General features: G+C 37.0%; 4 protein-coding genes across 7 annotated transcripts; 2 read left to right on the top strand and 2 right to left on the bottom strand.

The window, feature by feature from the left end:
* Positions 1-3,987: 3,987 nt before the first annotated feature.
* On the bottom strand, positions 3,988-11,763 carry LOC306845595 (E3 ubiquitin-protein ligase RING2-like). 3 transcript variants are annotated; one of them, XM_079378476.1, is made up of 7 exons: positions 11,606-11,763; positions 10,683-10,795; positions 9,572-9,732; positions 7,872-8,087; positions 6,905-7,177; positions 6,620-6,791; positions 3,988-5,548 (listed from the first exon to the last, which is right to left on the bottom strand). In XM_079378476.1, the coding sequence occupies exons 2-7, from the start codon at positions 10,767-10,769 to the stop codon at positions 5,447-5,449; spliced, it is 1,011 nt and encodes a 336-aa protein (XP_079234602.1). In that variant the 5' UTR covers positions 10,770-10,795; positions 11,606-11,763; the 3' UTR covers positions 3,988-5,446. The 3 variants fall into 3 exon arrangements, with proteins under 3 accessions (XP_079234602.1, XP_079234601.1, XP_079234603.1); XM_079378475.1 differs by having other exon boundaries at positions 3,995-5,548; positions 11,294-11,627; XM_079378477.1 differs by having other exon boundaries at positions 3,995-5,548; positions 11,526-11,627.
* Positions 11,764-12,967: 1,204 nt separating this feature from the next.
* Positions 12,968-41,634, top strand: LOC306845594 (protein Niban 1-like). Its single transcript, XM_079378474.1, has 14 exons — positions 12,968-13,221; positions 29,620-29,750; positions 29,887-30,015; positions 30,103-30,217; positions 30,289-30,453; positions 32,334-32,449; positions 35,333-35,437; positions 35,776-35,938; positions 37,278-37,465; positions 37,701-37,847; positions 38,170-38,280; positions 38,387-38,494; positions 39,842-39,953; positions 40,039-41,634. The coding sequence occupies exons 1-14, from the start codon at positions 13,167-13,169 to the stop codon at positions 41,043-41,045; spliced, it is 2,652 nt and encodes an 883-aa protein (XP_079234600.1). The 5' UTR covers positions 12,968-13,166; the 3' UTR covers positions 41,046-41,634.
* Positions 41,635-41,642: 8 nt separating this feature from the next.
* LOC306845593 (kinesin-associated protein 3-like) lies at positions 41,643-68,669 on the bottom strand. The gene is made up of 20 exons (XM_079378473.1): positions 68,572-68,669; positions 68,060-68,191; positions 67,826-67,977; positions 67,591-67,652; positions 66,520-66,661; positions 66,249-66,348; positions 65,025-65,149; positions 64,835-64,933; positions 64,563-64,741; positions 63,197-63,359; positions 60,781-60,881; positions 56,996-57,104; positions 56,705-56,817; positions 56,234-56,399; positions 55,642-55,767; positions 54,111-54,209; positions 53,231-53,316; positions 49,539-49,704; positions 49,111-49,192; positions 41,643-42,957 (listed from the first exon to the last, which is right to left on the bottom strand). Exons 1-20 carry the CDS (start codon positions 68,601-68,603, stop codon positions 42,876-42,878), a joined length of 2,316 nt encoding a protein of 771 aa, XP_079234599.1. The 5' UTR covers positions 68,604-68,669; the 3' UTR covers positions 41,643-42,875.
* Positions 68,670-92,833: 24,164 nt separating this feature from the next.
* Positions 92,834-98,515, top strand: LOC306845964 (paired mesoderm homeobox protein 1-like). Of its 2 annotated transcripts, XM_079378994.1 has the most exons (5): positions 92,990-93,531; positions 96,098-96,273; positions 96,431-96,612; positions 97,521-97,576; positions 97,671-98,515. In XM_079378994.1, exons 1-4 carry the CDS (start codon positions 93,285-93,287, stop codon positions 97,561-97,563), a joined length of 648 nt encoding a protein of 215 aa, XP_079235120.1. In that variant the 5' UTR covers positions 92,990-93,284; the 3' UTR covers positions 97,564-97,576; positions 97,671-98,515. The 2 variants fall into 2 exon arrangements, with proteins under 2 accessions (XP_079235119.1, XP_079235120.1); XM_079378993.1 differs by lacking the exon at positions 97,521-97,576 and having other exon boundaries at positions 92,834-93,531; positions 97,671-98,513.
* The last annotated feature ends 18,620 nt before the right edge of the window (positions 98,516-117,135 follow it).

Below are 117,135 nucleotides of genomic sequence, written 5' to 3'. Positions count from 1 at the left end.
TCCTTTTCTAGAAGCTGAGAAAAACAAGAACTTAAATTGCTCACATGAAATCACTCAGAGGTAATATAAAATAGAATTTTATATGTTCTATAAACTGTTTGTACACACACACACAAATTTTTATACTAATCTAATCATATTTTCTATCCCCTAACCCAATCCCTAACCATAACTAATGTCCTAATCAGGAAATAGGTCAACCGAAGACATGAAATACCACAACTAAAACAGCAGAATCGTGACAGTATGCAAGTCTATACTAATGATCATTCGATGAGACATGGCCAAAAGTATGTGGACACCCAAACACAATACTGGTGATTCAAAAGCATGAATCTGTCACCTTGCTGCTGTAGTTTCTTCTCTTCTACTAAAGGGTTTCCTCTGGATGCTGGAACATTGCACAGGAACAGTCATGCTGGAACAGAAAATATCTGCAGCAACTGCACACAATTTACTAGAACATATCAATTAAATGCATATAAAGATAAATGCATGTCATCACAATAGGATTAGTGTTCACTGGAATTAAGAAGAGCAGCCAAACCTTTAAACTAGAATAAATTGTGTGAAAGGAAAAAAAATGAGCAGTCTGTTTTGCAGTTTGGCAGTGTGTGAAAGCTTTAATCACAAACAGTGAATGCTGGTCCTGTTCCGTCACTGTTTGTCAAAGCATGAATATCTAATTGTTCAGCACAGTGCGTGTGGAAAAAGCCTGGAAATGTTCTCATCCAGCTCTCCGAACACACACTTACACTGAGAGAAAGCGGTTGAAATAAGGTCCCTAGTCATGACTGCAAGGGAATATCTGCTTAATGTTGCCATCTGCAAACCATTGAGAGGTAGGCAGCATCAAACTACGAGTGCTGGTGACGTAAAGGCGTAAGTGATTATTGACCAGCTTAAAAGCTCAGAACAATTTAAAATGAACATCATCAACATATTAATAGATTTTCTAATCTCATGCTTGTATCTCTGAAAGCTGTGAGCATCAGATGAACTAACAACACAAGCAAACATATACAGCAGAAGCAGAAGCCAACTAATCTACCCAAAAACTATGTGGACATTTATGCTTATATGCCTCTGACTATTCTGTCAAATAGACCAGTGTGACGGTTCCACAGAGATCATTTTTGATCTTTGCAAATGGCAGAGTGCTTAAGGTTATATGGGTATACTGTCACATCTTTGATGTGGGAGGCCACAGCTCATGGTCCTTTCAAGGCAGCGGGGTGTTAGCGACCCCTGCCATGACCCCGACCGTGCCAAGATTAAAACTGCCCTGAGAGTGCTAGTAAAAACACATTTGTGAGACTGCAGTGAGGGTCAGCTGCCTCCTCGCTGCGAGGCTGTAAAATCCATTATGAATGGATGTATATCAATGCAGAACGGACATGTAAGACCCAACACAGACTAACTCTGACTGTACATGAACCACACATGGCCTGACTTGCTCTTCTTGACACAAAAATGACTGGCAGGTCACCTGAGGCCATATTAATAGGCCTCTTCGGAAATAAAAGCTTATGGTACAGCTTTCGGTCTCAAAAGCTTATGGTTCAGAATACAAGAATAAAAGGTAAAGGCTAAGGTTAATGTTAATTACAACATCAATCAAAAGTTGTATGTTAATACAAAGTTCTGGCATGAAACAGATAGCGCAGGCCGATAGGTTCTAAGCCAAACTGATATAATCACATCATTATTCACATGGCACAGCTGATTGGTTTCTTTTCACATCAGCAGCCAATGAGCTTGCTGCTTAACATTTAAATTGGCTAGTGCTTGCTGTAGCACTTCAGAAACCCTCCACCTTCCTCAGCTCCACCTGTATAGATCTGCTGCAGGGTGATTTCATATATGATATGTATGGGGGTTATTATTTCATATATGTTGTATGTGCAGCAGTAGTATTTCTTACATGCTCACAGCAGCATGTTGTGGATGTATTGGCAGTAGTACTTGCGTTGCTTCTGCAGCGTATAGCAGATGTATTCCACCAAGACCAAACACATTAACATTGCCTTGTATATTACCATGCTAAATTCTCCTAAAGTTGTCATGAGAGATTATTTAATGGATTTGAACTAACTGTTGTATTTTTATTAAATAAAGTTAATGATTAAAATGTATTGCTCATTTTTGGGTATTATTAATTAATGCATTAACTAAAGTTATCTAACGCAAAATCATCATTGCTTGGAAGTTTCTAGTGATCCTGAAGAGCTTGATTAGCTGGATCAGGTGTGTTTGATTAGGGTTGGAGCTAAACTCAGAGCTGTGGCCCTCCAGGAATTGAGTTGGAGAGCAATGTTGTAAAGTGTTAGTGATATTACTGGTATTTCATAAAACATGTTGTACCCAAAAAGGACTTGGAAACATAAATTTCACTGCATTAATACGATAATTTTTCTTATACTCAGAACATGACTTTCCTGAGCTATATTGACCAAAAACTTGATCTCAATGGCTGTATGAAATAATTTCTTGTTCAGGTGGAGTTCATCACATTCACTAAACTAACTGATCAAAAACTATCCATATACTTTTGATCAGTATATCTACTAGATTATTTGAAACCTAACAAAATTCTTGTCTGTAAATAGTTTCCTTGGAAAGTCTATTGTTGTCTTTCTTTAAAATAAATGCTCCTTGATTTCATAATTTCATGCAGTGATATTTATAAATTTTTAAATACTTCAAGGGTTAGTTCACCCCAAAATGATCATTCTGTCATCACTGTGGATCATAAAAGAAGTAATATTTTGGGTCTATACATATACACAAGTGTGAACAAAATTAATTTATGATCCTCAATTTACAAGGCAGCTGTGATAAAGCAAGAGAGTTTAAACAAACATTGATTCTTTCTGTTACATGATAAAGCATAATAAATGAAAATGTACACAGCACCACAATTTATTATGCAAATATACACAGCTTGTAAATTGTAAAAGTGAGAGCAATTGTTTTCAATGCATGAGTATTATATTTATTTAAATTCAAAAACATATGCAAGAAACACGAATATAAATAAATAAAGATATGCTGTTATTTCACCGCCATCCAGGCCCAAGGGCTGCAAAATGCTTAGTATTTGAAAACTAAAAGCTGTAAAAGCAGGAGAAGCCACATGCATCATGTGTTAGAAGAACTTGCAGAGCATGCAGAGAGAATAAACCACATCAAGTCTCATATGTTAACAGTCCACTCCACAGAGATGAATGACAGGAGGAAGCCAAAGGAACAGAGGGAAGGAGACAACAGTTTTTGGGCAAAATGTAAACACAATGGACTTGAGGAACAACTGTAAACTGAACGAATACAAACTTGTGGTTGAATGTCAACAAACTCAGACCAGCGTTTCCAGATTCTGCTTCTGAAAGAAAAAAAAAAGAAGAAAAAAACATTTTACACACATTTAACAGATTCATTTCATTTCATTAGTGGAGCACTACATGATCTGAACTATAAAATATACGTAGCAACGACTCTTATGAGCAGGACTGAGAAACACTGATGTATGAGCATAAACAGCCATTTCACTACCTTTTGTATAAGTAGTGCTACAGAGCATCATGTGGTTAGACTAGCACATCACTAAACATGGGATTAAATCAAAACTATAAAAGCTCACTAATCTTCACAGATTACACAACCCACTACAGTGGCCTTGTTACATATTCAACTTCAGATCTGCTGAATTCATATATTACAGGTGAGCTTTGTACCTTTTTGTCTTGAGAGTACAGGTGAGTATATTTCACAGGCAAGTTTAGTTGTCATTGTACAATATTGTGATACCATACCAGTTATTGGCCAATATTAGAGTTTTTATATATAATACATGTTATACACTATATCGTCGTTAAATTTAAAAAAAATTTTTTTTTTCTCTTTTGCTCACCAAGGAAAGCACAATAAAAATTGTATTACAATAAAACAACTATTGTAATATATTGTGAAATGTATTTTTTTTTATTTCCTCTATCTTTACATTCAGACTACTTATGCTACCATCACTTAATCTTTAAAATCCTATAAAACAGCGGTAAAATGTAATCCTTTGCAAATCTCAAAATTGATATCCATTTGATATCATGTTGTACTTTATAAGGTTGTGATGCCTAAATTTCAGCCTTTAGTTGTTTTTTTTTTAGACAATATAGTATCAAATTGTATTATTCAAATGATTCATTATCAAATTGTATTATTTATTGTATTTGCCATAATTAAAAAAAAAAAAATTATTGGTCTTACATTCGGTACAAACTACTTGTAAACTTTTTCTTCTTAAGTTAATCACTTATGTATATTCTGGTATGTCTTTACACCATGACAAACATGACCAAACTATTCCTTGACCATACCCTTAAATGACCTGAAGCACTAGCCCCATCTGCTGGAATGGTGTTGTTGCTACTCCACTATACTTACCTTTTTTAAAAAGCTGTGTGGCATGACACAAAGTTTAACACCGGAATTTGCATACATTTTTTATTTATTTTCCAAACAAAGAACGATGTATACATTTTTTTTCCAAACAACAACACTGAACTCAAATGTATGCCAAGGATGTCAAACTAAAAGCACTTCATGCTCTAAAAAGTCTTAGATGAAGCATCTATGAAACTATTAAAACTGGGTCCAAATGTACAACCGCCAACTTATGTTTTTATGAAACGGTACTGTAATAACTGTAACAATGGTGTCAATATACAGTTTCCAGGTAGTTATTCTATAAAGTGATGTAGTATGTACAATCCCCGAAATATCTGACGACCAACACAGTAGTACAGACTAGTGACATGACAGCGTCATGTGAACTAAGCCATCACATTGTACTGGTACACAGTGGCAAGATGCAGTCATGTTAGTGAACAAGTGTTGCTGCTACAGGACTGGTGCATCTGAAAATGCACTTAAAATCTCTTACAGCTCTGCGAACATCATTGGTCAAGTCTGATATTAAAGGACAGCGCCATTGGCTACAAAAGACACCTTCTGACAGAGTCTTTCACGAAGCACTCAGCGTGAATTCCTCATGGTGTTACGGATGCATTGACCATTTTGTAGACTAAAATTCTGGCTTGTTGAAGGCAACGTCCGAGTCCTTTTGACTCAAAAAGGACTCAACATGTAACAATGAAATGATTGTGTCAACTGAAAGGGGGAGAAGAAAAAAAATTAATCCACACTGGTTTGACTTTCATGGCTTTCCCACCCCATTCCCAATGATCAACCCTGATCTTGTCCCCATACAAATAGACAATAAAAAAACTAATCAAAGCAGCCACAGTTATTGAGGAGCTGGGGCTCCAGAGAACAGTATATTCCAGATGAGGAGAAACAGAGAGAGAAAGACAAAGAAACTGGGAGAGAGAAGAGAGGATGAACCATCAGTCTGTCCTGGGTCAGCTCAGACCCTTGTGTCTCGCTGGATTTATTTGTGCTCCTTCGTTGGGGCAAAGTACAACTCCATGGGTTTGTTGACTTTCCAGTACTTCTCGCTCACCAGCTCCAGAGAGAAAGAGCCATTCAAGACCTGTGAGGGAAAATAAACACTGTCATATTGAAGAAAAGCATGTTTGACAGTTTATAAGAATAGGAGTTTTAGTTTAAGTGATGTCACATCTTTAGTTTTCCTTCTTTTGACAAGTGATCTAAGTATTTATGGCTTGAAAGCAATGCAAAATTGGCAATTGGTATGACCCAAGACTACAGAAATACAAAGACGGTTCACTCATATAATTATGAATGGCAGAAACTGCAACGCGCAATATGGCAAAATAGTCCCATCTTCTAAATGAAAGAGCCAATCACTGATTGGTAAAGTCACTGCAGCGGCCCTTAGAAGCTCCAGTTCCCATAGAAACCTGTGGCTAGACCAGCCAATGCGTATGCGCAGTCATAAGCGCGATATAACTGCACAATGCGCATTGGATGGTCAAGCCTGAAAAATACGCTTTTTTAAAGCTATTTGAGCATAAGACAACATTCATGAGGCAGTTCATTTCAGATTTTGTTGCCGATTTGAAATATGTAATTTAATTGCGAGTTTAGCGAGCAGTTTTTGAGAGTTCAGGCCTCCCCCATTCATTTAGAAGGGACTTGGTCTTATTTGAGCCACCTGGAGGCATTGCAAATATGGCCGCCGAGTGAAGAGACTTTCCTTGAAAGGGATTTTGGTGTGACATCCAAGTAGAAGTATGAGATGTTAAATATTTATCATATCACAATCCTTGTCCAAATGATAGAATATGATTGTTTGACCATATCGTGCAGCCCTAGATAAAAAAAAAAAAAAATAATAAAAAAAAAGTGAAGTGACATTCATCCAAGTATGGTGACCCATACTCAGAATTCGTGCTCTGCATTTAACCCATCCAACGTGCACACACAGTAGCGCCCGGGGAGCAGTTGGGGGTTCGGTACTTGCTCAAGGGCACCTCAGTCGTGGTATTGAGGGTGGAGAGAGCGCTGGACATTCACTCCCCCCACCTACAATTCCTGCCGGCCGGAGACTCGAACCCGCAACCTTTGGATTACAAGTCCGACTCTCTAACCATTAGGCCACGACTTCCCCATGACTTAGATGAAGTGACACCAAACTTACTGTGAACTGGTTGTTTGCTGTAGGGATGTAGATGGTGTACTGTTTTTCGCTGGCTGCCTCTACGTTGATGGGGCTTGCCTCTCCGTTCTTGCGCATTTCCTCCAAAGCCAATCTGACAGCCAAGTATTTGGAGAGGTGGTCCACTGTGGCATTCCCCGAAGTCTTAATGAACCTGGTAACAAATTCCACATTTAAATTTAGACTAAAATGAAACGTGTTTAAAGCATATAGCTAAAGTGATGATAAATTAGTTAAGCAAAACTAATTAAAACAGAACCGGCTCACCTTGTCTGCACGGCGTCTTCTTTCTCCATCAGAGTCGGGTGAGGGCGGAACACCAACTCAATCTCGCTGGCCCCGTCCAGTGCCATTTCTCCTCCTCCGTTCTCTGTGGCATTGTCCATGTCCAGTCCCGAATCGTCTGAGGTTTTGGTTCTTTTGATGCTGGGTCCGGCCTCTTGGTTACTGTGCACTGATGCATTACTGCAATGTGAACTGTCCCCATTGTCCTCTGCCCCGCTGCCATTTTCAATTTGGTGCTTCTTCCCCCGTTGCAGTCTACAACAACCCCGGTGGAGGAACGGTGGGAACAAAGTGACAAAAACAGAAGAAGAAAAAAAAACAAGTATTTTCTTACAATAGAGTAAAAACATAATATTCAATATCCTGTCAAGTTGCAACTGATTTCAGCACATGACAGTCATAGATAAGAGATAACACTAAACATGACAACTAAAATAAAATAAAATAAGAATTCACAAACGTAAATATGTGACCCTGGACCACAAAACCAGTCTTATGTCGCTGGGGTATATTTGTAGCAATAGCCAAAAACGAATAGTATGGGTCAAAATGATTGATTTTTCTTTTATGCCAAAAATCATTAGGATATTAAGTAAAGATCACGTTCCATGAAGATATTTTGTAAATTTCCTACTGTAAATATATCAAAACATAATTTCTGATTAGTAATATGCATTGCTAAGAACTTCATTCGGACAACTTTAAAGGTGATTTTCTCAATATTTTGATTTCTTTGCACCCTCAAATTCCAGATTTTCAAATAGTTGTATCTTGGCCAAATATTGTCCTATCGTAACAAACCATACATCAATGAAAAGCAATTTATTCAGCTTTCAGATGATGTATAAATCCCAGTTTTGAAAAATTGACCCTTGTGACTGGTTTTGTGGTCCGGGGTCACATATGAGAAAAAAAATTTTCCCACATGGATTTCTATCAGACATCTAACCTGCTCATAGCCTGGATTTTTAGGCCCTCCTCAATACTGTGGCTGAGCGAATGCTGGTTGTTGTGCTTGCTGATGCGGGCCAACACTCTCTCCTGGTGGGCTTCGTACTCGTCTCTGCTGGGGTAGATCTTACTGATCAGGGCATCAAAGTTAGGGTCTGGACGGAGGGAGCGCTTGGACACCAGCTTCTTCCTGCACGTTGGACACTCCTTATTCCTGTGAAGCAGAGAAATTTAAAATTGGCATGGAACTGAAATTAAACTTCTCAAATGAGGGAAAAAAAGAAAATATTTTTTTGGGTGTTTTTGCCTTTATTTTTAAGGACAGTATAGAGATGACAGGAAGCAAAGTGGGAGAGAGGTGGGCAGGATCGGGAAAGGGCCTTGAGCCTGTATTCAAACTCAGAATGCTCGGAACTGTCGATTAGGAGTACTTGAAAAATAATAATAATATTGTGCACAAATAAATTATGTATAATATACACTGCAATATTCTATCAAATGTGTTTTTTTTATTATTTTAATTTTACTTCATAACTTTAAAGCTGCAGTCCGTAAGTTTTGCCTCTTTGGCGCCATCTCTGTTTGAAACCTGCAATTGCAGTTATTTGAGTAATTATTTTCTTTATGTGGGTTGTGCATCGGCACGGCTCCAGCACGGATGAATCTAATGTTTGAGGAGTATGTGTGGCTGTCAGTCACCGCACCGGTGTGGATACTGTACTTAGGAATCACAGATTCTAGCCTACGTCTTGAAAGTATGACCCAAATAAGAATTTTCACTGGATATTGTCATCTGACCAAGTAAGTAACAAGTCTGCCACGTTTGTTCTGCCCAACTGAGGAAAAAAGCATTACAATAAATCGCGCTACCAATGCTGATTAAGTGTAATGATCGGTTAGTTCTTATCACATCAAACCATGCATATTATTATTGTCATATTTTGTTCTCAAATTGTTAATGTTAACAGCATCAGCATTGCGTGACTGTATGTAGTGTATATTAGCATTACATGTAGATTTCAATTTCTGTACAGTCTAATCTAATTGTCATACCATTCGAATTTCATAAAGAAATTCTTTTAACCGAAAAAGCAAATTATTCTTCCTTAGAACTGGTTCTGATTAAAATACAAAACTTGTGTAATCCCATGCAGGCTATCTGTAATCAGAAGCACATTTAAAACTGGAATATAATCTAATTTCAGTCACTTACATGTGCTTCATAAACACAATCCTTTCTGGATTACAATTCGCCATCAAAAAGATAAATTTAATTATTCCAGCTGCTGTGAGAAAAGGCTATAAATGATCCACCACCTGCAGCATCCTCATATGCCGGGACTCCTTCTTTATGTTTACAGATGTGACGTAATGACGCGGCGGCATGCTCAAATTTCCCGTGAATTCCTACCAGTACCATTCAAATTAGAAAACATTATCATAAGCTTAATAAGCGTTGTGAATCGGGCTAAAGTAAGGCAATAGTTTTGAATGCTCGCTGGTTATGTAATTGCTCAAAAATTGATTTCAGATCATTTTTAACCAAAAAAAGTTAGACTGCAGCTTTAATACAACACATGGAAAATACACACATAAAACAATCCACTTATACGATCATGTATTTTTCACGTCTCAAAGAAAATGTACAGTATAATATAAATCTGAATACAATAAACCCTACATATAACCCAAACTCACCCCGATCTGAGCGCAGTGATGATGCAGTCGGCACAGAAGCGGTGCAGGCACTCCTTGGTGGTCATGGTGTTCTTCAGCATGTCCAGGCAGATGGGACACATGAGCTCACTGTGCAAGCTGCGCGGGGACACGGCGATCTCCAGACCATCTGTGATGGCCTCCTAGAGGAGCACAACACCAGAGAAGCTGCATTGAGGGTCTAAAACTAAACTACATATTAGGGCTGAACGATTAATTGCATTTGCAATAATATCGCGATATGAAAAAACGCAATTTTCAACCGCAGACGCTGCGATTACAATCCGTCACGTGACACGCGAGAGTAAAGAGGTGTGTTCGACTTGAAGATCGATCATGTATGACATCAAAGTACAGCGAGAGAAAACACAAGGAGATGTCCGCTCTCTTATAGCTCTCGTGGTACTTTAATGAAGTACTTTGATCGGTCTAAGCAGCACTGCTTCAAGTCAAACACATCTAAGCAGTCTTCAGAGGAAGCATCAAGTTGGCATGCTACAGTGTTGCCAAGTCCAGCAACAAGATTTGTAAAGCAACAGATTTGTTTTTATGTTTCTGCAATCTACTTTAGTTTGTGTGATTTGTTACTGACTTTGATAATAATGTTTACACCAGGCTTATTTATCAGTGCTTTATGTTGTCATAATTATTAGTCTACATGCTTACGTGGCTGGAAGCTCAACAAATCAGTCAATATACTACTGTGATTGTAGTTGTTAGATAAAAATTAAATCATATCAATTCATGCATCACCTAATTTCATCGTAACATATAGGCCTGGCCTACAGAAAAGAACATTTATGTTTAATCTATCTAATATTGTGTTGGTCATACTATACAATGATTTATTGCTTGTTTTTGTTGAATAATACAGAACATAAAGAGCTTTGAAAATAATTGCATATTAAATCACAACCGCAATATTGTTAAAAAAATAAAATCGCAATTAGATTATTTTCCAAAACCGCTCAGTCCTACTACATATCCCAAAACCATCTCTTGATTGGGTTTCACTAAGATACAGTCAGAATGGCACTTGGAAAAACCTGAACGTACCAGCTGTGCGCAATAACTGGTGAATGAATTTTCTTACCTGTGGAGTTCTCTGTAATTCATAGAGACTAAGCTCCCAGGTCTTACTGAGGGGTTGAATCCCATTCGTCTGGACCGTTTGTGTCATCTTTATACACCGTGTGTCCTTCACCTCTGAGGAAAAACAGCCAAAGAGAAAAATATTGACATGATGTGCAGGAACTCAATAGCAGGATTTCAAAATCTACTATAAGAGCTACAGGTTTTGGTGAGATACTAAATCAAAACAAAACAACAATAGTGTTTGAAATCAAAAGTCATTCATGATTTAATATTTTCTATTTAGGATTTACACAAAACTTAATTTTCAAATATCATTGATTAGGACAGGGACACCTGAGATTCATTATGATCATCTGACATCTGAGGGATGTTATGGTCTGTTGACGCAGGTTTAAACTGAGCGACGCCACGTTATTTAGTCCACTAAACTCTATCCCGGTTTAAATAATCATCAGCTCTGCAGTTTTTTTTTTTTTATCTCAATACGATATAATAAGCGATTAATCCGTCTAACCCGGCAGTCACGGAGCTAGCAGGCTAAAATTAGCTCCTGAAGGCACTTCTAACTCTTTGTGTCAATGAATACAGAAAGGATCTGCCTACACGTACCAAGCGTCAAATACATGACTGTGCCTGCTCTCCAGCAACCGACAGATATTAAAAATCCCAAAACAAAATAAACGTTAAAGAAAAAAATAAGGCGGAAAGGTTTTTATCTCCTGCGCTGTCATGAAAACGTAGAGCTAACGGCTAACTCTCTCTGCTAATCCAGATGCTGTATTTACAGGTTCCACTAAACCAATTATGAAGACATTGTCGACAAGATAGTGACATATAGTACCTCTCGCGCTAATGAAAACATCAACATCGATAACCAGAAAGCATATATTTCCGCAAAACCGCAGCTGTTTACATACTCACATCTCAATGTTATGAGCACTCTGTCCCTGCCAGCGCGTTCTGCAGCGCTCAATATGGCGGATTCAGTGGGCCGAAATAAACTCTGGGAAATGTGGGGGTTTTTTAACAAGTGAGTCAGTTGTAAACAGTTAACACCATATTTGTTAACCCTTTCGTGTGCAAAATGACATGTATAACATTTTTTATGTTCTGACCTTTTTCTTTATAAATTTGACAGCAATTGAAATGTTACAAGCTAATATATGTATGATAATATTTTTAAAAACTGGAAAAACATAGACTTAGTAATTTTAAGTAATTCTTAGTCATGTTTTTTAATGCTTTATTGATTCAATGCCACATGAACAAGAGGTATTAAATATTCACATGATCAAATTAACATTAGCTGCCAGAGAGAGAGAGAAAAAATAATAAAAAATAATAATTCTTAGTAATTCTATGCTGGCACTCGGTCGGTGTCGCGTCATAGCTGTGTGGGCGGAGTCGGCGTGGGGGAAAACGATCCCCCCTCATTGGAAAAGCATGGTGTTGACACATAATGGTCTACATAAAATCATTTCTGCTGCTCGACAGAGCAAGATACGTAAAAAAAAAAAAATTGTCCGCATGGTATCTGTGACTGGCCAAACGATGTATGGCATAAAAACTAATTACCAGTCAAAAAATGTATGATAAAAATTTAAATATGATATAGCCTAAATCATAATTATGAAATGAGGAGCTTAAATCATGAGTTGATTTGTTCATATTTATGTGATTTCATATCCATGTTTTGCTGTGTTTTGTGTAAGAAAACCCCCACATAAGACAACGCAAGTTTTTTTTTTATCACATAATTATAACTTAGTATAACATATTTCATTTTTAGCATTTTTATTTATTTTAATTAGCATAATATATTAGCATTTTTATCCATAACCTACACCAAAAGGGACTTTGGTAACGCCCATGCAAAGTGTGCCTCTAGGGGGGAGTAGAGTAATGACATAAACCTTTCGCATTACACATTCCTTTATAACTTTATCTCTTTTCTTTCTTAATTAATTAATTAATAGGATTTGTTCAGAATAACAACACACACACAACATGTGTAAAACTTCGTCTTCTTTGCGCGCATCTTGTTATTTTTTATTATTATGAGTAATTCCAAACATAGACTGTAAAACAAATCGCGCCCCGTTTATTTTCTTCCTTTTGCACTTTCCAATATTTTTTTTCGAATGAACCATTGTATGCCGTATCTTAATAGGCCTATACTGTTTTTTTTTTTTTAGATATATTGAAAATATTTGCAAATACATCAATAAGCAAACAAACAAAGCAGTCCAACGTCTAAACAATGCTGTATTAATGTCCAGATCTGCTGGTCGGATGTTGACGGAGCTGAGAGGATGAGCGGGCGGCGCTGCTGCAGTTTGAGGAAGTTTGAGATGCTCGAGTCACACTTTATTTGCGCTCGTCTTTATCTGACAGTCAAAATAGGCGCTGCGCTTCAAAACCGGATCGGACTAACCGGAAAAAACCCTCCGCTCGGGACCGCCGCGACAAACCACGCTGCACAATGGGAGCATCCTCATCCAGTCTGTTGGACGAGAGTAAAATAAACTACATACGAGGTAAACGGGTTTCCATCTAGTACTAGAAAGTCTATGGACAAGTCTATTGCGGCTTTCTTATGTCTAATCTTGAAATAAGTAGCGTGTAATTGAATGGGATTTTGTTTTTCTCGTGTTGCCTACTCTTCTGTTTTTCTTTTCTCCAAATTTCCTGCATTAGCCTATTTTTTAAGTAAAATTCAGCGTCTAAACACTAAATTAATCTATCATTTGGCTATAGCCTATCAGTTATTGTAGGTAGGCTTATTGAATTCAAAAATAACCTTAACTAATAATAATAACTTTACTAAAACACATCAGACATGCGTTTGACAAATGTGTAGTGCAGGAAATGTCATCAGTTCGTTATACAGTTTGATGCAGAGTGCACACACCCACCCAAACTCCCACCAACACCTTTAACCTCACCTCAAGCCACACTGGCAGCTCAATATCATGCAATAGCTCAGTTTAATAATGAATGTCACTTACATTGTGACTCTGCTGTGCATTTCTAAATACTGAGCAATAAAATGTACTTTATTATTATTTTGTGGACCTTGTTGTAATGTCACAGGCTAGCAATAGTTCATCCAAAAATGTATATTTCCTGAAAATTTGCTCACCCTCAGGAAATCCAAGGTGTAGTTGAGTTTGTTTCTTTGGAAGGAATTGGAGAAATTTTGCATTACATCACTTGTTTATCAGTGGATCCTCTGCGAATGGGTGCCATCACAGTCCAAACAGCTGATTTAAACTGTCTCCAGACATCCACAATTTATCTTGTGAGGAGAAAAGCTGCATGCATTTAATAAACAAATCCATCATTAACATCTTTAACGTTTTAATATCAAACTGTTGCATCTGGCTAAAATATAGAGTCCTGTAGCCATAATATTGCTTTCTCGTGTGAAAAAGTTGGTGGATCTTGATGTGAGAAGACAACAGATGAACTGTTTCACTGAGGAGTTATGATCATGTATTTTGGTCAGACGCAATGGTTTCGAGTTAAAATTCCTTAATGATGGATTTGTTTCTTATATAAATGCAGTTTTTCTCTTCACAAGGCGTTAACTGATGGATTGGAGTCATGTGGATTACTTGTGGATTATTGTGATGTTTTTATCAGCTGTTATTCTGATGGCACCCATTCACTGCAGAGGATCCATTGGTGAGCAAGTGATGCAATGCTAAACTTCTTCAAATCTGTTCCAATGAAGAAAAAAACTCATCCACATCTTGGGTAGTAACTTTATATTGTGTCTTTAACCATATGACTAACATTTAAATCAATCTTTTGATACTGTGCAGTTATTGTGTACATACCTGTACACGTTTTTGCATTGCATTTGCAATACCTGCAAGTAATTACATTTGTGATACATTTCTCTAATCACATCCATGATTGCACTGTTGACCCTACCTTAACCCACCCTTAAAACATAACCTACATGAAACCTTTGCCTAACCTAAGCTGTATCCCACTTTAATAGCATCACAAGTGTTTTGCAATATAGTATGAACACAATAAACATATTGTACCTAACAATTAAATATTGTAGATAAAGATATAAAGTGGGACCTTCTAATGTGTGTAACATGGAGACCATAATGAAAGTATTACCACAATTTCCTTTTTACCAAAGATTTACATATTCAGTTATGCATTCCACCACTCTTTTGTAGCACTCTCAGAATCTCTGATATACTGCATTTGTGAACGCATTAAAGCGTGTATGTGATTTCACTGGAATGTCACACATTCTGAGCGCATATTCTGCAGAGAATGGGTTTCCTTCCCCTGATGGGGAGCACAGCTGTTCCTGCAGAATGGGGATTGTTTTGCTCTTAATTCATCTGGCCAGCAGTGAACAGGAAGTATTGGACCAGAGTGGAAACTCATTCCAACATTCACTTCTCTTTATTGTTCAGTCTTTTCAGCTGAAATTGTACTCCCATTTGCTGACTTAAAGTAATATGAATGCCGGATTAAAAGGCTGCATTGTCTAAATTCTGCATATGTTATAGTTCTTGCATGGAAGCTTTGGTTTATAAGAAAAGTGCATTTTATGGGAGTGTAATTTAATAAATTGCACCATAGTAGTTATAGGAATTATAATGTCCCCAGTTGCAGTGATATTAAGGACACCTAATACAGGTGGACAGATAAATTGTGTTTTATTATGATCAAAGAACTAATTATAATAGCTGACATTGTGACATTACGTTTGTGTGGTTCAGATGGTAAACTATTAGCAGAATAAGACTCTGGATTATAAACTGAAACAGAAAGAGCTTCAGTCTTGGAGTGAATACTGTCCTTGTGCTCCAAAAACTCCAGTTATTTGCCACGTCCTCTTGGTTTTTTTTTGGGGCCCTGGCATGTATTTGCTCAGCGCTGTCCAATGTATACACAAACAGGTTAAATGAGGACTCAGATCACTCCAGGGTTTGTGCTATCGTTAGAACGCTGCATGTTTGATTACATTTGCTTTTTGTCCCATAACAGTTAATTACATGCCATTAAACAGTCATCATGTAGACAAAAACATAAAGAATAGACATAAAGCAGTATAGGGGTGTGGGCTGACGTAACAGATGGTAAAAATCTAAACAGCTCCAGCATATAAACGCTGCAACAGAATGTGTCCTTAATTATGATGCGCTATTCACCACTCCCTCCTCCGCTAAACTCCTAAATGATGTCATGGGTTTTTGGCACTAAGATTGATTTAGCTGAGAGGGGCCTGATGTGCTCTGGACTCTCCTTCATATGCTATAAAGTGACCCATATGCTGCATATAAATGTAAAGGACATAGTTTATGAGCTATATATATATAGTCTATAAGTTTATTTCCACCATCACATAAAAAAAGTTAATTCTTAGTTATTCTCACAAGTCTGAGTGAAAAATCTTTTGAGATATAAGCTAAGAGTTGCGAGGAAAAACCTGATTTCCGAGATATAAACTAAGAATTAACTCAGAATTGCGAGAATTGAGAAAAAAAAGTCAGAACTCACAATTGCGAGATATAAACTTGCAATAATGAAAAGAAAAGTCAGGAATGTAAGGCATAAACTCACAAACTGTGAGAAAAAAGTCAGAATTATGAGATAAAAAGTCACAATAGTCTTTTAATTTTTTTTATTCCATGATGGAAACAGACAAACCACCAAAAAAGAAGAAGAAAAAAAAAAGAAAAAGCAAGATATAAAATCAGAATTACCAAAAAAAAAGTAAAAATTGTGAGATATAAACAGAATTTTGAGAAAAAAAGTCAGAATTGAGAGGTGTAAACTCAAAATTATTAGAAAAACGTAAAAACTGTGAGATCTAAGCTTGCAATTGCAAGAAGAAAAAGTCTAAATTCGGAGATATAAACTGTGAACTGTGAATTTTGAATAAAAAAACAGAATTAAACTCCAAATTAGAAAGTCACAAATGCATTTTTTATATTTTTATTCTGTGGAAGAAATAAACTAAAAGAATAAAACATACAGTACTTTCACTGTTTTTATTATTATATTATTTAATACATGTATAGTTATTTTTGCAGATGCATAATCATGTTATATAATCCTGATAAGAGTGTGGCTATGATTTGCAGAACTAAGGAGGATAAAAATATAAATTTTCTAGTTTTTCTGTGTGTGCGAAAGTAAAATACCTTGGACATTTTATTACTGAACGCATGACAGATGATGAGGATATTGAAAGGCAACACCGTATGATGTATATGCAGGCGAATACACTTTTACGTAAGTTTAGTGTCTGTTCAGATGAGGTGAAGGTGTTACTTTTTAAAGCATATTGTGCAACACTTTATACTGCTCATATGTGGTGTAACTACACAGCATCTAGTCTACAGAAGCAGCAAGTAGCTTATAATGATGCAATGAGAATCTTACTAAGGAGACCTAGATGGAAGTGAAATGTTTGTAAGTGCAAGAGTAATCACTTTTAAAGCACTGTTACGAAATCTTATGTATAGATTTATCTGTCGGCTTAATGCTTCTAAAACTTTGAATATTGTGGGTTTATCAAATATAGGGGTTAGTACTACACGGTAACATTCAAAGCTGTGGAGACACTGGTATTGCTGTATTTTGTAACTCTTTATGTCTGTGATGGATCCTATGAGTTGTATATGTTGTTTATTGTCTTTTTTAAATCTGGACCTTGAGTCTGTAATAAAAAGTTTGATATACTTCAAGTCAATGCATCATTTTGTTTGTCCAGGTAATTTTACATTTAAAATGACATCCCATAATAAAAAGTTAATTCATTAGTACTAAAGACCACAGTACCACTATATTAAAACTTGAGAGTGTTTGTAAACTATGATTTATGTTCACCAGATTAACAGATTAATAAACGCTGATGACATGCAGTTGGAATCCAGTTTGTGTTGCTGTTTAGTCATCACATTTACTGATTATTTTCAAATAAAATTCTTATTTTGAAGCTGGTTTGGTCAGAAGAAGATTATCAGTGTACATATATCATGCTGTTCATTGATGGCACTACCTCAAGCAAATCTTGTGTTCTGATGGTCTCAGCACAGTTTTAAGCTGCCATCTGTGCCCACTGAAGTATTATGGCACCTTGCTGAGGTGTCCTATTCAACTTGGGCAAATTCCTCTGAAAGGAATCAAGTGACACAATCATTCTCTGTTCCTTGTCCTCTTGCCTTTTTAATGCCAGCAGCTGGTATTAGAACATAATTGTGCAAATCTGGATGAAAAGATTTGAAAAGTCAATGGTGCTTTTCAGCCACCTAATGTTGCTATGTGGTTACTAATGGGTTTCAGGTGGTTGCTAGGGTGATTTTGGGTGATTGCTAGGCTGTTTCTAGGTGATTGCTAGGGTGTTTAAGTTTTTTTTTTAAAGATGTACTATGTGTTTGCTATGGTGTTGCTTAAGGGTGTAGACGGTTGGTAAAGTGTTCTAGGTAGTTGCTAGGGTGTTTTATGTGGTTTTTAGGGTGTTTGCAAGGGTGTTGCTTGGTGGTTGGTAAGGTGTTCTAGGTGGTTGCTTAGGTGGTTTAGGTGGTTTTAAGAGTGGTTGGTAAGGTGTTGTAAATGGTTGCTAGGGTAAGTTAGGTGTTTGTTAGGGTGTTCTGGGTGTTTGCTAGGATGTTGCAAGCGGTTACTTATTGCTCTTCTTATTAGTGGTTACTTATATGTCCAAAGAGCCCACCCACATCTTTATGGCGTTTTGGCTGAGGTCCGTCCTTCAGTGTAAATCTAAAAGAGTGTTATCATCCACCAGGTGAAAATCATAAACAGCACATACAGAGCGGGACAAGAGGTTTTGAAAAATGTGTCTTTGGGTGTGTTTCTGCTGTTGGGAGGAGTATCAGTCAGTGAATCAGTTTGATGAGGCATGGGAGGAAAGAGAGCTTCATTCCGGGACCTCATCCCAAACCTCCAGAGAAGAACAGCTCAACGCTGAGAGGCAGTTTAAGCCTCTGACCCACACCCTCACAGATTAATTTCATGATTCTAGTCACACACTGACATATGTGTCACTCTATCACGCCTTATCCTGAACTGACAGTAATGTTGGAGAGCTGCTTCTCATCCTTTCAGTATCTCGTCTTTGGCTTGTGGGAGTTACGTAACAGAATGATCCATGTGTCAGATGTTGGAGGACCACCTCTGCTTCTCACAACTGAGTCCAAACTTAAAAATTATATTATCAGCATAACAATTTGAGTGAATGGGAGAAATTTTTGTCTCCTGCATTAATGACAGCAGGACTCAAGCTGCGTGTACTCCACAAGTTGATGATCATGTTGTACAGCATGATCTGAGAAGATCTAAAGAACATCTTGAGTTTCAGCGGAAGAACATCTGACTGTCTGTACAATGAAGTTCATAAGACCAGTGTCACAAATTTGTTTAGATAATTATTTTTACTTAATTTTACATCACAATCCTAATGCTTCATACATTCTGTGTTTAAATCAGATTTTGTATCCCAGATTTTCAATGTGGCCTCAGACTTGAGTGATCAACTTGCCACATAACATTTTGGATTTAAAACTATTTAGGATCAAAACAACCTCCCTCATAAACCCACACTGACAGAATAATGTAGCTCCTCCAAAAAATTCTCACATTTGCTGAACCACATGCTATTTTTCAGTTTGGACTGGAGGGACAATGGAGAGAGGGAAAGAGAGCATTCCTGTCTGATATGTTAGTTATGGAGCTGCCTGTCTCCCTCGTTGGGCGTTTCAGGCTACAGATTTCTTCTGCAGGCCAAGAGGTGATGGGAAAAGCAGGCCCTTCTCAGCTGGCCATCTGAACCACTGGACTTATAACTCAACATCAATAAGAGTTAAACAAGTGGTGTCACCAGTAAAACATTGCAAAGTGCAGTAAAACAAGACAGTAAAGCGTAATTAGTTGGCTTCTAAAACTATATTGCAAGCTACAGTATTTGAGAAAAGGTTCCAAAAGTAAGTTTTCGCAGCAATGCCAAAGAACCCTTTTGGGTTCCCCAAAGAACTTTTCAGTGATCAGTTCTTAAAACAACCATTTAACACCATAGTGTAAAGAACATTTTAATAATCTAAAGCTGCGGTTTTCAAACCCTGGGTCGCGAATCTTAAAAACTGGGGTGCCAGAAGATTCAAGGGAAATATATATATATGTGTGTGTATGTAACAAAGTTCAAGAGTAAGGGAAGAAGGAATCGGGAACTGGCAAGCTTAACTTTAATAACTAAATAAACACAAACAACAAAACTAAAGTAAGCGGCAGCCACCTCATGGCAGAATCCAATGTGTATTTGTGTTTTCGCTCTGTTTTAGTAGTGTTGAACATTGTAGCCAATCGCAGACATATCTGTTTATTTTTGGAATGCAACGGCCAATCAGAGGCGTTCCAGTTAGTCAGAATCCACTCACAGCTCAAATGAGTCCTCTGGTTAAAATGAACAAATCGTAGACGCGATGTAAATAAGAGATTAATTGTGCCGTGTAGAGAGAGATTCATGGATTATAGCGGAATTTGCTGAGATTGCAATAAAGTGAAATGAGTGACAGTCTTTCAGTGATTAAGGGAGCGCACTTTCTTGGCTAATAGTGCATTCAAAATTAGAATGAAAGTTTTGTTTTTTATGCTGCTAAGAGGACCAATGTGGCATACATGCTGCAAAGTTTCACAATGAGTGATTTGATTCTTATATATATCACTATATATATATATATATATCACTCTTAAAAAAGTTTGAATACCATTGATCTAAAGAACCTTTCCCCCTAAGAACCTTCTGTGAAACGAAAAGTTTCAATAAATATTTAAGATGAATGATCATGAAACCATCTATGCTAATAAAGAACCTTTATTTTTAAGAGTAATGAGTAAGAAATATATCCTACATCTTTTAACTTTCATGTACTTCAGATTATATTTTTAACTTTCAGAGATACTGGTTCTGAAAAACGTTGTAGTTACATGGCATGGAGAAAGCATGCAGGAGTTTTGAGAACTCAGTTTGCTTATAAATTCTGCGTCATATCGTCATTTTTATCTGTCGGTTGTTCCGCTTCATAAATGTCATGTTTTGGCAGTATCTCAGGCTGTCTCAGCTATGAAATGTAGGACATTTTAAAATATGTTCATAAAGAAAACCCTTTTTCCAGTCCCACTGTGAGGACTGTTGGGAATGGAAAGCACTTTTCTTTCCATTTTCAGTTTCAGATTTTAGTTTAAATCATTGGCCTTATCTGTAACGAGGTGTAACATTTGTATTGAACTTTCGCCTGACTTCACAGCTGCCTCGGAAGTTAGCAGCATTTGAGTTTTCAGGAAATGACCTCACTTCACAAATAACACATACCTTGTAGATGCTTTGTTCTTTTTCTCACTATAAGCTTTGGGTGGCATGATTGTGTGTTTGATATGTTTTCATAGTTTGTTGTCCTAAAGGGATTTCACATGGGTTACGCTTACCTTGTTTTCACTCTCCTCTTTCCTGCATCAAAGGAACATACATTAGAGCAAAGGATAACAAAGCTAAAGTCCCAGACACCATCCTCTGTCAGGATACCAGTGATCAGGGGAGAAACTGGAGACGGGGGCTATTTAAAACCCTGTTTGTGTGTGGGGAGATGAAGGAAGTTTGAGACCAAAGTTATTGTACAGATGTGCAATAGTCTGCAAAACAGTTGAGAAAACGCTCTGTATTTATGAATTGCCCAGGGAGAGACCCGCAGATCTGCTTAACTCATTATTGGACACAATACATTTCACATGCTGTTTATCAGTAACCATCTGCCCCCTTATCTGTTGGTTGTCTATGTTGACATATACATATAGTTTGAGGTCAGTAAGCAATTAATACTTTTATTCAGCTACCATTAAATTGATCAAAAGTGACATTAAAACATTTATAATCTTACAAACGATTTCCATTTCAATTAAATTGTTTTCTTTTGAACTTTCTTTATCAAAACAAATTATGAAAAGAAGAAATGTTTATTAAGCACCAAATCAGAATATTAGCATGATTTTTCTGTGATACTGAAGCCTGGAGTAATGGCTGTTAAAAATTCACCTTTGCCATGAATAAATTACATTTTAAAATGAATTAAAATTTGAAAAATATTACACAATATTACAGTTTTTTATTATCTTTTTGATCAAATATAAATTAAGCCTTCGTGACCCTAGTAAAAAGTAATATATGTATTTAAAGTACATTCATTTCATACGAAGGATAGTTCACATCTATTAAAGGGATACTCCACCCCAAAATGAAAATCTTGTCAATATTCACTTACCCCCCCCATGTCGTTCCAAACCCGTAAAAGCTTTGTTCATCCTCGGAACACAATTTAAGATATTTTGGATGAAAACCGGGAGGCTTGTGACTGTCCCATTGACTGCATAGTAAATTGCACTGTCAAGGTCCATAAAAATATAAAAAACATTGTCAAAATAGACCATCTGCCATCAGTGGTTCAATCTGAACGAAGCTTTTACAGGTTTGGAACGACATGGGGGGGGGGGGGGTATGTGATTAATGTAAAAATTTTCATTTTGGAGTGGAGTATCCTTTTAACATACTTACTGACATATCGCTCCAGATTTACTGATATAAAAAATTATTAAGCTTTTTTTTGGAGTACTGCTTGTGCACAATGTACATTTCTTAATATTAAGCCTAAAATGTGTTTTATTGTCATTAATGGTGAAGATTGTTTGATCTTTGAATAATATCAGTCTTAAATGCAAGATATTTAAAGTGTACCTAAAGTATACTTGCAATAGTTCCACTTTTGCACAATCGAATATACTTCAGTATATCTTACATATATACAGTGTCTCACAGAAGTGAGTACACCCCTCACATTTTTGTAAATATTTTATTAAATCTTTTCATGTGCCTACACTGAAGAAATGACACTTTGCTACAGTGTAAAGTAGTGAGTGTACAGCTTGTATAACAGTGTAAATTTGCTGTCCCCTCAAAATAACTCAACACACAGCCATTAATGTCTAAACCGCTGGCCACAAAAGTGAGTACACCCCTAAGTGAAAATGTCCAAATTGGGCCCAATTAGCCATTTTCTCTCCTCCGGTGTCTTGTGACTCGTTAGTGTTACAAGGTCTCAGGTGTGAATGGAGAGCGGGTGTTAAATTTGGTGTTATCGCTCTCACTCTCACATACTGGTCACTGGAAGTTCAACATGGCACCTCATGGTGCACTCTCTGAGGATCTGAAAAAATTGTTGCTCTACATAAAGATGGCCTAGGCTATAAGAAGATTGCCAAGACCCTGAAACTGAGCTGCAGCACAGTGGCCAAGACCATACAGCGGTCTAACAGGACAGGTTCCACTCAGAAAAGGCCTCGCCATGGTCGACCAAAGAAGTTGAGTGCACGTGCTCAGCATCATATCCAGAGGTTGTGTTTGGGAAATAGACGTATGAGTGTCTATTTCCTCTCCAGCATTGCTGCAGAGGTTGAAGGGGTGGGGGGGTCAGCCTGCCAGTGTTCAGACCATACGCCGCACACTGCATCAAATTGGTCTGCATGGCTGTCGTCCCAGAAGGAATCCTCTTCTAAAGATGATGCACAAGAAAGCCCGCAAACAGTTTGCTGAAGACAAGCAGACTAAGGACATGGATTACTGGAACCATGTCCTGTGGTCTGATGAGACCAAGATAAACTTATTTGGTTTAGATGGTGTGATTTGGTTCAAGCGTGTGTGGCAACCAGGTGAGGAGTACAAAGACAAGTGTGTGGGAGTGTCATGGTCTGAGGCTGCATAAGTGCTGCCGGCACTAGGGAACTACAGTTCATTGAGGGAACCATGAATGCCAACATGTACTGTGACATACTGAAGTAGAGACTGGGCCGCAGGCTAGTATTCCAACATGATAACGACCCCTAACACACCTCCAAGACGACCATTGCCTTGCTAAAGAAGTTGAGGGTAAAGGTGATGGACTGGCTAAGCATGTCTCCAGACCTAAACCCTATTGAGCATCTGTGGGGCATCCTCAAATGGAAGGTGGAGGAGCGCAAGGTCTCTAACATCCACCAGCTCCGTGATATCGTCATGGAGGAGTGGAAGAGGACTCCAGTGGCAACCTGTGAAGCTCTGGTGAACTCCATTGCCCAAGAGGGTTAAGGCAGTGCTGGAAAATAATTGTGGCCACACAAAATATTGACACTTTGGGCCCAATTTGGACATTTTCACTTAGGGTGTACTCACTTTTGTGGCCAGCGGTTTAGACATTAATGGCTGTGTGTTGAGTTATTTTGAGGGGACAGCAATTTACACTGTTATACAAGCTGTACACTGTCTACTTTACATTGTAGCAAAGTGTCATTTCCTCAGTGTTGTCACATGAAAAGATATAATAAAATATTTACAAAAATGTGAGCGGTGTACTCACTTCTGTGAGATACTGTATGTATATATATATATATATATATATATATATATCAGTATATAAAATATATATGAGTATATATAGTTGGACTTCAGCACTACTTCTGCAAAGTGCATTAAGTACAAAATTAATAGTAGTTCTAATTTAGCAGACTTTTAGTATACCAGTTTAGTATACTAAATGTACAATTGCAGGGAATTATTAATTAAATGTATAAATATGTAAATGTATTTGTATACATTACTATAAATGATTTAGCTTTTTCTCTCTGATTTCTTGAGAGTTGAGGATTTATCTGCATCAATACATCCGGCTATTACATTGGACCTTTAATAGGCACCAATTATATTTAATTATACCAATTACCATAGGCCCACTGCCATGCAAAGTTTCTACTATCACTAGTAGCTGTTTGAAATCTCAGTCCAGATGAAAGGATGGCGAGGACAAATATAAACCCTGTGTGTATTCAAAATCTGAAGAGGTTATTTTTTCTGTAAAAACTTCCTTCGCACCTCTTCATAGTTCAAGTCTTTAGAAGATGTAACTGACACAGTGATCATTCTTAAAACCTCCAAAGTGAATTTGGACATAGTGGTACAATATCAAAATGCTAAGTACAATGTTGCAGTACTACTGCCAGTGCTACTGTTGTGAATATGGTCAGAGAGGTGAGTTGATTCATAGTTTCTGTCATTTAGAAATAAATATTTGCTGAGTTGTCCAGGATTTAAAACGGTCGTGCTCTTATCAGAAGTGTGTGTTTGTGTGGTGTGTATTTGTGGTGTGTGTGTGTGTCCATACAGGAAACCACTCTCTCATATCTCTGCCCTCCTCAGAGCAGCTGCCTGCTCTCTAACTCAATTTAGTTCAAGTCTATCCATTTGTATTTGTGCAGCACCTTTAAAAACAAATTTACCCCTGAAAGTCACTGAAATCTGATACTCTTATAATAAGGAAAACTTCCTTAAGAGGAGGAGGATGGGGTTTACAAGGAGGAAAGAAATCTGCCTCGAATAAGCAATTTATTTTAAAATAACTGATTTTCTTTTTCATTTCTTCAAGATGTTTCAAGAACATCTTGAAGAAAAGATCTTGATCTTCAAGATGTTCTTTTTTTTTATGATGATGGAGATTCCTTTGCATTTAAAGTGTGACACTGTGAAGCAATAAGTGTGAAGTAAGATCTTAGATAAGCAAGAGTGTTTTAGTGTTACTGTAGTACAGTAGCTTTTTGTAGTGGTAAATGTAGTAACAAGTTTTGAGAAAGTTTGCCTAAGAATATTGGTTATTTTGAGATGATGTACCAGTTTTATTACTGTTGGCAAAGTATTCTGTCTTTTTTTGTTGCTTGCCTTCCTTGCCTTGCCTTGTCTCTAACATTTAAGCTGGTTGAATCATTCCTGATCATTTATGTATTTGTATATGATACATGATTTATATCGTTTATAAGCTAGTGGATGGTGAGAATCAAAAACAGGAACTGATTATTGGGTTTGTATTATTAAATATTCAATTTCACTCCCTTTTAACCCAGTAATTGGCACTCAATGAAATGAATTTTATTTTATTATATATTTTATTTTATTTTATTATAATTAACCCCAAAATAAGTTCACCCAAAAATGAAAATTAGCCTGTTTTACTCACCCTCAAGGCATCCTAGGTGTATATGGCTTTCTTAATTCAGATGAATCCAATCGGAGTTATATTAATAATTGTCCTGGCTCTTCCAAGCGTTATCATTGCAGTGGGTGGGTGTTTCTGTTTAACAGTCCACAAGATGTCCGCATTCGTAATAAAATGTGCCTCACACGGCTCCGGGGCATGAATAAAGGCCTCCTGTAGCGAATCCATGCGTTTTTGTAAGATAAATATCAATATTTCAAACATAATAAACACTTTTCTCACACTTCCGCTATCTGACGTATGCAGAAGCCGTTCCGGGTGGATGACGTAGGATGTATGTGTCTCGCACGCCTCTGAGATATGCTAGTATTGCGAGTTTGTTTACAGGAGCAAAGGAAGTAGTTTCCATACTTTAGCAAAGTAAAACCAGTCTCCTCTTGGCTTATATTGAAATCCTCTGACATTTTTCTTTACAAATCCTCGGTTTGTACTTCTAATTCATTACCGGCGTTTTGTTTTGCTCTCTCTCTGCGTTCGTCACTAATCACGCATGCCGACATCCTACATCATCTGCCTGAACGACTTCCGCTTATGACAGTTAGATGGAAACAGGAAAGTGGGTCCAGCTGAATTGAAATGATCATTTGTTGGTTTGGTATAATAAAGGTTATTATACCGCGGCAGCGGTCGCGGCAGTCGTCGTGTGAAGCCCTCCTAGTGTGAAGACCAAAGAGTGTAAAGACCATCGACTCTACCGTGCGACTCCACCGGGCAGGGACACCGGCAAGGGATAGTAGTAGCTTTTTATTTAATTTTTTCATTGATATGTTTATTATTGAAATGTTGTTGTTATATGCATGTGTTAATTTTATTTAATTTCTTTATTTTCTTAAATATGTGGGTAGATAGTATTTATAGAGTTGTAACTTTTTAGTTTTAGTTACTTTTTCTTATTTGTAAGTCGCTTTGGACAAAAGCGTCTGCTAAATGACAAAAGTAAAAGTAAGTAAAGTAAAAGATGAAGTGAGAGAGAAGTGTTTATTACATTTGGAATATGGATAATTTTCTTTAAAAAAACGCATGGATTCGCTACAGGAGGTCTTTATTCACGCCCCTGAGCCGTGTGAGGCATGTTATATTATGGATGCGCGCACTGTTTGGACTGTTCAACAGAAACACCCACCCACTGCAATGATAACGCTTGGAAGAGCCAGGACAAAAAGCCGTGTGAGGCATGTTATATTATGGATGCGCGCACTGTTTGGACTGTTCAACAGAAACACCCACCCACTGCAATGATAGAGCTTGGGTGAACTAATCCTTTAAGTCATTACTTATTTATTTATTTTTTGTTTCTTTTTGTAATAAAAATCAGGACAACAAAGTACCATAAAAGTAATCCTTATGACTCATGTGCAATATTTTAAATATTCTGAAGCCATATGGGAGATTTATGTGAGGAACAGAGAGACTTAAATCAGATCAGATCATTGAATCAGTCAGCTGAAATGAAAAAGTGGGATTTATGAATAAATCAATCAGTCCATTTTTTTAACTGGATCAACTGGTTCAAATGAACAGGGAAGTTTATCCATGACTAAAGATTTCCGTTGCTTTCTCACACAAAGAAAATGTCTGATAATTTATTTAGGCTTTTAAGTAATGTCTCGAACAACTCCACATGATGATAACAAGAAGCCAACATGTTTTAGCAGATGAGTTCAGTGGTGGTTACTTGTTTACATTGGCAAGATATCATTCAGGCAAATTTTCAACATTAAAATTGCATTTTAAGTTGATATATCAGGCTCGCGTTGAATCTAGACTCCACAACAACCCTTTTTGTAATCACAAATCAACTGTATGATCTGAATCATCATGGTGACCATAGCTGGACCACGAGTCGTACTACGAGTAGTATTCTGTTTAAATTTGATCAGACACTGTTTTGCAAAGCAGTGGTAATGGTTAATAAAGCATGTCTAATGTGGCCTGTAAATTACATATTGTGCCGCTGCTGCCAATGGGTTCTTCCAGACAATCAGAATAATATTTCCAAGGAAAGTCCAAGGATATTTTTCTTTAAAAGCATGGAAATTGGGATCCAAGCCCAAGAGCTGTTGCAAATAAAGTTTTGAACCTAGTTTGCTCAGTGGAATAATGCTGAAGTGGACTCAGGCCTGCGCTCTGTACCATGTCATTTTGGCAGTGCAGTGAAGTGGTAAAGATGGCTCATTCTTTAGGAAATAGTCAGAGACTTTCACCTCCCTCGGAGTCAGGAACAATACGATTCATGATCTCACCGCATTAACTTAAGACCTGTCACTGTAGATATGTTAGATAGATAGATATATTGTGATATGTATTATAGTAAAGTAAAATTTCTTGTGTTGTACTTTGGTCATATCACCCATTCCCAGTCAATGCATGCTGCAACAAACTATAGCTTAATTTGGCATAATATATACAGCAAAAATATGGAAGAAATAGTCAGAATAGTATGCTAGTATTACAATAATTTAAAGGTGTTAAAACAATTGTTGAGTGCTACAAATAAATTCTGCAATAAATTCAGTATCTTGGTTTATTGAAACTTATTCTTGGTCTGGATTTGGATCTTGACAGTCTAGTTTTGGTCTGGATTTGGGTCTCGAGGGGTCTAGTCTTGGCTGGATCTGGGTCACCAGGGATCTAATCTTGGTTTGGATCTAAGTCTTAAAGGGTATAGTCTTGGTCTAGATCTGGGTCTTGAAAGCTCTAGTCTTGGTCCTGGATCTGGATCTTGAAGGGTGTAGAGGGGTCTATTTTTGGTCTGGATCTGAGTCTTAAAGGTTTAGCATTCTTGGTCTGGATTTGGGTCTTGAAGGGTTTAGAGGGGTTTAATTTTGGTCTGGATCTGAGTCTTAAAGGTCTAGTATTCTTGGTCTGGATTTGAGTCTTGAAGGGTCTAGTCTTGGTCTGAACCTCAAGTATCTTGGTCTCGAGGGTCTAGTTTTGGTCTGGGACTGGGTCCAGAAGTGTAGTCTTGGCCTGGATCTGGGTTCGGGTGGTCTAATCTTTGTCTGGATCTCTGTCTTAAATGGCTTAGACTTGGCATGGATTTGGGTCTTGAAGGGTCTAGTCTGGTATGGATCTGGGTCTTGAAAGGTCTGGTCTTGGTCTGAATCTTGAGGATCTTGGCCTCGAGGAGTCTGGTCTTGGTCTGGACCTGGGTCCTGTTGTGTCTAGTTTTGGTCTGGATCTGTGTCTTAAACGTTCTAGTCTTGGTCTGAATCTTGAGGGGTCTATAGTCTTGGTCTGGATCTTGAGGGGTCTAATCTTGGTCTGGATCTGAGTCTTGAAGGGTGTGTATTTGGTCTGGATCTTGGTCTTGAGGGGTTTTGTCATTGTTCTGGGTTTTTGAGGGTCTGGTCTTGACTACAACTCTGTGCTAAATTTAAATATATTTGTAATTGCACATTTTCAATGATGAAATTACAATTAATATATTTAAAATAAATGTACCTCAAATGTAATGTCAAATAACACACTCCAGTTAAAAATATAGTACTTAATTTGTACTTTAGTATGTAAATCAATACATCAAAATAAGTGTTCTTCTTTAAAGTATGACAAAAGATTATTAAAGCATAATGATTAAATTTTTTTACAAAGAATTACAAAGTGAACTTTTTAAAAGTGCACTGAATGGTGTTCATAACCAGTCATGAAAGTAAACTCTTTAAGCCTTTTATTTTATTAATGTTATTTGCAAGTACAGTTTTTTTTTTTTTTGTATATATACTTTTAAGATCTTAGGTACAAGTGCACATTTAATACAATTAAGCTCACTTCTTTTTCACAAAGTTAATCTGAGCTTTCATGTATGTGTAGGCCGGACAGAGGCTGAGCTGAAGAACTTTAGTCCTCATTACAGAAGGCAAAGCTGTGTCGCCTTCTTTTGCCATCTGAAGGATGAGGTGGAGCAGTACAGAGCAGGACGGGCCCAGCTCCTCAAACAGAAGGTGAGATCTAACACTCTTATACTGACAACATCAACTTATGTAGTGATTTTATTGTACTCTCACTTGCATTAACAGTGTTATCTGATTCATAATGCAGAGTTTCACTCTAACTGACACTAGTATATTTCACTTCTAGGAGCCTCTACAGGCCTCAGAGGTCCTGTACAAGGATAGCGTGCTTTTCTTTGATGACAACAGAAAGTGGAGAGAGAGATTTGCCGTGGTCCGTGCCGACCATAGCCTGGAGCTACACGATAGCCAGGAGGTTAAAAGTTATCTTTGATCCTTTTCACATAAAGGCACTTTTTCTGACAGAACATTCTCATGATTCTGTTATATTTCACACATCCAGTCATATACAAAGGGATCCCCTGCCCGCCACAAACTCCTGCCAACAGGGGGTACAGTGTTGACCTCAGAGGAGAAATACACTGCTGTCGTAGACAAGGCCTTCCCTGATCCTAATGGTGAGTGTTTGTCTAGTTCTCCGTCCTGATCTCTCTCTTCCCGTTGGAATGAGTGTTTGTGTGTTGTTCAGGTTCTAAGGAAGAGCCCTCCGCTCCTGTGGTGGCGGTTCCCGGTCCGCTTCCTGTGTACCTGAGACTGCCTTACAGACGAGATTCGTACTTCTGTTTCCAGCAGGAGGAGAAGCGGGCCCGCTTCGTCTCGATCCTGAACGACTGCATTCGGCATCAGAACCAAGGTATCAGATCAGCACTGCCTCTGTCTCAGAGTGCACTTTTGACTTTTGCGGTCAATGATCAAATTTGGAAATTATACCCGAAGGGGAAAGATTTCTGTTTGCTCAATTTCAAAGTACTTCTTGAAACCGTTCTGACTAATTCTCTGTACACCTACCCAAAAATAATCCTAAACACATGCTATATTACAGTAGCGAGGCTGATGAGAAGATACCTCAAGCTGTGTGTGGCAGCCTCTGCTCTTGCATCAGTTTAGTACTGTTTTTCTGTGGTGGTCATGGTGATACACTAATAATATCCAGAATTGCAACGCTCTCTTCCTGCGCACTTGCTGCTTAGCGGTTACACTGCCTCTGCAGAGCAGTATGTGTGCAATAATATTCTACTTCATCACACAAGTGCAAACAATTCCTCTTTCACACCTTCATGCTTTATGCACTGGGTGAGAGAGGAGAGTTAACCACCTACACAGAGTAAAATCAAACTGTTTTAACATTAAACATAACTGTTTCGTAAGTTGAACGTCAGATTAGAAAAGAATTTGAAATAAGCCTCACAATTTAAGGTGTCATTCCTGTTTGCAGCACAAATGCTGTGGGATGAGGTGCATACCAAATGTACACAGATTTAAAGGTCAAATCACAAAAACGTATTGTGAGAAATAATAATAGTGAAGATATCTTAGCGTTTAGGCCTTAGGAGCATTAATGATCATAAACGTTAGCAATGTTAGGGAAGCTACTCATACTCATAGCTACTCATATTGTAAAGAGATTGTACTACATTCAAGCTACTTAAAGTAATTTTCAAAATTAATTAGAGTTGTATTTTCCAAGTAAACTTTATGTAGTAAATATACTAATACCAATGTACTTGTTTGTCAGTGCACTATTTTAATGCTACTTCGGACTAAATAGGCCCCCTTTTTAGTTTCTAAATGTATACTTTTAAGTATACTTTAAGTGTACAGGAGTAAACACTGAATATACAACTAGATTACAGACTTTTTTATAACATAAGTTATACTGTTAGCTATATACTTCTAGCCCACTTTTTAGTTTGTGAAACTTTGAAGTATAGTCTTACTTTTCTTAAGTACAGTATATCTCAGTTAAATAATTTAGTATAGGCCAAATATACTTCAGTATACTTTTCTGTATACTTCTGAATACTTGTCTTTGTTTTAAAAGTAAAATGAAAATATATTGTTCTCTTATTATTTTTAGTTTAAAATAAGTATACTAATATCACACTTCAATAAATGTCTTTCTGAAAGGGTATTCTTTTGAAATTAGTTTAGAAGCTACACACAAAAAGTAGCTAGCTGAAGGCGCATAAAATTTGTAAAAATCTGACTAGCAGTAATTATATATCGTTTATATAATAATTTAAAACTATTTATTTATTATGCAAAAAAGTTTTCTTGAAACTTGATTATGGTTATGATTGTGTAATGGATGAATACAGCTTAAAAATAATAATAATAGTAAAAAAGAACAGCCTTTAATTATGTAGTTTTAATATTAATTTTATTTAATAATTGCATATATTTTTTAAATAGGTGAGATACTGTCACACTACTGAAAATGTGGTTGCATTAGTAGTGTTGAGACGTTTTGTTAGTTACTTGTTTAGTTAGTAGTTACTCTGAATGTTAGATTGTTTATTTTTTCCTTATTTAACAGTACAATATATTTAAGGTGATGGGTTTCTCAGTTTTCTCTCATTTAAGTTGGACGTAAAAGCCTTTCATCGTACTTGGTGTTTCCAAGTCATTTATGTGTCTTGGTCTTTTCCCTTTTTTCTGGAACCAGAAAAGAGAAGTTGCTCACATGATTCTGTATTACACAATTGATTCATCTGACATCTTATGTCTCTGCAGATTATCTGAAGAGTATGGAATGTGAGGTGCAGGCTTTCCTAAAGGCCATTCACTTCTACAGGCAGGAGAAGGGTCACTATGAATCATGGGATATGCTGGTGGGCACTGACTATCAGGTGGGCCTCCTGGTCTCCATATTACTCACAAGCATGTTTTGAATGACTTTCCAGAAAAGCAGTGCCCACTTCTTTTGAATAAATCAGATGAGTCATGATGTAGTGGCCACAGAAAGGAACAAATAGCCTGACTAATGTGCTGTGATTAAAGCAGGCATAATAGCGTGGTCAGATTTAGAGATGTAGGTGTCATGCTGTTAACATCCCATCATAATGCAGCTTAACTTAAAGTTTTAAAAGTATGCTTATATTTTATGAGGACTGTTTTTGTAAATCCAATTTTTTTCTATGTTTACAAGAGCATGTAAATGTGATAGATACATGATATTTTATAGGTAGTATCATTTAAATGAATAATTTAATATTTTAAAATGTATCTATACTAACTTATTTAATAAGTAGATACTACAGAGGGACATGGTGATAGGGAAAAATTACTTTTGTATTCTCTCAAAAAAAATCAGTTTGCTCACATCGTTACTAAATCTTCTCAGAGACACACAAAACTTGTGTGAGTGAACACAAAAGATTTTCACTCAAAAGCAAGGAAACACAAACGTTTTATCAACACAAAAGCAATTAAGTGTTTTCCTCCTGTCTCCTATTTTTACTACACCATGTCCCTTTAACTTAGCATGCACTTGCAAAACTGTTCCCTTTCCTGACTTTTGTGTTCCCTCAAGAAGTTTTGCAAAACTCATGCATAACTGCCTTAGCAAGCACCACAAATTATTATTGATATGTTGTTTCCTGCAAAAATTCATACCAAAGCTCCTGTTGTTATGAAATCTTGAGATCACAGCAGGGTCTTTCACAGGATGTCCTGTAGTTACTTAAGGAAACACCTCTGCCTTCCTCCAGCTATTGTTAAATCCCATTTTTGAACCCTAATTTGGCAGACAAGGTGTTGTTGTGTAAGGGAACTGAAAACAGACATGTAAAATAAGCTATTTTTACAATCAGTCACTATCACAAACCCTGACAAAGTGATGAAGACCAACACAATGTACTTATTGTACATCTACTTAACAAATAAATAAATGACATACTGTTACATAAATGAATTATGATATTCTATTACGCCACTATTCGGAAAAATATTAAAGGGTTAATTACAATTCTGTCATTAATTACTCACCCTCATGTCCTCCCAAACCCTTCATTCATCTTCGGAACACAAAATAAGTTATTTTTGATGAAATCCGAGAGCTTTCTGACCCTGCATAGACAGTAAGGGTCTGACCACGTTCAAGGCCCAGAAGGTTAGTAAGGACATCAGTAGTAGCATCCTATACCATGTATCCAAATGATGATTTATGACCTGAATTATGATCCCTGTCAGCGTTGACTGACAGGTTATCATATGTCAGATGTGTACATGGGTAGATTTTATGACCTTTTATGGCTATGTCACCCTCTCTGTCACCCTGACTGTCACGTCACAGGGTCCTGCCACCCCTGACTGACATGACAGTAGGGTGTGTAAATCAAAAGATCAAAACAGATGTTAGATTTGACTTTTGATGGATTTATGATGGGGGGGTTAAAGGGGTGTGTATTGACACCTTAAGAGGATCAATGTTGTTTTTGATCTGATTGGTATATGTTAATGTCTAGACAGGGGTTCTTCTTGACTATGGAAATATGGCTGAGCAAAGGGGTGCGTATTGACACCTTAACAGGATCAATGTTTGTTTGATCTATACGGTATATGTTAATGCCTAGTCATCAATTTGTCCCTACCGGCAACGTCTACAACCACCTCTAAATAAGGAGGCTGTCTGGGGCATCTGGCTTCCATGTTTATGTTTTAGGTCAACACCTTTGGTGGATTGGTGTCTAGACATAAGAGCCCAAAGCTTCTCCCCAATCTGTTTCCAACCATGATGTAGTCGCTCATCATTTGGATACTATTACTGACATCATTAAAATAGTCCATGTGATATCAGTGGTTCAACCTTAATTTTAAGAAACTACGAGAATACTTGTTGGGCCTCATTTATAAAATGTTGCGCAGAAACCATCCTAAATTTGACCGTACGATCATCTCTCAAATATGCATATGTATGATTCATAGAATGAATGTACGCACAAAAAACGCACGTATGCCTCTCTTTCAGATGTGAAATCTATGAATCGCAAATGAGCTCTCTGCCTTGTAATCAACTCCTAATTAGTGTCATTAACAGAAGATCACCAGTCATTGTCCAAATCCTTTCATTTGCAACAGCGAGCTGCAAGAACAGCTTACATTTCCAAAAACCTGAAGTACTCCGACAAGAAAAAGTGTGTACGTCTGCTCAGACCCTGACGTGACACTAAGCACGTCAAAGGCAGTTTTTAAAAAATATGAGCGTTGGTGTGGATTTAAGCGTATGCTCACTCTAAAATCAAGTCTGAGGCCCGTTGTGCACAAAAAACTATGATAATGACTTTATTCAACAATTCTTCTCTTCCGTGTCAGTCTCCGTTGCACATTAACGACGCTCTTGAGGATTGTTAATAATAAGATATGTTTCTTGACCACAAAAATCTGCATATTACAAATGATTTTTTAATTATATTTTTGATCAAATAAATGTTTTTTTTTTTTTTTTAAGTTTGTTAGTTTAGTAATTTTTTAAAAGCATATTGAGTTTCACTGACAGACAGTTTTATTTGCCTGATAAATACAGCTCAGTATCCACACAGGACTCAAATGCCACGTCTGTGTGGTGATTCTGTCCATTGCAGACTGATTCATTGCTGTGATATTACAACAATTCAGTGATTCAATACTTCTGCTCTTCCTTTATGAGTCTGTGCCATGTGGGTGTTTTGTGTCTTGACTCAGTCTGGTATCATTGGCTTCAGTAGTGAGTGACTTCCTCTGCCTATTTGCAGGTGCTGGCTAACCTGGTGATGGAGGAGCTGCTGCCCTCACTGCAGACAGAGCTGTTGCCCAAGCTGAAAGGAAAGAAGCCAGAGAGGAAGAGGGTGTGGTTTGTGGTCAGTGAGATCAGCCTCTGCTCCTCACATCTATTCTTAGAACTTTGACACTCTATGTTTAAATGTCACAGTCGGGCAACATTTTGACTGGTCCATTCTAGATAACCGGACTTGTTTTTCTGGCCCCCACGCCATCCAAATCAATAAAAGTTTTATACCATGAAAAATAATTCTCCTTCATGGCTTGTGCCAGTTGGAATAGGCCACTGCTCTATAAAGGGATGTTTAGCATTTAGGCAACACGTAGACAAAGGCAGCTCTGTGTTCATGATTAAGTGGGTTTATGATGGCCATATTTAGCATGAATGTGTTTTCTATTTATTTTCTTGTGTGGTTAGACAGTGGAAGTGGCCTATGAGCTTGTGCATGAACAACTGCGAGAAGGATTGAAGAGTTTGAAAAATGAGTGCAGAGAATCCACCAAACAGCAGGAGGCACTCATCCGCTCAGATATGGACCAGATCATCAACTCACAAACATTCCTAGAAACTAAACTGCAAGGTATAAACAGACAGTCTATACAGCGTATCAGCCTTATGGTCAATTCCTTTCTGTTGTGTGTTTATGTACAGTACTATTCAAAAGTTTCGGGTTGGTAAGTTTGTTTGTTTTTTTAAGAAATGAATACTTTTTTAGCAATACTTTTTTAAAGCTTTTAATTGATGACAAATGAAAACAAAGACATTTATGTTACAAATGATTTCTATTTTAAATAAATGTTGTTCATTTGAACTCTTTATTTTTTAAATTACCACAAAAGCTTAAGCAAATTTCCACAAAAGCATATTAAGCAGCACACCTTTTTTCAGCATTGATAATAATATTAAATGTTTTGAGCAGCAAATCTGCATATTTGCATATTCTGCTGATTTCTGAAAGATCATGACACTGCAGACTAGAGTAATGATGCTGAAAATTCAGCTTTCCCATCACAGAAATAAATTACGTTTTAAAATATGCTCGAATAGAAAACATATTTTGCAGTGTACTTTTTTTACTTTGAATTTTTTTCATAATTAATACCCCAAAAACATATGAACATATAACTAGCGGGAATAATGTTATTGCTTTAATATTTATCAATATTATTGAATAATATTCTCCTTTATATGCTACTGATTCTTTTTGCTGTCATGAATTATGTTTAAAACAAACTAGTGAGTGGTAACTATATTACAATTTTGTGAAATGAGTAAATATTTAGCTAAAATGCCCTAGTCTACGGTGGCCGAGAGAGCTCAACGCGCTGCAAATAGATAAAACACCTGCAAATAAAAGAAAACAACTTCCTCAATTTGACAACACATGCTGCAAATGCTTACAACACAATCAAAAAAAGAAAAGCATTGCAAATAAAATTGATTTGGTTGTGTTGTGAGCATTTGCACCACCTGCTGTCAAACTGATGAAGATGTTTTCTTGATTTGCTTGTGCTTTTGTCTATTTGCATGTGTTTTCTAAAGTTGCAGCGTGTTGAGCTCTCTCGGCCACCGTACTAGTCCTCATAACGTTGATAAAATCTTGTTTAATGCTAAAACATTGACTGTTTACTATTGTCCTCTTTTTTTAGAGCTGCTTTTTTTTGCATTATTGACACTATTTTCTTGTTTAATACTGTAAAGCTGCTTTGACACAATCTGTATTGTATAAAGCTCAATATAAATAAACCTTCAGCTGGAGTATTGACTTATATTACATTGAGACAATCACGTTACATGACACTTACAAATTTTGATTAATATATTGGAATATTCTCATGCATGTAAATGTAGTGAGTGAGACATACCAAATCTATCTTCTGTTCTTCTGCACAATCCTGACTCTTTCTGTTTGTGTTAAGCTCTAGTATCCGAGCCAGCTGTGAAATACTGCTCAGAGAGCGTGGCTCCATACCTGACCTCAATCCTGGAGGAGCTGATGGGTCCGGTCAACGCAGGCTTCCAGGCCGTGAGGCTGCTGCTGGAGGACGAGCTGACCCGAATCTGCAAGGATTTCCCTCAGGGGGGAGTCACAGAGGAACTTCAGAGCGTTAGAGAGCATTTACTAATACGTGATAATACAGCATTTTGGCACAAGTGCTTAAAATTAATATTTATCTGCTGAGTTCAACATTTAGCCAAGGCTACATTGCACAACACTTGAGGCAAATCAGGTCATTTTTTTCTATTGGGAGCAGAGTGAAGTGATTAGATTATGTTGGAATAACTATCATCTGAGCTCAGACTCCCTCGAGTTCTCATGAGTCATGCCTGTCTGTTCGTAGGCTTTGCAGCAGGTGGGTTGTGACCGGATTGAGAACTGTTACCAGCATGTGAACGTCCTGAAGGAACAGCTCCAGGAACTTCGCAACCGCTTCAAGTTCTCCAACTCGACACAAGTAGTTCACTGCACCCAGAGTCAAATGCAGCAGGTGGGCGTCATCTGCAGCTTTTAGAGTGACTGGGCGTTGTTAGACTTGGTGGGGCTTTTAGATGTTTTATGTTTGTGTAATGAAATACTTCATCTGGCCTTCTGACTCGAGTGCAATTGCATAAATCTTTTCAAATCTTTTTCAGAACTTAGTAGTGGATATAAACAACTTCTGGAATCATATATGTCATATAGACTGCTCCGCCAAAAATGAAGTCAATGGAGAGCATTGCCTCATCTTGTCATGAGCTTTGGTTCCCTCTACAGGTCATGGGAAAATAAATGAACTGTGGCATGCCTGTTATTTCTTCCACTCTTTTTAGTTGATGGAGAATGCTGTGTACACATTTGAGCTCCTGCTTCAGTCTGCCTTAAAGGACAAACCTGACAAACAGGCCTCAGTCATGGAGAAAGCCAAGCTGCGTGTCCTCAAGGTTGGCTTTGCCCACATTTACAAAGTGTATACAATTTGCAGTACACCATTTTGACAATAGAATGAGTCTTGACAATCATTATGGAAACTTTTGCTTTCCACTTTAGCAATTTGACTACGACAGCAGCACAGTAAGGAAGAAGATTTTCCAAGAGGCCCTGGTTGACATCACTCTGCCAGCCATCAAGAGAAACCTGGCGCCTGCCTGCAAAACTGTACGCAAGTGTTTTTTTTTTTTATTACTCTTGAACATTTAACAGAATACATTATGTGGAGTTCTTCTGGCAAGCTCTGTTTCTCTAATTAAATTAATAGAATGGAAATTGTAAAGTATTTAATAATTCTGGTTCAGGGTTTGATTCATGTTAATTCATTAACTATCAATGGTTTCCTTAAGAGATTAATATTTGAAAAAATAAATCTATTTCGTTGCCTGTTGATGACATAATTTCAATAATAAATACATTTAAAACAAGTCTGTTAAACTTTTTAGAGGTGACGTAGTATACAAATACTAAAGGGTTAGTTCACCCCAAAATGAAAATTCTGTCATTAATTACTCACCCTCATGTCGTTCCAAACCCGGAAGACCTTCGTTTACCTTCGGAACATAAATTAAGTGTTACATTTTTGATGAAAACCGAGAGCTTTCTGACCCTGCTTAGACAGCACCATAACTACCACGTTCAAGGCCCAGAAAGAGAATAAATTGTTGAATGAAGTTGTTATTTTTGTTTTCTTTGTGCGCAAAAAGTATTCTCGTAGCTTCAAAACATTACAGTTGAACCACTGATGTCTCATAGACTATTTTAACAATGCTCTCCTTACTACCTTTCTGAGTCTTGAACGTGTCAGTTGCATTGCTGTCTATGCAGGGTCAGAAAGCTCTTAGATTTCATCAAAAATATCTTAATTTGTGTTCCAAAGATGAACAAAGGTCTTACGGATTTGGAATGACATGAGGGTGAGTAATGAATGACAGATCTCTCATTTTTGAGTGAACTAACCCTTTAACTATATCATAAACAACAATACTAAACAAAAAATATGGCACTATATTCATTATTTGTAAACTACTACTGACAAAACAATGTGTATCTTTAGATTTACTAAAAATAACTATTTTTATAGTCATTAATTCGGGTATCAGACTGTACTGGCTTTGCTTTATGTGCTTATTTCACTAAAAAGGACCAACACATTTGAGCCTTTTGTTCAGGAATTGGACTTCACTGGCAGTGCTGTATGTGTTTGATTCACTAAAAAGAGCCAGTTCATTAGAGTCAATCATTCAGGAATCAGACTCAATTAGTAAAATTTAACAGCACTGTAAACACTATCGGGAAACTCTTGGCTACTGGAATACGGAATCATGTCCGCGTTTGGGTTTCTGTCCTTGCTGACAGTAATATGATGTGTTTGTGCCAATTAATGCATTTGGTAATGGTCAGCCTGTCATGATTTTGTCTGATCTTGCACAAATACAGTGGTGATTACTCACCACTTTCAGTTAGGGGTAGTTTTGTGTGAAACCTTCCCTGAATTTTTTTCTCTTTTTGCAGGAGCTTCAGAATTTTGAACAGTTCATCTTTGCTGATTACACAAACTTTGTTCAAGTGGAGAATATCTACGAGAACATACTGCTCAACCTTTTGAATAATGAAGTTAACAAAGGTAAACTTTGTTTTGAGTGTCTGAGACATATGAATAACTTCAAAATACCATCATCAACATATTCGTCAATATTTTTGCTGTACAGTGGTGAAGGAGGCAGCCAGTCTGAAGAAGAACAACCTGTTTGCTGACAGTTCTGACCTGCAGTGTGTTAGTCAAAGCAGCCTGGCCGACAGCCGCACGCCGCCCCTCTCTGCCCCCTCCAGCCCACCACAGGTATTGGCCTCTGTGGCTTTCTCTCAAAAAGCAGAGCAGAAGATCACCTCTCCATCAAGAGGATCCGTCAGCGAAAACACCCATCAGACACACGATGCTTCAGTCATTCCTACAGTGAAGATTACAGTATCTTCTCCAGAACCTACATCACCGTTAAATGTTTCTGAAACACCTCAACCAACATTACCTAATAATTCATCACCCATTCCAGAGGTCTCAGAGACTGAAATGTCCTCAACCAAACCAGAAACCATCTTATCTGCAGAAGATTCATCTTCACGACCAGAGACACCTTCTTCTAAAGAGAAGGATGAAGTTACAGAAGGATCTTCTGTGAGTACAGACCGAGCAGTCTATCTCAACTCAACAGCGGAAGAAACTCCTGCTCCTCTCGTTTTCGCCACTGAAACCCTAAATGTGGAAGCAGATGAAGAAAGCAAAAGTATAAGTCCTCCTAAGTCTGAAATCAAAGAGGAATCTGTACATATCGTCCAACCTGACGTTAACCTGACAATCAACGCTGAAGTTCTCCCAGACGTATGTGTTGAAGACACTGCTGTGGATGCCAGTGTTTCTGATGAGCATGTTGTTGTTGTGGATAACAAGGCATGTGAGGCAGCGCCTTCTAGTGATGAGAATAGAAATGAAACACAAGACAGTCCTGCCGTGGATGCTTCTCCTCTTCTCGACTCGGTTCCTGATGGTCTGGTAGGGGACGCTGTTGCTTTAACATCAGATCCGGAGAACCAGATTCTCACAGTGAGCACAGATTCCCAGGAAGACACCGCTGACAGTGTGCAGGCTATCAGAAATCTCATCATGGAGGTCATCGAGGTAGAGGATGTAGTGAGACCTTGTGCTGAAAACCAGCCTTAAAATGGTTTAAATGACATTCTGATGTGTTTTTAATCAGCTCTGATAACAAAACCAACTACAGTGTTTCCATTTAATATTTTCTATTTTTTAGTCACATCATTTTTTCATTCACATTTTCAGTAATAATCTAAATATTGACTAAGCTTTTTATGATTAAAAAAAAAAAATGACTCCTATAGAAACCAAGTGACTATGTAAACAATTCTTTTTGTAACACTATCTTATAACAGATTAACAAAAAACTATATACATATGCATACAAATAATTAAATATATATATAGAGGGCTGTTTGTACTTGCACAGTTTTTTCAATACTTAATTTTAATGTTGAAGAATTTTTGTAAAATTAAATGACAAAAAAACAAATGAGAAACTCTACATTCTTAGACGGTACACAAATGTTTTTGGTGGACTAATTTATTAATGTGTTGTGCTGGTTTGTACAGACAACTCATTCTTTAGAGTAAATAACGAGAGTGTGCTGATCACTAAACAATTATTTTGTACCATGCTGTAGATTTTCTGAAAACGAGACACAGTACCTTTGTACATATGATCACAGTAAGAGTCGGTTAAATAAATTTCCACAAAACAAAGACAATTCATCAGTGCATTGTTTTATTTCTTCTGTTTGCAGGTCTGTTAAGGTCAATTCACATCAATTTGTCAAACTCACAGGATCATTATAGCAGCAAAGGCCAAGATGTTAGGAGGCACATTTTGTGTCTGGAAACACAGAGTGGTCCTGAATTCATTGTGATAAATTAAAATTAAATTACAGTAAAATATGACTTAAAAATGAACAGACACACACTACATATTAATCAGAAACATTCAAACACAACCAAATTAAAACAACAGCATAAAATAGTACCAGAGGCAGCATTTAGCACCTTCCAGTGTTCTAAGACTCAACCATTCTCACAGCGATGAACCCTGGACATTATTAGGTAGTTAATTCATAAATATCTCTTAAGAGGAATAATGCCTACTTATATAAGCTAACAGACACAGTATATAGTTTTGTTATACATTACAATTAGTGCAAGATATTTTGAATAAAGTGAGTGATGCTACATCATTAGGAAGCTGTTAATGCAGTTTATGCATTTATGCAGTCAACTCTGGTTAATAAGAACAGGATAAATCGGTCAATCACTAACATTTTAGCCGATTATTATTTAGTGAATATGAAGATGAGAACAGATTCATTCCAGTTCAATGAATATACTGTATACTATTAAAGTGCACTCCTTAAAATCTAAAAATAAAACATTAAAATGTATAAATAAATAAATACTATTTTTGAAACTAAAATCTAACTCCAGTCATTAATAAGTCAGTTGTTTTACGGGTCGAAGCATGAAGCAAATTAAATTGTACCCTGTATGTGTCTCTCTAAGATCGTAAGATTAATACATCTTAAACCCAAAGTAAGTCAACTAAACTACAGCAGTTCATAATATCCTTCATAAATAATAATACATTATATAAGATAATGTACACAAATAATCTGTTAAGCATGATTACACAATGCCATATTTGCATACATTCAAACAATGAGAAAAGTCCATTTATAACAAACAGTTGAATATAAAATAGCATTTTACATATTTGAATGTACATGAACTACTGATCTTTTTGTTAATGAATAATTAAAAGGTATTATGAAGCATCAACAAGCATTTTACTGGGGTCTTGCTATTAAACCGGTCTTTAAATCCGAGGGTGGGCTCACATTTTCTGGAAGAGATTGGTTGGTTTGAGCTTTCTAGGAGATATCTGTGTTCTTGTAGTGAACGGTGAGATGGTGTTATGCAGCAGCTCTATCAGGTGGATCCGTAGCCGTGGAAGAATGGCTCATCAGGACGAAAGCCGTAGGCAGTGGCAGGACGTCCGTCAGCTCCATTGCTGAAGAAAGATGTGAATCAAGTGAGCATAAACTCTGTTGATCGTGTTACCTCTGTTCCTGCTAACATGTTACCTCTAAGAGGCACTAGATGGCCTTCTTCCATATCAGGAGAGACGGCAGAAACATCATTCAGATTCTGTATTGCCATGTGCTGCCACTAGATTAGATTAGATTAGATTAGATTCAACTTTATTGTCATTGCACATGTAAGGTACAAGGCAACATTAATTCATCAAGTGTTTTTGACTAGAACATCTTTGTTGTAAAAAAAGCATAATTACATTATATTAACTATAGTATGTGTGTGTGTGTATATATATATATATATATATATATATATATATATATATATATATATATATAGAGTACATAAAGTATGTAGCATACTATATACTCAAATATAAATATAGTATTAAATATTTAAATATAGTATATTTTATCATTTAATTATATAAACACATATACATACATATATACATACATATATGTATATATGTATGAGCCGTCTCATATATGAGCCGTCTTTCGGATGAGACGTTAAACCGAGGTCTTGACTCTCTGTGGTCATTAAAAATCCCATGGCACTTCTCGTAAAGAGTAGGGGTGTAACCCCGGTGTCCTGGCCAAATTCCCTCTACTGGCCCTTGTCTATCATGGCCTCCTAATAATCCCCATACACTTGATTGGCTCTATCACTCTCTCTCCTCTCCACCTGTAGCTGGTGTGTGGTGAGCGCACTGGCGCCGTTGTCCTGTGGCTGCCGTCGCATCATCCAAGTGGATGCTGCACACTGGTGGTGGTTGAGGAGAGACCCCCCCCACATGATTGTAAAGCGCTTTGGGTGTACAGCAATACACAATAAAGCGCTATATAAATGCATCATTCATTCATTCATTCATTCATATATACTAGTGATTTTTTGAGTTTGAAGCATCAGGCAAAAGAAATTAGGCACACATTAGTAACATTTTATACTATATGCCATAGTTATTTATTTAAAGGGGGTTTATATGTACAAACTTTTGTTTTGAGAAACAACTGTGTATGTGAGAAAATAATTTATGTTATAAAAAATAAAATAAAATTAATCAATTTCTGTGGTAGTGGTCCAAGAACACTGGACACATTTCATAACCTGACACCAATAACTATTGGTCATGAAAATTAAGTTAAATAAGAAGTGAACACAAAGAATATAATAAATTAATGCACTAACTATATACTTCAACCAGATATCACAGAACAAGAATCAACCAACAACTGTGTTAGTGCATTAATTTATTATATTCTGAGTTGATGATGTGACACAAAAAATGAATCCATTACATGAGTTTAAAATGAAAACTGCAAGCTTCCTTAAAAACATTTACTTGCTGTCCAAGATACCACAACATGGTATGGGCTGCATACTCTCCCACATAAGACTGCCAAATGTCAAGATTTCAATTCAGTGAGCTCTCCAGTGTAAACATTACCTCCTATATAAGCCTTTATACTAGTTTAACATACTGCATATTACTGGCCACTGACTGTGTACAATACAGACTGCGACATGTACAGTGTATGTCAAGGGACAAAATTGTTTTTTACAAAATATGTATTAAATATTCAAAATAGTACCAAAGTTGTTACATTATTCATGTAAATCTGATGAAAAAAAACAAACAAAGATTTAACAGTGCAGAAATGAGAGTAAAACAGCAGAGATGTGACATTTGCACCTCGACAAGCGTTTACACTCATTCAGGACCCACAGAGCCAAAAAAGATCTGCGGTTCTAGAAACAAATTGGCCGCTGACTGTGTCTGCCTCCCTCTAAACCAACAGGTTCAAGCCTACAGCTTTTAAATTATGAGCTGTTTGCTTTGCCCCTATGTGCCCACATTACATTGTGTTGTTTTTAGCCTCGTATGACCTCCAGTAATCAAACACAGCTCCTCTTAGCACCCCGACTCACACACAGCTGTCTAAAATATGTATTTTTCCTATTGGCCTGCCAGATCTGTCAGGCTGAATTTGAACAGAGAGTAAGAGGGATTCATGTGCGGGTCGGCGCCACCTGTAGGTGCTCCGAGCCTCTGTTTTTGACTCAATCACCTAAATTTTACCTCAGCACTTGGCCTTTCCTTGAAAGCAAAGTTCTTTAGCAAGAAATACAGGCTTCCAGAGTTCGGGATAATCATCCACAGAGGGAGATCTTTTATTGCGTTAAGAATTTATAGCTGCGAGTCATCAAGAGTTCATTTCGCGCTTCAACACGGTATCATCACCTCATTAATTACAGGATGATATTAATGCCCGAAAATGACACGATGAACCCATTCTGATAAGAAAATTAATATTAATGGAATTTATTCTATGATTTATCTCCACGACTGACCTGGCCTGTGATCCGTAGCAAGCACATTCCTGTCCAATTATGAGGCAGCCTGTCACCTCATCCTGCATGGGGCTTCAAAACAGGGCAATAAAAGCTGAGTGGGGATGGGATTGACAGCTCATAGGGAGCTAGGTCAGCCCTGACGTTCTGGGAGGGGAAACGGCCAAAGGTGCCCATAAAAAAGACCCTTTTAACCAGACATTGTTGCATAGCTCAGAAGAAGTGTTTGCACAGGAAACAGGTCTCAGCTCTTTTATAAAAGGACGTTTCTCCTCCTTTTTTCCCCAAGTTGTTCTCCAGCCCGCGCTTTGATCTCCCGTTCCTGCCACTTCTCCGGTTACATGCCTTACCTTGGCTGTGTCAAATCAACAGCAACCCCTTTCTTCCCCTTCCTTTGCCTGATTGCGTCTCCACATCCCTGTTTTCTATTTTCCTCCTGCGTTCTCGTCCAAGCACCCCAAGGCTTTAGGGACACGCAGCGCAGTGCACACGGCTTGAATAAAGGCGGATTTGTCCATCTGATGCATGCACACAAAAGACACGCACAGAGAACTGCTTTTCCTCTGGGACATCAGAAGCCCATCTGCAGACAGTGTGTTAAATGGGGATAAATGGCTTTAAAGAGGTCTTCCAAATTAGGAGTATTAATTCCCAAATATTGAAAGTGCTATATGAAAGGGTGATTTTGAAATTGCTTTAGAGGAAGCATGCATATACAAAGCTTAAGATTTGTCCAGATTAATCTTGTATACTGAAAAATTGCTATATTTTTCAATTACTGCAAGAATGACATCAGTGTCAGGGTATATTTAAGATGCCAGTTCAATTTTGTAATGTTTTTTTTTTTTTTTTTAAGTGTCTTATGCTCACCAAGGCTGCATTTATTTGCTAAATACAGTATTACATACAGTAAAGCAGTAATATTATGAAATATTATTAAAATGTAATATATATTACTCCAGTCTTCAGTGTCACATGATCCTTCAGAAATCATTCTAATAAGCTGATTTGGTGCTCAAGAAACTATTTATTCTTATTATATATTGTTCAAAACCACTTCAATGGTGCTGCTCAATATTTTTGTGGAAACCTTAATAAATGTTTCCAGTATTCTTTGATGAACAGAATTTTTAAAAAAATGTAACAATATAAATGTCTTTACTGTGAACTTTGATCATTTTAATGTGTCCTTGCTGAATAAAAGTATTAATTTCTTCAAAAAACATGTTTTTTTAATCTTACAAACCCCCAACTTTTGAACAGCAGAATATGTAAAAAAAAAAAAAAATTATGTTGTCATCTGATGATCATCATATTGCTTAGTTTTGATCATTATTAAATTCTGCCATACAAAGCACGCAAATGACTTTAGTCAAGCAACCATCTGGATTTTATTTACACATAAATTAAAGAATGAAACTGTCATTAAATGTGTTACAAAACAATCTCATATACGTCACACTGCCTGAACTGCGCAGCTTGGCATACATTGATAAAATTATGTCGTACAACTGTAAATTTTTGATATGGCTGTACTATTTTAGTATCGATATACCATGGGAAGCATGATGGACCACTCGAGTTAATCAAATACCTGTCTCTCAGGTTGGCTCGTGAAGTAAACCACTCCAAAAGGCCTGCTCGTTTCACAAGCATCTTAAGTAAAGACTGAAACTCTATTTGATTATTATGGTAACCTCTGTCACTCAGAGCTGCCCACTCAAATTAAACCATTCATCCCAGGACCCTAATGTTGCCACCCAACCCGCGGTGTATATTTGAAATGTATCACTTTACAAAGAGCCGCTGGAGAACTCGCCCCTCCATCTGGATCCCCGCTTCTATCCTCACTCAGCGCCCCAGCCGTCAGTCTGCGAAGTGCCCAAATCTCCACCCAGCCAAAACAAACAGGCCAACGAGAAGCGCATTCTCCATACAAAGCACACATAATAAACACATCCAGTGGAATAGATTGCATCAAGTACGCACTATTATGGCAAGTTTAGACTACAAGAGTAATAGTATGTACTATCAGAGCTGCATATCGAACACAAGTGGGGGATCCCTTTCCTCACAAATCAGTTCTTTGGCCTCAGAGAGTCAACGTGAGCACAAGATTGGATGGAGAGGTGAAATGTTATTTCATCTGTACTCATATGTGTGTGTGTGTGTTTGTAGAGGAATGTGGACAATATATTTGGCTGCATGGAACTTGAAAGGCATGTTTATTTTTGGGCCAGAAGAGTATCGTTGACAGAAAGAAAGAGAACGTCAGACGAGACTGAGGAATATTGCCTGGCACTTAGTTGAACAGCTGTGATCATACTGTCCAAATGATTAAAAGAACATTTGTTTAATGTAGAAGATTTAAAAACGCTGTTTTATGAAGACCCAAAAACCAAACTGGTGTGAGAAAACAAGTACAGTAACAATGGCCTGATGGTCTAGGGCCTGTGTGACAAACATTTTTTCAATGTACTACGTTTGTGTTATTATGCCTTGCAAACTATGTGTAATGTATTAAAGATAGTTGTTGAATTATACTGATATAAGTACATCACTGATGTAATATTATCTGTACTGTAGATCACGAACATTAGGATGATTTGTAAGAGTGCTGGACGCATCACTTAGAACTGGACCAATGTTATGAACACATCAGCAGTGTTTCATATGCCAGTGTTTTCTAGCAAAAGTCTTATTTCGATGTATGGCTATTATGGAGTTTTTTATTTTTTAAGAATAACAAAAAATATATGTATCATAGGGTACTTCAAAAATATTAACTACTGGTTGGTATTTGCAGCCTAAGACAGCAACTGTACGAATGCAAATGGCCTGACTTGTAGAAAACACAAGCTTGAGAAAGACTTCCTAGAAGATGCCAGGACGGGAAAAATATTTTATTTTGTCCCCTGAAGGCCAGTTATGTTATCACAGTTTTTTGAACGGTTTCTTCATAATCAGTTTTACATGACCATTTTTGACTTCTTTCTAACCTTAGAAATAAAGTTACAGCCCTTCTTCAGGGTTAATTCACCCAAAATTAAATTTATGTCATCATTTACCCTAATGTCACTTTCTTTTTTTTTGTGCAACATAAAAGGAGATGTAAATAAATGTACATTTTTGCCAAAATGCAAGTTGATGAACTCTATTGTTGTTCCCAATGTTCTTCTGTGTTCCACAGAAATAACGAAGAAAAAGAAGAAAGCCACACAGGTTTGGAAAGACATGAATGATGAATGTATGAATGAATGTAATTTTCAGGGTGAAATACCCCTTTAACACTTCTTTATGTAAATTAGCACCATTATGATTGGCTTGCCTTCATCATTAGGCATTAATATGCAAGCCATATCATAATTTTCTCATGGATGTGATATCAGTGATTATTTCAAGGAAGCTTGATATGTTTCCATGATGTTTTTTTTGGTCAAAACGGAGATCATTAATTATTAGCACTGTCAATTCAATAAGTTAATTCACGGAGATTAATTATAGAAAAAACGTGATAAAATATGAACTAAAGTACTCTAAACTACTTTTAACTCAAGGCGAAACAAAATGGGTCACTCGCAACACGATGTGGCAAAGGGGGTTTTCTTAGTAAAAACATGTTTTTATCATTCTTTTAGTTAACTGGTATATCATGTAAATAATTTTGTTTTAATTTCCAGCCCTATTAAGTAGCAAAATACATTAAAAAAGTTTTTTTAACATATGTATTTAATGCAAGGGAAGCTAATGAGGGTAACAGCTGCTCACTCACCAGGCGTTGAAGTCTCCATTCTGAGAGTGGAACTGGCTGTAGAAGTCTGGACTGAGGCCTGGCTCTGGGGCCATCATACCATCTGCACGCACACACACACACACAGAGTATATAGAGCAAACAAACGTACGAGACAGCAACCCAGCAGAGCCACTTCCACCAAGCACCTCTCCTCATTTATCTTCCTGACAACCTCTCACTAAGACAAGCCTTTGATGGCACCAACTCGACGGGCGATCAAGCCAAAATACAGCATCACAATCCCCATGCAAAAATCTGGAAATCTAAATGTAAGGTTTTAACTTTCCGTGTCTGTCAAGTTGTGGCACAGGATGTCAATCAAGTTGTGTTAGCAGACAAGAAAACACTGACTGTCTTTCGTGGTCTCAGCCATGAGGTGTGTTTGGGGTGAATGTGTGTTTTCTAACCAGTGCTGTAGAAGAGATCGGGCTGCTCCAGAGCGTCCGGGTCATCTCCATACAGGTAGGGCTCGGCGTCCTCCATCTGTCTGCTTTCTACCATTTCCAGCCACTGTGAGTTATGCCAGCGAAACTTCTCACTTTGGATCTTCTTCCCCCACTCTTCATCATACTCCTTTGCAGAACACACACAAACATGTATATTTATTCGCCTGAGATGTGTTACTACCCTCTAACCTAAATTATACCACACAGCTGTGCAAATTCATACATTTCAAGTTGTCAAAACAGTGCTGCCACTCTGTATCTCAGTGCCAGCTCTACTTGAACTCCCCACAAGAGATTTCCAGTGAGTGAGAGGGTCTCAAACACTGTCATGCCTGGCAATCTACCATTTACCGTTGCTTGCGCAGACTTCTAACACCGTCCGGACCCTCCGCAGCAGCTATATTTCATCCCACAATGAGGGCTTCTGTCTGAGCAGGGTTTTCCCTGGGACTGCTGATGGTGCCACAGAGAAACAGAGCTCTGGTTGAATCCAGTGAAGTCAGTGATTAAAGGTGCGGAGCCCACAGACTGGGTGGAGTGCCACACACAACACACATCTTGCCCACAGCCGTATGCTTTCTGCCCGGCCTGCACTTTTTGGCGAGATGAGAAATCAGTTGATTTTGTGTTATTGGATTCCTTTGCCAACGTATGTCAAGAGTGTCTACATTAGTCTACCTCAATCTTCATGAACCTCTTCTAATGAAACAATGCTGAACTAATGCTCTTCTGAGAGAAGTGTGACTGACTACATAATAGGCCCTCACTTATTTAAGTACATAAACAATATAAATCAAATCACATACTGTTTAAAAGTTAGGGGTCGGTAATATTTTTAGTCTTTGAAAGAAGTTTCTTGTGCCCAAATGGGTTGCATTTATTTGAAAAATACAGTAAAAGCAGAAATATTGTGCAATTGTATTACTATTTTTTTGCCTGTGATGGCAAAACTGAATTTCCTGCAGTCATTACTCTAGTCTTGATCCTTCAGAAATCATTCTAATACGCTGATTTGCTGCTCAAGAAACATTTCTTATTATTATTAATGTTGAAAACCAGTTGTGCTGCTTAAAAATTGTTGTGAAAACCATGATACATTTTTTAGGATTCGTTGATGAATAGAAAGTTAAAAATAATCAATTATTTGAAATAGAAACCTTTTTGAACATTATAAATGTCTTTACAGGCACTTTTGATCAATTTAATGTGTCCTTCCTGAAAAAAGTGGTTCCTGATTGGGGACCAGCACCGTTTGGAAAAGGAGCTTATTCAACTTTCAAGAGTCATTCTTTACACTGAAATTAAAGTTAACATGAAATCACAACTGACCTTTTTTTCTATTTTACATCGTGTCATGTTTGGGTATATTACTGTTTAGTATTTTTAGACCATGGGTACAAAACAAATTTGCCTACGCAACTGTAATGTTCCCAGGTCCAGAAATGTAGTAAGAACATCGGTAAAACAGTCGATGTGACATCAGTGGCTCAACTCCAATTTTGCGAAGCTACGAGAATAATTTTTGTGCACAAAGAAAACAAAAATAATTTTATTCAACAATTAGTCTCCCCCGAGTTACCACCTTCCGCCATTTTTGGAGAGTATACGCACACTTTCCCTTAAATGTAAAAACGCTGATTACGTTCATGTGCGCGTTTTCCCCCGTAACAAACAACGCTGATTAAGTTGATTACGTTCTTGGGTACTCTCGAAAATGTTGGACGACGTAACTCGTGGGAGAAGAATTGTTGAATAAATTTTTATTTTTGTTTTCTTTGTGCACAAAAATTATTCTTATAGCTTCACAAAATTAAAGTTGAGCCACAGATGTCACATGGACTGTTTTACCGATGTCCTTACTACGTTTCTGGATCTGTGAACATTACAGTTGCGTTGCTGTCTATGGAGGGTCAGAGAGCTCTCAGATTTCATCAGAAATATCTTAATTTGTATTCCGAAGATGAACGAAGATCTCACAGGTTTGGAACGACATGAAGGTGAGTAATTAATGACAAAATATGACAAAGTATTTACCATACCCATGCTAACTGAGGTTGAGTTTTTTTAATTAACATAGCATTAGCTCTGTACGGTGAAGCAACAGAGGGGTGCAGGGTGCAGGAGGGGGGCTGCTGGAGCTAGGAGCTCAAGGCCAGCTCTCTGTCCCGGGGTCTAAAGGCCCACAGAGGCATCCTGCCGCCGCCTGCTCTGCTGAATGAAAATATGGATTAATCAGTCGAGGCCCCCTGTGGCAGAACCTGAGTAAATAAGCCCTGTTTCTCTTTTCTCTGCTCTGTCCATTCATCATGTGGACACAGCAGCGCAGAGCTACGCGGGAGCCCGGGGCTAGAAGCCTGATGCAAAGCCCAGAGGGCCAGTGAGAGTACACACTCACATAGACCTGCACCCACAATTTTAAAGGAATCGCTCATCCAAAAATTCACATTCTATCATCAGTTACTCACCTGTATGACTTACTTTCTGCTGTGGAACATGAAAGAAGATATTTTGAGAAATAGCAGTGTTTTTGTTCATCAATGGCCAATAGTGTTTAGTTACTAACATTCTTCAAAATACCTTCTTTTGCATTCTGCTGAAGAAAGTCATATAGGTTTGGAACAACATTAGGGATAGTAAATGATGACAGAGGTTTCACCTTTGTTAAACCTTAATAATTATACCTTCAGAAAGGCTGCAGATTAATTTGGTACTCTTTATTCCAATAGTCCACTTTAGACATTCTACAAACTATAAGTGTATTTGCAACTACATGTCAATGTCTAAGTGACTTACAGACAGTAGAATGTCTAAAGACGACTATCAAAATAAAGAGTACGAGTTAATCTGCAAAACTGCCAATTTTGTTACCCTTCTGAAGGTATAAATTATTTACCAAGATAATATGAATTAATCAATTAATTAAGCTTGAGATGGCACAATGCAATAGATAAACTTATACAAAAATGTATACTTGCTTATAAAACCTTAATGACCTTAAGTGAAAAAGTATTTTTCATAGAATGGCCGATGAAAATGTAAATCTGCATACTTGATATCAACGTCAAACATGTCAGCCTGCTGAGCCAGAGCTATACATCTGCACTTTCTCTGTCACCACAGATAAAAACCAGATCCCACATGCATGCTTTCATGTGGCCGAGGCTTAACGAGCAGGCTAATAAAGTGAATGAAACACTTCCCAAAAAGAAAACCTGCCTCTCAAGAGTTCACCACCAATTACTGCTATCTAATGTCAGTGAGTGGGCATTAACTGCAGGATTTTATCAGCACTGTAAACACACATGGTCAGCTTCGAGCAAACACAAACACACACACAGGTTTGTTTTTGTGAAAAGTGGGGACATCCCATAGGCGTAATGGTTTTTATACTGTACAAACTGTATGTGCTATTGCCCTATACCTACACTTAGCCCTCACAGGAGACTGCATTTCAACTTTCCCAAAAAAAAACTTTTTAAAAGTGGGGACATGGGTCAATGTCCTGAAAAGTCACCTTCACCTTGCAATACCGGTGTCATACCTGTGTCATTATACAAATTTATGTCCTCATTTGTCACAAAAACGCACACACACACACACAGAAGTCTCTGATTTGGTGTACATATGTAGTGGGTTTGTTTGTGAATACTTACAGCGATAATGTCCAGAGTGTTGTCACAAACCTGCCGGATCTCCACATTTTTGTCGTGCATAAGGTCAATGAGGTAGGCTGGGGCCTCTTTGAAATACAGTTAAGGAGTTCATAGTTCAATTACCATAACTACAATTTTCAATCAGTGAAAAATATTAATGTCTTGATTTTATCATGCCATGTAAAAACCTATGCGCATATTTTTACATTTTATTATAGCCATGATTCCTAGTCTTTGTTTATAAATATTTAGTAAGAGCTTTTAAGTGGTCATATTATAAATAACTATTATTTGATAATATTATAAATAGTTAGTATTTAGTATTATTAATGTACCCATTTTGGCCATTTTTGCCATACAAAGTATACAAAATATTTAGTTATTAAAAAGAACAACTGAGTACTATGAGGATGTGAAAAGCTCAACAGCTCAGTGTAAAATTGCCATCATATGATTACAATAATTTCAAGTAAAATCTGGCAAACATCTTACATTGGAGCTGAAGTCTTCAATTTTGTGGTCTTGGTCTTCTTAAAACCACATAAAAATGGCCTTTGTCTGGTTTGAGTCCCACTGGTCTGGTCTTTGGCGGTCTGATTTTAGTCTGTACTGTAAAATGTTTTGTCTTGAAACCTTAAAAATGTGCTTCATGGTGTAACATCAAAATATTATTCAATAAGTCTGAATCAATAGAATAAAATAGATCCATAGGGTGAGAGTTGCAAGCTGCTACTTTTTACAGTGCAGTCAAACTTGCTTTTTTAACATGTAGCTGCTATATTCAAGACTGACGAATCCAAAAGTATCAAAGCACCAGTGAATACAGGCCAAACAGCTGTCAAAGACCATTTACAAAACCAATTTATTGTAACAAGGATACGAGTGTCCTTAATGATGACATCTCTGGTGGCCTGGTGGAAGACCATCTGGTAGAAGACGTAGATGATCTGACACACAAATTCATCGTCTTCCTGTTGGGCTGCAACATAAGCAGATGAAGAACATTACTTTGACCTCACAAAATCAAACATTTTGCTTCATATAAAGAAGAATTGGACTAATAATATTTCCTCACGCACATATTATTATATGAAGGCACAATCGTTTCCTTATCACAAGAATATCTGCACGTCAGCATTAAGCTGAAATGCGATACGGCAAACCAACAAACACACACACTCCAGTGCAGCTGCGCAGGCATTTCTTATCCGATGGTGCCTGTTCATGCGAGCTGGCGTTCAAAACCTCCTCCGGTGGATCATGTTTGTGTATGAAAGCTCTCGTGAGAAGCCGCCATTTGGGGAACGTATCAACCTTTCCTCTGAAATGATACAGAAAGCTCCTATGGAGAACTGTGCGGTTGTAGCTGCCCCCTCCTAACTTTAATAAAAAGCCTTTATTTCAATTTTGATTTGGCTCAGAACGCTCTCGTCCCCTGGGATCAAAATTCCTCCAGAAGAATGATAGCAAAGAGGCTAGCTGCTCCATGGGACTAGAAACTGAATACCGCTACAGCAAGGAGCTGCACAAGCTTTGCACAAGCTACAAATAACATCACAGAGAACATGTCAGCGCCTCCTCAGACGAGAAAGAGCCAGTGAACGAGTATACGAACACAAGTGCTGAAAAGTTATGTATAAATAAAACAATACCCAAGCATCTGTCAATGTGGCGTTGCCACATAATGCTTATCGCGAGGAAAACAAATGTCAGATTTGTTATTGCATTGTTGTGATCAAAGTTCTAAAATATTATATGGCATGTAGTGCAAAAACATTTCAGATGTTGAATTTCATGTAATTGAGACCATTGTGTCTGAAAAGGGGAAAAAGGAGCTGTATATGATGGGACGGTCGCTATTTTGGCCCTCCACCTCCTTGGCCTCTTAAACATTTATTCTTTTCATGGCAAGGAAGAGCCCTGCATTCAGGAATTTATTGAAATGAGGGCTCACATTGAGCAGACCCAGCAAAATCTGATGCATGCCATGAACCTGGTGCTTTCCTGTTCCTGAAAGCACTGTCACTTCCCAGCACATAATGCACAAAGCGAGAACCAGCCCTCTGTGTCCCACGCAGCCATGGACTGTTTATTTATTCTAATTTAATATTGGTTTAGTCTAAATAAACTCTTCAAAACTCATTTCATCAGATCAAATTGGGGAAGACAAAGCATGCCAAATTGAAATCTGGTACTCGAGTGGCTACAGACACGCAAAGCTGTTGCGATTCGGCCAAACAAAAGTAGAAATCAAAACAGCACTGATCTTTTTCTCTGGAATTTATTTTTATGGTTAGCGATAATGAAAAAGATTTTATGTCGAGAGGGTTTGGAGATCCGTTTGTTTCTTTAAGCACTCATGCTCTGGCTCTATGCTAATAAATGTGTGTAAGTGTTGGCAGCGCACTTACCATTTAGAAGCTCAATAAGAGCAGGAATGATGCCAGACTTAGCCAGCATGACGGCGCAAGAGTCGTCCATTGACACCGTACCGATCATGATCACCACCTCCAGGATCAGGTCATCCTCTGCCGAGACTGAAACACAGAGGTTAAAGGTCAAGTCTGGTTTGGCATAATGAAAAATGCCGTTTTTACACAAAATTGTATTACAAGAGAAACAAAATTACAATATTTATTTTTGGGTTTATAAACAGACATCTCTCATAAATATGAGGTAATGTGATGTAGCACAATGCACTACACTGCAGCTTAATATGTTAGGGTTTCATACTGGATACTGTTTCACATACAACCTTATGTTGTATTTCTTTCATTTGCATTTCTTTAAAATGATTTGTCACACAAAGTACCTTTTAATGAACAGGCAAATTGATGAAAATTATGAAAAACTTGTCAAGTTTGTGATCTAACACCTTGATGTCAATAAAAATGGCCCAATGACAGTCATACAGTGTAGCATTGTACTGTATGTAGCAGGCTGTGTATTAGTTTTCCATTACAAATACATCCTGAAACACAAACAGGCACAGTTTAGCTTTACCGGGTTTGAGGTGGTCTTTGAGGTAGGGCACCAGGTTGTACTCTTTGAGCAGGAGCTCCCAGTCCAGGTCAGGTATGGTGAGGTTTGCCATTGTACCTAAGCACTCGATAACAAACTCTTCATCACCCTCCTGCTTGATCTGAGCTGCCAGATCACCCACATAGTCCTGAAGGGTAAATGACAAAATATCTTTAGGTGTTCATTTAGCACAGGAATTCCCAACCTGTAAGATACTTAAGATTTACATTTTTGTTTCATGAAATTACAAATTTAAAACTATTTGGGCTATCAAATATACATAAGAATACTACAAATAAATAAACAAAGTTTTTATTATTGTTTATCGTTCACAATACATATTTTTAATTAATAGTCAAGGTCAACACAACAATGCTAAATTATGCTTTTATGTTTTCAGAAAGTAATGTGTAACTTGTGACTGTTAATGGAATGGCAGAATATCAAAATTACAATGAAGAGCTGTTTCAGAGGTCCTTCGTGCTGTGAGATGTTCCTGATCATTTTCATCAGCAGCGGGTCCTTTAGTTTAAGTGCTCTTTTCATCAGCATCTTCAATCCATTACCTGCAGTGCAAATACACAACCACGATCAGCCAGAGATTGATCATAAGATTGAACATATTCCATACTAATTACAGAGAAGCAACAGCTGATGTGTGACAGTATGCTTTATTACATGTAAACACAGATGTTTTTGACATGTTGCATGCTATTCCAGGAGAAATGAGATTCAGGCTCTTACCCTCACAGATAATCTGAGCATTAGTCTTGTTAGCAGCCAGGTTGATGCAGAATGAAATGAGCTCGGTGTCGATTCTCTCTTCGCCATGTTCAAAGAGCATTTGCATGAGCTGCTCACACACAACACAGGATTTCAATTAAAATTACTATAGGGTATCAACTTGAAAACATTAAATAACCAGACCACACTATAAAGGTATAGCAGGGCTTAACATTAACAACAGAAAAACAGTCAGAAACTCTGAAGTTGTCCAACTTTCTTTACTGCTGTAAACGGGGCATAGATATAGTTAAAATGATAGATTTTTTATTTTTTTGGCAAGAGCATATTTATTTAAACAAAAGTATCACAACTGCAGGAAACAGTGTGTTACATGCTTGAAGGCTCACACTGATTAACATGATGGCATACAGCGGTGGCCAAAATGATTAGAACGCTAGTATTTTCACAAGCTAAAAAACTGGTTTTAAGTCAGTTATTTCTATCTTTTGCTGCAGTGTGTCGGTAGGAAATATCAGTTTGCATTTCCAAACATAATCATTTTGGCCACCACTGTATTTAGCAAACTCTGATCCTTTTAGACCAGCTTAGTCCTTTCAGTTCACTTATAACGCATGCCATGCTTCAGGTTCTCCTATAAACTATTGTGATTACAAATGTAAAGTACTAAAGAATCAGAACATAAATATATTATTAAATAAGATCATCTGAGTATAATTCTTATGACAATGATTATTTATTAGTTGTATTACTATTATACTTTTGTAATAATTATATTTTATAAAATAAATTCAATAACAATAATAATGAAATCAGTCATAATTAAATGTACCTAAACCAAAGTTACAACAACAGAATTAATAATTAAATTATTTTTTTATTATTATTTTTGTTTTCATAAATAGTAGTATTTAAAAAGAAAACACACACACACACACACACACACAAAAAAAATACTAATTCTGGTCTGACACCAGTCAGACAGATAAGTAACTTGAAAAGCTTAATCTAATGTGAAGCCCAGAATAGTTTGTCACATCAGGGCTCATGTGTGGTTTCCAAACCTCTTCAGAGTGATATCACAATGGGCCTATTAAAGCACATTTCAAAACTTTTTTGTATTGCATGTGGAATATCGTGCAACAATCAGATGGAAAACAAAAGAAAATAAAAAAATGATGAAAGAGATGGTTCCTGACGGAGAAGTATTAGTGCTGTCATTGTTGGGGAAAGGATTGCGATTTGTGTTTTTATTCAAAAGCCAGAGAGAGATGAGACAATATCCCACAGTCCGCTTCAATCAGGTCAATGCTGCAGCTGATAACGGCCCAATGAGAGAGACTTGGCAGGCCTGTCTTAAGGAGATAACTGGCCAGTGGCCAATGGATTCCGCACATGTGGTTAAAAAGAGCGATGAGGAGATGAACAGATGAAGATAGAGGAGGCTCCACTGGCTGCAATGGGCACGGGCCTCGGTATGGGCCAGTTGGATGTTAAACAGGAAGGCACGACAAGACCAACGCAGGCCTGTGAAGAGGCAGCAGTGAGCAATCAGGCCTTTCCCATATTGAGTATCACGTAACCTGGTCCCAGGCCTCCAAATCACACAGTCTAGACTCACTGGCACCTGCTTGCTCCTATTTACCAGCAATGGGAGGCCCTGCCTCGTACCCCTGAGTCATCCCCTCCATCTCTGAGCTCTCCATGGTTTCATAGCTCCACAAGCCCTGCAAGCATTTCCTCACACACACACACACACACACACACACACACACACACACACCTCACAGCTTTGAGTAATTATAGCGAGATCCCTCTGTGGCAGAGGAATGGGTCCAATGCCGGGCCTCTCCTCGCCAGTTCAGAACCCAGAGCAGTGAGGCCTTTTGATCTAAATCCTAAATCCTCCCTTACAGAAGAGGGTCCAGGCTGACTGCCAGCACAGACCTGAGGGACACCAGATCCACAGACACAAACGGACACACTTTAGCTATTGATGAAGAGTCAGGGGAGTCTTCAAAATAAGAAAGGACAAAAAAACAAAAGAATGAATGAAAGAATAAACAAATGAATAAACAACTGTAAGAAATAACGAATAAACAAAAGATCAAACATAAGAACAAAGGAAAAAAAGTGAGAAAGAAACAAACAAACAAAAGAAAGAACAAATAAAAACAAACACAAGAAAGAATGAATAAACAAACGTAAAAACAAAACAAGAACAAAAATGAATAAAAACATGAACAACTAAAAGAGAACAAATTAAAAAATAAAAGAACATGAAAGAATGAATAAACAAACAAAAAACTGTACACTCGAAATAACAAATAAACAAATGACAGAATTAAAAAGAATGAACGAAAGAAAGAACAAAAGCATGGACAACTAAAAGAAAGAAAGAAAAGCATTGCATACCTCCCTAAGGAGTCCCACAGCTATTCTGACATCATGCCCTGACCGTCTCCAGGCGGATTGGCGGAGCGATTAGGTTGAGGAATTTAACTTTTTTTTCTTTTACAAGCATCTGGTAGGCATTTTCACCCAATTAGAGAAGACAAGCATTTTAAAGATGACAACACTCGGGCAGAAGTTGTTTCAGAGAAATTGTACCCAGGCAATTGCTGGTGACCTCACAGAGGACCCACTCCAATTAAATTAGCTCTGTTATCTCATTAACGCCATGTGAGAGAAAGACAGCGCAGCAATTAGCCCACTTTACAACACAAGGTGAGGTGCACAATACATACATGACACCACAAAAGAAAAAAACATGTTTGAAATAGCATAGTACAAGGTACTATTTTTTTAAATTAATAAACAGAATTTAGAGTATCCTGTGATGTGTAATTAATTATACTAATATTTAATTCTAAACATACAAACAAGTTTAATCAGTATCACCACAGAACACGTTTCGGCCTGCATGTCTTTTTAAAAATGTCAGGTTCTGGTGTTTCGTACGCCATGATTTCGGCCAATCAACGTACACTTATGTCACTGGTTGTTCCTATTGTGCGACGTTAGAATCTACTCTGAAGTAGGTGGTAATTTAGTCCCCTCAAAAGACATTCCCATGCATAAACTAGTTCCTAGTCCCAGCAGCATGAACACGCCAAAAAGCAGGTATGCCAATAGTTACAGGGAATATGAAAACATTTCTCTACTGCGAAAGCCTCTTTACATTACTTCATTCCAGAAAAAAGTCATCTGATTACAGTAACGTCACTATGATAAGAGAAGGAAATGATATGTGTGTCCTGGCTGAAAATTCTTCCTTTTCCTGTTAACAATTCATTTTGGTTCACTTCAAAGCAATAGTTCACCCCAAAATAAAAAATTAAATAAAAGTCATTTACTTTCTTTCTTCAATGGAACATTAAATAAGATATTTTGAATAATGTTGGTAATTAAACAGTTTCGGTTCCAACTGACTAACTTCCACTGAAATTTTTGTTGATCTGATGCACGTTAATGGAAACCAAAACTGTTCGGTTACTAGAATTCTTCAAAATATCTTCTTTTACTGTATGTTTCACAGAAGACAGAAAGATTTGTAATGACATGAGGATGAGTTATAACAGAATTTTTCATTTTATTGTGAATTATCCCTTAAAGATTATTATTTAATATCATTTATTTGGACTTTTTTATATTTTGTTCTGTTTCTTTTTGTCATAACCTCTGCATTTGGCAACGTGGAATATCAAATTCATTTAAAAAATACCCAACAGAATAATTTATCAGGAAAAGCCCCAATCTGAGTCAAAAGTGAAGAAAACGCTCACCTGAGGAATGCAGTCAGTGTATGCAAACATGGATTTAGATTTGTCGTCCACGCTGATGTGGTACAGGATACGCATTGCCACGTGCTTGTTCGTGTCATCACCTAAAGAAAAGATGAGAAAAAAACCCTCAGAGAGATTCACAACGCATGTAAGCTTTTCAAGAGCTATCTAAATTGATCAGTCGTGGTCAGTTAGATAATGTATTTATACTGGCTCGTGCTGAGAGCTAAACATTTGTCACAGAGATTATAGATAAGAGCATGTGGGGTATGTGATTACAATCCAAACTCTTTCCACAGGGGAGAGAGAGACCGCAGATACACACGCACCAAACGCATTCACGCTTCTCCCTCCAAACACTCTCATTAATAACACTTTACGCCCTCTTCCTCTTCTTCCCTAATGCTGATACTCCCCTGTGAGATAGGAAACACTCAGATAGAGCAATGAGATAATCAGTCATTATGAGTCCGACCGTGGCAGTCGGGACCCGAGACACCCTAGAACACTATCACATTGGCGATTAGAAGCAGATGTGACCGCTGGGGATATCAGGATAAAAAAAGGAAGAGAGAGTGAGGGAAAGTGGAGTAGGTAAAGAAGAGGTTTGCTTAGTTTGTTTAATTGGGAACACAGGAGGAGGCATATATTTTAGTGGGATTAATAAGCAAGAGCCATCCTGGGCGGGCCCTCGGTGGCCAGAACATGTGCTTCTCATTAGCGGCCGCAGACACCGTTGACCTGCTGCCTCACCTCTGTGAGAGTAAGCGGAGACGGGCGGACTTTACGACGGCAGCCAGGCAGCTCTTAAACTCAGCCCTAACTGCTGAAGCGTAAATGGCTAACACATTGACAAAATGTGCAATTAAGCCCTTAAATGTAATCACGAGAAGGATTTACAAAGCAGCACCGATGTGGAGGTGTCACTCGAGCTGGTCGGGAAAAGAGACGCATGTCATATGCATCAAATTACCAGAAATATTGTGGTTGATGCCTGACAGAGATGCATGAAAAGTTCTGTTGGATTGCTGTGAACGACTGAAAATGAAAACAGACACAAAGAGGAATTATTCTCCTATGACATGACTAGCTGAACTCATAATCACTGGGTAAATGTGTTTGGCTTTGCTCGATTCAGGATATCTGATAGAAATAGCCATAATTTAAGCCAAACCTCCATCATCTGCACCTGGTTTTTGGTTTCAGTGTAACTGTATATTGTGCAGCTTGTAAAGACAATCATTCTGATGTAGATCATATGTTGGTTTTCAAACATTTCAACATTACTGATTTTCCAACGCAAATCCTTGGATGCAACCTTAAATAGCCTCTTTCTAGTTTTAAGATAAGAGTGTATAATGCACATCTAAAGATAACTTTAATTTGGTAACCTTACAAATATAATTTTTTCATTAAAGTTCAGTCATGCAAGTTTTCTCTCATTTCGTGCTGGGCCAAAAAGTTTTATTTCAAAACGGAAAAGAGGAAAATTATATTATCCAGTTGATTTTTAATCTAGTGCTTTAGGAAAGTCATATTTCTGGGCTTGGATAAGATGTGCAAAGAGCTGGTCTATGAGGTTTTTAAAATCGGGTGTTTTCAAATAGGTCCAGGGACGCCTATTAAGAAGGTGGAAGAGAGTGCACAGAAAATTAAAGAGGAAAATAAATATGTATTTTAGGGCTGTCAAACTTAACTTAAGAAATAATGTAAACGTATTTAACATTATTCATCATTTTCCAACAAATTTGCCAAATTTGACACTATTACTGTTTCTTTTCTTTTTTTTGGAAATTATGTGATTAATACAGTGACTGTTTGATTCAATTGATAGCCGTAGTTTTTAAACAGTAAGAAATAAAACCCAAATAATAATATAATTACTATATTATACTATATTAATTACTAAAAATTATATATTACTGTTCAAAAATTTAAAAAATCTTTCTATTCAAATCAAAGAATTCTGAAAAAAAAAAAAAAATGCTTTGGATTCCCAAAAATATTAAGCAGCACACCTGTTTTTAAAATTGATAATGAAAAAACGTTTCTTGAGCAGCAAATCAGCATATTAGAAAGATTTCTGAAGGATCATGAGTACAATAAATGACATTTTAAAATATAATAAATACGCATTTTAAATTGTAATAATATTTCACAATATTACTGATTTACTGCGTTTCTGAACATAATGCAGCCTTGGTGAGCATAAAACATGAAATGGTAGGATATATACACATTCTACATAATTTCTAACTTAGAGTTTTAGGCAATATCCTTGTAAAACTACTGTTGTGAAAAGTCCTTGGCACCAAAAAGTTTGAAAACAGTACCTAACCCCTGCTGTAAGCCTTGCGATTCGATTACAGTAAAACAATGTTCCAGTCTCATTAATATGAAAAGTTAGAAAAGTTACCCAGCAGAGCAGTGAGTTTGGGCAGCAAACCCACATGCACCATTTTGGTGCGCAGACCCAAGTCAAATGAGAGGTTGAGGAGAAGTCGCAGAGTGACGTTCATCAGGTCTTCCTGTTCACATGGAACCAGACGAGCCAGCTTCTCTACAGTGTCCATTTCAGCCTATTACAAACATACAAGTGAAATACACGTAATACATTCAATTAGAGCCGAAAGAAACAGCTACATTAAATTACTTAATCTTTTTTTTCCTTTGAAAACAGCTTATTCTGGAGAAATAAACAGAATCATCTTCTGTTTTTTCTCTCAGCTGATCCAATAACAGACAGTTTTTTTGTGTACAACATGATGAAAGATTTTCAAAGCCAAAAGTCTATTTCTTTTATCTACAACAAGGATTTGGTAAAGGGATACAGGAATAAAAAACTTCTGTCTTGATAAATTCACATTCATAGCCAGAGTAGATTGATTCCAGGTGCACTGACAGTGGAGCAGTGTAGGACAACCAGGACGAACCTCAGCGCAGCAATGAGAGAAACTTCCTGTTATAAATGACCCCATAATTCTTCAGGACACCTTAAAGGTGCAGCTTTATGCTTAAATAAAATACATCATATTTATATTTCATCTACATATACCAGTCAAGTTTTTTTATTTTTAAATAAATAATTTTTTTTTTTACACCTTATGCTCACCAAGGCTGCATTTATTTGATTAAATAATAATATTGTGACATATTATTACAATTTAAAAGAACTGTTGTCTTTTTTTAAATATATTTTAAAAGCTGATTTTTCAGCAGCAATTACTCTCCAGTTTTCAGTGCCACATGATCCTTCGAAATGATATGATTTTCAATGAGATGATCATTTATTATTGGTGCGCAATTATGAATAATGGTTCTTATTGATGTTGATGAAAACAGCTTTTGCTGCTTAATATTTTTGTGGAAACCGTGATTCTTTGATGAATGCAAAGTTAAAAAGAAAAGAATTTGAAATAGAAATCCTTTTATCTTTTTTGCATCAAATCAGGATATTAGAATGATTTCTGAAGGATCATGGGGCACTGAAGACTAGAATAATGACTGCTGAAAATTCAGCTTAATGATTACAGGAATAAGTTACATTTTAAAATATATTCAAATAGAATACAGTTCTTTTAAACTGTTATGATATTTCACAATATAACCAGTACTGTTTTAGATTATTTTTCATCAAACTGATGCAGCTTTGGTGAGCAAAAGTGACTTCTTTCAAAAACCATAATAATTCCAAACTTTTGACCAGCAGTGTTTAGTGTTTTCTTAACTCATGAAATTGTATTTCAAAGCTTCTGGTGTGTTCGGCACAAAGAAGATCTCACCATGTCGTTCTTGTTCTCCAAGAAGATGCTGAGCTTTTTGAGGAAGGAGACCACCAGCACCAGCAGCTCCTCATTCTCCCTCTCCAGAGACTTAACCAGCAGATGCACAATGTTCTTGTTCCTCATCTTGAGCTCCGTGCGGGTGTCCTCAGACAGATTCAACAGCAGGTAGAACGCAACTAGAGCCGTGGGGAGGAAGAGGAACACATAAACAAGGCCTCATGGATGATTCCTTCTGAACTGTGGCAAATAAAACATTTCACTTCCTGTACCTCGCAGCAGCTGCTCCTGTTTGACCAGGAGGTTTTGGTATTTCTTAAGGGTTTTCTCATACTCCTTCCGCGAGCTCTGGTTTTCGGGGTCCTCTTCACGTGGATATGTTAAGGAGTAATCTAGTTCATTTAACACATTTATTTTGTGCTACTCATTTCTTGATTGCAAAGAGATTGATAAAAAGGATATAAGCCTTGCTCTTCTTCTCTAACTCATCTTGCCAAAGGTCATATTTCTTCAGCTCGTGCTCGATGATGTTCATGGACAGCACGCCAATCTTATAGTGCGTAATGAGCCCATGGAACTGCGAGAAACTGCAGGAAGAACACAAGTGGTGAGGGTCTGTCCTCCTCCGACCTCTCCTGGCACATTCGGCCAGACACCGATGCATGCGATACAATCGGAGAACTAGACAATGGCTGGTATGCAGAGACACCGAGACGGACGTGCCAGATGAATTTCATACTCTAGTTCTGATTAGTACATAAACAGAACTGAAAGATCGTGCCAAATAACTCATAATACATTTCAAATACATCCTTCAAACGTCAAAGTCATTCTAGCTTGCGGAAAGAAATTTCCACATTAGCCATCTGAAAATGAGAGCCAAGGAAAACCATCAAATGAGAGCACACACTTTCATAGCTCAAATAATGCTGACAGCTATCTCAGTAAAAGCAGTAACCTGATCTGTAGCAACTAAAGATGTTTTGAGAGCGCATCAAGGTTTTCTTAAGGCTTTTGACCTTATACAAGCGCTATATGAGAATATCTGGTACGCAATCTGCTTCTATAATTTTTTTTAAATGGAAGTAGTATATTAATCCTCCAAAACAGAATATGCTGCGTGCTTCTCTATCTTCGCTACTGTTAAAAAGTTTTGGGTCAGCAAGAGTCAATGTTTTTAAAGGAAGTTTCTTATACTCATCAATACTGCATTTATTTGTACAGTAAAAACAGTAATATTGTGAAATATTACCATTTAAAATACCCATTTTCTATTTGAATATGTTTTCAAATATAATTTGTTTATTATTAAATTCATTTACTGAATTTTCGCACTAAAAGTGTCACATGTTCCTCAAGACGTTCTAATATCCTGATTAAGTGCTAAAGAAACATTTCTAAAAATTAATGCTAAAACAGTTGTGCTGCTTTATATTTTCATGGAAACCGTGATTAAATTGACATTTAATTTAGAAGCACTGAATTAGCTGTAGAAGCTGTTTTGACGGCTGCAGTGGTGATGCTAAAAGGGTTTGAACTTAGAGACACCACTTCTTAGAGAAAGTTCACTTCACCACGCTGTCAGCACACTAAAGTCCTCTTCAAACATTGCCTTCTCGATTCTGTTTCAGGCCCTTTAAAGCACTACAACTAAGACAAAAAATAAACTGTACAGAAATGATGCACCTTGAGAAGCAGAAGAAGACATAGACGATAGTAGTTGCTAGCTCCACACTGTGTTTCCAGTCCTCTCTCAGAAGCCGCGCAAGAGCTCCAAGCGCAGCCTCTGAAAAACATCAAACTAGTCACAAACAATCTGACAAAATCAAACATATATTGCAAGAGCTTTAAGAACCACTGAAATCCCTGCTGTTATGTGGCAGTTCATATGTTTATGACAGTTTGTTGCAGAATAATAACACTGTTGACAGTGAATTGAGAACAAAAAAAGAGTTACCATTATGTAGGAGCTCCTCCAGGTTATCAGGGTTACGGGCCAGATGGAGGATCAGAGTGGAGCCTCTAATCTTCTCAGACATGCTCTCATACAACAGCTCAATATAATCATCGATTTTATTAATATTGGCCTCCTCGTTAATCTGAAAAAAGTATTATGGTAATATATCAACTTTAGTGACAACTTTTGACCATCAAAGCTCTCAATCAACTAAAATATTTATGTTTGTCAAACAATGCACAATGTATTGTGTCACAATTCACATTGTTTCAAAGCAGTTTTACAAAAAACCATGATGTTAATGTTTATAATACTTTAATATCTTCCTGCCTTACAGTCACATTTAGCAGATTTGAGCTGGGCAATAATACAGTTGACATTTTCCAATGATTCAAGCAATCAAGCAGTTGAGACATGCTATATAATATATATACTGTAGAATATATTGCCCAATGTGAATAATGTATATATGTAGATAAAGCTGGACATAGTTACATATAATACAGTTACATAAAGAGCTGAGCAATAATATAGTCACATAAAAATAAAATGAGGCAGTTGAGATTTCCTATATAGTATATATCACTTCACGTTAGTGTACTGTATATATGCATATATGCAGTTGAGATTTGCTGGTTTGTCAGAGTTAACACATACAGAAAGTATGTAGTATTACTGTTATGTAAACACACAGTCCTCCATTGTTATTAACATTTCTATCAAGGAGGTTGTTTTACTCATGGGTGAGATTTCATTTGATGAGCTTCAATAATGATTAAATTACACCAAACAAAGACTGCAAATGACTTTACTGTAACATGCCATCTGGGTTTGGTTTATATATCATTTGGAAAGAAGACGACACTTGAATTGTGGATCAGTTTCAATCCGGTTTGAATTAGTTGGTAAAAAAAAAAAAAAAAAATCACACAGAACAGAATAAATCAGCTATCATGTCAAATTAGGTAAATGTGTGAAATGTATTAAAAATAAGCATAATTTAACATGTTTAATTAATCACGTGTTAACACATTCACTTTCTCAAAAATGAGTAACTTAAAATGTGCGTACTTCCATTCCTTCAAATGGCAGAAGTTCTCTAGGTTTCGATGGTTTCTTTTCCTTCTTCTCCACTAAGGACATACAACATGAAGCAACAAATACTGTCACCATTATATGTGATAAGATACATGAAAATAAATGAACATTACTAAAACAAATAGATTGTAGGTTGCTCGTCCACAAAAAAAAAAAAAAAAATCTATAATGTTTACAGTTGGGAATTAAATTTTAAAAAGGTATTTACATTTACTGCTGGGCTTCTTTCGGTTCTGTAAATACAGCAGCAGATGTTCCACCTCCGCCAGCTTGGATGGATGAATGATTTTACACTCTTCCACCACCTTTCTGGCCAGAGCGGCTACATCAGTGCTGGCATTCAGACTCCTCAGACGGATGCTAAACAACAAACACAAAGAAAAGTTGAATTATATGCAACAATGAAGAAGGTAACATGCTGTATGGGCTTATCTCTGCTTACATTTTCTGGCACTCTTTCTTCTCCTCATGCCTGGCATTGCCCGCCTCTCCTAAAATGGATGCTGCCACTTCATAGTACACCACAAGAGCCTTTTCTGTTGGATGCACATCTATATCACCAATCCTACACTTCCTAATAGACACAGGAGAGATCAAGATCGGATGTGACAGTGAGTTGCATTAAACACTGGCAGTGTCTCAAACCCTACAGTGAGCTGCCAAGCCAAGGCAAAGTAAGAGCGTTCATCACAGGCGCAGATGACTAGGAAACCGCACAAAAATGTAACATAAATGTCTAGCTGAGCAGAGACACCGGTATTATAACGGGATGGTTACAGTAGGCCACGCCCATCTGCAAGTGAACCAGATTTACGTTACGACTATAGAAAGTATAATAAAATAAAACCGGTGAGGGTAAACTCACAGATCATAATAGATAGCCTCCCTTTTAATAGATGGAAATAACCCAATGAGAATAACGTGATGCACGTTTGAGCTAAATGTTGTCGTTACCGCTGCAAATACTGCGACTCGTCCGGCTGCATCTTATTCCGTTCATGTGAAAGCGAGAGAGGTCTGTTTGGCTGCTGTTCAGGTTGTTGACATGAAAGAGAATCAAAGCGTCGCACATCCGCACTGAACTGATCCGCTATCAGCGACAGACGCCATCTGCAGGACCGGAGACCACACACTGTAAATCAGAGCTTTGTGCCTCTTTAAAAAATACTTCATAATTAATAAATCCATGGTATAGTCATTCCAAAAGAATCGTTAGAACAAAAAGGTTGTGTCGAAGCTAATAATATGTTTTTATCTACATATGATTTGATTTTCATAACTGTAGTCAAGGGCGATACATGTTAAAGTGCTGAAGTGCTCAATTAAACACATTCATAATTATTATTTTTTTAACATTTACATCATTTAACACCTTTATCCAAAACGACGTACACGCAATTTATCATAAAGAGGCAATAAGTGCCAGTAAAATGTCAGACATTGACTAGAAAGCTAAAACAGGAAGAGTAATAGTTAAAGTATATTTATTTGTTCATTCATTCATTGCTGAATTTTTGATAAGATAAATAAATGGCTTCTGGCATAGTTTTACAGTAAGTTGAGCAAAGGTTAATGTTTCCATAAGACAACAGACTTGCATTTCTTCATTGAGAAGTCATATTTGTTTGTTTGTTTGTTTGTTTGTTTATGCATTATTGATAAGGTAAATAACGGGTAAATAAACAACTTTGTCTAACATAGTTTTACAGTAAGCTGAACAAATTTGTCCATACAACAGACATGAATTTCTTCTTTCGTGAATTCTTTCTTATTTATTTGTAAATGGATAAATATATGATAAATAAACAGCTTCTTTTAGTTTTACAGTAAGTTGAGTTCATGTTTCTATAAAACAAAAGACATGTATTTCTTCATTATGAATTCATAAAGATTGTGACATGAATTATATTACTGCAGTAACTTATTTATTTAGCAATGTGTTTGGGGAGTAATTGAATTTATGCTTAAGAGAAAGCAGTTGCATTCTCCAGAGAAGAATAGCCACTTGACTCTAGCAGTATGAGATTAGATGGTCTTTTAAGTGCAATATAGTCAAGTATAAATTATAGCAATTCATTCAATTTCAGGGCCTCACATTTTCTTTGTGGTTTTGCTTGTGTCATGTTGAAAGTCCTGGACACTTGACTATGCCATTAAAGTGTGTTTGTGTGTTTGATTTGGCTTATTTTAAGGATGGATTTATATTCAGTGAGATGCGATTCCTGTTGGCATTGCTGGTTTTAAAAGCTGTCCAGCTGCAGAATTCTTATATCCTGCTGATCTTTCCAGCTCTTCTCTGTTTTACACTCCAAAATAGGAAGACAGATTCGTTTTTACAAACCCCTTAGGTGAATTTTAAAAGAAAATACTTTTAGATGAGGAGTTTTCCTGCTACAGTTTCACAAATAGTGTTGCTGTATTTTACTATTGGACAGTGTTCCAAAATTCAAGTCACCAGATGTTTATAACATATTATGAGCGATATTAAATTATGCTGTACCATAAATGTTAGCCATTCTTACTTTCATGCTGATCTTAGATTGTGTTACATTTTAAAAGACTGAGAGAATCCGTAATGTTTGAGAATTGTAAAACAATGTCAACAGCATGGTGGCCTATATATAGTGGTGTTACTAAACTCCCTAAACGGACTATAGCACAGGACAGCGGATATACTCTCTGCATGAGTTCCCACAGATTCAGTCTAGTGACCTTTACCAGTTATACAATACTATAATGATCTATGCTGGCTCATAGCATTACCCGAAACCAGTTTACCATAATTAAATGTTTTCATTTCTCATAATGAATCATCCAGTTGAATCCATGTACAGGTCAGCCCTTGAAGGCTGGCCAGCATTTTTAGGGATTTATAGGTTTAATTTTTCTTTTTTCCCCCAGATGAATCACAGTCAGTGCTAAACTTTTAATAAAGTGAGTACGTAAGCAAGCAAATACTAATGTCTTCATGAGACAACAAACTTTGAAACAGACAATGCTGGCCCTTGGTTTTATGTAGGAATAATTTTAGGTCTAACACTTCACTACTCTCCCCTCCCCCCGATTTACACTCTTAAAAATAAAGGTGCTTCGCGATGCCATAGACGAACCTTGTTTGTCTAAATGGTTCTATAAAGAATCTTTAACGTCTGAAGAACCTTTCTGTTTCACAAAAGGTTCTTTGTGGCGAAAGAAGGTTCTTCAGATTTTAAAAAGGTAAGAAAGAGATAGTTATTTAAAAATTATTTGACTGAATGGTTCTTTGTGGAACCAAAAATGGTTCTTCTGTGGCATCGCTGTGAAGAACCCTTTAAGCACCTTTGTTTTTAAGAGTGTATTGATTGATTGATTGATTGATAAATTAAATAAATGGAAAATAAACATATTTGGATAAAAAACAACAACATAGTTTTACAGCATGTTGAGCAATTGCTACTATTTTCATAAGATAACAGACCAAAAATTAAAGCATATATAGTTTAAAGTTGAACTCATATGGTATCTTTATTTCTTCAGATGTGTCACAGTCAAGGCTAAACTTTAATTAATTAATTCATTCATTCATTTATTCATTCATTCATTCATTTATAATTTTTGATAAGGTAAATAAATGGTAAAAAAAACAACAACAACAACAACAAAAACCATATTTGGCTAAATAAAACACATGTTGAGCAAATGTTAATATTTCCATAAGACAACAGATTGGCATTTAAAGCATACATATAGGTTTAAAGTTGTACCCATGGCACTTTTTTTTTTCTTTGGATGTATGACAGTCAAGGCTAAACTTTCAATTATTTATTTATTTACTTATTGTTACATTTTTTGTAATGTTAAAAAATGTTACATAAACATTTTTGTCGATAACACTTTATTTCGATAGTCCACTTTAGACATTCTACTAACAGTAAGTAACTTTGCAACTACATGTCAACTAGCAGTCATTAGAGTATCAGTAGACTGTCTGCTTAATATCTTCTAACACTTTATTTTGATGAGTCCACAACAATACTAAGTATGATAAACTTTGTAAGTATATGTCAACTTATTCTACTAACAGTCTATTCTGAGAGTTAGCATGGAGTTGCAAATTAATGAGAATTAGTTGACATGTAGTTACAAAGTTGCTTATAGTTAGTATAATGTCTAATTAAGTGGACTATCAAGTGTAACCTTTTTGTCTAACACAGTGTTATAGTATGGTTAATGTCTCTATAAGACAACAGGCCAATGTTAACGGATGTATAACGTTGAACTCTTGTGGTACCATTCTTTTTTTTCTCAGATGTTTATTTCAGATCTTTAGTCCCACTTATTTCTTGTCTTTCCATAAAACAAGAGACATTGAAACAGACAACAATGTCCCTTGAAAGCTGGCCAGTGTTTTTAGGGATATTTTCCGGTGTAACGTTGCACTCATAAAATATTTTTACCTCCTTTTTACAGATGCATCACAGTCAGGGCTAAACTGTTAATGATTTCACTGCTTCTGATGTTTTGAGGATTCACCATATATCATGGCGACAACACACAGAGTGCCCGCTCTGCTTACAGTCATTTACTATATGGCACATTTTTGTCCCACCACGAAACACGATGCTTGTTTCCCCCGGCCCACCCTGCAAACCACCCTCTAACACATTAGAGCCGTCTAGCACACACTGCAGCAGTAACAGCAAAGTAAAACAGTAATCCAACTAATTTGAAACATTTCAGGGTGATTTACAGGCAAAGCTGTGAAATATGACTTTAATAACGGTTACAAATGGCTCCACTGCTGTCTGTCTGAGAAACGCAGAAGAGCTCGAGAGCTTATGAAAATGGCCTCCCATTTGGCATATTACTGGCAGCGCATTTGTTATCAATGAAATGTGAAAATGACTGTGGTGTGGCTGTTATGGTTATTGCAGACTGAACTGTTGATGAAGTTCTGTCCTGTGGTTCTGTTGTAACTGAGCCGAAGGTACTTTCATGTGTCAGACTGTGGGATGTGTGTGGTGCCAGTGGACTGATGTGATTGGTGCTGCCCTACATTTACGAGCCAGCTTGTTTGTTGCTGTACTTCATAACAGTGTGATTTTACTGTTGACAATTTGCGTCAATAAGGTATTTAGCTATATTTAGAATTTTTACTGTTTTGACAGACTGAAAAAAACAGCAGAATACTGATCCCAAATGGAAAACATTTTTTTTTTAATTAAAAAACAGCAACTTAATTATATTGGCTGAACTTGTTAAAATTGTGCCCAGAACATGGAGGGAACGTTCTTCAACTGCTGTGTGACCTTCAGGGTCATTACACTCACTTCAGAAGTCATTACACCTCAAAAGCTACTTGACACTCGTTCAGTTCTCTGGCTTCCCTCTCATGTTTTATGCACATGACTCGTATGACCCGTAGGTGAGCGGCACACCACGTCTGACACCAATAATATGCATAAGGTAACAGAACAAAATGGGATCAAACACAGGGGCCCTCATACTACATCACCACACAAACCATTCATACACTGTAAAAAATTATTTATCAAAGCTGTAAATAAAACAAAAGGGCTTTTCACACTGTGTTTAACCCTGGGTTATCGTTGTTCTAAACCCAGATTTTAACCCGGGATAAAAGGTACGCTTCACACTTGCAGTGTTGAGAACGTTACTGGAGATATACCCTATTTAAAATGTAATAAGTAGTATAACTATTTCAATTACTTTATTAAAGTAATGTAACTGATTACATTTTGATTACTTTTCTCAATCAATTGTTAATCATTTTCAAACATTTAAAGCATGCAGGGATAACCTTAGAGTAGTTCTCAAAACGGATTACTGTCAGACTTTCATAATCCTTCATCACTTGAATTAGGATTATAATAATTTCATATTCGGACTTTAGCACCTCTTTTTACTTTGATATCATTCTGAGGTTAAATACAGATTTAAAATGAAATATGACAAGAAATAGTTTAATAGCCTCCTGAGGCGGCTCCTTCTGAAAACAATTAACTGAAGGACTGCTTAGCATGGAGGCTCCCCTTGAGTCTTATAAGCACCTCGGCTAAATCCATCATTAATCAGAACAAAAAACATGGCCACTGCTCATAGTTCCGTGTGCAGATTTATGTCGATGCTGATGTGGAATGAAGATGGGAAGAGTTTCACAACGTGCATCTGCTCCAGAAAGAGTTAAGGAATGTTGTTCATTGTCACATGATGTGGGAGAAGACAGGCAATATTCAACGCCCCCCTCCCCCCCGACACCCCCTCCCCGTCGGGCCCACACATCTTGCCCGCAGATGTGGTGATACCACAAACACTTCAAAGTGCCTCCCCTCAGACCAACTGATATTCTGACGCCAACTGTAAATGTCCTGGACACGCAGAGTGGAAAATATGAAACCTTTTAAATGGCTCTGGAGGAACTCCTTCAGGAAAAGAAGCACTTCCATTGTGTCTTCAGAAAAGTTAGAACAAAGGAGTGTTCTCATTCTCTCCGAAAGTGAATTAGGCCTCTGTTACTGAAAAATAACATTGGCTCTCGGTAATTTCAAGGAAAAAAAGAATCTTGGGCTTATGCTGTTATGTAATGTAATGTTTTGGATTTTGGGTGCCTTTAAGTGTCAAAAGCTTTTTTTTTTTTCTTTTTTTTTTTACCAATACCATTCAATTTTTTTTAAGTATCTTATGCTCACCAAGTCTGCATAGAATATTGTAAAATTAAAATTGATTGTTTTGATGCCAAAGCTGAATTTTCAAAAGCCATTACTCCAGTCTTCAGTGTCACATGATTCTTCAGGAATCAGCATATTTGAATATTATATTATATATAATACATTTTTATATAGATATATTTTTAGTTGTTGAATAAGTAAAATATATAAAAATATATATTTGTAATTAAATTATATATTTTAAATTAAATTAACATCCAGCAATATTTTCCTTAAATGTTTTATTAGTCAGCTCTGCTTCAGACAGTAAGCATGCATGCAAGTTCAATATTACCTCTTAAAAGATCCTCATGGTAGAGACAGCAATATTTTGACCTCATCCAGACAACAACAATTTAGAGGCCACAATAAGAGCAAGAGAAACCGCACCACAAACCAGCATAAGGAAGTTCAGCATATTCAGTTGATCTGAGTACCAAATGATGATAGTCTAGACAGACAGTCATCTTCAATGTATTCCAATTGTCAAGACTGCATAAACTGAGTATAAGAACTATGTCATGATGCTTCAGAAGTGAGTGCTATGAGAGACATGGATGATCTGAAATGCTTTACAATTAAACTAAGTTTCTAAACAATGAACTAAACCGTGACTATCTACCAGATCAACAGAAAACTGAAAACTTAACAGCAAAACTAACACATGTTCTTTTAATTTAAAGGGTAGAGAAACTCACACCTGATCTTGTTGGGAGATCCAGCCATGATAGATGTATAAGGTAATAGGGAGTGTGTTTAGAGTGAATGTTATGACACCCCTGAAGTGGCCTGCTGGTGTTGTACTGGTTCACAGTTGACAGGCTCAGAGAGTTCAGCTCCATATGGAACATATATCACTCAATCTTCCTAACTGCTGCTGCTGCACTTATTAAACTCACTTTAACACATGGCAAGTGGGCTTCACGCTGCAAGTCTCGCGCACACTCTCACACGCTTAACTCTTTGTGGTCAGCTCCATATATTTCACTGGCCCTGGCTACTGCAGGAGGATTTGATTAGTGTGAGATGCTGAGATCTGTCATCTTTTCAAGCCTAGCCATAAAGACATTTTTCATTTCTCAGTGGACTTTATTGGCTGCACGCTTGGTTGAAGGGACACAATGCGTACAAACTCAAAACAGCCAGAACAGTTTGTTGTCCCTTTTTTTTTTTTTTTTGAGTAATTAACAGAAATAGTCCCAATGTGTTTCAGTTGTTTATGGTAAGGGGGAAAGTATGTTTTATAGCTAGCGCACAAAAGGTGATGGTAATACCGAATCTGAAACTAACATGTTTCATATTGAATAATTAAATAATAATTCTACAGCTATAAAATATTATGAATGGGACAGTATTGCACAGTAACTGATACACATATCTGTACACAACCATTCAAATGTTTGTGGTTAGTATGATTTTACAAATAATAAAACTTGTTTATTATTCGCAGTGATGCATTAAATTGATCAAACGTGACAATAAAGACTTTTAAACTGTTACAAAGTATTTTGTTTCAAGTAAATGCTGTTCTTTTGAACTAATATTCATCAAAGAATCCTGAAAAATGTATCACAGTTTCCCCCAAAAATATTAAGTAAAACATGTCAATATTTCTTGAGCAGAAAATCAGCATATTATGATTTCTGAAGGATCATGTGAGACTGAAGACTGGAGAAACGACTTGTTGAAGAGTAATTAGAAAGGAATAAATTACATTTTATTCATAATGTACACAATATTTAAAAACAGAAAAGAGTCCTTCTAAATTGTTCAAATATTTTACAATATTAGTGTTTTTACTGTATCAAATGCAGCCTTTGTGAGCATAAGAAACTTCCTTCAGAACATTTTTTTTAAATGCTACCTTCCTAAACATTTGAGTGTAAAATACAATATTTATGGTATTTATTTTTCTCTCCTACTGAAAATTTTATGTTACATTTTTATGCAAATCAGTGCAATGATTGCAATGTAATGAAAACCAAAGACTTTTAATTGATCATTGGTTGTAAAGAGAAACTACCTCAGAAATGACCCTTCCTGCTTAATCAACAAATGTAAGTTCAATGTAAAAAAATGACTGTGAATTTAATGGTAAAAGACTGTAAAAATGCTACAGTAAAAACCTGTTAAATGGTTAACGGTAAGTTCCCTTACTATACAGTGAAAAACTGTATTAGCCATAACATGTAATTTTACGGTAGTATACCGTTCTTGAAAGTGAAAAAGGACGTATCATTTACAGTGAATAACCGTAAATTGACATTCCCAAATACGTTACATTTCAAATTTGATATTTTTTAGTTGAAATAACTATGTTTCTTCTTAGTATTTCTTATCAGTTTTGCACATTAGGGTTATATGTTACACCTAATGTTGTTAAATTAATGTTTATTGCATTATTTCAGTTTCATGTGTGTTACCATGATGGTGTTTGTGTGAATGACACTGTGCACCTTCTATATATGTTAATATTTAAAAGCTGCTTGTGATAGGCTTTGGTTCATTGTGTGACTTTCTCATCACCATCTGCTATTGGTGGTTATCAGTGAATTACAAAATTACAAAACAGATTTCAGTACTTCAATAGGTTGGTATATTAACATTATATCAGTTAATGAAATTACAGTATTTAACTGTAAATTGAAGTTAAAACCCGTAAAACCTAAAACATTGCTAGGCAACCACAGCTGCCGTTTTTTACCGTAAATTTTACAGATATTTTTTTACACTGTAGTTTACTGCCCTGTTGCTCATTCACACTAATAAAATTGAATGTTTGAAAGAAATTGTGTGACCGCATCCAAAGGGGTTACAAGTACATTTAATGAACAAGTAATGAGTTATTCATGAACCGTGTCCTGCTGATTTGTGTCATCATTTAGTCACAGTCATCATATATCAACAGAATATGAAGAGTACAAATTAATGTCAGTCCAGGACACCTGTGGCTAGTGCAGAAATGCAGTGGTGTTTTATTTGGACCTATTTACAGCCCTCTAAAGCATGGTTTTAAAAAAAACATGGCATATTATGAAATCTCGGTTTGGGTTAAATGACTCATTTATTAATAGCTTTCACAATGCCTTTAACAGCCTAAACCACATCCTGCTTAGTGAATCAGCTGATGGAAATGTTCAAAACAGGATGCAGGACTTTCGACATATCTTATAAACAACAGCAGCCATTATGAATATTCTCATACCAAATACCTAAAAGCAACACCTCTGCTGTAATGTATTTTGGGCTATAGAAAATGTGACATTGGTGCCAAACTGCCTTATGCATTTAGGCTGGCCACATGAGGCCAATATTAGATCAGGGTTCACAGGGGACAATAGTCTGTACCAGCTGCTTATTTTCTCATTATCATAAATGATACTCAAAAGAGCACATAAACTATTTTAAACCCAGAGTGAAGGGGAGAAATGGGAAAAGAGCAGCCACACAAAGAGGGTTGCTATGTTTGTCAGCGCTCTCTTGCTGATGGCAATATTGAAGTAATCTCAACCAGATGTTCATTAATGGCTTTTTAAGAGATCTCAGGGAGCGAGGTGGAGAAGCGGCCCAGATCCACGCTCTGATCTCGGGCTCGCTTGCGCTGTGCCAAGGGCCCGGAGCTCCACAATAACACACATCATCTGACAGCTCCACTCCGTAGCAACCGGCCTGTTTACCCGGACAACACTCACCACAGGGAGGCTATTCGCAGGCTTCCCTCACAAAAACATATCTTTCCCTGCAATTATGAAAAATGATATATGAAAAAAGCAGTTGAGTCTGGAGTTTACTGTAAATGCCAAAAAGACTAGGATTTTCTTCACTGCATGCGAGTCTTCTTATGCACGGAACCTCATAAATGAGGCTAATTAATGTGATTTATCACTTATGTGACTCAAAAAAAAGAATTTATAATAAAGCCTTTGACCTTCGAAACCATTAAATACATTAATGAGCAAGATTGCATTAGTTGCAATATTGACTAATTACACAACATTCCTTTAGAAAACACTTTATAGTAGTTATAAAAACAAATCTTTTCGGAACTTTGAATCAATTGAACAAATTTACTTTGCAAAATGCTTAAACCTGACCCAGTTAAAACCATTAGACATTTGTTCATGGGTCCATCAGATCAACACCAACTAGCACCATCAACATTTTGTTTCTTGGGTTCTAAACAGTATGGCTGCAACTGAAATGCATACGTTTATTTTTAATAAGTGATTACTTATTGACTGTTAAAAAAGTGTGTTCTATATAGTGTGAATAAGTGTAATATGCATGTAATTGGTCAAGTTGTCATTGTCATGTGACTTACTGTACCAGTGTCAGATGAGTCATTTTCACAAAGCACTCATGGGACAATAAAGTGTCCACCAGATGCACACTTCAGAAACTTGCCAGAAATAGTAGTTTATCCAGGGACTTTTTGCCTATTGTTTTATGGATACTGTGAATTTGGACATACTACTCTGTTCACATACTGGTTTTTGCCTTCTACAATCAATATTAACCAATCAACATACCCTCAGTGAATAGTAAGCAGCGCCTCCTACACTCCAAACCAATCTGTAACTTTTTTTCTCCAGGTTTCCTCAGAATCTCAGAGCTTTGCACAGGTTTATGGGTTTTGCAGTGCCAGAGTTCACTTTATTTACTCCTCATGTGCACAGACTGCCAGCGCTTGTCTGGTGTTGTTGAGTCACTCTCAATGGTTTTGATCAACAGAACACCATGTACTTCCTTTGTTCCCTAATACAAACCAAACATGAAAACAACTGTGCATTGTTATGTGAGGGATGAGGTTTACATGCATTCCTAATTAGATCTGGGCTTTTTAAAACGACTCCAATCTAAATTTAGACCTTTCTTAGATCTTCCCAGAATAAAATCCACCACTTTCCATTATTCAACAAACAACACATCCAACCTCAGGCAAATAGCACATAATTGAACAACCAAATTGGACTATTAGTGTTGCATGATTCAGCTTGTTTGTGAATGACAGAGCTCTGTAAGAGACACGACAAGCGGTTGCAATCATTTCTAAAGTAATAAAGCTGCAAAGCTTGAGAACACAAGTAATCTGACTATTTTTGACGCTGCAGACATCCACGATGCTGCTCTGTTCAGCCCCACCAAGCCTGACAGGAGTCTTTTATGACAGAGAGTTGTGTTTGACGCTAAACTTGAAATGATTTCCATCATCTCTGCTGCCAGAGGCTGCTTCAGTCCTCCTTTTGTTCTCCTGGTTTGCAGTGGGCATTGCAGCAATTATGCGACTGTAATGCTAATGGTGGGTTTATAATGGACGTTGTGCTGTTCCCTCCAGACTTGGGGTCCCAATAGACTGAGATTACCTAGGCAAACCTCAGCACAGATTGGCAGTAGAGAAGTCCAATTGGTTGCAGATGTGAGCCCCCTGAAATACTTGCTTGGATACCACAGATATATAGGCCCCCAAGGCCATCACAATATTATTGATCAACTACAAAAGCAGCGTATGTTGTCATAGGTTTAATAACACGTAATTATTATAGAGCTGCATAAAGAATCTTGTAAAAACATGTTCTGAAAGTAAATGAATGGTAAGAGTGCATTTTAATATTCGGTGCACTTCAGGTGTGCTATGTGACAAACTGGGTTGTGTATTTGGGTGAGGCCCAATCTTGTCTAATAAACATATGGGAAAGCATAATAAACTGGGAAGTATGGCTATAAACGTTTGTCCTAAAGCCCCTGAGGTGAGCCCCTACACTAAATTACCTCTGTAAACATCCCACAGCACACTTTCTCTCTCTCTTTCTCTCTATATGTGGCTGAGTGACTCACTCAGTTGTAATCAGCCCATATCTGGGCAAGAGTTTATTTATTGGGCTGAAGGAAAACAAAAGGACAATTTGAGCTTAACGAAATGAACTAGCTATTAACCCTGTCCTCCTCTTAAACTAATGGATTTAGCCAGTGTTTGCTTTTTCTGATACTTACACAAGGGGTGGCATTGTAATGGTGTTAAATAGGTGAGACATGCACATGCATATTGTTGTGGATGTTGTACTCATCCAATTTCACGTACTAAAAATAAAAATGCCTGTTGTCTACAAGGTAGTGATGTACAGTATATGAAGCACGGCTCAAAAAGAAGTCACTTTCCAACTAAGCAGCCTCTTGTTGATCAATGCGGCGTGACTAACTTAAACAATGTGTGAATTTTGTGTGAGGAAATCTTTTGCCTCAGGGAAAATTCCCAGCCACTTGCATACCTATTGATATGACTGGATTTCACCCTCAAAAATTTGCCAGACATTGGTAAATGTGACCGTACCTTAATGTGTGTAGAGGGAAAACTGATAAATTAAATCTGCTTAATTTTTTTGAGCTTAACATCTAAATTGAAGCAAATATATCTATGAACGAGGGCACTGTAAAAAAAATTCAACTTCCATTCTGACAAACAAACTAATTAAACTATTGAATGTAGAAAAAGTTGACAAAAAGTTGAAAAAATTAAATTTTTTAATATTAAATTTTCATTTTGGGGGTGAATTATTTCTTTAGTAAGAATTTACAATGGCAAGTTTAGAGATAAGAGTCCATGAACAGGCTGCTGAGCATGCTCAGTTTGATCTCTGATGATGCACGTGAATAATGTGTTTTTGGGACATACTGTATATCATGGGGGCAAAATAATAGTTGTTTTAGCTTTATATAATGTTTTTGACTATATTAGCTATAGTGATTAGAATTCTCTTTGGTGAAGTGTCTTCCATTTCAATGAATGCATGTATTGCAACTATTTTTGGTGTACAGATGTAACCCCATATGCTCAACAAACTGACAAATTAAGAAACGTTGTGGACGTGATCAGCTTAAGTTAAAATGGAAGCTTACTGAACTTGAATCCACAACTTATTACAATATATTTGATGAAGGCATTACAACTTTAATTGTTAAGCTGATACATCATTTATTTCCACAGGTCTTGAAGCTGATTGCCTCATGTTTTTGAGATTTTGCAACTTTCCCAACTTACATTGGTGTGAGGGTGTGTTAACATGTTTAGCATCACCCAGTACTAAACCAACTGTTGTTGACACCTAGTATCTGAGTTGAGACCCCGCCATAGGCCTAAGGAAGTTTTCCTCAACCCAGATGTTTAGTTGGTGGTCAGACACATCAGCTGGAGTTACAACCACTGCTAAGCAGTTTCCACAGGACAGCGCACCCTGTTTAAAGCAAATGGGAGGTGGTTCCAGACTAACTGGTGGAAAAGTTCTATTCTGTGGTGACAACAGTTATTATATTGCAAGCTGCCAAGCTCAATGACTAGTTTGTAAATATGAGTGATCTTTGAAAAAAAAACTGCAGAAAAGACTCAATAATTATAATATTGTGCAATATGCTTTACTATTTTACTTTGTAAATATGAGGGATGATATACTACCCCAAGTTTTCACTGTTTAAATCACTCCACTTATCTATGTTTGTGTCTGACAGATTGCCAGTCTGTGTATCAGTGGTGGGGATTGTAAAACGTGCCATTAAACTCACACAGATTTAAAATATACTTCCATTATGTTAATTCTAACTTTTTTGGGGGAATTATTGTATATTTATGAATACAGATTAAAATGTTAAGTGTGATTATTCACAAATAATGAGAGAAACCTAGTAAATTTGAATAAAATGAAAACTAAAAGACTTTCAAATCACATGAGACAATATTTTATTCACAATAGAACATAGATAACATAACAAATGTTTAAACTGAGAAACTTTTACAATTTTATGCACAAAATGAGCTCATTTAAATTTTGATGCCTGCTACAGGTCTAAAAATAGTTGGGACGGGGGCATGTTTACCGTGATGTAACATCTCCTCTTCTTTTCAAAACAGTTTGAAGACGTATGGGCATCGAGGTTTGAGTTTCTGGAGTTTTGGTGTTGGACTTTGGTTCCATTCTTGCCTGATATAGGTTTCCAGCTGCTGAAGAATTTGTGGTCGTCTTTGACGTATTTTTTGTTTAAATGATGCGCCAAATGTTCTCTATAGGTGAAAGATCTGGACTGTAGGCAGGCCAATTCAGCACCCGCACTCTTCTACTACGAAGCCATGTTGTTGCAAGAGCTGCTGTATGTGGTTTAAACCAAACGTCTGACCAAACACTTTTCCACTTTGAAACCATTTTAAATTAGCCTTGGCCCACAGGACACGGCGGCGCTTCTGGACCATGTTCACAAATGGCTTCCTTTTTGCATGATAGAGATTTAGTTAGTATCTGCAGATGGCATGGCGGATTGTGTTTACTGACAGTGGTTTCTGGAAGTATTCCTGGGCCCATTTAGTAATGTCCATGACAGAATCATGCCGATGAGTCATGCAGTGTCGTCTGAGGGCCAGAAGACCACAGACATCCAACAAAGGTCTTCGGTCTTGTCGCTTACGCACAGATTTCTCCAGTTTCTCTGAATCTTTTGATGATGTTATGCACTGTATATTTGCAAAAACCTTTGCAATTTGACGTTGAGGACGTTGGAAAGTATTCCACAATCTTTTTACGCACTCTTTCACAGATTGGACAGCCTTTGCCCATCTTTATTTCTGAGAGATTCTGCCTCTCTAAGACATCCCTTTCTTGTTACAGACCTGATGTCAATTAACTTAATTAGTTGCTAGATGTTCTCCCAGCTGAATCTTTTCCAAATATTTTGTTTTTTCAGCCCTTTGTTGCCCTCATGCCAACTTTTTTGAGACCTGTAGCAGGTATCAAATTTGAAATGAGCTCATTTAGTGGATAAAAGTGTAAAGTTTCTATGTTTAAACATTTGTTATGTTATCTATGTTCTATTGTGAATAAAATATTGGCTCATGTGATTTGAAAGTCTTTTAGATTTCATTATATAAAAATTTTAAAAACGTAATTTCCGGATTTCGGATTGTAAATTGATGCCATAATGTGGCATACTGTAAAAACAGTAATATAATATTTTTGTCATACTGCACAGTTGATTGGGGAATAAAATAGCTACTGTAGTTATTAACATTGCCAAAACTGATAAAATCAACAATACTGGGTCATTCTGAAGATCTCAGTTGACAAGCTTTGAGTTAAGGTTGGCTGACCCTTCTGCAAGTCCTCTGAGTGGCCTTCTTACATACAGTGTACAGTATGTCTTGCTAATTTCATCACCTCCTTCAACCACCTGTCAAACCTGTCTTCACCCTCGTCACTCTGGTATAAATAAAATACGTATATGACTCAGATACACACTTTAGATTGGACAGGCTGAATATTATTATGCATTCTGTTGAGATCGCTACTGTTTGAAATGCAATATGTGGGGATTCTGGCTGAACTGTGCTTGAATGTTTTTGGTTGGGAAAGGGATTTCTGTGACTTCAGGTTAGTTGGAATGAGATATTGATTGGGGCACTGGGGTTTTGACAATTCCTGCAGCTGACCATGACTTTAGTTTGATTATGTATGAGTAAGTACATTTGGGGCTAGATCAAGAAACCTGGCTTTTGTACAGGAAATGGAGATGTATTGCTCCTAATGGTAATTGAAAACATGAGGGAAGTTTCTGATGGTAACACACTCCCAGAAGAGTGTTCAGCTTCCACTAACTGGTGTGCTCAATTCATTCTCGAAAGACAGTTCTAATGCCAAACACAAAAAATCGCATGAAAACTTTGTGTTTAAATCAGTTTATACAACAGTTAGTTCTGGTCCTCAAATTTGATTGGCCGAGTGGCATTCCAATGTCGCTGACATAGAGTGCTGGAGTGATGACTTATTTTTGTAGGCCAGCCAGTAAGTTACCATCACCCTGTTTCCCTTGACAAAAACCTAATAGGATTTTCCCAATGCTTTTTTTTTTAGTTTTTTTTGGTTATTGCAGAAATTCAACTCAGTGACCAACAAAAGTTTACAATCACTCAGCAGAAGAAAAAGCTAAATGTAGGCTATAAATGAACTAAATCATGGTCGCATGACTTCAGAATCACAATACTAAGCTTCTGACAACAAGCCTTTATTTAAAATATACTGTGTGTGTGTGTGTGTGTGTGTGTGTGTGTGTGTATGTATATATATATATATATATATATATATATATGTATGTTTTTTTTTTTCTTTGAAAGTTCTTTTGAAATACAAGGTTGTATAAGCGGACTAGTGAGTAGCTTTCAGTTCAGCACGATGACCTTTAATATCCCCAACAACCTCTGTGGTCCCATTTAGCCACTCACATTAACCAAACACCCATTACGCTGACTTCAGGACACTGGAACCAGGAGGAGTGTAATGCTAACTTGTTTCCAGGTTTAACCTAAAAAATAATCACCGTGTAACGATGTCGACGAGACGAGAGGCGTACGGATCCATATGCAAAGCTTTATTCTTAAACATGGTCAAAAAAAGGCAAGGTTCTGACAATGGCAAACAGGTATGGTACAGGCGAGACAAAAGAGAAATCCAAAAACAGGCGTGGTCGATTGACGGCTAACAATATCCAGAGGGCTTGACAAGAGGGGTAATCCGATAAGAAGAGTAGTCCAGGCAAGGTGCAAACATAGTCCAAACGACAAGATGAGATAAATCCAAGACAGGCAGATAATCACGTAACGTGCAATCACAAGACAAGAATAGACTAAACTATGTACTGAGACTAGAACTAGGAACTAGACAAAACTTTTGATAGGAAACTGGCCCCCGTAAAGTGCTACCACTAGGAGAGTGATAAACACAGACAATACTCGGCCACATGAGCAGGATCTGAGTGGGTGTTATATAGTTTGTGTAATAGCTTTCAGGTGAGCGTGTTATTGGTTACAGCTGTGTGTGAATCAGTGCAATGGATGATGGGAAATGCAGTCCAGGGTGATGTGTAACAGTCTGTGTGGTGTGAAAGTCAATATAATGGAAGGGCGATCTCTGGTGGCAATAGGATGGAAGGTCACGGACTGGAGTCGTTACACACTGTCAGTCTGTGTATTAGTGGTGGAGATTTTTCTCGACAAGAGAAGTTTGAATTATTCAGTCAAACAGTTAATTCGAAATACTAATTGATTCAGAAACAGATCTATTATCAATGAGTCATTGAATCATTAACTTAACCAGTTTGTTCAAAAATACCTCTATGGCAGTTCTGTGTTGGCTTCATTTTAAATTATTTTGTTGGTGGAGCAGAAATAAACAAAGTAAATGGCAACATTGTGTTTAAAATGTAAGGTACTACTCAGTATTAAGTTTTTCTTTATTGAACCATTTTATAGCCGTTATATCACACTTGCAATTATAGAGCCCTGGACATTAAAAAAATAGATATTATGGATTAAGATAGTTCCCAAGATTAATTTGTGACCAACTTTTATATATTTTCATTCCTTTTTTTCAATCCATGCCATGTTTCTCTAATTCATTCCTTAATTTTGATTTTGTTAAATCGTATGAATTTTCATATCATGGTGTTGATCTTATATATTCTTAGAAAGCTCTCTAGGGTGATATTGCTTAATTGTTTCTTTAATTCTTCATTACTTAAGTCCACAAAAATTACACAATTCTTAAAACCTTCTGTCTTTCATGTTCACTGATCAAGCCCTGGCCAGGAGTTGGAAAGAGTGCCCTGCACCCTGCTCTGGGTCTCAGCATCCCAAACTCACTTCAGATGTGGAGAGCTGCAAGGTCACAACTGGAAATTAAAGAACAAATTCAGAACAGGAATAAGGGAGCACATTGGTGGTTAAGAAGAGGGACACATCCTCCAAAGTAAGGTCAGGGTTGTCCAGAGAGCATGTGGCCTCTTTAAATACAGTGATTAGTGAAGCCTGCCAATCAGAGATTTGGAGTGGAACGCATATGAGGGACATATGCAAGCACATCCATACACTTTGGCTTTGGCTTTTTGCCCTCCTTGAAGCCTTTGTTTATCTTACCTTTTCTCCTGACAGAGCAGTGCAAGATCTTTCTATGTCAAAGCTAAAGGCTAAAAGGACCTGTGAACTTGGGCTGCTGTGTTCATGGAGCTGGCTTGATATTCTTTAACTTCTTGTCTCAGAGAATATCTGACTGGCAATTTCCTGTCCATAAATCATAAATCATGTCAAGTTTCTTTCATGCTCAGCTTTAGATGAATTTTATAACTATAACTACTTAGAAGAAAAAGTATCAAATAATGTGAGTGAATGCATGATTTGCAATTCACAGTGCATATAAGTTGTTTTTATACTACAGCATGTTGTTGATGCAGTAAAATTAATTCATTATGCATTTTTTTTTGTTTTAGAACATGTTACTCGGATCTCAATTATTGAATTATTAATTATTTCCTTTTACAGATAATTTGATAATGATATGAAACAACAAAATATTTTTTATCAATTATAGATAATAGATTAATTATAGATTAAAAACTGTCATAACACAATCACTGCAGGAGACTATTCCATTAATATAATAGTGTCATCTGTAACAATCATTATGTTATTTTCAATACTTTACTATCAACAGGCTTTCCCAAGGCTACAACGCAACACTGAGCTTCCAGTATATGCTCGCCATTGTGAATGTACTGTGCAAATCTAAAATATTTTGAAACCTAATTTCCTGTTTCCTGCTTGAATCCTTTATGCTGCCATGGCTACATTCGCCTCGGGCTCCCCAGCATTTACATCTCATCATATCGATGGAAACGTTGGCTGCCAATTTGTGAGTTAATAGGTGATAGTCGATGAAAATGCTCTCTGAAGTCCTGCTAGAGCTGGAGGAGGAATGACAAGCTGCCTTTGTGTCTGACAGTTTAGAAACTTCAGCGACACTCGCTGCATCCAGCGCATTGATTTATTTCTTATTTGTGTGTTTTAGGTTTGGTTAACCCAGTATAAATAAACCTAAAGAGTGAAATGGTGGAATACACATGTCCTGTTCATAAACAAAGCTTATTTTTGATTAAGTGCTCTCAAATGATCATTAGCTGTGATTCAATGGTTCATTCAGAGGGGTTATGGTGTGTTGAAATTAGGTGGCTCACTATCAATCTTAGCCCCAACCATGATTTTTCATTTATCATTTTTCTATTTTATGTACAATACTGATTAAAAACAAATAAGATCTGCACACAAAAAATAAGCCAAAATGCTCACATGAATTTATTATCCAGAGGCTACAAATAAAGTGCAAAGTGTGCAAAGCGTTTTTGGGCTTAACCCTTCAACAGTGCCATTTCAGCATCACAACATTGGCACCGATGGAGGGTTAAGCCCGAAAACGCTTTGCACACTTTGCACTTTATTTGTAGCCTCTGGATAATAAATTCATGTGAGCATTTTGGCCTATTTTTTGTGTGCAGACCTTTTTTTTTTTTTTGATCTTTGAGCTATTTTTGGATCTACGCACCACCACAAGTTTATGCACATTAGAGTTGGACTTGTGTCTGGTGCTAAGCTTTTCCAGTCTCTTCATATGTACAATACTGTTCAAATGTTTAGGATCAATAGGCTACTACTTTTACTACATGAAAGATTTTATTCAACAAGGATTAATTAAATTGATCAAAAACGACAGTAAAGACTTTTATCATGTAACAATATATTTATATTTCAAATAAATACTGTTCTTTTGAACTTTCTATTGATCAAAGAATGCTGACAAAATACATATTAAGGTTTGCCCAAAAATATTAAGCAGCAAAACTGTTTTCAGCATTGATAATAATAAGAAAGTCCTGTATAAGAAACTTTATACCAACCACAAACTTTTGAACGGCAGTGAGTCTTTTCCACCCGCTATTATTAGCACTTTTACAAAGCTGATGCTGATGCTAAATAAAATCAAATGAAATAATACAGTCTTTCTTCACTAATATCCCATATTTGCTTCTTCTCAATGTGCCGTTACAAACTGATTTGACATTTGTCCTCAGGCATCATTTTGGAAAGAAAAATGGCTTTATGGATTTGGCCTGAATTTGTCGTTTGTCTTGACAGACTGGTAATGTATTCAGTCTTAGAAACACAATTATCATATTTTCATTGATGGGCCCCCTCCATCTTTTGCAGCCCATGTGTTTTCTATCAGAGCCCCTTTTTGTGCCAACACAGTCTGGCACAGAGAAATTCCTCATATTGTGACTAATGGCCGTTTCGTTTTCAGGAAACTTTATTAGATATTAATAGGCAGCTCTGTGAAGCTGGACCTTGGGTGTCAACAGACTGTTTTAAAGTTCCAACTCAAGTGTTCTCTTTCTCAAATACACACATCCACATCAACTGTCTCACATATCTGCTTGTGTTACATGGTTTCCTCCTGAAACCGTAACCATCCAAATGCCAAAAGAGGAAAGCAGGCCCTGATTTCAGAACTAGGCCTGCTGATAAAATCAGAATTTAATAGACAAATGAGGGAAAATTGGATTAGCGTTGCAATCTGTACAGTCAGCTTACATTTGTGTTTGGGAAAAGCTGAAGCAGACCAACACTACTGCTATCGCTGCTTATGATCACAGTTCTCCATGAGGACCTGCAATAGGAGCCTGCCACTGGCCCATCACTCAATAACCGGGCTAATGACCTAACACTTCCCATTAATAAATTACCACTTCTCCTGGCCTCTCACTCCTTCAGAGGTGATATTCATCACTGCTCTTAATTTTGTTTATCTTTTCATGCTCTTTCCCCTCAGCGATGGCCATCAATTAGCTACTCTGGCCTTCCTCTTCACAGCCTCAGCCCGTCGGCCGGCAGGGTCAAAGGGTTAATATAAGAATGAGCCTAATTTCCAAACAGCTTTAAGTCCCTTGAGGTTTCTGGAATGTGAAGAGGTGGTGCTTAAATGCTGCTGTCCAGGCCAAGACGATCAATATATTATGAATTAAGACAACCGAGGGGATCATTTGAAGGAAATGACCATTGTTGTATGTGTTTCAGTCAGAGATGTTGGCCCAATCGCTCTGCATTGCAGTGAGGTCAGAGAACAGGAAAACACAAGTAAAACTGATCTCTGTATGGGATCTGTTTTTTGTTTTGAATTTGATCAGGCGTTGTCTTGGTGAAATATATATATATATATATTTTTAGAGTGGTACTGGCCAGTATAGGAACATTTTAGACAGGGCCCTCTATCATCAGTGTTCAGCTTTTTTTTTTTTTTTTTTTGCTTTTTAATATTTAAATGCTTTTAATATTTAATTTAATTTATTTTAATTTATTTAGTTTTTTTATTCAATTTTATTTTTTTCTTTTAATTTTTCATTTTATTAAGTCTATTTTTAGTCTCCTTTAGTCTAATTTTCCTGAGAAAGATAGATTGCAAATGCTGTTTGCCAATGCAATACAGTAAATAAATTAGTCAGAAGATTATACATGAAATATATTCTATTTATATCCTCATAAATTTGCTTTTTCAGTTAAAGACAAAAAGATTTCAAGGCAGGTGCTTTACTTGTTTCCCTGTACAAATATACTTTTTAAAGGAGGATTAAACAGAATCATTTCAGATATCATCCTCATAAAGAAGGCCAGTTTTAGATTAAACTATGCCTGTTTATGCAGTAGTTCATCTTCATAGAGCAGCATTCCTCTGGATCTGTTTTTAATTTAGTGGGGTTCCTCTCCAGACAACTTGGAAAAGTGTGTAACGTGAAACCTAAAAAGATTGTGAGATAAATACAGAGCACTAACGCCGCTGGCCACCCATTAGTTATAAATTGCAGCTTTTGACACAGTATGTAAACGAAATGGGTTAAAATAATTGGATTACAATAAATCATTAATAACTACTGGACATGTTTTTTTTCGCGCGGTGACATCTATCTTGTATATTAGGTTATGAAGTCAGGCCAGCTGCAGAATTTAAAATGCAAGTCATTTAATTGCGGTTTATAAAATGTTTAGCATTTAATTTGAACGGTAGGCCTATGTCTAAAAACAAAAACAAAATAGTGTTAAAAGTTCATATTTGTAGAGGGAGAATATAAAACTTGCATATAAAACTTTTTTCTTCAATGTGAGGCACATTCCGATAATTTAATGTGCATCTATTCTATATGATAGACCTTAACTGTTCGTTCTCAGGCCCTTGTTTCTTTCCTTGCCGTGCTCCTTAGACAAACATATGAGTAACGTGATATGTTATGAGAAAATGTCCCGATGCCGAAAACAAATGTTGTGGAAGGTGTGCACATGTAGGCTATGTTTGTAATGCACATGAGGTCCACTGAGGCAGTATTATGAAGGGTTCGGCACGAGCCCCAATTACAAGAGGATCCTCGAGTCTGATTATAATAATTATCCTAATGATCCGCCAATTGATCCCTAGATGGACATGTGATAGGATCCATGCGAGAAAAGATCCGTGAAAAGCTGCAACAAAACGGAGTTGCTGACATTAAACTTGCTGTAGGCTGCTCCGTGTTGTTTACAGTACACTGGGGGAAGAAAGACAAATTAAAAGTTAATTTAAATAGAACGAATTTGTTTGTTTTTTCTAATATTAATACATACTGTGGTGATTTAGCCTACTTGCATAATTTACTTGTGCATTATGATTGATTAAATAAACTATGTGGAATATCACTATCAACCCAAATGTTTAAGTATGGTTATTCCTAATTGCTAACTTTATCCTTAATTAGGCTATCTATTTATTCAAAGCAAATTTCTTATTGGATGTAATTCTGCAATGCATGTAGCGAAATGTTTTATTAATATATTCTTGAGGCAATAATAACTTAGTTCCATTACTTTAAAACGTCTGTTATTGTCAATAAACCAAACTGCTCTATAGCTATATCACGTCTATTGATATCTTTTGTTATTATTATTATTATAGTGAAATCTTTTTGTTGCTGTCAGTGCGATCATTCCCACGTGACCTTTCCTGCACATTCCCAATAATAAAAGCAAGGTAGCCTAACTGATGTCCTCAAAATAAAACCAACCACATTTTAATATAGTTCACTAACTGATCGTTGTCATTTTTGTTTTTCCAGTGCAAACATTTAATGTTTTAATATCGTTCCAGGGTAGATTAGCCTATTATTTTTTTACTTTGTCCCATATTTCACAATTTTACATTTTACAATTTTACTTTTTATTGCCTAGGCTATTTTTTAGGGGAAATAGGCTACGGAGGTTGCTATTGACTTTTTCTTACTGTAATTTTGTTTTAGTGCATAAATGTATTTTTTTTCTCATATTCAGATTAGCCTGCTCTTAAGCCTTGCTCATAAAGAAAATTACGGAGGCTGATAAAAAAAAATCATCCTGCTATACGGGCATAGTTTTGCGTTCCTTAAAGAGGCAAGAACTTTCATTCTTCACAAAGATTCAAGGTTTCGATATGTGGCAGATTTATGGGCAGAGTAAAATAATAATAATAAAAGCAAAGCTGCGCGCTGGCACAGGGCAGCGAGCTGGGCTTCGAGGGAGAAATGGGATCTTGGGGGAAAACTAATGATGAAGAAAGATCTCCTCAATCCAAGCTCCTTAATTAAATGCACGGAAAAAACGAGAGAGGCACTGCACATCTGGATTCAATCTGCGCCCCTTTGATATCATCAAGTGTTCTTTTCCCAGACCTATAGGAGCAGCTTGGAGCCTGCACTCATGTCATTGCGACACATGCAGTGCTCGAGAGACTCTTTAAAAGCGCACGCAATGCTTCGACATTGCTTCGATCTGCAAACCGATTCAAAAAGAACAATATTTTAGTGTCACATCATGGACTGACACCAATAGCCTACAGAACGCAGGATAGGCTGCTCATATTATCCAAAACTTTGCCAGTCGTTTTGAGTGTTCGTGTTAATATGATATTAGGCTAAGCTTCACAAGATCGTTGTCATTTTATTCAAACTTGTCTTTAAGATGACAGCATATAATTTAGGGTGACTATTTTATTGAGATTGAGATCATTGCAAAGAGACATAGTTAGACAGCATTTATAGTCAATGACAAATACTGCACAATAAAGATGTTTTAAATGTTTTAAAAAGTCTAGTTTAAAACAAATTTTTAATAATTACGTATTTTATAGGCCTAATTTTATTATTATTATTATGAAAAAACCATGAGGTACATGACAACAAAATGTCTTCCTAAATGTTGGTTATGCCATTGGTTGAGTGCAAATGCAACAACTGACTTATATAAATAATAATAATAATGGCAAATATGCCAAATTTTCATTATATTTCATTAATGCACAAATCATTTTAATTAGGAAATTGCTACAAATTTGTTAATGTAACAGTTGTATTCAAGTCTGTTTCTGTAGGCTATTAATTCAATTTTTATTTAATTAAATGTATTTCTGAGTAATTTAATAGATCAGGACAAAAAAAACTATCATCACGCCACGTTTACCCATTAATTATTGAGTATTTCAGTGGGATGTTGGGGTGAAAGAGATATTACTTCGTTAAACGCTAGAAACGCCGAAAAAAACATTGCCACGTAATTAGGGCTTCGTGTATGTCTATCATCCCTCCCCAGGGCTTCAAATGCTCGTGTATTTTGCTCTCAGGCTCCCCCCTCAGCGCCAGTGTGTGCAGTTTGAACTACCGGAGAAAGAAGCGGAGAGAAGCGCGTCTGACCTCCTACTATTGGGCGTAAGTCGTTCATCTGTGCCATCAAACCTTTCTCGCCAGCTTACTCATTCCCTCACTCTCGGAATGAGAGGGGAACGTCTCTGTTACAGAAACTAAGAGGGAGTCATCGGGTGAAAGGCGCAGACTTTGGAGTTCTTGAATTGGAGATGTGTTTCGGTGATGCCTTTTTTCCAAAAAGTCCTGTAAAATAGCTGTAATTGTTTGGATCCACGTGACACTGTCTGAACTACGGATGAAGAAATCAAAATCGATCTATTTGTCGAGCACAGAGTGATTGTTTGTGGTCAAGACTTAACCCATGTTGGTTATAGGTAAAGGATATCTTGGGTTTCGTCAGTTTGCGTCATGACTTCCAGCTATGCTCATGTAATGGACAGACAAGCCACGCTACCTAACCGACTGGAGAGTCCGATCACCGCAAATCAGGATCATTTACAGGCGAAGAAGAACTTTTCCGTGAGCCACCTGTTGGATCTGGAGGAGGCGCGGGAGATGGTGGGAGCTCACGCGGAGGAGAGCGCAGGAGAGGCGGGCAGGAGTATGCTGGAGTCTCCGGGGCTGACCAGCGGCAGCGACACGACGCAGCAGGAGAGTAAGTCCATCAGCAAAACATGATCCTCATGTCCCGTGGCGCAAAACATTCGTAGCATTTAAGTATCAGGATGATAATGATTTTTCCTAATTTAGTAAGAAACTATTATAGACTTCAACTCGTACAGGGGGGGAAATGTAGGAAATAACTTCTGTTTAGGGTTTTCCCAATTACAAAAAAAAAAATCAGTAGGCTAAATGATCTTTAATTGGCAGGCCTATAGGCTACATACTCTGGTATGAACACAAACACATGAATGTGTTTAGCACCTTATAATCCAGAAAGCTGTCATGTTAGCGGATGTGTGACAATGACAGACCCCAGTAAAGTGTTGAAGGCTGCGGATCATGCACACAGGCTATAGGCGCTGTAAGAGGACACGATTGCGTTTTGCATCATTTACTCCATATGCGTTTAATTAGCGATGAATTAATTATACTGTGTAAAACTGTTGCTTAGTCATGCCGATCTCCATTTAAACAACACCTGAAAATAATAGTAGACTAGGATATAGCTAAAATAGTTTCCATTGATATAGCTAAATATTTGTTAGACTAAATCCAAAATAATTTTTTTAACGTCACCTATAATTTTGACAGTAGGCCCATTTTCTATTTATTTATTATTTTCTTCTCAGTGAAGCCAACTAGGATCTAGTGATCTAGGATCTGCAAAATTCATAAGAAAGGCCCTATAGTTTTAATATCCTAGGGTTATTTAAAGCTTTAAAGACGTAGCCCAAAGTTGCATTTAATTAATTATTTTATGAATGAGTCACTAAAATGATTATTTGCCCATTTCAAATCGTAAATTAAAAATATATAACTTTAGACCGTATTTCCAAGACTGAATTTTGCCTATAATTTATTAGAATGAACTTTGTATATTGTTAGGCATCATATCCGAGATTTTCCATTTGAAACATAACGAAAATGATTGTAAACACAAGCCCACCTTTACAGTTTTGTTTTGCGAAAACTAGGCCTATTTTTTCACATGCATATATTTTTTTAATTAATCTAGCCACTAAGATTAAAACAAAATGAATTTTAATAGGCCTAAGTAACTAAATAAATGTAAATATATAAAAAGTTAATAGGTTAGCGCATGTTTTCCGTACCTCGGAAAAAATCAAATAGGCCTAGATCTAGCAACAAGATTGAAGGCTCGTGGCTTGTAGGCCAATGTAAACATTTTTATTATTATTCTGTGAACAATTTAGTCAACATTTCAGTTGTGACTTCAAATGTATTATTTTAAGCTAAAAGACTTCGGAATAACCATAACCGAAGTGAAGATGAATCTCGTGTAGTTAATAAAAGACGATCAAGTTGAGATGATTTTCGTTGTCACTAAAGCACATGTGACATGTAGAGCTGTTCATGCTCAGGGCTCGGCATTGATAACCTCTTCTTTCAACTTTGTTTTGACTTTACGGCCTTGGAGGAATTGGGGCGAATCAATTCGCCACTGGGGTATTTTCTCCCTCTCTGGGAAGTTTTATGGAGCGATTTAAGAGCTGATTGATGTATCCAAAGAGGAGTGAGTCTGCAATGATCTGCTTTTCCCCGGACCAAAACAGGCCCAGACATTATAATTGGCATTCTACTACTAGAAGGAAGCCAGAATAATTTGAGAAAGAACGTAGAAGACATTTTTAAGTTGAAAACTGATAAATGATGTATTATTTTACAGTACATTTTGGCTGATGTAGCTATCATTAAAACCGAATGATTGCATATTATTTCATAGTTTTACTGGGTGTTCTGTATTCTATTTCGGTCTGTGTGATATAATTTAGATAATATTATGCTAAGACTGTCTGACATTAAAGTATTAGACTACAAGATGTATTAATAACTTTATTTGATAACATTTTCCTTTGACTTACATTCTCAAAAATGTTTCGCAGTGCTTATAAAAAGATAAGCACTTTCAAAGTGCTTATTAGAAATTCTAAAAAGATCTTACATGATCATGAGGAAAAGTTGTGAAATATCAATATAAAAAGTAACAAAAAATACTTATTTATTTTATTTATATATATATATATATATATATATATATATATATATATATATATATATATATATATATATATCTTTGGGGAAAGGGTCTGGGATCATATTGACCTCAAACTGAATATTATGGCAGGCCGGGTTATTCACCTAAAACTTGTGTGTTGATAATGTCTAAAACTTTTTAATAAATGTTTAATAAATAAGGATCAGTTGTCATTCTTACACACTCTTTAAGCTTTGATTAGGATCCTGTTTTAGGAAGGTTCATGACTGAAGCAAACTAGAAAATCTGTATTAACTCTCTTTGAGCCGATTGTCCATTAAACAGTTATATACATCCATCTCTTTCTTAAAATAAAAATATTTGGGTCTTTTTATTTAATTTCCATAACAAACATTATTTCACTAGTTTGACTGTAACCATATGAATGTAATGTCCTTTTCCCAGGCTGTAAGCCTGTTTAATGTGTACAGACCTACTATAATGGGGATATTCATGTCATCCTTGTGTGTGTGTGTGTGTGCGCTTGTGTTTGTTCCCCTAGATGAGCAACTCAACTCAGAGGAGAAGAAAAAGCGTAAACAGAGGCGGAATAGGACCACGTTCAACAGCAGCCAGCTGCAGGCCTTAGAGAGAGTGTTTGAGAGGACGCACTACCCCGACGCTTTTGTCAGGGAGGACTTAGCACGCCGGGTCAACCTCACTGAAGCTCGAGTGCAGGTTAGCTATTTTATTGTTATATCTTGAAATGGTTTATTCATGTGGATGGAGCAGTGGCACATACCTATACTTTACCTTGTCATAATGCTCCATTCTGATGGCAAGGCTGTTCTACACTCTATATATCCCAAACTGAGCACCTTTCATGATTTTCTAGGTGTGGTTTCAAAATCGGCGGGCTAAGTTTCGGCGAAATGAACGTGCAATGTTGGCCAGTAAAAATGCCTCGTTGCTCAAGTCTTTCTCAGGAGAAGTAACAGCCATAGAGCAGCCCATTGTCCCACGACCCGCTCCCAGACCCAATGACTACCTGTCCTGGGGCAGCTCACCATCGTACAGGTTAGATCTCATCTCATTTTTTTGCCTCTGCATGCATCACCATTACCAGTGCTGTGGTTTCTGTTGGTGTGGACATTATTGTGCGCACGTTCTAAGAGTATTCTGGGTTACTGACAATGGATAGCATGTGCGGCATGAATATAATGTTGTCATCCCTCATTTAACTAAAAATGTAAATGAAAGTAATTTACTTATTAATTAATGTTTAAAATATTCAACTATTGCACAATTTCAAAAGAATAACCATGAGATCTGAATATTAAACGTGTTAGTCTGAGGTATAAATGTTACTTTGATTTGAGGTCAAGGGTTCAGTTTCCAGGGAATGCATGATTTAGATAATACAATAATCTATACAAAAACATTTTACAATAAAGTTACTTATATTAACATAATTTAACAAAAATAAGCAATGAAAAATACTTATAGTGCATAATTGTTAATTTCATCATTTAATAAAATCAAAAGTTGTATCTGTTATTATTATTTAATTGACATGCACAAACTAATGAACAGTTGAACTAACGTTAACAAAAATATATAAATACTGTAACAAATGTATTGCATATTTTTAGATTATAAATTAACAAATGTTAACCAATGGGAACTTATTGTGAAGTGCTACCCAAATATTTGCAATGCAAGTAGTGTTGGATAAAAGTGTAGATATAAATATAACTATCCATAAAACACTATTTACCTGAATTGTGCAGACTCCACCTGCAGAAATTATATCAGCAATACATAACCATAAATTTCAAAAGTAGTTTGGATGATTTAGACAACTTTACAGCTTGGTAAAAAACATTTTTAGGGAAAATACCTTCATACATTTTGGTATTTTTGTTACTGTAAACTTTTTTTTTTCAAAATGATTAAATTATTTAAAATTATTTTCTTGAAATCAGAAATTTGGTGCCACAAATGCTGTCCATCCACATGAAGTTGTAAAACCCCCAGATTAGTATGCATTTTCATCACAAACATAAATAAAATGAATAGAGACACAGCATGCAAGTGTGAAACCTCATCCTGACAACTTAACCCTTTCCTTACAGCGCCATGGCAACTTATTCTCCATCATGCGCTACTAACAACACAGCCCAGGGCATGAATATGGCCAACAGTATCGCCAACCTGAGACTGAAGGCCAAAGAATACAGCCTGAACCAGGTACCCACCGTCAACTGAAGCGGACAGCAGGGCTGTCAGAGACTCATGTCAGAGAACAATCCCGATGTCCCGACAAAACCGGCCCCGTACTATTGACATAACTGTTGTTTTCTGTCCTCTTATATGTGTTTTACTCTTATCCATCGAGAAAAAGAAGCAAAGGAGTATTTCTTCAAGGTACAGGGCTTTCCTAAACCAATGATTTACATAAGGCTGTCATGTTCTTGGCATGTGGGAAAATACAGTTTTGGAAAGCACAAAATGGAAACTTTCTCTGTTCACACTCACTGTGGCAGCATGAGTGTGGTCATCCCGTTTGAAGACCGTGGCTTACTATAGATTGCTTTCTCCAGATCGTTGCTGACCACAGGGATTTGATGACCTCTGTGGAATCCATATCCTACAATCTTGTGGACATCTGGGAAATTTTAGGATTTCCCCTTGATTTCTCCTTGGAACTCAGAAATATGCACTGAGGCCACAAATTGGGATTTGGATATTTTGATTATTTGGAAGCGGGTGAAAATCACTCCTCACTTTTTTCAGTTTAAAACATGCCGGGGTTATTTGTTCATTTTGGCATATACAGAACTCTAGCCATGTATGTAAGCAATGAATTTGGAGCCTAGTTGATTTTAACCCTTTTATATTGTCTAAATATATCTAAACATGTAATATTCCTTTGCAATAAAGATGTCCAAGCAGTGTAACAGCATTGCCTTTCAGGGTTAGAGTGTCCTCGAACGTCTTTATGGCCTGCCAGCGAGCACTGCTGTGCTCATTATTGAACATATAGTCTGCTCTTATTCTCTGGTTTGTTCTGTTGCTGGCAACAGTTCCACATCTCAGATATTAAATCCCATTACATTATGTACGTATAGCCTTGGAGGAAGTGTTTTAGTGTAAAACTAGATGAAAAACGTACTCCCACTATTGGCCCATTTAATTTACACCATTACGCAATAGAAAGCAGGTGAAATCATTCAGAAACCCGAGAGTAGTGAGAGTTAGCGACGCCAGCGCAGATGTTACATGTGCTTTTCCAAAGCTAATCTTCTCAAAGTGTGTTTGTAGGCTCCCATAGATGGTTGTTACTCTTTCCTCCTCTCTGTGTGAACATTTACCTTTAAACTGTAAAATAACTCTTCATCGGGACTCCTGTGGGCTTCGTGAGAAACAGCAGAATGCTTTGCAAAAATTCCTGCGGCTCTTTTCCTCTCCACTTTTTTTCCACTCCACTTCGGCCTTTTCTAAGGTATTCTAAGGCAAAGTAAGGAAATGACAAAATGTAGCTAATCAAACTGGCCAATTACAATGAGATCCAAACACTTCTAGCGCTGTTGTTCTTCCCCTGCCAGCTATCGTTCCAGTGCTTGTGTATTTGCTTTGGATTTGAAAAGGTTTTAAAGTCTGAAGAGAAAAATCAGCTGACAGGAGCGTTTTGTGCGTATTACTACCTGATGATGGAGTTTTTGGTGTCGCATGGTGAACTTTGATTCCTTTAAGCAGTCTTCAGGCCCGGCGCTGTTAAATTTTTGTTGAACAGGAATGTTTACTTTCAAAACAGTCTGTTTATGGCACAGGAAGCGATCGTTTGAGTTTAAGTGGCCGCGGGCTGTTTTTGAACGCCTGACACTGGTTTGTTTATGTACCTGATGGCTCCCTTGGTCTGCTGATTACATGTGACCTCGAGTGACCTCAGAGACAGTCAATTGGAGGAAGGGGGTGAGCCGGTGAGTTGTTTTTCTTTTCATCTGTCTTTCAGCTCCGTGAAAGAAATCTGTCGGCTGTCATCACTGTAATGTAACTCTTAAAATATCGCCCAACAATGTGTTGACATCATGTTTCGTGGGATAAAACGAGATTCTCACACAGCATTGATGAAATTATTAGATGTTATTACTCTGGGATACTTGCATTTGACATGCTTAATATAATTTTTTTAAATTGTTAAAAAATTAGGTAAGCACCGTATCAGTACCGTATTGGTCATGGACTAATATTAGAGTTTTTTTTATTTAACTTATTGGTCAATATTATTGTGCATGCTCATTTTTTACATTTAGACTGCCTTTGCTGTGTTATGGTACGCTTCTCGGAGGACTGCAGGAACCAGCAGGTAGGTCGAAAAACAGATCTTTAATAACACAAGAGTTTCATTATACAAGAAAATCTCTAGACGACGTATATATAACTTTAAGACTTGACAAAGACATAAGGAGAACTGAGGACTTATAAAGACTGGCGAACACAGGAGCAAACTAGATAATTAACACAAAACAGGTGACAATACTAAACGATGATTATACTAATTAACTAAACCAGAACAGGAAGAACCAAATAAGGGCAAAAGGGGACTAAACAGAAACAGACACGTAACATGCTGTCATCTAACGTTCATTTCAATTTAATCTATACTGTTCAAAACTTTAGGGTCAGTAAGATTTTATTTATTAAGAAATTAATACCTCTATTCAGCAAAGACACAATAAATTGATCAAAAGTGACAGTGAAGACATTTATAATATTACAAAATATTTGTATTTCAAATAAATGCTCTTCTTTTGAACTTTAGATTCATCAAAAAGTTATTTAAAAATGTAGTAATATTTCTCAGTATTACTGTTTTTATTGTTTTTGATTAAATAAATGCAGCCTTGATGAGCATAAGACAAAAAAAATCTAACAGACCCTAAACCTTTAATACACATAATAATTTGACAAACTGTAATCTTTAGTTAATCTTAATATAAATATTATATATATAATATACTGTATATAATATTTATATATAATAAATATTTTAATGTTGTGATGCCTAAATTCACTTGTAGTATTAAAACAATTTATTTACATTTTTTTGTATTATTATTATTTATTTAGACAAAACAAACAAACGATTGAAAGGTGCCCAAATGAACCTTCAGCTTCAGTCAGATGAGTTTGAACATTTTGTCATTCCAACTCTTAAAAAACATGTAAGGTTAGTAGTTTTACATTAAATAAATAGTCATTTATTTGTTATTTAATGTTATATTGCTTTCCAAAAACAGCTGGCAGCAGCCTCTTTGCATTCAATAAGTCCAGAAGAGGTCTGTGTGTGTTCCTGATTGGTTGACCTCTCCCAAGTTAACATTGACGGACAAGAACTGTGTTTCTCAACGATCCCAGATTAAGCTTTTTCTTAAATGATGCATCAATATTAAAATTCCACTCATTATTACAATTGTGAATTCTTTCATGTGGCTTCTCACCACAAGCTGGGCTCGTTCCATTCAATTTACAGCAGAATCTTTATGATCCAAGGAGTTCATGAGTCAAACCCTTTCCAAATACAGCCATCCTCTGAGGACCTGCAATATATGGGATGTTCACTTTGGAGAGGGAGCCATTTCCTATTATTTTGACAGCTTGACACAACCCTCTTTGAACCATTTATATCAAGGTCGATGGGCCTTGAAGGTTTCTTAACAAAGTGAGTCTCTGGTTGGAGGATTTTTAACGACACATGCAGAAAGCTGGATGGAATCGCTACTGTCCTCATGCCAACATCAACCAAACACCTCAGAATGAATTTACGACTCTAAAACGCGCGTAAGTTTTATCCCGTAACGTTCTCAGGTGGGCTACTACGCTTATATATGTTTGTTCACACTTTTGATTCTGTAAATAATGAAAAAGCTTTGCTCGCGTCCCTAGGAGAGTTGTTTGAGGAAGCCACTAGAAGAGAAAGAAAAAACAACTTTCATGTTGTCTCCTCTGTCCCCCCGCCTGGGCGTCCATCTTACCTTTCACAGCCTGGGCTTGCTGACCCCAAGTGCTTCCAGATGTCGTCTAACTCTGACCTGAGCCCCAGCGGCCCTGATCATACGTCCACCCCACCTCCACATCCCTCTGCACCCTGCAGCCCACTGACAGAGCCTCCCCACGGACGGACAGCTCATCCCCATCAACCGCCACATCTGGAGCCCATTAAGAAGGAGACAGTCAGGGAAAGAGAGAGAGAGAGAGAAAGGCAGAGAGAGAATTGGGTGGTGGTTCAGTTAAACTAGAGATGGCTGGAATTGCGGTTTGATCTCCCCTCCAGCCGTTACCTTTGAAAAAGACACTTTTCTTATGTATAGCTGCTCCTTATAGTAATAACTGTTTTGCTTTCTGAAGCTTGTGTTGTTAATCTCAGAAGGAAATGAATGCAGTTACCATGTAAATATAAAACGAGTTATTATAATGACGACCACATCTCATGTTTAGACTTGTACAGACAACATACCATTTTTAATGGAATAATAATAAAAAATATAGAAAGTATAGAAAGATCGGGAAAGTCTTAATATCTTATGCAGTATTGCTTCTCAATTAAATGTATATTGTTTCAAAGATTTAGATTTTTTAAATATTTTAAATAATGAAATATTAAAATAAATTTCAGTTGTTTTTTTAAATATTTAAATTAATAATGAAATATTAAAATTCATTTCTGTTGTTTTTCTAATGGATTTTTAGATATTTTAAAAAGAAAGGAAAGGGAAAATAAAACATGCTCATAAATACTCATTAAAAACTTCATGAAAGTATCATAGTAGTCCTAATGTAATGTAGTCCAAGTCTTTTGATGCTAAGGTTCTTTATTAACGAAGCCATTATTCACTCATAATTTTCATTCCCACGATTTCGTTGACATCAACGTCCAGATTTAAAATGTTGTGTAAATATTTCACTGACTCAAAAACATAGTAACCAGACTGTAGTGTAGTTTTAGTTAACCCAAACACAACACTGAATTCTGGACATGAACACGGGTTAGATGCAATTTAATATAACAACATGTGGCTTTGGAACGAATGATGACAGGTTTACAACTTCAGTAAACTTGTTAGTTATATACCCGAGTCTTCCAAATTGCCTTTTGGAGAGGTTGATAATGCCTACTGGAGCAGTTCGGACCCAGAAATCATCAAAGCAAACAATCCCAGCATTCTCTGGCCACTCAGTCTCTGTCCCAGAGGAGGAAACCTCCCTGCACAGACCTGTCTGACTCTCATTTCCTCACCATGGGTCAACAGTGATGTTGCTCTTTGTCACGGTTCATTACTGATCACTCTCAGGTACGCTCAGGGCGAGAGAGTGAGTGAGAGAGACAGATTTGAGGTCAAACTATAAACGTTCCATTTTGGAGGAAATATATCAGAAATTATTTAATAGCTGTAAGGAGCAAGTTAACTAAAACATTTCAATCTCTCTCAATTTTGGATCTTGTGTATCTGAAGTAGTTGGATTAATGAATAATTTTGAGAATAAACAGGTCGGTCAATTTTCTTTTTTTAGAATAACATTCAGAGGCATCAGACATGAGATTCCATTTCAATGGAAGTCATGGAACTCTATAATTTGGCGAGTCAAAGATTTTAATATGGATCTATATATTATAGACCATATTAGTAGTAGTAGTATTGACCAAATGTATCATTATAATTGACATATAATTGTTATATATTTTTATTTATCATTCAAATTTAGAGAACATGGTATTATTATTAATAATAATAAAAATAATAATATTAATATTATGTGGGTTTGCCGGTTTTGGGCCGTAGCAATAGATTATATATTATAGATCTTTTATAGCATTATTAGCTGCTGTTGTTGTTGTTGTTATTATTATTATTATAGATCTTATATTTATCATTATAATTTAGATTATACATGATGTTATTATTATTAATAATAATGATAGATATAGATATTATGTGGGTTTTCTGGTTTTGGACTGTAACAATAGATTATATATCATAGATATTTTATATAGCATTATTAGTTATATAGCATTATTATTATTATTATTATCATATCATTACTATTATATATTATAGCTCTTTTATTAAAATGTATTATTATTATTGTTGTTGTTTTTATTATTATTATTACAGATCATTTGTTAATTATTATAATTTACATGTCATTATTATTTTAGATTATATATTACAGCTTATTTATACATGATTATAGGTTACTACTACTACTAATAATAATAATAAATTTAAATAATAAATAATAAAAATAATTTTTACACTGAGCGGGTCACCTCATGTTAGCCTGCATTTTGAGATCACATGACATGTCAAAACTGCTCACTTTATCTCAGTAACTGTATTTTTACAACGATATGAGTTGCTGAAAACACTTGCTTTTGTGTGATGCTGCATCAGCACTAGATGTTGATAAGTCCAAATGATGCTGTATAGGCCAGTACAGCATAAACCAAAAAATACTGAGTGCACCAAATGAACTTGGCCTTTCCTTTTCTTCTCTGTTGCTTTAATGGCAACTCCCTCTTTCCCCGAGTGAAGGAAACAACACTACACTAAAACTCCAGGACAAGGAAAACAGGTTGGGGCGGAAGACGGCATGAGAGAGTTTTTCTAACAAAGTAGCCACACCATAAATCTGCAGCACAGGCTTATGGAAGGAAGTAGTGATATTATACATCTGTCCCAGAGGCTTTGCACCTTCCTCCCCAGGCTGATTAAGTGGACTCATTCATAAAGACCAGAAACAGGCCTGTTATTGAGCTGCCGAATCATAACTCATCTATATGTTCAATACAATCAGCCCCCTGCTGCAAGTAAACAATTTCCACTGATTTAAACACTTAATTACAGACCCAATTGGACCAAAGAACCTCATTTTTACTAAAGGGACTTAGGAAAACTAGCATATTATCACTTTGTTGAGTTTGTTTTGAAAAAATGCATTGACAGTAAACGATCACATTATGGAAAGTTATTAACAAGCAGACCCTGGAAAATGGCCAAATTAAATGGCAAATCACAATCTTTTAAAATGTCGCTAATAGATTCAATTTAGTTTTCATTTTCATTGCGTTTAGTATTTTGTATATTACATGTTTGATCTTGTTTTGCACCAGATATATATTACTTTAAAGAAATTAATACTTTTATTCAGCGAGGATGCATTACATTGAACAAAAGTGTAATTTGATCCAAATAAGGACTTCTTTTTTTTTTGGTGTCACTGTTACACATTACATATTTACTATAGTCATAAATTATTCATAATTACATGTAAACCAAAAACTCATTTAACCCTAAAAATACAGTAAGCACATGCAGTTAAGTAATATTACTCAGTGCTGTTCTTTTGAACTTTCTATTCATTGAAGAATCCTGACTAAACTGAATAATGGTTTCCACAAATGTATACAACATTGACAATAATAAGGAACAAATTAGCAGCATTTAAGAATGGTTTCTGAAGACTGGAATAATGATGTTGGAAATTTATCACAGAAATAAATGACATTAAAAAAATATTAAAACAAAACAGTTATTTAAATTTTTTATTTTAATATTTCACAATATTACTGATTTTACTATATTTTTCATCAAATAAATGAAACCCGTATTGGGTGACTTCTTATCAAAGAAAAACATTTATCAACCGCAAGCTTTTAAACAATATAATTTGCCCCCTTAAGTTAATATTAAGAGCATTCTTTAACTGCAAGAGCAACTTGACTCAAGTCCAGCTATTTTAATTCATCAGTACTTTGGCAATCTACAATTTAAAAGTAGCTTCCTGGATGTGAAATCCATTTTAGGTTTCAGTCATACTTATGAGATATTTAATTAAATAACATCTCGTGCATGTGAGGAGGCTGTGGAAAATCTGCCTTCAATTTCCTGTCTGGCAGCAAACTGACAGCACGTGGAGTTTAGCTTTCCATTTACCAATTATGACTAATTGGCAGTGTGGTGAGAAGATCTCCATGTTACTAAATGTTATTATCAAACACTTTAGATGTGATTAGCAGTGAATGAGTCAGAGCTGATTTGCATCTTCTAATGTTTGGTTTGCAGCAGTTTCCCTTTATTCAGCAAGTTTGATATAGTGATTTTCCTATATTAAAATGACAGTTTTTTATGTTAAGAAGTCTTAAAAGACTTTCTGAAGATCAAAAGAATAATAAAAAACAAAGGTTCCTAAACTAGTATTCATGCAATGTCATATGTTGACATACAGACTCACTGTTACCTCATAGTAACAGTATCATTGATGAGTTTTCATTCACTTTTATCATAATCAGATGTGAAGCAGTTAGAGAAAGCCTGTGTAAACAAAAAAATAATGTGTAGAAATTAATCTGGTTGATCTGGTAAAACATAAACATGCTTGAGTCATCTGTTTTAAATCTGCTGGTAATTGCGTTGGATAGTATTTTAATGATGTTCTCTTTCTCTTTCTCTTCTTTTTTTCTCACTTTCCATCTCTCTCTCTCTCTCGTTTGGTTTTGATTAGGGTTGATCAGGATCTCTGCCAGATTGTTTCACAAACACACTGGTGGGCAACCGCGGCAAGCCCTGCAACTGGATTCCAATGTGTGTTTTATTTACATGCTAGATTTACAAGATTCCCTGATTCATTTTCCAGTCCTCCCTAATTAGGGATAAAACTTTGGGTTCTCAAGCCCTTGATGAGGATATCAGTGTCAGATTTAATACTTTTTATGAAGGGTAGAAGTATATAATGCTGCACAGAAAAAAAAAAATGTTCTGAAGTGTAACAATTTTTGGATCAGTAGGTGTATCTGAAATACACTTAACCAGGGGCTCTATTTGAGGGGACAGCCATTTGTACTGGTGTCAGAAAGTGGGTGTTATTTAGAGCACTCATTCAAGATATCTTTTCTCAGAAAGCTCTTGGATTTCATCAAAATATCTTAATTAGTGTTCCAAAGATGAAGAAAGATCTTACAGTTTTGGAATGACATGAGGGTGAGTAATTAATGACAGAATTTTCATTAATTACTCTATTAAGAACTATCCCTTTAAGTATTATACACACTAGTTTCCATGACAGCATTCAAAATAAATCTCTTAGTTATTACCAAAGCTGCCAGTTTGCTAAGTTTCATGTGATTATTAATCAGCAAGCAATTCGCTCACTTCGTTTTTATTCACACCTTCAACTTGACTACTGTATATTAGTGGACTAATATAGGAAATAGTGAATGAGGGTACAAAGGGCAATTTTGAACACAGCTATTGTTTCCCAACCCTGTTTAATTTTCGAACACTTCCAGATCCAACTCATCAGCATTTTAGTAGAGACTCCAAGACCTGAAATGTATGGGTCAGGAGAGGGTGACATCCAAATTGTTGGTGCACCACCAGGAACAAGGTTGGGACTTGCATTATATGAACTCGAAGAGGTTCATTATTTCTCTAAAAATACTTGTTTGTATTCATCTAAACAAAGAAAGTCATATACATCTGGGACAGCATGAGGGCTAATAAATTATAACATAATTTTCATATTTGGAAACAGTATCCCTTTAAGAAAACACACACTCTCCACACAAACGCCAGTCCAGCCCCTTTGCAACTCCTACCTAACGCAATTGTCAAAATAAATTTCTAAGAAACTTGTACTGACTCTTGACTCAGAGTGGAAAGAATTCCCTCCTTAAATCTGGAAACTCTGACTACAATATCAAGGGGAATAGCCGAAAGACCACTTCAGGGGTGGAGAGTGAAGGCGTGGGTTTTTGTTTTCCATCATCGTGCTAGTCCACAGAATGACTAAAGAGTGGGATCGGTTGTCCTTCGCTGCCACTGCACAGAAGAGGAGGTGTGAGGGAACAATTTATCCCACACTACAAATGCTAACAAACATTCTTCCATGCCTTTAGTCTTTAACAAACCGACTTGATACGTGCCACATGGTTTCTGACACATTAAAACACCGCACACAAATGTGTCCACATACAAAAGCAGGACGCTTCAGATGTGTGGGCGGTTTGAACATGGGCTAAATATAATTTAGACAAAATCATTCTGAGGCCCATATTCCTACTTTGAAGTTCGTATAAATACAATTAACTCTGCATAGCAGTTTAAAGCTAAACTGAAATTAAGAAAAATGATGTTAGTGCTAGAGAGTGATTCTGAATCGTTCTTTCATGCCGTGCTGTTTGAATCTGGCCCTTATAGCCATGCCGTGCACTGTACATCAGTACTATCGGTTTTCATCCAGTCCTCAGTAGGGATCGTTGAAGAATGCTGTGCATTTCCCCTCTCCAAGCCCAGCCTGGCTTCAGCCTCGTGTCACATGATCAGCTCCTCATCAGCCCCACAAACTCCAGCCAATGACAAATGATCTAAAATGAGGCAAATATTAACACACCGGAGTGAGCTGCTGGGTGAGCTCCTGAGAATACATTGGTTTTCTGTGCTCTGCGGGAGGATCAGACAGCACACACACGCACAAAATTACTACTTCTTATACTGTACTGTACAGCACCATCTAGTATGCGCTACTATTGGGCAGCAAGTGACCGATGTTTTAAATATGCAGTAATGAATACTAAATACTATTCGGTGTGTATGACAGGAATTGCATGTCATTTTCAAATAATTTCTACTCCACTTTTCACTTGATGCTCAAATATAATAAACATATTTGTTAGTGGAGGCCAAATGTTTCAACATTCAAATATGGTTTTAATTCCTGTCTCCAAAATAGCATTTTTACTATTAATAAACTTGATATTATAAGTGGAGCCAGTAGGTTAAAGAGATACCGTTGAAGAGCCCCAGCAGCGAAAGTGATCCAGCCTTCCCCTGCGACCATCCGGCTTTCTTTATAAGATCAAATCGAGCAATTTCCAAAAGAGCAGTAACATTGTTTCAAATGTCAAACCGTGAGTGCAGTTCATACAAGGATCCCTTGCTCGACTCGGATGGGCACAGTGAGTCCATCGCTTGTCTGGGCAGAGCCCACGCAGAGGCTGCGCTCACTGTCAGCTCATGTTCTCATTGTGAGAACATGAGTCTCACCTGTCTTCGCTCGCGGATCGCCTTTTCCATGAAGGTGGTCCTCCCTACCCTGCTCTCCCGTTTCCTTTCTCCCCTAAGAGAGAGAAACAGCGGAGCAGCGGTTCTCATCCATCGGGCTCAAGTGTACTCACGTCGGCTCAGCGCCTGCATGCTTCGCTCTCCCCGCAACGCCTCATCTCGCCAGTGTGCTTCACACAGGAGGAATAGCGTCCCTCGTCGGCTGCAAGTGGCCTGATTTCTTTTGGCGTGGCTGAGGATGAGATTGCCGTCGATGGCATCTGTTTCTGAGGAGTTGGTGTTTTCCGGCGAGAAGCCTGAAGCCCCCACTCTGTCTCTGTCTGCACGGCTGAGTGTGGCCACGGAGCTGATCCGGCTTCTGACAAGGGCTATGGAAGAACTCGGCCTGGAATTGATGGGCCTGGAAGAGCCTGCCCCTGGCCTCCTCGATGAGTGGTTCTTTCATCAGCCATCCTCTCGCCAGCGGCCAGCTCCTTTTATGCCTCCGATCCACGACAAGCTCACCAAGACATGGCGAGCCCTCTACTCAGCATGTGTTAAGCCTTCCACTGCAGCTGCTATCACCACTTGTTGACACCGCTGAAGAGAAGGGGTACACCTAGCTCCCAGGCCTGCTCAGCCCTGCATATGATGTCAGTGCTTCAGGTGTTTCAAGCCAAACTTCTCCAGGACCTGGACGAGTCTGGGCGGGATCCTAATGCCTTCACTGAGCTGCGCACAGCAATGGACTTGGCCCTGCGCGCTACCAAGGCAAACGTTCAAACGATTGGCAAGGCCATGGCCAATCTGGTGGTGTTAAAATGCCAACTATGGCTCAATATGATGGAGATCAGGGCCGCTGAGAAAATGGCCTTCCTCGACTCCCAGTCTTGCCCAAGGGAGTGTTCAGGCCTCCTATGGACAGGTTCATGGAGCGTTTCACTGAGGCTCAAAAGATGTCGCAAGGGCTGCATCATTTTCTGCCCAAGTGCCCCAGGTCAGCAGCTGTTGCAAGTCGCACCAAGACTGCATCCACTCAGCAATCCACCAAGTCGGTGCTGCCGGTTATCAGGTGAGTCAGGGAGACCGAATGCGCTCTCCTCCTTGTGGCCCCACTCTGAAGAACTCAGAACTCACCTTCTCTCACAAGCAAGGGGCACGATGGGGCACTGTGGAGCCTTCATGTTCAGCTCCTCGACTGGAGTCTAGCTAACTAATGCAGTCAATAACAGGGGTGCCAGGCCTCCTGAACATCAATGACTCAGGGCCCCCCATGATTGTGTTCCTTCTTGGTAAAAAAAAACGTGTCTCGGGCCCCCTCTCCCTCGTCGGGCCCATGGAATTGTCCTAACCTTCTCCCCCTTTATGGCGCCCCTGGTCACTAATACTATTTTAGAGGCTAGAGCTCTGTCTACAAGACATCTTTACGCCTTTAAATGGTCAGTCAAAGACTGGACCCGATTTCTTGTGACATGTCCTATGTGCTAACTTTCCTTCAGGAGTGGTTGGATGTTCCCCCTCCACACTCAAAGTTTATGTGGTAGCTATCACAGCAAATCATTCTCTCAGTAGAAGAGAACTGATCAGTAGAAACGACCTGGTTGTTAAATTCTTAAGGGGACTGTACCGACATGGGACTTATCTATTGTCCCAGGGGCTCTAAAGTTCCCTCCTTTGAGCCACTCCTGAAACGGCGGACTTGGGGCCCATGTCACTAAAAACCGCTCTGCTGTTGGACCTGGCCTCGGTCAATCGGGTTGGTGACTTGCAAGCGTTGTCTGTTAATGCTTCTTGCCTTGAGTTTGGGCCTAACAACTGAAACTCCATTCTCCAGCCCAGGAGTTGCTATGTGCCCAGGCCATTTCCTCGTTAGCTCTCCCCGTGGTGGATGGCAAACAGAGTTCCAACTTGTTGTGTCCTGTCAGGGCACTCAGGGTGTATGTTGAGCATTCTAAATTGTTCGGACAATCGGAACAACTCTTTGTCTGCTTTGGAGGCCGCACAAGAGGGCTGCCTGTTACAAAAAAGAAGCTATCTCACTGGATAGTAGAGATAGCCATGGCTTATACTGCTGTTGGCATGCAATGCCCTATAGGTGTGAGGGCCCATTCAACTAGAGGAATAGCCTCCTCCTGGGCGTGGTCTAGTGGCATTTCTATCGAGAAGATTTGTGCGGCCACCGGCTGGTCGTCGCCATCTCCCTTCATTAGTTTTTACAACTTAGACGTCCCTGCAATGCAGGTGCTGATCTTGTCGGTGTAATTAAAGTGTCATGAAACGCCCCTGTTTTAGCACTGGTCGTTCACACCTCAGATTTGAAAAAGACTCAAGAAATGGGCATGTAAAGCTGTGGAAAACTGGGAGTGTAGAGGGTGGGAAGAGGGGAGAAAACAACCAATAAAACACAGACCTACAACACACTCATTATACAGATAAATGAATATTAAAATGTGAGCAGAGAAAGAAAAAAACATCAACAATGGAGATAATAATAATAATGATAATGAAGTCTCAAGATCATAAGAGAATACTAACAACTCATGAACAAATCCAATATGTTCTGACAAATTATTATTTGAAACAATTAAGCACAGATACTGGTCTATATGAAAAATGAATAAGAACATTTAAAAGTAAAAATGTTTACCAGCACTACATTCTCAGAACAAATGACACACATCAGTTTAAAACAGAAAGAATAAAAGCATAGTTATTTTTTGTTTACTCTTCTTTGAATTTTCGGTCTGTATCATAGTTCGCTACATCAGAATAATCCGTTGTGTCATCGAGTTCATGATCATACATACTGCTGTATCAGTGCCCTTGCACATCTTTTATTTGAAGAAGACATGATATGTGTGTATACACGGTGCCGGTTCATGTTTGGAGCACGAAAGAATATGAAATGTTCACATAAACTTGAAACACCTTGCTACAGTCGGGATATGAACGATGGTCCACGCAATGAGTGTTGTTAAATTCATTGTGGCGTTCCACGCAGAAACCACTCTCTCATGCACGCTCCACGTGTTGCTACATATTAATTGTTACGTTTACAGCGGTGAACTGACAGCACGTTAGCTCTTTCATGAGATTTGAATTCTCTGCTGTAAGATGACCCTCATGCATAATACAGCACAGTGATTGGATCATAAGACTTTATTCTCATGAATAATACTGAGGAAAGTTCAGAAAACTGATGATGTAGTCGTGCATTGTCCAGCCACGGCAGCCAATCACTACTGCAAATTAATGTATACGTCACTTTTCGTGACAAATTTCACAAATTTTGCTTTTTGAACCGGAAGAACAAAATTGCTCCAAAAACTAACCACTTTTTGCTTAATAATAGACATAATGAGGTATATTATTATTTTCACTGATGTGCAAACTGTATGTTAACATCTCAAAAAAGTGTTTTAGGGTGTTTAAAGTTTGAGACAAGTTTCAGGCTGTTTCAGATGAGTGATTCTGATTAAATGTCGCTCTGAGCCAGCTCATATAGCCATATGGCTCCTCCGATTCTGGCAGGCTAAAGCACCATTGGTTTGTGCAGCTACACAAACGTGCACAAATTAGGCTTCAGTACCAGAGTAAAACAGGAGTTTTCCCATAGCGTCAGCGTAATGCTCATTCCCTTGTCTCAGGGAACAGATGTTACATTAGTATCCGGAAACATCTTTTCTATGTAAAGATTTTTGATGCAGTTTATTTGAAAACAAAATGTAGATAATTTTACCTTCACTAGGATATGATTTATACATTTTATGGTAATGCATATAATGCTAATGGAAACAACAGTTAATAGCCTAGTTAATAGTACCCAACCCTGTTCCTGGAGATCTACCTTCCTGCAGAGTTCAGCTCCAACCCTGATCAAACACAACTGAACCAACTAATTAGGATCTGAAGGTGCACTTGATAATTAAAGACAGGGTTGGAACTGAACTCTGCAGGAAGGTAGCTCTTCAGGAATAGGTTGGGCACCCCTGGCCTAAACTATGTCATTTTATGCAGAGAGACGAACTACTTATTTATTATACACCCAGGCAAGGACAAAACTTCACTTTTTGGGGGACTGAGGGGCCGTGAAGATTTTACTAATTATTTTGGGGAGGGGCCCTTACACTTTTGAATTTTGGGAAGCTCTGTTAGCAATTTTGAACACACTATGCTTTGAGACACTTATTCTGATCTCACACACAATTTAGAATGGATAGCATGCACATTGATACATTGAATCATTTACTCAACTGTTTCATTCAGGAACACTTAGCCTATTCATTCAGTAATAAAACACACCACTGTTGTGTGTTGCACGAGACCGCTGCTTCTGCTGCTGTGCCTTCGTTGGAAAATAATTTGGCAGAGAAAAAAAATGACAATAACTGTCTAAAACGTAAACGCTACATGTTTACTGAACAGTTGTGTAAAAGCAATTTCACGTTTGAAAGAATGCTGATGGTGTGAACATCAGTACTAAAAAAACCTACACACCTAGAGAAGTGTCAAACCAATCCAATGAGGTATATGTTTACATGTTAGAGCATAATATGGTACTATACTTTGAAGAGACAATTATTATTCTGTAAGTGGTCTACAGAGATCTCTGTAAGCTTTACCAACTCCATAATAGAAATGATTTACGGCTATGCGGAGTGCATGTTTCTTGTCCACAGGCAGGTCATTTGAACAGCAGCTGTCTAAACACAACACACGTGGTGGGTGTGACGATCCAGCAGCATGCTCTCTTCCTCCCTCCTCCATCTCTTCTTTTCTCCGTCTCTCACTCATTTTTATTCACCCGCCGCGGCAACAGTGAATAAAACCAGCACTGATACTAAATCACATCAACAGAGACGTCAGATGACTCAGATATGCATGACCAAATCCAAACCTCTCTTCTTCAAACTCTAGCGAGTTAGATAAATATTCAAAACATATTTCATGTCTAGTAATACATTTGTCTAGTTATTCATGGACAAATTCCAGTTACTTTCCCAGTGTTTTTGTTTGTAGCATATTTTAGCACTGAATGTTGAATTCTGGCTTCAATTTGTAACATATGGCACCAACATGGCCCAAATAGATTCTCCACAATCAGCCATAGGAAATATGATCATGTTGGTCATTGATAATCAGGCCTTGGGGCCTGAATCATGTTAAAGTAGGAGAATGAATACATGCATTCTTGGAAAGCACTACTAAGTTTGTGTTTTTCCCAGGCCCTGGTGCTTAGAGGTCCAGTATGCTGAGATATCTAGAGGAGAGAGCTGCCTCCTTCCATAACAACTGATTTGGCATTGACAGCTTGTTTTCTACAGGGCCTGTCACTGCCAATCACTCTCTCATGCCATTTTGCCAAAAAGTGCAAATTTATATATATATATATATATATATATATATATATATATATATATATATATATATATATATGAGTTTATTTGCAAAAACATAACTCCATTTTTTTGTTTTTGTTTATAATGTTATCATGATTTTATTGTGTTTCACCGTTAATTAGCTGTATTTTTTTAGTTATTTTTTAACCTAATCAAAAAAACAAAAACAAAAAACAACAAGTGCAGTTTGACAGATTAATTGGAATGCACAATGAAAAGTTATCCGTTTTTGCAAATACACTCTTCATATATATATATATATATATATATATATATATATATATATATAAATAATTTAATTACATTGATTAATTTTAATTGTACATTTAAAAAAATATAAATTTTTTAGATTTAAAAAAAAAATTAATTTACAAAAAGCTACTTTTATAAACAGTTTAATTAAAAATTGTAATTAAATACATTTAAATAATAATCATTTCCACTTCTATCTATATAATATACAAAAAGCTGGCATCCCAAATAAGTGCTGTTTTAACACATTGGAACACTTAAATGTGCACTTGCACAGTGATTTTTGGAAACTGACCCATGGTGTTCCTCCTGGATATGTACTTCATCCACACTGATTGTCTTTGGATGGAAAAACAAACATTTATAGCCCTGGACAAAGTAGCTTGATGGATAATAAACAGACATATTTCTAAAGTGCCAGATGATGTAATATGATGAAAAATGAATATAGTCATATTTTAAATAGTAATAAAACATTGAAAGTACTGAGCGAACCGACCAATACACCAGAGAACAATAAATAAAGATGATTACATTTATTGCTGATGATGTTTTATCACTCTACTCACCTCTCTTTCAACTCATTACATGAATTTAAGTACACGGCAAAATGCAAAGCCAAAGTTGAGTTCTTCTATATTTGCAGAGCTGAAACTATGAAACATTCTGTTTATTTGAACTTTAAACTATGAAACATTCCGATTATTTAAACTTTGAAACATTCTATTTATTTGAACTCCAAACTATGAAGCATTCTATTTATGTAGTGACTAGTGAGTGACTGTAACTTTGTTTCTAAAAAGACAGAGGTTTTATGCACTAAATGCTTGATCAGAAGAAACTGTGGCATTATTTCAAAACCGAATAGAACTGAGAAAAGTTTCCAGCTGTTTTAGGCTGATTATTTTTATTAATTTAGGCCTTTTGTTGTTAAACTCTCTCTCTTTTTTTTTTTTACTTACCAGTCAACTTTATTCATTTCAGTTTCATTATCAGATGGATCATGTTTTGTTCTTTAACAGCGTATTTTTGTTTAGTTTTTTACACTGCACCAACAGTTTCTATTTCCTGTTGTTGTTTTCAATTAGGCTGTGAAGTCTTTAAATGTCCCTCACCATTTAAACCTGTGATCCGCTCTCCATGATGTTTTTAATCATCTTTAATGAGTGTGTGTAGTAAATGTTTAGGACCTGCTACATGTTTGATTGCTGCCAATATGGATGTGATTGTGGCCTCTGGGATTCCCCCAAATAAAAACCACACCAGTGTTATTATCTCTCCGAGGTTTCACCTCCTGGATTTTTACCTTGCCTTGACCAACAGAGCACTGCTTGCCATCTGACTAAAACGCTTTAAAGTGTTGTTTTAACAAGGGAGTGAAAAACAGGCCCTTTCTTGTCAGCTGTGAGAATATGCCGAAGGATAAATGCTTGAATTCTAATAACATATGATCAAGACAATACCATTAACCAAGGTGTGTGAGACAATATTACAAAGATTCAGAATATATATATCACCTTATGATCCAACCAACTCACTATAAAGACATCTTTGTAGACTTAAGATGCACACAAACCAGTATTCATTTAGTATAATTAGTAGACCTATATATGAGTTTTAGTAATTAGCACCATAAATAAAAAGTTTATTTATTTCAAGTAATGTATGGTTTTAGTTGACTATAATTACCCTGATGCAAATCCCATCTAATTTGGCTTTATAAATATAGTGTGCATTCAAAATATGGTCCAATTTTCCTGAATTCACCCATATTTGCAGTGCACCTGGACACTGGCTACAACATTTTAATCATGTTCTCATATTTGCACAGTTGAAATCAGGATATGGCGAGCTTCATAAACAAGCAGTTCTGGCACCACCCGATGGCCATTAAGAGAAAATTCATCCATCCCTTTTACAGAAGAAAATAAATGCTGGAGAAAGACAGAAAAACTACTTGACCGTATATCATACATCTGCAAGCTTAAGTGTTAACTCAAATCAGAGTGTTGCTTCCACTTCCATAATAATAATAAATTAAATGTTCAATAAATATGGCTAAATATGGAAAGAATAAAACCTCTATATTTGCAATTAAATGACAATGTCTTGAAAAGCAGGCTGAAAGAAATAAAGCAGTGATTAATAGCATCATTAGTCGTTTACTTTAGAGAGAGTTCCAGATCTTCAGGGAGCAGTCTAGTATTATTTCACAAAGCATATTAGAAATATACTGGCTGACCTGCATGGTAATATGCAAATAAAGCAAATTAAAAGAATGGCTTGCCTGTAGATTTTAGTCTTCATTGCAAACAGATTTGAGCCTAATGAGGAGCAGATTATGGCATGATTCTGGTCTAAATTAAACAGCAGGCGTTAAGGGCTGCGGGAGGCACAAACTAATGTATTTTGTATGTTTTACTAGATGCTTTTTATGTGCAGCAGTACTGCGTTAAAGAAACAGCTCACAAAAAAAAAAAGCAGGGAAATATATTAATCCTCAAGCCATCCAAGATGTGGAGGAGGCTTCAGCTGAACAGATTTGGCATTACATCACTTGCTCACCAATGAATCCTATGCAGTGAATGGGTGCCATCAGAATGAGTGTCTAAACACCTGATAAAAACAATAATCCACAAGTAAGCCAACTCCTGTCCATCAATTAACTTGTGAAGTGAAAAGCTGTAATAAACAAATCCATAATTAAGGCATTTTAACTTGAAACTGACGCTTCTGGCCAAAAAAACTAAACAAAAACCAGTCCATAATCCATAATAACGATTTCTCCCCTGTTGTCCTCTCACATTAAAATCCACCAACATATTTGTTTAAAACTGATTTGGACT

Source organism: Barbus barbus (assembly GCF_936440315.1).
Source record: "Barbus barbus genome assembly, chromosome: 26".
NCBI classification, from domain to species: domain Eukaryota; kingdom Metazoa; phylum Chordata; class Actinopteri; order Cypriniformes; family Cyprinidae; genus Barbus; species Barbus barbus.
This window is presented reverse-complemented; position numbering and strand designations above follow the sequence as displayed.

What these genes read in the sequence shown, in the direction of transcription:
- LOC306845595 (XM_079378475.1), bottom strand. An exon ending in GAAGACGCCGTGCAGACAAG is followed by an intron (nt 6,792 to 6,904) that starts GTGAGCCGGTTC and finishes ATTTGTTACCAG; the next exon opens with GTTCATTAAGACTTCGGGGA. An exon ending in CAGCAAACAACCAGTTCACA is followed by an intron (nt 5,549 to 6,619) that starts GTAAGTTTGGTG and finishes TTTCCCTCACAG; the next exon opens with GTCTTGAATGGCTCTTTCTC.
- LOC306845593 (XM_079378473.1), bottom strand. Translation starts at nt 68,603, where the DNA reads ATGCAGCCGGACGAGTCGCAGTATTTGCAGCG. An exon ending in AGAGAAGAAGAGCAAGGCTT is followed by an intron (nt 64,934 to 65,024) that starts ATATCCTTTTTA and finishes TAACATATCCAC; the next exon opens with GTGAAGAGGACCCCGAAAAC. An exon ending in CAAAGACCACCTCAAACCCG is followed by an intron (nt 55,768 to 56,233) that starts GTAAAGCTAAAC and finishes TCTGTGTTTCAG; the next exon opens with TCTCGGCAGAGGATGACCTG.
- LOC306845594 (XM_079378474.1), top strand. Translation starts at nt 13,167, where the DNA reads ATGGGAGCATCCTCATCCAGTCTGTTGGACGAGAGTAAAATAAACTAC. An exon ending in CCCAGCTCCTCAAACAGAAG is followed by an intron (nt 29,751 to 29,886) that starts GTGAGATCTAAC and finishes TTTCACTTCTAG; the next exon opens with GAGCCTCTACAGGCCTCAGA. An exon ending in CATTCGGCATCAGAACCAAG is followed by an intron (nt 30,454 to 32,333) that starts GTATCAGATCAG and finishes ATGTCTCTGCAG; the next exon opens with ATTATCTGAAGAGTATGGAA.
- LOC306845964 (XM_079378993.1), top strand. Translation starts at nt 93,285, where the DNA reads ATGACTTCCAGCTATGCTCATGTAATGGACAGACAAGCCACGCTACCT. An exon ending in TCACTGAAGCTCGAGTGCAG is followed by an intron (nt 96,274 to 96,430) that starts GTTAGCTATTTT and finishes ATGATTTTCTAG; the next exon opens with GTGTGGTTTCAAAATCGGCG. An exon ending in GGCAGCTCACCATCGTACAG is followed by an intron (nt 96,613 to 97,670) that starts GTTAGATCTCAT and finishes CTTTCCTTACAG; the next exon opens with CGCCATGGCAACTTATTCTC.